At 37.3% G+C, this 122,365-nt stretch overlaps 6 protein-coding genes, 1 long non-coding RNA gene and 1 pseudogene across 14 annotated transcripts in view; 2 read left to right on the plus strand and 6 right to left on the minus strand.

The window, feature by feature from the left end:
* Window positions 1-889, minus strand: part of LOC145776365 (solute carrier family 22 member 21-like) — a 12,290-nt gene extending 11,401 nt beyond the window's left edge. The window contains exon 1 of the mRNA XM_082587766.1: window positions 747-889. Within this exon, the coding sequence (XP_082443892.1) occupies window positions 747-889 (143 nt within the window). The remainder of the gene's footprint in view (window positions 1-746) is intronic.
* Window positions 890-9,103: 8,214 nt separating this feature from the next.
* On the minus strand, window positions 9,104-13,998 carry LOC145780928 (beta-1,3-galactosyltransferase 5-like). Its single transcript, XM_082592599.1, has 5 exons — window positions 13,931-13,998; window positions 12,119-12,261; window positions 11,389-11,516; window positions 10,706-10,931; window positions 9,104-9,899 (listed from the first exon to the last, which is right to left on the minus strand). Exons 1-5 carry the CDS (start codon window positions 13,988-13,990, stop codon window positions 9,347-9,349), a joined length of 1,110 nt encoding a protein of 369 aa, XP_082448725.1. The 5' UTR covers window positions 13,991-13,998; the 3' UTR covers window positions 9,104-9,346.
* A 9,880-nt stretch (window positions 13,999-23,878) lies between these two features.
* LOC145767091 (beta-1,3-galactosyltransferase 5-like) lies at window positions 23,879-27,001 on the minus strand (annotated as a pseudogene).
* Window positions 27,002-33,200: 6,199 nt separating this feature from the next.
* LOC145782850 (uncharacterized) lies at window positions 33,201-73,292 on the minus strand. Of its 2 annotated transcripts, none has more exons than XM_082594624.1 (7): window positions 73,030-73,292; window positions 64,329-64,432; window positions 61,462-61,614; window positions 59,837-60,059; window positions 36,141-36,271; window positions 35,031-35,253; window positions 33,201-33,990 (listed from the first exon to the last, which is right to left on the minus strand). In XM_082594624.1, the coding sequence occupies exons 1-7, from the start codon at window positions 73,140-73,142 to the stop codon at window positions 33,438-33,440; spliced, it is 1,500 nt and encodes a 499-aa protein (XP_082450750.1). In that variant the 5' UTR covers window positions 73,143-73,292; the 3' UTR covers window positions 33,201-33,437. The 2 variants fall into 2 exon arrangements, with proteins under 2 accessions (XP_082450750.1, XP_082450743.1); XM_082594617.1 differs by lacking the exon at window positions 73,030-73,292 and adding an exon at window positions 68,482-68,856.
* Window positions 51,645-52,700, plus strand: LOC145773862 (uncharacterized). Its single transcript, XR_014289982.1, has 2 exons — window positions 51,645-51,764; window positions 52,330-52,700. It is a non-coding gene; the product is annotated as an uncharacterized LOC145773862 (long non-coding RNA).
* Window positions 73,293-85,037: 11,745 nt separating the features above from the next.
* On the minus strand, window positions 85,038-88,601 carry LOC145780715 (uncharacterized). Its single transcript, XM_082592336.1, has 5 exons — window positions 88,490-88,601; window positions 87,786-87,887; window positions 87,393-87,499; window positions 86,507-86,729; window positions 85,038-85,557 (listed from the first exon to the last, which is right to left on the minus strand). Exons 1-5 carry the CDS (start codon window positions 88,516-88,518, stop codon window positions 85,038-85,040), a joined length of 981 nt encoding a protein of 326 aa, XP_082448462.1. The 5' UTR covers window positions 88,519-88,601.
* Window positions 88,602-93,245: 4,644 nt separating this feature from the next.
* Window positions 93,246-121,696, plus strand: LOC145774592 (pleckstrin homology-like domain family B member 2). 7 transcript variants are annotated; one of them, XM_082585875.1, is made up of 17 exons: window positions 93,246-93,366; window positions 102,193-102,291; window positions 106,524-106,661; window positions 107,203-107,331; window positions 108,030-108,185; window positions 108,524-108,634; window positions 108,910-109,134; window positions 109,765-109,855; window positions 110,848-111,097; window positions 111,402-111,488; window positions 112,100-112,181; window positions 113,284-113,427; window positions 115,361-115,485; window positions 115,655-115,749; window positions 119,548-119,630; window positions 120,076-120,228; window positions 120,783-121,696. In XM_082585875.1, exons 1-16 carry the CDS (start codon window positions 93,271-93,273, stop codon window positions 120,223-120,225), a joined length of 2,061 nt encoding a protein of 686 aa, XP_082442001.1. In that variant the 5' UTR covers window positions 93,246-93,270; the 3' UTR covers window positions 120,226-120,228; window positions 120,783-121,696. The 7 variants fall into 7 exon arrangements, 6 of the variants coding, with proteins under 6 accessions (XP_082442001.1, XP_082441994.1, XP_082442009.1 ...); XR_014290024.1 differs by lacking the exon at window positions 120,783-121,696 and having other exon boundaries at window positions 119,552-119,630; window positions 120,076-120,202; XM_082585868.1 differs by having other exon boundaries at window positions 120,076-121,696.
* LOC145782864 (uncharacterized) lies at window positions 95,207-98,213 on the minus strand. The gene is made up of 2 exons (XM_082594633.1): window positions 97,941-98,213; window positions 95,207-96,488 (listed from the first exon to the last, which is right to left on the minus strand). Exon 2 carries the CDS (start codon window positions 96,281-96,283, stop codon window positions 95,300-95,302), a length of 984 nt encoding a protein of 327 aa, XP_082450759.1. The 5' UTR covers window positions 96,284-96,488; window positions 97,941-98,213; the 3' UTR covers window positions 95,207-95,299.
* Window positions 121,697-122,365: the final 669 nt, after the last annotated feature.

The raw sequence follows: 122,365 nt of genomic DNA on the forward strand, positions 1-122,365 counted from the left end.
TTGAATGCAAAAAATCGAAAATTTTGTAGTTCTAAAAAAGGGCATACCCATCAGGGGGGCCCAATCGACATACGAAACTAATACAAAAACAATATTTTATGCAAAATCGACCTGAGCACGCAAATTTAAACATTTTGTCGGGCCCCCTGAACTAAAAAATTGAAAATTCTGTAGTTTTAAAAAAGAGCCCTGAGAGGGCCCAATCGACAAACGGAACTAATATAACTTATAAACAATATTTTGAGACTACAAAGTTTGACATTTCGTCTCGGCTTATTTAGCATTTCTTTTTGGATTTTTTTTTCTTTGGCATTCTTTTATTACTTTTCCCCCCCATACTTTTCGTCACCCTCAAAAGAGTCCATTTTAGACGAAAAGGGAAGAATTTAAACTACAAAGCAGAATCATGTGACATCTATTCGCAAAGTTAGTCCAGTTAAAAATGTTCTTATGAGACATGTGATATTGCTCGAAAAAAATAGCTTTCACTCCCCAATTTTCAACGGAACGAGTCCTGCTCCGACTTCAAAGTTGCCAAATCTTTTGATTTTCGATCAAAGCCAAAGTTTCCATTTTGTTCGTTTTTACTGCTATTTTGCATTTATCAATTTTTTTACTTTTTTGTTTTGTCATATGCTTTGAAAAGAGTTGTGGATTTGACACACAACAAATCGAACTTAAGTGGAGTGCATGTGCTATTATAGAGTAGCCTATAGTATATGCCTTAAAGACGTAAATATTATTACCTGTAGTTTGGAACTGCACTAATGAAGACAGCATACTGTGATGTGTATCCTTGACCAAACGTTGCTAAACCCAACGCTATTATTATTAATACTTGATAATTACTTATTCCTCCAATTTCTTCTTGATAATCGTCTAAATCCATTTTGAGAATTATTTGTTGCATCAAAAAAAAGTATGAAAACGGATAAATGAATGCTTTATCAGAAACTTTGGGGTTTACTGCAAACTTAGTAAATCAATAACTGATTGGTCAAAGCAAAAACTCAACGTTATGCACACAATGCACTTCGACAAACATGCGTTTTTACAAAAGACATATTTGACGAACAAATTTAGGTTGTTGCTGTGCTGATATAAACCAACACCAACGCCATGCATAAACACGTTCTGCTTTTGGTCGTTGAACATTATTACTATCTAGGCTACTCTCGTGAAAACGTAAATCTTTTGTGGGCCGTATGACAAAAAAGCAATTACTGCTATCCCATTGATCGTCATGATGACTGACGTTAATAACTGACATAGAGAATGCATGATTGAGTAGTTATATCTCAGCCTCGTACTGCATTTAGCAAATCATTTTCGTCATGAGCACACTTTATGTTTGCATTTTGTCGCTTATATATTTTTTCAGATTCCTGCTATGTTGTGTCAAGTAACATTTTCGCTTTGATGGCTTGGATTAAAACATGAAGCTGAACTCATCTGCAACCATTTGTTACTGGATAAGGCGTTGGCTTTTCAATAAAGCAAAACTAGATCGACTCCGGCTTAAGCTGGTTGTTGAAAACACCGCTCACTTTTACCAAGAGAGTAATCAATTGGGTGGGCATAATTGCTGAAGGAAAGACGCCCGAAAGAAAGGAACTGGCTACCTTGTTCTTTTTATTGTCGAAGGCTGAAGACTTTTGGAATCAAGTATGGGACCACCTTTACTTTTTACTTCGAGATAGGACGTTCATCTGCCGGAAGCTGATCATTAGTGTTCCCATGCCAGATTTAGACTACGTCAGGTAGGCTATTACTGTATACTGTATGGTTTGGTCACACATATTGTAGAGCAGACATAAAATAATTTTAACTTGACAACCGTACATTTACAAACAAGAAACTCTGCCTGAGTTGGCTTAATATAAATAGAGGTGGCTATGGTCCATCTCAAGTTTATGCCTGAACGACATTAGTCTATTGTGACTGAATTCTTGAGCAGAATATTCTCAACCTTTCAACTCGTTCACTGCTTCATCATCATCATCATCATCATTGGCCATGCCTGAATAAGGCGTCGGCTACCGATTTTCCACAACGAGCGAGTGTCCATTGTTCTTCACTGCTTGCTGACTTTTTAAAGATGGACTTGGGTGCATCAAATTTTTTCAGATCATATTTTGGGTGCTTTTCTTGCATTTTGTGTTCTTTGTTTAGTAAATTTATCCCATTTAGCCTATAGATGAAATTTAACCCCACGTGATAAATTTACCTTCGGTTGAAACCTATTTTCTAAGTTTAGACTTAGAGCCTAGGCTTCGTTTGTCTTGAGTCTATGTGTCCGAGTGTGAAAAGGACCTCCAAGACGATTGAAAGGATATCGGTTCGACACTACCCGAAAGCACGCCACCTAATCTCAAAAAAAAAAAACGCTAAACAGCGAGCAGCTACCTTGGTAACTGTATCCTCATTCGCTGCTATTTATTAACCAAGTATAGGTTTCCCTGTAGGAAAAGCATCAGCCTATTATGCTCATATGTCGTTTTATACGGCGCTGCATCTATTCCCGATATGCGTTTGTCTCAGTGCTTTACAAAACCGACAGTGATCTGCGCAACCTTATAAGCTACGTATATTATTACCACGAATCTATTCCTTCGCTGAAGGCCGAACAGGAATAAGGTGTAAAAACTTTTTTAACAAGTCTTTGTTATGACTCAACAAGATATCAATTAAATCAAATTAAGGCCTAACAATTCAGATGCAGACACTCACCAAGCCACAGAACCGGCTAGCCTACAAATAAAGTGATGAAGTATGTCACATGAAATATTATTTTATTCACATTTGTTTGTGCGTCAGACCGTATGTTAGTAGGTTAATGTGCTTCTGTCATATATCAATTTGATAGAGATAAAGTCATCTTCTTCTTTCTTTGGTCCAAGCACAGCAGCCATTATGGGTTGTGTGTTCATCGAGCGCTGGAAAGGTCCACACTTCCACCCTGGAGTCACCAGGATAAAAATATGGAGTCAATAGGTTGTTAAACCCTTAAATGAATGTGACAAAATTAGTTCATTCTATATTACCAATCGAAACTTTTGTATTGGTTGTTTAGCTTGCTCGTAAACTATTTTGGGGACTCATTCTATCTTATTATTATTGACTTCATTATTTGGTTAAGGGCTTTGATAACTAACTTACTATCGTTTTTGTCTATTAAATTTATATGATCATGAAGCGGCTGTAGCTATACTGTATTACCAGAGGTGGGCAGTAACTAGTTACAAAAGTAACTAGTTACTGTAACTAGTTACTTTTTGAGTAACTGTAACGGTATAACTTTGTTACTATTTTCCAAAAGTAACGAAACGCGGTAACTAGTTCCTATTTTAGCACTTTTTCAACAGTTACAGTTACAAGTTACTTTTGTATTGAAATTTATGTTTCTAATTGCCGTCCATTACTCTGCACATGTTTGTGTCATGCTTTATGCGTGTTTGCTGCGCGTTGCTCAATAATGCATTCTTCTCGCAGCTGTATCGGAGCAGCACTGTTCATGCGCGGCGCTCTTGTTTTGTGATCTTATGGAGCAGAATTGCCATATTGGCAAATTCATCGCCAAAATCCAGAAATCTGGCGATTTTTTAAGACGTTTGGCTTCATATTTATGGTTTAGCGATTTGGCTTTTTTTTAGCGCTTTTTGAGAACTGATTTGGTTAAATTAATTGCTTTTGGTGATTGATCAGTATGTGACTTTCTATGCAATGTTTAGCAAAAGTGTTTGGCGACACTTGATAGCTCAGTTCATGCTTGTCGTAGGCTATAGCTGCCAGAGGTGTACAGGAGTCGTATTTTTGGAGTATTTAGGACCCGGAGTCTCGGTGTTACGTTCACTGTTCGCAACCTTATTACATCATTGTTTTCTCGATTCAAAATTGGAAGTCGATGTCTAAGTAACTTCGAGTCATAGCAGAGAAAACAAATTATTTCCTTTGTTTCGAGCATTTAAAGAGAATATAGTTTCGGGAGAGAGTTTTCTTTTTTGTACCAATATATTTAAACTATTTGAAAGCAACTATAACTAACTGACTATAAGCATCAAGAAACACGCAACGATTTTAAGCAATAGTGTGGAAAACAGACAGACGGAAAACAAACTACATTAGGAAAAGGCAACTGCGTAACTAGAAAAGAATTTGCACCACAGGGTGCGTGATACATCTAATAAATGTTGAGGAGAATGGATGCGCCTCCCGCAAATAATTGTTTGTTTAGATTTGGATTACAGCGTTTATGTTGAGATTTATGAGTAACTGTAACTAGTAACTGTAACTAGTAACTGTAACTAGTAACTAGTAACTAGTAACTAGTAACTGTAACTAGTAACTGTAACTAGTAACTAGTAACTGTAACTAGTAACTGTAACTAGTAACTGTAACTAGTAACTGTAACTAGTAACTGTAACTAGTAACTGTAACTAGTAACTGTAACTAGTAACTGTAACTAGTAACTGTAACTAGTAACTGTAACTAGTAACTGTAACTAGTAACTGTAACTAGTAACTGTAACTAGTAACTGTAACTAGTAACTGTAACTAGTAACTGTAACTAGTAACTGTAACTAGTAACTGTAACTAGTAACTGTAACTAGTAACTGTAACTAGTAACTGTAACTAGTAACTGTAACTAGTAACTGTAACTAGTAACTGTAACTAGTAACTGTAACTAGTAACTGTAACTAGTAACTGTAACTAGTAACTGTAACTAGTAACTGCAACTAGTAACTGCAACTAGTAACTGCAACTAGTAACTGCAACTAGTAACTGCAACTAGTAACTGCAACTAGTAACTGCAACTAGTAACTGCAACTAGTAACTGCAACTAGTAACTGCAACTAGTAACTGTAACTAGTAACTGTAACTAGTAACTGTAACTAGTAACTGCAACTAGTAACTGTAACTAGTAACTGTAACTAGTAACTGTAACTAGTAACTGTAACTAGTAACTGTAACTAGTAACTGTAACTAGTAACTGTAACTAGTAACTGTAACTAGTAACTGTAACTAGTAACTGTAACTAGTAACTGTAACTAGTAACTGTAACTAGTAACTGTAACTAGTAACTGTAACTAGTAACTGTAACTAGTAACTGTAACTAGTAACTGTAACTAGTAACTGTAACTAGTAACTGTAACTAGTAACTGTAACTAGTAACTGTAACTAGTAACTGTAACTAGTAACTGTAACTAGTAACTGTAACTAGTAACTGTAACTAGTAACTGTAACTAGTAACTGTAACTAGTAACTGTAACTAGTAACTGTAACTAGTAACTGTAACTAGTAACTGTAACTAGTAACTGTAACTAGTAACTGTAACTAGTAACTGTAACTAGTAACTGTAACTAGTAACTGTAACTAGTAACTGTAACTAGTAACTGTAACTAGTAACTGTAACTAGTAACTGTAACTAGTAACTGTAACTAGTAACTGTAACTAGTAACTGTAACTAGTAACTGTAACTAGTAACTGTAACTAGTAACTGTAACTAGTAACTGTAACTAGTAACTGTAACTAGTAACTGTAACTAGTAACTGTAACTAGTAACTGTAACTAGTAACTGTAACTAGTAACTGTAACTAGTAACTGTAACTAGTAACTGTAACTAGTAACTGTAACTAGTTACTAGTAACTGTAACTAGTTACATTTTTGAAATCGGTAACTGTAACGGTAACTCAGTTACTATTTTGGCCAAGTAACTAGTAACTGTAACTCAGTTACTTTTGAAAGTAACTTTGCCCACCTCTGTGTATTACCCTCAGGATAATATTCTGGGACTTCGTCAGTCTGAATAAGCTTCATCCTAGGAGTATTACTTTTACGTGGTTGCTTACCTGCAATGTGTCTGGTGCTATGTTTTCACAATGATTTGGAATATATATTTGAGTTATTCACAGACAATAACGCTTCGACTGTCGAAAACTTTACTTTGCCAATCTCGGTAACAGATCCTGCACCAGTGTTCCATAGCCTGTAGCCTACAATTATGCAAAACTGCCAGGTATAACCTATCAGAAGCTTTCTTAGTTCAATGATAAACATTCAAACCAAGCAACAAAGATATACAGTCACAATGATTTGCTCAAGCACACGGGACGTTGAATAATCGTTGTTTGATCTGTGGTAGCCTGCGTTTATTAACGGAACGAGTTGATCCAACTGAGCTACCCTGGCGGCCATTGACCGCAACTTGCAAAACTGTATAGGCTACAACTTATCAGCTGCTTGAGAAAATATATTTATAATTGTAAACAGGGCCTTTGTTTTCATCGTATAGAAAATAAGTATAGCTTACACTGGATAAAAACGCTTTTCATCATATAAATAGTTCGGCTTGGTAATTATCCGTACATAGTGGATCGACAGAACGGCTACAATTACTATAGTAGCCTACTTGGCACTAAACTGCAACAGCAATGCGCAGCAAGTTGTCTAAAAAATGCTCAGTTGGAATGAGTGAATGTCATTTTGTAATTTCACATTTTTTAATTTTGTAACAAGTGCAAACACAGCACTCTTTCGACATACGGTACATATCAGCATTCGATATCATTATGTTCTTTCGTGGTGGAGGTTAGAAACAATGCGCCATTGTACACGCCATTAAGAAGTCTATGAAACACATCAGCTGCGAAACAAAAATACAAACAGCTATGCAGTAGTCAAAAAAACTAAACATCGCACCAGATGTGACCTATTGAAAGTGGATCTTTGATATAATTTCATACTTAGTGATGGCTGCCGTTCCGATAGCTCAGTAGGTTAGCGTGACTTCTGGAACGAAGAAGTTTCAAGATCAAGCGGCGCTGGTTCGACTCTCGGAGTGTGCACTTGAGCAACGCACGTTAAGGACTGCTCTCCATTCAGCGGCATGTAATGGATGGAATAATTCCGGGCAACAAGATTTCAGCAATTGGAAACTTCTCTCTGTCAATCTCGGTAACCGCTTGCGTCAGTGATTCAAAGACTCTGCATTCTGCAAGTATGCGAAACTGCCAGGATTAAGCTCTGCAAAAAACTTTCCCAGTCCGAAGATAAAGATTCAATCAATCAATCTTTCCAAATCTACATGGTACAGCGGTACAAAGGGCTAAACGCTAAATGAAATTTCAGGGGTAGCCAGAAATATAATAGTGCAAGAGATCGTCAATCGTCATCGAGGCTAACACGCGGCGTTCGCAATCTATGTCATCGTGGCATCAGCCGCAACAAATGTTGAGACTGAGAGGTCTTTTTAGTGCGAGAAACGAGTCAAAACACGGCTCAGCGATGCCTTCTGATATCCTCTCAGACTAGTATGTGATTTATTGCTATCATGAAAGATCAATGAGGAGAAGATAAATCGAGTTGTTAGGCTACTGGCCTAGTTGGCCGAAGCGAGTGATAGACTTTTAATTGTGGTGGTATTTGGTAATAATGTTGTAAATAAAAACAGAGAGAGACTGTTCACCAGGCATTTTATAATAAAAGTAATTTGCGTTCTTCTGGTGACTATTTACTAGGTTACCTCCTGATGTTAAAGATGATAACTAGCTTTTGTATTTCCGACGTTTCGTCAGTCAGCACGACTGACTTTATCAAGGTGGCTAAAACAGGTTAACACAACCTGTTCAGCAACGATGGCACAACACAAAAACGTACTGATAAAATGAATAAAGTAAGCAGCAAGAATCAGAATTCTGCATTCAGTTTAACCTCTAGGTATCTTGTTGCGTGTTTTAATTCTGATTCTTGCTGCTTACTTTATTCATTTTATCAGTACGTTTTTGTGTTGTGCCATCGTTGCTGAACAGGTTGTGTTAACCTGTTTTAGCCACCTTGATAAAGTCAGTCGTGCTGACTGACGAAACGTCGGAAATACAAAAGCTAGTTATCATCTTTAACATCAGGAGGTAACCTAGTAAATAGTCACCAGAAGAACGCAAATTACTTTTATTATAATGTTGTAAATATTTATTAATATTTCATTAAAAAAATTAGGTTTGAAAAAGTGAATTTTATATTGATAAAACTAACTATTTACATCTTTAAATGACTAAATTATGGTTTGCCAATTCAGCATTTGTCGTTGAAATAGGAAAAATACTTAGTCAGAAATTTTAGCCCGATCAAAATTTCGGGCTGGCTGCGCCATTAGGTGCTGCCACCTTTGAAAAGAGCGTCAACTACACCAACAAGCTGTTGTTCCAAAATATCTCGAATGTTCAGTGCGACAGAACGCTCATAACTAGACTTTGACGTTAGCCATTCAAACAGTCACCTTATCTTATAAAAAAAAACATCGTTCCCGCATACGAGAAATAGCCATGATCATTATAATTGGCCTAAAGGAAAAAACTGCTGGTGGTCTATAGTTTTGGCATTGAATATAATCTAACCTATTAATATCAAACAAATTAATATTTACTAGCCTATTAATATTAAAGGTAGCCTACTATGTAGGCCTATAGATAAAATCTCATTCATGGTCATAAAACGATCCGTTGTCAACAAACAAAACTAAAAAATGGCTTGTCTGAAAACTCCCTTACACTCCACTTTCTTATCTTTCTTTAACTAACGAGGAGCTACAAAAATATTCTAGAAATTATTGAACGCTTTCGTCGTTGTTAGAGTATTTGCGATAATACGTTGGAAGCACTGCTGGTTGCAATCAGCGCGAAATTATTGACTGCTTTCGTCTTCACATAGGGTTTTAATTAAACCTTAATTTTCCATTAAAATTTTTCAGGTTTAGCATCAGAAATCTTGCTTCGATACGATGATCATCGTCAAACGCAAACTTACATCTAAAACACGTAACATCATGGAAGACAAAAACTGGTAAAACAAAGAAAAAATTGTGTAGTCCCCGATACGTCTGCCAAAGCCTTTTTCTCTTTGCACCTGAAGTTTCTATATAGTTTATTCGTTCTTAAATTTTTGTTTCGACAACACTGATGTTCCCAATCTTCTGCAAATCGGTACCGCGTGATGCGTGGGTTAGGGGTCCTCTTGAAGGTCCCCTAAAATTAAATTCGAAACAATAAACATGTTTTATTCTGAAAAATGGAGCATAATGTTGCACATAATGCAAGAAATCTACTAAGTCAACGCCAAAGCTTGAAAGCAAAACAAGATATAGCCTACTCCGGAATGGATGCATCAACAGAAGATTTTTAAGCGGCCAATCAGTAATCGTGAATCGGGTTGTACGAAATTTATAGGTGGATCAGTAATCGGCGACTTACTGTTGGGATGCAAAAAAAAATCAGTGCGCGGAATAAGATGTTTAGTCGGTTATTTACTTGATCGTCGGAAAACCCATTGATAGTATAGGCTACACATCCATCTAAATGTTGGATATACAAACATCTTTTTTGTTGAGATTTTTAGAGATATTTTTCCAATATTTCATTCTGTCAAATTTGGCTTTATCTAAATACCCATAATGAAAAGCTGGATATGTTTTTGGCTTGATTAACATGGCAGTTGGCAAGCCGAGTTTGTGACGCAATATACCTGTAACCCATATATCGTCGGTAGCAATAGGATGATCAGAAAGAGCAAGTTTATATAAAGATTTAATTATCGTGGAGCTTGTAGTGTACATACCACCAAGGCAAAATGTCGGCCACATTGGCCACTTGTAGTCTTCTTTTGAAACATAGTTCTTATTTTTAGCTACCCTTTTAGGAAGATTCTTTGTTCTTTTCCCATGCATGCATATGATGGGAAACTCAGGCCACATATTCTCTTTCACTACTTGAAAACCTATATCAATAATTTCTTGCATATCCTTCATATTGACAATAAAATCATCATCAGCTGTCGAATATAAATAGTTGTCTGGAAGATTCTCGTCAGCCCACTGCATTCCTGCTAACGTTTTATAAACAAGACTCCTAAAAAAAGAGGAAAAGTTAAGAAATAATTGCAGTCGATAGATGATCTACACTTCAGTAAAATTATACCTCTAGCGCAAAAATCAGTATTTTATGCCAAAAAACATAAAATTGCCAAGTGGCACTCTTTCGACTATCGCCCTCAAGTTCTCTCATTATTTTGAACAGTACCGGACCGGTGCGCTGCTGACTGCTCTAGAGAGAAATGCAAGCAGCGCTTTTTTGGGCTATAGCCTGCTGAATTGAAGTAAGTTGCTTTACAAATACAATTATGAAGATTTTGGATCTGACAATTCATTGAAAGGAACAGCAGTTGACAGAAAATTCTGCTGGTCTCAAAAATTTCAAAAGCCAAGTTTTATTTAAGAGAAATTTAATAATGTGAACAGGGACACAGTATTTTGGATACAATTTTATTTTATCGAATTTAAACGGAATTCTGTTTCGATGAAGGTTGTTATTCTTTCAATGAACTGTCGTAATACCTGACAATTTTACAAGTTCCAAGCTCTCAAATAAGTTATTTCCGCATATTTAACTTTGCAGTAGTAAAACCAAAATTTAATGCAATTCTACCTAGAAACACCACACCAGCCAGGTAACCAAAAATATCATACACTTCACGAGCTTTGATGCGCAGGTTGATTTAGTTGCTTTTGCTTGAGTTCAACACTTTTCGCCACTTGCTCGTAATTGATAACTCGTACCTATCGCTACCTATGCGTCGATTGACCGCCTTGGTCATTGTAAGGTTCAAAAACGAAAAAATATTGAATTTCTTAACAGAGCTTGCGAATCAAACTTGCCTGTAATCGTCATTGACGTTGGCTTGTAAAATGTCTTTATATTTGTTATTTTCTTTTTCAATATCTTTCTGTGCTTCAGGTTTAGTCGCAGTTCCAGTGACAAACAAGATTGAAAATTGTCCCCCTTCAACAAATTTTACTTTCCCCCATGTGCGCCGAATTAACTGGCGACGATCAAAGTTACTAATGGGTGATTTTATGATAGTCAGCATTCTCCAACGCACCTCTGTAAAATATTAAATTTGGTTAAGTCAAGCAAGAAACATACCTTGGATTAGTCTATAACCAGAGCTGCGTTCAGTTTTTACTCGACTTCAAATTTGAGCTCAAGTTCATCTATTACTTACAAGACGGTATAAATTCAAGTGTGCATGTTTTGTTATAACTTCTAGATCTTTTGAAGTTTGATTTTAAAGCATGTATGATTGTATGTAGGCTATGTAGGTCGAACCATGTACGCTATATTTCAACATTTTTCAACTCTGGCTCTTTCCCAGTAGGCAAGCATTATTTTTAGTGACATTTTGTTGTAGTAGATCGATAACATTTTTTTCTTCGGTTTAAACTTTCAAATTTAGGAAATTTAAAATTTATTACATTTCTTCAAGGTACAAAACCAGTCTGAAGTTCTGGTCAAAAAAACAAACGAAAGCAAAAAAAATTTAGAAACGTTGATAGCTCACGCTTCCTTTTCAGGCACGAATTCCTTTTCTGTGCTTCAAAAATAATTTGATTGTCTGGAATAATTTTGAAAGTGATTTTTGGAACTTTTTCAGAACAATTGCTTTGTGCTTCTTTTCTATCCACATATCTAAAACATATAGGTGTCTTAAAAAGAAAAATTAATCAGCTATAGAAATCACCATTAATTTACAAGAGCTAAATACTATAGAACAAAATTCACCAACATTACACTTTGCAATAGAAGCTCTGTGAAAACTCTTTATATAGAATTATAGCACTGTGTGTTGATTTACGAACGTATGTAGGCCAGTGACTACAATTTACATGTATATACAAGTAATGTGCTGTATCACTTTGTTAAATTTATTTTGTCATCCACTTGTATTAATTTTTAAAAGAATACTATACAGTAGTAATGAAGTAGGCCTATCGACAAAACAAAATGCTTAAAATTTAATTGCCCACATCAGTCATGTCAAGTTGAATTAAGTTTCTTGCAGCCTAGGGACAGTCTATACTTTTTCTCGTGTTATGATCCAAAGTAGCCGGTTCGTTTTAAAATGACAAGTTCATGATTTAACCAGTTATGACAATTTCAATAAAACAACATTATTGACAGTAACATGCATTAATCAACGGTATGCTCGCGGACTGCGGAGACAAGTGGGGAAATATCTCAACGCAATTACAGTTGCAGTAATTGGATCCATAAATAGCACATTTTTATACCTGATTATTTGGACATTCTTTGTTTGAACCAAGTTTGTTTCACTCAAAACAAAGAAGAACAACACTCCAACCGACATAAAGCAGACGATGACAAACACGGGGCTCCGTGTTGACTTTATCATGCTATTGCGATGGACGCATCTCTAAAAATAAATGATAAATATTTCAGAAAAATTGATGCAGATATGGGATTGATTTGCAAAAGTTTCTGAAGATGCAAAACAATATTGCAGCAATTTTGCCTGCGATTATTTTTTGTAAACATCTTACACCATTGTATTCAGGGTGGCCTACAGGCCTCCCACACTTTTTTCTCTTGTACAATTTGAACATTCACCGCATTCTAGCATTACCACCGTGACAACAGTGTTGTCAAGGTGGTAATTGTTCTAGATGTCTTCTACAAAAGAGTCCTTCGTCGAGATCAAGCTCTTTGACTTCCTTACGAGTCCCTATTTGCGGAATAAAATGGTCTCATCAAAACCGTCCACAAAACAAGCCCTTTGGGTAATAATGACAAAAAAAAACAGCACAAAAGATAACATTCCTGTGTGGTGTAATGTAGTCCTTCTTGCCAACATCTTGCCACAGACAGAGGAAAAAAGAAACAGTCCAGTCCATCTTCACAACCGTTCTTACTAGCAGACAACCTTACTGGTTGGGATGACTGATTTCAGCAGTGAGTCTCACCTAGAGAGCATCAGTTATCCTAGCTAAAAAGTCAGATGGCCAAGGGTATAACAATTCATCTTTAGCTCGCCCCTCGCAGTCACCAAAAACGACCTGATACCGGAAGAGTAATTGTTGCGGGGCATCTTTAATCGCCCCTTACCCCAGTCCCACTCGCCTTGGATTATAGGATTGTAGCGACCCATGTATTGACAAATTTAAGGTCACCAAAGCTACTCTTCCTCTGGCCGCCCTCTCTGCCATCTCCGTCAAATCTGCAGCGCTGCGCAGTCGGATGACAAATATACGACTCCGACTCTTCGATTTATAACTGGCAGACTCCGACTCCTGCTTCGATGTTGCCAGATCTTTGATTTTTGCCACACTCCAGACATGCCAAAATTCTTCCAACCCCTCCTCCACAACTCCGACTTTACAGCCTTGGATGAGATGTCAGACTGCAGTGGCTCTTTCCACACACGGTGCATATTTTCAAAAGTGCACCAAGAAGAAATCAAAACACACACACTAAACCCAAATTATCCTAAATTAATCTTTTTTTCTCCAAAACGTGCTAGTTCTCGATCTTGACACGCCACAACCTAGTTTGCTCTGACACCAGCGTCCAGCAAGAGGAAAGTTGAAACAGGTAGAAAATCTTGAAGCAACCAATAACTATTTTATATCTATAGATCACACTATCCTTAAAAAGTAGTTTTAAAAAAAAACAACCTATCCTTAAAAAATACTTTAGAAAAAGTTGCGTTTAGCTTATTTTGTTATGATAAGTGATTGAACTACAATCAAATGTTTTTGGCTTTTGTTTGCAAAAAATTGCTTTATATTTGCGATTCAAGCCCTCATCCTGAGATTCTCCGTTCAATCTCTTTTCATCTAGCCGTCTATTTCAACTGCTGACTTCAGTTTAATAGTAAAATTAACTTTCCTTTGGTATGGTTCTGCTGCAACAATTAATTGAAAACCTCAGGCTGACAACTGCTGCTCAAGAAGCTTCTTTGGATGAATTGTTTTAAGAAATTATACCAGAGGTCTTAGGATATCTTGTTGTATTCTAATTCAGGATTAAAGCTGAAATTAAAATTACTCCACCCCTTAGTTATAGTAGGCTAGTTCACCACTCACCAAGAAAACAAAGAATCCAAATTTTCTGCAACTTTTTTGAACGTCCAAGCTAGAATTCATTAAATACAACGAAGTCAGACAAAACTTGTGTGACAGCTTGATGGTTATACCAGTAAGAAATCTGCTTCGCTATTGATACAGCAAATCTATTGCCTGAAGGCTAATGCCCGTATTGAGAAGACTGATGAACTCGGGCTAGACGGCGATCGTAGACTCGCAAGTTACAGCACTTCCACGCATGAATTTAGTTTTTGACCGGCTGGTTCTTCTGTTTGTCCGCTGCGTGACGAGTGCTCAAAGCAGTAGTGCCACATTCGAAAGATTATTCTTTTAAGCATGATTACAATCTTATATTTCTTCTTCATTGTCTTGAAATTTTTGAAGTTTTATTCATTCCATATAGCGCATGTCGCACAGTGGCCTATCTGTTTGTAAAAATTGTGCGTAGTTTATATACACTCAAATTCTATACCAGGGCTACTCAACTATAATGTTAGCAAAGATCCATTTTGACAAGTTGAATATTTTTGCGGTCCGGTGAATATTTCATATGCAACCACGAAAATTAAACAACCGGTAGCCTACGAGCACCGAAACACTTTTCGGGTAGTATGTAACACGACTTGAATTTTTGTATGACACAAACAAAGAAATAAAAAAGGAAAAAATGTAAGTGTAGCTGTGTGGATCACACATCAGAGAAAACGGCAAATCGTTGGGGGGTCTTGGGGGCGAAGCCCCCAGCTTCTAGGATAATCACAAAAAATTGCTTTTCCCTAATGGAAATCAGTTTAAAGAGGCCCTAAAATGTGGCAATGAGGTTATTCTTCTAGAAGCCCGAGGTCCACCTTCAACACCCAGAAGGTCCGAATTCGGATCGCGGTCCGCCAGTTGAGTAGCCCTGTTCTATACCAAAACTCATGAAGCATAACTGCCAAATCCCAAGGCTCAATAGGCAGTTACTTGCCGATCAAGCTTTATAATGTTTAACAGTCTTTAGTTTAATTATCACCTGCTGCGTTCTTATTTTTATTATTTTAGTTTGATAAATTGTATATGATCCAGTGGCGTAGCCAAGAAAAAAATTGGGGGGGGGGGGGCCAAATATTTGATGAATTGAAGAGAACGACAAAGTGATTGATTTGAGCCATCGTCACCTGATGTGCAGTGACGTGTCCTGGTGGGTTGAGCAAGGGAAGCAATAAAGGTGGTGGAGAGTTAGAGCGTGCCGAAGGCACGCGTATTCTAGGGGGATCCGGGGGGATGCTCCCCCGGAAAATTTTTGCAAAATTACATTCAAATAATGGATTATAGCGCTTTCTGGAACACTTTTAAGGTAATATTTGTATGAAATTTATTAGCAGATATACAGCTATTAACTTATTAAAATTAGCTCTTACACACGAACAGGCAAAAACTGCGGCTAAAATTAGAGAACACCAAAAACTCAGCTACACAAAAACTCAATAACTACACAAAAACCCAACAGAGTAAGCCATTCTGAAATTGCTTCCACAAATTAGTTAAAAGAAACGTAAATCGCGTAAATTTTGCGTGATTTACGACTTTCAAAATTTATTGGTGTCTTTCTGTGTGTCTAAAACAAGTCCTTGGGGGTGTTAATGTCCAGATCTCTTGGAAAACGTTATAAGTTTCTACAAATTTTATTATATTTTCAACAAAGGGCTCAACTTTGGAATCTAAACTTTGAAAATTTGGGGGGGAGCCATGGCCCCTTTCGCCCTCCCCCCCCCCTGGCTACGCCTATGATATGATCATCTATTCTCTAGCATTTCTTACCTGAGCAATACAGCAATACAAATTAGTTTTTTTTTTGTTATTGTCTCATCTGTTTTGCTGAATAATTTATTACCATTTCGTTTTTGAGCAATGTAAACCAGTTTTCTCAAATATTTAAATTTTTGTCAGCAAAGCGAAAATCATGTTTTGTCTTGAATTTTTAAGTGGCTTGTGACCAAGTGCCTCCCTAGATCAGCTACTTGTTTCTGCTCACTAGACGTTTGATCGCTAAAGGGAAATAACAGCTAAATTTCGCAAATATCGACAAGTATATCGGAATTAAGATCAATTTTAGTGTGCAGTAAGCTCACTTGTTGCAGCATGTGTGTCAGTTTCAAATTAGATCAACGGTTCTTTCTCCTCATTCAATCAAATCTTTAGACATCAAATTTTTATTCCCCAAAATCTAGTTTATCTAGTTTTTTTTAAATGGGTCGCCTTAAAAACGAGTTGGGAACCATTGGTCGAAAGTTACGATTAAAAAGTTGTGTGGCCCGATAACTCATGTGTAATTGACAAAGCGGCCCGCGACCGCACAAAGGTTCGTCACCCCTGATTTAGATAGTTCTGTCATACACCAATAAACATTCAACATTGTACAGAACACGGCAACATTTATACAACAGTGTTAGTTAGATGTTTGCTCATGTACAATTGATATTGCGTGCACATTTAGAGACAGCGCAAGGCAAATCTGACTGACAACCCGCTTCGAGGCTTTGTTTAAGCTACTACTCTTGAAAATACTAACTCACAGTGTTAAGTAGAGAGAGGACACAGTAAGCAAAGTTAGTGGCTTCTCTACAACTTTTGAGCATTCTTTCACCATCATACCCCAGTTAAAATAAGCCTTGACAGCTGTATTTTAAAGAATAATATCCAACAGCTTTTTTAGATATCTTTATCTTGATCTTCTTCCATTGAAACTTTAGAGGATTCCATGTCAATGCCGTCACAGGAGCGTCTAGCTTAGAAGGGGAAAGCAACGATAAATTTCTTCAATCAAGCTATTGAAAAAGTCAACAATTTCTCTTTGAATGATATTGTTGATATCGTTTGTCTCATCCATTTATTCATGATTGGAAACGACGCTACTTTATGACCAAATTAAACAAACTAAATTTTATTATCCTTGTACAAATAACAACTAGAAAGATTAAAAAATTAATAAACATGACACTCATTATTTGTCTCATGCATTAATGCTACCTTTATAAAACAAACTATAATGATTTGCACAACAGTAGCTAATTTAGAAAATTTTTACTTGTTAGGTTGTTGCTGAATTGAACAGCTTAAAATTCTAAATACTATTGCGCTGATGTGTTGATAACAGTTTATAAGTTGTTTTGGAACTATGTTTGCACAATATGGAATTGATTTAGCAAACAAGTAATAATTGATTTATTAATTAAGTCAAGAATCGCGATTACACTGAAAACACCTGGCAACACTATTATTTAACTCACACAACTGTGAAAACATAATTTCTCAGACGGTACTTTGTGGTCACAGCGGTAAACCATAATCTCTTCTTGGGAAAATTTTAACATAAAATTCCCTAATCCGTTCGTCTGTATATAATGACCGAAGAAACACACACTTGAACTTCTTTTCAAACAGTGTATTCCTGTAAAATTAGCCCGAGGCTACCGAAAACGAGGGGGTGCAACGCCTACACCACTTAAACTGTCACTACACAACAGATTACTTGGATAAAAGACGGAACCTTTGTCCAGCTAGCAAGCACTAAGCCAACAGTTAAAAGTGCGGCCAACTTTCAAACAATCATTTTACGAATGACCAGAATAGATATCAATATCTCAAATTCACGTAGAAAGTAACTGTGACGCAATAAATGAAAGACAATTATGAAGTCATTCCAACAGGTGTTTAAAGCTGGTGTAATATTTCCTGTTTAAACAGGCCCAAACAAGTCCAAACAAGTTTGACACAAGTCTATGAACGATGGTGCAATTTTGGCACATTTTCTAGCAACTTCCATGACGTAATATTCAGTAGACTTGAACGGTTTTATATGACGTTTGATTTGTACAGAGATTGGCCGTAACATAGCGGCCCCTAGTTATGACAGTCTAACATGGCATAACTAAAAAAGAATTGAAGGACAATCGTGAGCCAATGAATAAAACACACGATACACAAATTGTTTGAATCACTCACGTTTAAGTTAATACGCAAATACAAAGGGCATGCAAAGAATGAACAGCAATAAGAATAAACACGACGATACATGAAATTGGTACCATAGGTACACGCTAAATGACGCTATATACAATAGTTGCGATAATAACCGACTGTTCCGGGCTCAGACAAGTATCGGCCACCGCAGACAAAACCAGGCTCAAACCCTAACACTTAGGTGTTCTTTACGGGGGCGAGGCACGAAATATCCCTCAACACGTAGTCTACTTTCACTTTCCCCGTACTCTCATCATAGTTGCAGACGGCAACTTTGGCTCTACGAACCACAGGCTTCCCTTTCCTAATTTGTGGAACTACCTCATGCACCCTCCCAAGTTGACACTTCCCACGTCCACCAATGTCCTGGAGAGAACCTACCACTACAAGTTGACCAGGCTCCAAATTCTCGGCCATTTTTAGCCATTTTTTCCGGCCCTGAAGACATGGCAAGTAAAAATCGATCCATTTATTCCAAAACTGCTGAGAAAGTGACAAATTGAACCGATAATCCCTTCTTAATTGGTCACGATCATGTGGTTGCCCAACAGCACAGTATGGGTCTAAGTATGGGGTCAAAAGTGAGGCAGGGGTGATGACAGTAAAATCCCTAGGGTCGTCACTCAAAGGTACCAAAGGGCGTTCGTTCACGATCCGAACGGCACTGCCTGTGTACGTAAGCAATTCAATAAAATTGGGCTTACGAATTGAAGAGTCCAAAATGTGAAAAAAGTACTTGGTCATATCGGCCACGAAACCAAATCTGCCAAGCCGAAATCTTGCCAAGACATCTACAAGAGGGTTTAACAAGTCAGGACCCGAAAACATTACATCATTAACACAAGTTCCTCGAAATTCAGACTTGCCATCGTAAACAATGCGTTTTTTTAATTGTGACGTCACAAAGTATGGTAAATACCATTCAAATCCCTTGACATTTCCTGCTTCACCCGCACGCTCAATATAGCCATTAGATTTAAGATCTTTCATGGTGTCAGTAAGGAAATCACGAAGTTCAGATTGTTTTAAAGCTTTCTTTCTTAAAGCAGCAGCTCTATCTGACGCCAACACAAAATTGTTAGGTAGATCAATATCTTCCTTCAACGGAACAGGTATCTCAAATCGACCATCTTTCAACTCAATATTCGGTTCGACAAGTTCTCTAGCCAAAATATCATTGCGAGACAATTCACAGGTTTCATTTTGCAAAGTCAAATCCTGAATGACTTTATTCAGGTCTGCTATTTCCATATCACGAGACTGAATTTTACGCTGAAAGCCAGAGATGACATCCGACTCTGAAGACGTCTGCACTCTGCACACTTTAGCAACGCTTTCAACTAAGGGTGACTTACCACCACAAGCCAACCAACCGAGAGGAGTGAGTAAAGCATGCGGTTCACTGCGATTTTCACCAACACGTTCTTCTTTTGCCCACATCAAATAAGCGTTGTCGTTTCCAATCAGTACATCTACAGTACTACAATCATTCAAATGAAACATATTCACGTCATGAAAATGACGGAAACTACTTAAATCCTGCTTATGTGGTAAAGTCTTAACATCGTCAGCCCAAGCTGGGTTAACCACCGAAGTTATATCACAAAACAGTTCATTCGTCTCTAACGACTGAATGTTGAGTTTAACAAGTTCAGCACAAGTAGGTTTCTGACCAGCCAGAGTATCCATTTTAAACGACGCTTTATCATACGGTTTAAGACCAAGTTCGCACACCAAATCACTCGAAACAAACGTCAACTGCGAACCAGGATCATGCTGACAATACACCAACTTCGATTTGCCAGTCATTGGATTCAAAACACGAGCAGCAGTAACGCGGTTAAAAGCTGCTTTAACATTTCCAATCTTAACATTACGCACAGGAACTCTGGCACCAGCCTCATCTTTACCGACCAAATCCAGAGAATCACGTGACGTCACATAAAAATCATGCAGAAGAAAATAGTGTTTCCTATCGTTGGTAGGTCCACACTTACGACAGTTATTTGCATGATTACAGTCTCTAACCATATGCTGGCGCAAACAATTCAAGCATTTGCCAGCTTTCACAATGACATCTCTCCGATCTTTAGGTGTCAAGCGCAAAAATTCTTTACAATTAGACAAAAAATGATATTCAACTTGACCACGTGACGAACAACAAATACATGCCGGCAGGTCTTTTCGTCTAGCCTCACCACCGCGCGGTGCGCCAACAGCAGTCGAGTACTGCGAACTTCCTGACATGACATTATCATGGGGTTTTACCGACGTCTGCCTAACCGGACATGAAGGCAATTTTCCTTTGCCAAACTTTTTAAAATGCTGCGACTCACCAGAATCGCCCATTAGCATAATGCTAAAATCAGTCGACTTGCGCGTTTCCTCCCGTACTACAAATTCAAACAAACTCTGAAAAGTAGGCTCATCAGTGCCACCATACTGATCACCTAAAAAGTCAAGATAACGCTGCTTAGCGTCAAACGGGAGTCGCTTAGCCAAATCCAAAACAAAACGTCCTTCTAATTTATCACGCTGACCATAAGCTTGCGCGTAAAGCAAACACTGCGACAATTCATCTTTAAACTCTTTCAAATCACTGGAAGAGATAGAAGTCAATTTGCTACCATAGCGATACTTTCTAATTTCTGGTTCTGCGAAAAGACCTCCACGAACTCCAAAACGTTGGGACAAGCGAGCTAACGACATTTCTATCCTGTCTTCCTCTGACAAGCCAGGAGTGTCGGAAACCAAATTAGCAATCGTTTGTGCAGCTGTTCTAACACAAGCTGCTTGCAACAAAGTCAAACGAGTTCCCTTAAAGGGCGAAGCTGCCATCAAGGCCATAACACGATTTTTAAAGAAGACAAATGGCATATTATTACCATCGTAACCAATCAAGGCCGCCTTATCGAAAAACGTCCTACTATTTTGGTATTCAAAAAAGCAATCCTGCTGTTGAGACCTCGATTTAGCGGGAGAAGACAAGCTATATCCCTTAAGGGGCTGAGTGGGCTCAGTCACATGCACAGCCTGATCACGATCCTCAAACACGTTAAAATCAGGAGACACGATACGCCTCTCACAACCACCCAAATTACGTGTAGCTGGGCGATCAGCAACTAGCGGCGCAGAAAACTTTGAAGGGGGCAAAGCATTACTGCTAATGGCGGCCCCGTGACCTGTACGCTCTGGGGGAGGAGTTCGGTTGTAATTTGCAGACCTTGGCTCTACAGCCTTCGGAAGACCCTTAGCCGCGGCCCCGAGACCTCCTGAAACAGCTGGAAAACATGTGGATTGTACAGGTCCACTTACAGATTGAACAGGCGTCTGGAAAAGGTTAGGTAAATTAAACTGCGATTGATGTTCACTTCTGGAATGCCTAGAAGAGCCCTTCCTAGAGCTACGCCGGGAGCCCAACTCAGAACGATATTCAGCTAAAGCTACCTCCTTACGTTGTTCAGCCCTCAACTGTGCGTCTTTGAGTGCGAACTCAGCAGCTCTCGCTTCGGCTTTCGCGGCAGCCTCAGCTCGTACGGCCTCAGCTCTCGCGGCGGCCTCAGCAGCTCTCGCTTCGGCCTCAGCAGCTCTTGCTTCGGCCTCGGCTTGGATCTGGAGCTCCTCTCGTCTTAGCTGTAGGTTAATTTGTGCAACTATCCGTGACGAGCTCTCAGACATCCTAGTGCTTACATTTGAGGCGCTATCCTCAGGATGTATGTCAGCATCTAACCTATCTGAGAAATCACTTTCTTTTTGTTCGAAATTATTTTTTAACGAGTTAAATTCGGGATCTACCCTATCACGAAGTTCTGCCAAGATTGCAGAGTTAACAATTTTACTCAAAAGAGCATGGAAATGCCTTAATTCCTCTTCTAAAGTAGATAAGTTAGATCTAAAAATTAACAGTTCCTGCTTATCACTCAAAGAACCTAGGGCCACAGAAAGTTTCCCAATTTGAGTCAAAATATCCCGTCTAAGATGCCGGGCCTCTCGAACTGACTTAGCCTCATCGTTAATGGGTCCCTCCCCAGAATGGCCTGCCCGACCGCAAAGAACATCATCAGGCTTAAACTCAGTCGAGTCGACGGCGGTCGAGTCCCTGTCACCACCGAGTGTAGACATATTAAATGTTAGGGCTAAATTTAACAATTAAAAAATTAAGTTACACAAACACACAAAATTACAGTAGTTATAAAAAACTTAACTGCAAAGACCGTAAAAATACAAAAAAGAATTTAAATGCACGATACCGTAGCTGTACGAGTATGTGAAGTCCAAACGTCCACAAAACTTGCTTGGATTCTTCCACTTGAATCTTCAAGCACAGATGGATTGCCTTTAATCTTCTTTCTTGCCAATAAATGTCAAAGTTATTTTTCTTCTGTACCAAACTGAGAAGAAATGTCTTTACTTTTTAGCTTAAAGTTCTTCAGTTGCCTACCGAGAAGAAATGTCTTTAATTTTCTTTGCTTCTTTAGACTACCAACCAATAAGATCTTCTTTTATTATTTCTTTGCTTCTAAGTGCTTCTGTGCCAAACACTAGACAGAGAATCGTCTTTTATTTTTTTTATGCTGCCTGTGCTTCCGTACAAACACTAGCCAGAGAATCGTCTTTTATTTTTTATGTGCTTCAAATGCTTCTTGGCCTACCAGCTAACAAAAGCGTCTTTTATTTTTTATGGTCACAGCGGTAAACCATAATCTCTTCTTGGGAAAATTTTAACATAAAATTCCCTAATCCGTTCGTCTGTATATAATGACCGAAGAAACACACACTTGAACTTCTTTTCAAACAGTGTATTCCTGTAAAATTAGCCCGAGGCTACCGAAAACGAGGGGGTGCAACGCCTACACCACTTAAACTGTCACTACACAACAGATTACTTGGATAAAAGACGGAACCTTTGTCCAGCTAGCAAGCACTAAGCCAACAGTTAAAAGTGCGGCCAACTTTCAAACAATCATTTTACGAATGACCAGAATAGATATCAATATCTCAAATTCACGTAGAAAGTAACTGTGACGCAATAAATGAAAGACAATTATGAAGTCATTCCAACAGGTGTTTAAAGCTGATGTAATATTTCCTGTTTAAACAGGCCCAAACAAGTCCAAACAAGTTTGACACAAGTCTATGAACGATGGTGCAATTTTGGCACATTTTCTAGCAACTTCCATGACGTAATATTCAGTAGACTTGAACGGTTTTATATGACGTTTGATTTGTACAGAGATTGGCCGTAACACTTTGATAAATCCCTAACATTACTGAGATTAAAGAGGATCTCTTTTTCGTAGGGTTGCAAAGTAGGCCTCCATGTTAAGAAGTATCCTATCTCGATATCTTGCTGCAAAGCTACAGTAAAATGCTGACTACCGGACAGACAACCTAAACATGGCGTACACAGAATACCGTGGTCTTAGTCTACTATACTGGTAATCGATAAAAGTTTTCTGAGAAAATATCCTCCTAGAAATTTCTCAATGAAAAATATCCCCTAGATGAAAAATGATGGGAGAAACCGAATAGGTGGTCTTCAATATTTTTGTTTCATAGTTTTACTACTAGGTCACACTGCCGAATAAATCGCAATCTTTGATTTATTTACTTCACTCGAATTTAGTATAGTTTTGAGGGGTTGTGTTTTGTTAGTTTGGGCCATATTTATTACTTTACATAACGCGTATGTAGCCTGAACTGTCGTCATTGCTGTGAGTAGAAAAGAACTCACATGGTTATAGGACCGTTGGCAATAGCCTATAATGAGACAGACATGACAAAGGCCTATAAATAAATAAATAAAAAAAAACATTCAGACTGCCACGTATATAGCCGACAGCCTATTGTATTCCTTACAATTAAATAGCTCTTAAATTGTAAACGAAGTAGAGCAAATTAAAAAACTAAAGAACTAACACAAAATGAAAAGCAATAATCTGTATATTACGCACTAAATAAACATATATCGTTTTGGTAAAAATTTGAAGAAATATTTTTCCAGTATTTAAAATAATTCATTTTATCGAAACTATGTAAACTTCCATAATGAAAAGCAGGATATTTGAGAGGTTTTCTGACCATGGCGGTAGGGAACCCGAGTTTGTGACGCAATATACCGGTAATCCATACATCGTCGGTAGCAATAGGGTGATAGGGTGATCGGATAGGGCAAGTTTATATAAAGACTTTAACACTGCAGAACTTGTTGTGTACATGCCACCAGCACAAAATGTTGGCCACTTAGGCCACTTGTAGTCTTCTTTTGAAACATAATTCTTGCTTTTTCGATTCCGTAGCGGTAAGCTATATTTTGCCATTCTGTACATGCAGATAATGGGAAACTCGGGCCAATTTTTTTCCTTTACTTTTTGAAAGCTTTCGTCAGTAAGTTCTTGTACATCTCCGACATTAATTATCATGTCATCATCACTTGTAGAATATAAATAATCATCAGGAAGATTCTCGTAAACCCATTGCATCCCTGCCAATGTTTTGTGGACAACATTTCTAAAACAAAGTAATAAGAGGATGTTAAGAAATTAGTTTGGTTTTTGAAAAACTAAATGACAAGCAATATTTTCTCTTCATGCAACGCTTCTTTTCCTTTTTGTATGCGTGTGTGCAATTTTATAAAAAGTTTTGCAATGCAACTTTTAGTGGAATCGAACCAGTAGCCTAGCCTGTGTTTGACAAACCTGAACTGTAACTCAACGATCAAAAATAATAAAAGAACAATAGTAGCCTAATTTGAATAAAATGAGCCACTGTTACATGCAAAGATGAAATGAAATGAACTTTTGAGCCAATGTTTAGCTTCAAAAAACGTTTAGAATTTTGGTAAAGTTTAGTATTGGTTGATATTTAGTATGAGCTATCTGGTTTGAGACTTGGTTTGGGCCAAAAATATGGAGTAAGAGAACAAGTCTGAGTTACTCCACTATACAAAAGATGTCAGACATCAGAGCCGATTTAAAACTTTAGGTACCGTAGCCTACGGAGTTTGAAGATAGCCTACTGATTTTCCTTTACGATTTTTCCATAATGTTTCAAAAATGCAAAAAACAAAACTATTTCTCCTGGCATCAAACCAAGTTTCTGTACCTTTAGCAACTTTAATGCAATGCCCATATTTATTGATAAATTTATATGTGTCAGAAGTGAGTTTACATTTATTCGTGGAAACACATAGACCGAAAGGGTTCTAGAAAGACCGACAGCAGCTTCAACAGGAAGAAATTGATTATGCTGTTTTATTTTTATTTTTGCTAATTTTAACTTTGTTCTAAAATCTAAACTATAGCCTAAGCTAACTTATAATCTAACTAAACTATAATCTGTCTAATTAGTAGCCTAATTATCAATATAGCTATATTTTTGGTTTCAACAATGGCTGGCTTACCTCTCGGATGTTTGGGTAATTTTTATAAGTTGCTAAAACAAGAGACAGGCCCATAACAAATTTATTTCACAACTACGCTTAGGATTAGGCCTACAGTAGCCTAATTGATTACAAAAACTGATGATAAAACTTACCGGTAATCATCACTGATGTTGACTTGTAGAATATCTCCATATTTTTCATTTTCATTTTCAATATCTTTCTGTGCTTCCGTCCTTGAGGTATTTCCGACGACAAACATGATTGAAAGTTGTCCCCCTTCAACAAATTTTATTCTACCCCATGTTTTTCGAATTAAGTGGCGGCGATTAGCGTAACGGATGGTTGACTTTATGATGTTCACCATTTTCCAACGAACCTCTATAAAATTTAGCATTAGTTTGATTTGAGTGCTTGAATTAACTCCACTCCATATATTTTCAATTTTAACGATAAAATAATAATAGAAATGTATTGGAAACATTTACTTTTGTTTTTCAGGCAGGAATAATTTTTTTGTCCAAAGACAGCCTGTGTTTTTGGAAGGATATTAAAGTCCATTTTTCCGTTTTCTTGAAAGCAAGGGTATTGTGTTTCTTCTTTTGCGTATCTAAAAAGCAACATAAGGTGCTCAAAACCAGAGATGGAAAAACGGTTTCGCTTAGCATGGTAGAAAACATCAAAATATGATATTGCCAAAAATAACTATATGCTTTTCACAATGAATGCCACTATTTTCTGAAGTAATAAACATAGGCTACCTTACCTGTTTCCACGAAAAATCATTGTTTCCATCAAGTTTTTCTCGTGTGTTGTTAAATACAACGATGTAGCAAATAAACTAAACACGATCAAAATTGTCAGCTTTCTTACATTTGTAATCGTGGTTAGATAGGAGTATTTCTAAAAAAATAAACAATTCATTAATTTGATTGTAGTTTTTAAACTTGCTATAAAGTTTATACTATGTGGCTTCCTGATAATGCGAGAAACACTTTTACTGTTTTAAAAACTTTTTTCGTTACAATCTCATAAGTTAGTCACTATTCAGGATACCCACTTGGTTGGTCGTTATCCTTGCTTTGGCCAACTATAAAAGTGACAGCAACGTTTGAAGGATAAGAACGGCATTCATCTTTTGTAAACGACAGGGGCAAAGCCAGCCAGCAAAAAAATAGAAGTCCAATAAGTAGCATACACGTCAGTGAGAATGGCAACGAGTTGGCAAAAGCGAAGCACCCAGAAGTGGGTCTTGGGCATAAATTGGAAAAAAAAACTTAAAATTGCTCCTTCTGAAAGTACTTTCAGCCTAAATCAATACGAAAGTCTGTCGAATGATGTTGTAACAGAAGATAAAATGCTTATTCAAAATATTTCGAGGGAGGCATTTGCCCGCTTTGCTCCCCTTGATTACGCTTCTGGTAAACCGTTAAATACAAACAACAAGTGATATTGATTCCTGTTTCAACCAATGCTACTGGACTATCAACTTAAAAAAAACATTGTTTTGTTTTATGAACATTAGTACGCTTGAATGATTTACAGCCTACACACGCATGTCAAAGTCACACACCGTCTTACTTTCTAATTGTAGGTTACATGCCGCATAAAAACGCACCGTAGGCTATAGGTACTTATAATAGCCCTTTATTCCAAACTTCACTAATTCTAAGCAGTCTCACCTGCATCGTTAATTTAAACTTGAGTGCAAGAATCGGCTTGTGGGATTGAATACCAAAACAATTAAGCGTTGTCAAAAAATAAAAGTTTTCACAATACATAAGCGCAGAAATTTAAATGTTGATTAGTTTCTGTTTCAATTAGTTCAAGTATTCCACTGTACTACAAAAAAAGGTTGATTTGAACAAACTAAAAATATCAGAAAGATTCTGTTTAAAATCATAGGCCTATCAAAAGTAGCCTAAATGCTGCAACACAATAAATGTATTTCATTAACTAGAATCACATTTTGACTCAAAGCTACTGTAAAGCAACTCAGGACCCTGGTTTCATTATTTAGTTTGTGAGGCACTAACATTAATTAAGCACGAAGTTTTGTAGACTACCTCAATCTGTAACGCTGACAGGGGAATCCACGGAATATTTTGAATCCAGGACCAGGATTATTTTATGGCTCCGAAATTTTTCTAATAATGAGTTTGGAGAAAACACCAAATAGTGTTGTTGTTTTATTGTGATACAGTGAGCTTGTAGTAACTCGTTTTGGATTCTTTTGTTTTTTTAGAATTCTTTCTTTTTGTCGAAAAACTACCCTTTTTTTAAATAATTTTCCTTTCTGAAGTAAATGTCGTGCATTTTTAGGTAGCTTGTTTGGAGTCTCCCTGGCCTCTTAATTAATACCGGGTCAAAATTATCCTTTTCAAGACTCTGACCTCTATACTGAGGTGCTGCGACCAGTGGCGTACGCAGGGGGGGGGGCCATTGGGCCATGCCCCCCCCCCCCCCCTTAAAAATTTTTTGTAGTTAACGACGTAGATTAAGACATTTAATATGTTTTGCATTGCTCTGTCAAAGCAATTACTGTAACAATGTTGTTTTATAGACTAAGCCAATACAAAATACATGGAGGGGGGGGTTACAACTCCACTTTGGCACGCGTGTGACGTTACGATATTGAGAATGATGCTTTCAGTCTCTTTATGCTTGGGAATGATGCTTTCAGTCTAAAAAAAAACTTGCCTAATTTTAAACAACACTGCATTAAAAGAGCGAGTTTTGCCAATACCAAACATTCAAACATCTCAGCCAGGAATTAACAACAAGAAAACATAGAGACTTAGCTTTATTTCCGAAAAATGCTAAAGAAAACATGATCTTATCCTTTTGCTATGCCACCTGACAGCGCCATTTTACAGGAATATTCATACCCACGTGTTTGTTGAAAATGCTCTCAGAATGCACCAAATTCAAAATTTTCTGGGGGAGGCCCCCCAGACCCCCCGCCGCTGGGTGTCGTCTTAAGCGAAAACGCTGTCGGGTTTCGCCCGCCGGTAGTCAAAAACCCCTCTTTCAAAATTCCTGGCTACGCTACTCTCAATGGCCCCCCCTTGAGAAAATCCTGCGTACGCCACTGGCTGCGACGTGTCAGTTTTAAACTGAATATTATATTTCGGTCTCAAGCACGTTACAACTTTTCTGTTTTGTCACTTCTACCTTTTTTCTAGACCTCTGCTACGTTCGGTAGGGTGTCCGACGTTTTCTTCGTAAACAGTTTTTCGTAAAACAATTCTTCGTAAACAATTCTTTGTAAAACAATGCTTCTCAAAGCATTTCTTCGTGTATGCAATTGAGATTTGATGTATATGAAGACACGCTTTACGAAGAATTGTTTTACGGATTTCATTTCACCAACAACTGTTTACGAAAAATTTGCCTATAACCGTTCGGTAGGTAATGCATTGTTGTCGTTGTGATGGCCACAAATCAGTGCACTGATGATTTTCAGAGAGCTTATAATATCTGTTGTGTTACTCGCAGTATTTATTCAGCATTTAAAAAAATGAAGCTGCCAAAGCACCCATTGAATTGTTCGACGCTTTCCAACTTCTTGCCGCTTTTAGCTGTCCGAGAAACATTAAAAGAAATTTACTCGTGCTAATAAATATAATCCTTCCTTGTCAGCAAACTTATGTTTTTACCTTCAAATCTTATGGATCATTTGCGAGTTTTTTTTTTCCTTTCTTAAATTAAATATTATATAGGATTTGCTTTTGATCATCCAGGGACATAAGTTGATACGCTACTTTTTGCATTAAAAAGTGCACTTATCTAAAAAATTAAAAACATCAACTGGCAGTGAACTGTATCAAAATAACAACTTTCTAAAAAGATTACATGCTCTGGGCTATTAGGCTACAGGCTGGTTTGTTTCGTGGTATTTCAGATTTGAGAAACAACAAAAAAACACAAGAAAAAAACAAAAACTTGTAAGATTTGATGCCCCTGTGAAGAATCATTCTTTGACTACCAGCCCACGTATGAATTATTATCGATCATCTCAAGAAAAGTCAGCCTACAAATCTGCATGACGTTATGCTTAACCTGAGCACGCGTTTTCATGCGCGCGTCATGCGATAAGTTACTAAGTATACTATTATTACATCTTAAAATCATTTGGTCGACCCAACCCAGATCATGAATTTTAAACAAGGTGTGTTTTAGGCTACTAGTCAGAGCAATAAAAAAGCTGTAAACAACGTTAGTTTGTTTCACGAAAAAGGAAATAGGCGGAAAGCAGTTTTGCATTCTTGTGATGGGAGTCCACCCTCGGAAAAGGGTTGATTAAGGAAGAGCTCCTGGGGATCGTTGAAACTTTTTATTTTTTAGTTTTTCTGGCTGAACAACAACTTTTCGAGTAAACAGCTTTCTCACCACAGAACTATAAGATTCTACAAGTACCGCATTGGTAGTCGAACTATAAGTGCCACTGTGTTAGTCGATGTCCTGAAAAGAATTAGAGAAGAAATCAACAAAACCCGAAATCCAGAAAATCGTGCATGGAAAATTGCTGAGTCGCAAAAGCATACGTAGTGACTTTAATTGAACAACACCTGGTACACAATTAATGAAGTTTGTGCATTAAAGTTTAGGTTTGAAATATTTTCCATTCTTGGCAAAGACCGTTCTTCGTTTGCATTTCAGTGGTAGAAGCACTCGCCAATTAATCAAAACTTTTGATCCAGACCTGTGCTGCCACGAAAAATTCGTCTTTGCCAGCTTCCTTAATCTGAAATCACTTTACACTGATTAGCCAATTTTACTTTCTTCAATGTATTTAGTGTGCCTCACTACATTTAGATTTATTTTAATCTGATGACACCGGTTCAATGACCAAATGGTTTTCGCCTTCGGCTCTAATTAGAGCAAAATGAAACATAGTTGTTATTACTATTAACCTAGTGTTGGTACATCTGGGATCGATTTTCAGGTCGGGCGATATCAAAGACTTAAAAAACGGCACCGGCTGTATTTTTTCTTGCATGACGCAGTGAAGATAAATCGGATATAATGTGATGACATCTTAAATATGCCAAAAATCAAACAGGAGCCCTGTCGCTAAAAGATCTTAGCAGTTGTAGAGCAACAATAAATACACCATAACATATTATTATAATTCTGAAGGCCGTCCCTGACCCTAACTTCTGAAGAGAGTCAGATGAAACGAACTGCCTCAAGGTTTAAAAACCTCTCATCTCGCAATAAACTTAGAAATTGTTGTACCAGAGTTAAGGCCTTTTGCAATCGAAGTTCCATGTCAAGAAGGGGAGCAGAGATTATGAGAAACAGGGAGAGATTTCATGTCATCACTCCAATTTTTGATTATAATATACAGGTCATTGAACCAGAGTCGGATCAATTACAATTGTAATTATAATTGAATGTAATTAATTACACATTTCAGTGCAACTGTATTTATACTGTAATTGTAATTCAGCCTATACTTTTTGTTGTGTAATTGTAGCCTAAATATGATTGTAAATTGCACGAAATTTTGATCCAAATTACAATTACATTTTTGTCTAACTGCAACATCAGCCCCAGGCCAGCAGAAAGATTTTAGTCAAGAGCTGGTAGGCTAACTTTCAATACCGCAAAAAGGAACTTACTGGTCCAGACAATTCTCGCAACGTTATCTTTATCAAACGCAATTTTATTGTCTTTGATCTATAAAAATCATCGATAAATATTGAAACACTTAGTTTTTGTAATTAAAACGTGTAATTGACTAAATTTGGAAGTAATTGTAATTTAAAAACGTTAGAACAACGTAATTTTTATGCAATTGAAAATTTTGATGGTGTAATTGTACTGTAATTGAACATAAAATTATGTAGTTTATCCAACTCTACGTTGAACATTGACAATCTCTGCCATATACCAGACACGATAAAGTTGATCAATAACCCAATAACTTATTAAACATGATTGCAATTAGTTCTGCTGATGCCGATCGTGGATTTTTGCAAATGAACTTAGTCATAACATCGCTACTATCAATGCTGACCATTGCTGGTTGGTATACTGCAAAGCTGCAAACACAAACGTTCATTTCAATAAATCCATTTACAAGTTTCAAGATATCGCAGTAAAGAAAAAATCAAAGGAAATTGTGGTGTGGCAAACAAGCCAAATTTTAAACTTATTGTAATGCAATTTTTGAGTCAATCACGTATTCATCTACACGTTTTATCGCTTCTATGTTTTTCTGAACCTCTCCTATGTTTAGCATGTGTTATTTTTCGCTATGAAGGTCGGTAATAAAAACAAACTGAACAGTGTTTCGCTTCAAAAAAAAGTAACGATTGTCCGGCAGCCTACACCGACTACTTGCACATAGGTTTACTTTACTTATAACAACACAGCTAGGTGTTATAAAGGGGGTCCACGCAAACCAAATTTTTTTAAGGGCTCCGCGTTAAAAAAAGTTTAAGAACCCCTGCATTAGGCCTACCGACTCCTTGAACAAAAACCTTACAAAGCTTTGGTAACAGCAAGCTCAAAATTGTGTGCGTTATACACTTTAACCTGAAAAAAAAATACTCTGCATCTATTTGTCGTAGGCTATGATCAAGCTAATGCTAGCTACAAGTCTTCTAACTGAAATCCTGCTAACTGCTTGACACTACTTAGGCTACAGCTCGAAAATGTGATATCATTCGGCACTGTAGCTTCATTGCCTGGACGCAATTTTTATGCTCAGAAGAAAAAATTATAACTTAGCACTCAGTTCTTGAAGAAAACCGACTATAAAGAACGGAATCATCAAACCAGCTCTGGTGCTAGTAGATCTGAGATCAATCCCAGGTCTGATCATAAGTTACCGAAAGATTTTAAAAACTGTAGGCTACCGACTCTATTCTTTCACTCACACGCAGTTAGGATAAGTCTAGTAACAATGTGGTGACATCGTAAATCTGATACAAAATTAAACATAAGACCTTAGCAGTTGTAGTCTATGGTGACTGTAAATAAACCTTATTAGTACTGTAGTAGGCTAGTAGAGGATCACTATGATTCGGAGAAAAGGGCAGGTTATTGTAAAACAGATTTTTGTTTCTAGTAGTCTACAACACGCAACATGAGTCCTAGGTCACTGTAACTTGGGCTACATGATTGACGGAATCTATATTCTTGGGCTGAGAAAGCTTCTTTGAGAGAATCATTCTGACAGTTTCGCATACTTGAAGAGCAGTGGTTCTTAATCTTTTCTTTGGCACGCCTCCCTTCAATATTGCTTACAAGTTCTGCGTCCCCGCGGTTTGTAACAACTAACATCAAAAGTAAGTTAAGTAACTTTGTTTTTGTTGATCACGCGCAAGGCCGTGTGAACACCATCTCGCCAATCCCCGAAATCCACTAGTTTGTAAGCTGGAGTTTGATGTGGCGATTAGTACCGTGTCGCCTGCGTACGTTATCTTGTTGAAAAGCTGTACGCCTATACCGAGATGTCTTCTTCATCTAGATGTCTTAACATAGTAACATAGCCTGCCTGGTGTTGCGACAGTGCCAAATTCTAAATCATTTCAGGACCAAGCACATTTAACATTATTTTGTGTTTTATCACCGCTTTTTTTTATTCCTTCTATGATGTATAATGTATAGCGGCGGGATGGCGTGCAGCGGATAAGGCGTTGACTTTCCATTTTTGCGAACCTGGTTGGACACCCGGCTGAAACTGGTTGTTGAAAAACACAGCTGACTTCTATCCAAGATGTAATAAATTGGGTGGGCATCGTTGCTGAAGGAAAGGTGACCTAAAGAAAGGAACTGGCCACCCTACTCTCGTTAGTGCCGAAGGCTGCGTATAATGAGAAGATTATCATCTCAATTCCACAAAGTCCAATAACTGAGTATGTGACCTTTACCATGATACCGTATATTTTGTTTTAAGGTTGGAAATAAAACTGAACGCAAGCATACGAATAAAGACGGTAAAATGGCAAAATCTGTCAAGGTTTAAAACGTGCATAAATGGTTGTCAGGGATCGTGAGGTACTTGTTGGTAGTTGGCCCCAGCATTACCACAAAATTTCCTCCAGTGCTGACTAACCACAAAGATGTACAAAGAAATTAAACAATATACGCTATCGTTGGGTGTAAAAATTAATCACATAGGCAATTGGTCGAGTTTTTGTTCAGGTCAAAAATTAAGCTATGCCACATTTTCTCAAATTTTGCATGCGACGCAATACCGTTGAAACCTCGAAAATGTTTTGCTACTGGAGGGAGCGTTGGAACAATCATAGAATCTGATATTCCTACTTTTTTCCTCAATATTCCCGTAATCCAAACATCGTCTACAGGAAGGATTTCAGTGTTTCGAGACATTTCCCACATTTCATTTGCAACTGCCATACTCAGAGTGTACATTCCTCCAGGGCAAAACTTGGGCCAAATGTCAGGCTCATACTGTTCTTTGGAAACGTAATACTTGCTCTTTGGATGTCGGTCCGGATAACCGGGATCTTCCCACATTTTGTACATACAAATAATCGGAAACAAAGTGTTGGCGTAAATAGAGTGGTATCTTTCAATAATTTCTTGCATCCTTGCAACATCAATGAAAACATCATCATCGGAAGTTGATAGAAAATACCGGTCGGATAGATTCTCGGAAGCCCACTGCATGCCAGCCAAAGTCTTCAAAACTACGTTTCTATGATATAAAAGATCTCGGAATATGATTAGTTCATAAACCTTGTCTTAGGTTAAGCAGAAAAACAAAAGTGATGAATTTATTGACCAGTAATTTAATGTGTGTCTATTTAATGGTAGTCCTTATATAGATCTAATACCAGTAGCCTATAAAAGGTAGTGATTACATCCCCATTCAAATCAAAAACATACATTATTAAGAGATGGAATAAACATGGAAAGCTTTGGTGAATATTATTTATTGTAACTTTGTTGTCACTGCCATAAAGAGTTTAAATCTTTCAAAAACGGATCACTTAAAATAGAGCTGAGAACCATCAAGCTCGATCCGTTCTGCGAGATATTGGTACCGGGATGCAAAGAATATATGCATAAAGATCATTAAAGGACATTATACGTTGCCACAAAACAATTCTCTAAGAAAGCATGGCCAACGCCTCATTGTGTAGTTGAAATGATGTACTTCTCGGTTGTCAGTAGAACATTGTTTGTCGTATCCAGGCTTACGCCCGGTAGTTGAATGTTTAGATTAAGTGGACGGGAAGGCAAGGAAGCCAATCTTCGTGACCACCTTCAAGCATGCCTGTGTCTTGCCAAAGACACAGCCGCATGCTCTTGAGTGGTGTCGAACCGATGCCCTTTCGAGCGTCGTTTCAGGGCTCTCACCACTCTACAATGCAGCCGACAGTGGTAGCAACATTGACCAAAGTAGTTATTCCCTTATATGGAAGCTCCTACATCAGTCCGAGTTGCACTTTCCTGCTCCCCGCTAAAATCCTCCCTTTGGTACATCACTAGTTGTAGCTTATGGTAGGCTAAATCTACTTCATGCGTCTAAGCAACCCCTTTCTTGTAGGATCTGTCTCCAGACTCCTTCTGTATGAATAAAACTGCTCGTCATTTTTTCTCAGCGCTATTTTTTTATCGCTTGATCTACCACTTAATCTACCGCTTGATTTACCTTTATGGTAATCGTCTGCTGTCAGTATGAAAAAAACTGTGATATAATGAGATAAAATTAGCAAAATATTTACTTATTACCTGTATGTGTCTTCGACATCTATCAAAAGAACATCCTCGTTTATTCTTATTTCAGCGTCCAGAATACTTGGAATAATGTATTCAGATCTCCCTATGATGAATATCGTTTGAAGGCCCCCTCCATTCAAATGCTTCATCGAGCCCCAAGATTCACGGATTAAATTTCGTCGTATTAAATTTTCCGCAGAAGATTTCACTAAAATTATCATGTTCCATTTTTCTCCTGATAGAAAGAAAATACAAAAGGTTGTTTAAAACGAGAGAAGATATTAAAGACACAACAATAATACATGAGAATTTAGAAATTGTTCAACCCATAAACTACTTGGACGTCAAGTCTGCAACATCTGGATGGTTTATTTGCTTTAAAAATTTTTTTCCCTTTTTAAATTTTCTTCCCTTTTTAAATTTTCTTCCCTTTGAAGCACAAAATAACTTATATGCTTCATGACTTATCTTCAAATAATATTTCATTGACAACTCGTTTTAGAGTTAGATAACTTTTCGTCCAATATTTGAGGCAATCCATAGTTTGAGGTTCAATTTAGTTATTCTTTTCAATTGGTTGGAAACACTTTTTCTCACTCTTGGAGTTTTATTTTCCGGTAGTAAGCACTTAAAAATAAAAAGTTTTGTAAGAAAAATGAATCATTGGACCAATCAGAAACTGCAGAAACAGCGTTTCGACCAATCAGAAGTTGCAGGGAAAACATTTCTGACATTAAGTAAATTAAGTCAGCGTTTCGTCGCCCACAGATAGGATTAGAATGTTAAGACAGTGGTAGTCATTTCGATGAGGTGTGTCCCATTCCCACCCAAACCATAACTCTTTTTTTCTGTAATTACCAAAGTCCAAAGTAGGATCAACCGTGTGGCTGAATGCTACAACGGTCACAATAGGACAGTAGTCACTTAAACATGTTCTGATTGGTTGGCGGTGTTATCGGGTCTTACAAGGAATTGTCATGTTTAAGTGATGGCTACCTTATGTCACAACATATGAAATGTGCATTGTAAAAAATTGTCTAAATAATTTTCTGTGTACTTCAAACAGTTTTAATCTACAAACCGTAAACTATAAACAACGATGATTGTCAGCTACTGGCTTACTATAACATTCTTTGTCACTACAGGGAGACTGAAGTCTTATGGTGGGTTCTTCTAAATATTTCACTTTTTCTCGGGGCCACCTTTTGACATCAGGATTGAATATTTGATTGTAGGTCGCGGTAAAACCAGTGCTGTAAAAAATCATGTCATTATTTATCGCACTGTCGTTCAACTTTTTGTAAGCTACAAAGTAGGCTAACATTGTTCCCATTGTTGTCCAGACTAAATAAGAACATTTTGTCCGCCCAGTTATAGCTCAGTGGTTAAGCGCTTGACTATATGACGGTTGAAAGATCACGCAGCGGTGGTTCGACTCTAGAGGTGTGCGCTTGAGTAACGCATCACACGGACTGCTCTTCATTCAGCGTTACCCAGTGAATGAAATAATTCTCCAGCAACAATAATCGGAAAACGTCACTCTGCCCATCCCCTACAAGTATGCGAAACTACCAGGAATAACCACCAAGGATTTGTCAGTCCGAGGATAAACATTCAAAACCAACCAAATCGACTTTGATTTATGAAATAGACATTTTGAGTGAATATTGATTAAAAATATGTGTAGCCTTGACTTTTTTCTAAATGAGTTAAATTTATCTACCAATACTAAAAATCAATTGTTCAGAGTTTTGCCTCAAAAAAACTTTTAATTCAGATATTTGTGCAGTAAATAAATAGCATTTTTTCTTAAAAGCATCCTGCAACACTGTCCATGCCATGCCTGATACGGATGTTTAGTGGTACCCTTTCCAACGGTCTGCAGAGTGCAGACAGATACCTGTAAAACCGTCAAGCCTGTTTTTTGGAAAAGTATTAGGCCTATCCGTAAAATAGGCTATAGGCTACAATGCACAGGGATGGGAGGTAGATTTTGGGATGGAAGATAGGAAACGCCAAAGGACGGAAGATTGGGATAACGGGATTTTCTTTTTACAAAAGTAACAATACCGTTGATGATGCTATAAGTTTGTGCAGCCAATGTGTATCTGTGAATCGTCAGGATAGCCCTGTTGGTGACTTGTGTCTCCTGAAGGAGAATAGCTGTTGCTTAGTTGGCATTCACTACTTGTTGCCAGATGTTGATCTTAGACTTGGTCAGGCCTTCTACATTCAAATGCAGCAAAGTGATGCCTTCCCGGTACGACAACCGAAGTTGCCCCCCCCCCCCCCTCTGAACAGTTAGTTGACATGAAGGGTATGCTCTGAGTCGACATCACTCTGTACATGCTAAACTTTAATAGAGCTCTGTGAGCTACAATTCAGTTTCGATTTGTTGTCATTTACTTGATTTTTGCAAGAATCAATTACCACTATAGGAGGTTGACAACTTGGAATGGAAGACAATCTTCCATCATTCCATCCCAAGTCCACTATGAACTTTCAAACACCGCACCAAAACATACAAAATTACGTAAAATAAGTTTGTTTTGCTTTTAAATCTTTATCCTCGGACTGACAAAGCCTTGATACGTTATTCCTGGTAGTTTTGCTTAGCCTACTTGTAGAAGCTGTTGACGCAGGGCCGGTTACCGAAAAGTTGAGGAAGAGTTTCAGTTTAATTACGTTTCTTGAACAGAAATAATTCGATTTTGGGTTCTTATTGAACCAACGCGACCACTGCCAGTGCCTGGGCGGTTGCTCAAGAACGAAAAGTCGACAACATTCACACCTTGTAAGTAGCATATTTTCACTTCAGCTCAGTGACTACATCGCTCTTAAATGATCTATCTGAGTAAACACTCGAACAATCAATCAAACAATCCGGGAAACAACAACGATTAATATGGAATAATGGCCTAACCTGCAATTGAAATCTGCCAGAACTGAAGTTTGAGAGGGAAAAAAACTTGTTTTTAAGAGATTTGCCTACGCGGAAAATGGTGAACAAACCGTGTGTCGGAATAGGGTGAAGATATTTCTTACAGACAAACTAAGAGTTGGCAAAAATGCTGGTGACGTAAAGTTGTAATGAGGAAACGTTCAAACAGATTCTGAATACTGTACGTCAACACTTGAAAGAGTTGACTAACAATGCTGACAATCATTTAGCGAGACATAAAGATCTTCGACATGAAAACGTTTTGATCTATAATTTCATTCATCGATGGTAACATGCGACTTTCGTGTCCATGAAAAAAAGGTCTGATTGAATTATATTGTGATTCTACTTTGCAGTCCAATTTCAAAACAAAACAAAAAAACACTGTCGCAATTCTAGATATCTCTTGGAAGCGAACTCGTGTCTAACTTTCAAAACACGTGTTTCAGAAACTTTTTTGTTGCCTGGCATGCTGATAAATTTCCTACTAACATTGACTGTGTATGAAAATGGATTGACAATTTGTTGTTTGAATTAATTTGGTTGCAGTTTGAGCCTATGCTAAAATTATACATTATGCCACGCAACGACAAATTTGGTTAACAAGGGTTCAATTATCTGTTCCATTTGCTACGAAGTTTTGTTGCCGGTCAGCTAACACTTTTTTAAAATTTTGCTGGTTCTCTAGTGCAAAAAGGTTTAGTACCAGTTTCCGTTTGTTCTTATTTCTGACAATCACAACAAAAAACAATATATGCCAAACATAAACGACGTTATAACGTGCATGATACCGAAGCAGGAAAATCAGTTTAAAATATGCCACGTCGCAACCGTCCCCCAGCCGGGAGAGTCCACGGCTGATAAAGGCCCCACTCATTTTAGTCTGTTTAATGTTTTTTGACTATTTAAAAAATACTAGGCTACAGAAGCTCGATAATCAATAGCTAATTAAATCATCCAAGGCCGTATTTATTGCTTTCTCAACCTCCGAATGGGAGCCTACCACTAATTAGGGGCCTACTCATAGTTAGTTCGTGGAGCGTTTTTCGGCTTGTATTTTTTGTTCTATTTTTGGAAATTTGTTTCGCTCGCTCAACCACATTTCGTTTATCTCGCCGATATTGCTCAAGCATAGTTGTGGGGATTGAAAAAGTGAAAAAAATTTTCTAAGTAGGCTAAACGTCAGCTCACTCAAATAGCCTAGTTAAAATTAGGCTAATAATAATTAAATTGATAAATTTGAATGTGAATCGAGGTAGGTTATGAATTGAAAATGTTATCTGTAAAGGTGAGGACACCTCAGGTAAAATTTTCGAAGTTCTAGCTTGCCGGAAGACTACAACACACTATGACCTACTAACTAGGCTATACAAACTTACAAGAAAAAATTATTGAAATCTTTCTCTGGTTGTGAATAAAAAAACTTGTGAAATGTTAGGCTAACTCAAATTTTAGACAAAACTTCTACCCCAATCCAATTTTTGATGAATTAGATTACATACAAAGTGTGCATTTTGATAAAAAAATGCTGCTCCTAAAAACTGATCAAATCAAGATTATATTTGTCAAAATTTTCTGAGGAGCAAGCTAGGGATTGTAGATCATAGGGATGCGAAACTTCATCCGCTTTTGGCTTCTCTCGTTTGACTTGCAGTAGCTTAGATTGGCAATGCCTCCTCGTGCAGCCAAGATACGGTAGTTGGGTCCAGTTGTCGAATACCAGTGATTCCACTTGGGGGTCGTAAGATGGGACATTCGTGGAGTATGTGTTGCATTGTTTGTTCTACCGCTCCGCAGACACATATCGGCGAATTATGCAACCCCCACCTAAACAAATTAGCTCCAGTACAGCCAACGTCACATCTGATCCTGTTCAATGTGACCCATGCCTTTCTTGAGAGGTCTGCTCCAGGAGGGATGGAGAGTGCTGGCATAACTGAAAACTGGGGAGGGATATGTGGCAGCTCGTTCCATTCTTGGGTCCATGTTTCCATGCAGCTGAAGTTCTTATCCACAAGTTGTGTAGCATATCGATGGAATGGGCGCCTTGATGATAGGCGTTGAGGTCTGACTGGTCCATTTGTTTGGGAGTGACTGTAGAGAAGGTGTTGAGGATCGAGTCTCGCATGTAGAGCCAGTTTGTGAGAGGCTTCTTCCCTACGGACATGAGCAGGAGCAATGCCAGCCAAAGTTGGCAGATAAGCAGTAGGTGTGGGGCGGAGACAGCCAGTGATGATGCGCAAGGTGTCGTTAATGCACACATCCATCTTTTTTGTGTGTCTGCTGCGGTTCCATACAGCTGAGGCATATTCGGCTGAGCTGTAGACCAAGGCTAGTGCACTTGTACGCAAGGTTGATGCTCGGGCTCCCCATCCTGTTCCTGCTAGGCTTCTCAAGAGGTTATTTCGCGAGGTAACCTTGGCACGGAGTGACTCGATGTGGGGTCTGTAGGTCAACTGCCGGTCAAATCCGCTTTTGGCTTATCCGCAACACTAGAAGGGTTACGTTTTTTTCTAATTTAGAAAATATTTTACTTTTTATGGGTTATATAAGAAGAGTTAAGTTGGTTTTAAAGTAATTTAAGGTTTTTAGTTGAAAGCAAGTCTGCAGTAAAGCGTTAAAAAAATGTCAAATTGGCAATTGACCTTTCTAATGTTGAAGGAACAACGGAGTTGCGCGTCCCGTAATGTACCGCCCCTAGAGCAAGCCCCTTAAACTTCTTTTCCGTTTCATTTATTTGAACATTAAATTTTGCATTGTTTGTTTATTTGTGCTATAAATTTTACTTTATAAAAGTCTGGTACCTTCCCAACTTTTTTCTGGATCCCCTTTTGCATTGTCGGCATAGCCTAGTAACCTGTTTTATGCAGAAAATCTTAAAAGTTGTTTACTCTTTGCTAAAATGATGATTGCAAATTTTTATCGCACATTGAAAGAGTTCACTGCTCTAAACGCTTTTTGGTCTTATTTTTAAAAGCAATCACTAAACAATTAAACATGGGGGCCCACTAGTGGATTTCAGGAAGGGGAGCGAGAAGGTGCTCACACGGCTCTGGTTGCAACACCTTACAACTACTGCTCTAAATCCCATTGTCCGGCATTGTCAATGAACATTGCAAAATGTTTTCAAGCAAAAAAATTATTCTATTGAAATCAGTTCGAAATGAAAGAAAACCAAAGAAATCAACAATAGGCCTACCACAACCGGCATAATTTTTCCGCGACTGCGAAGTAAAACACGTCCAATTTTGCGGTAAAAATCACACAACTGGCAACCCTTGAAATTTTTAAGCGTTTTCGGCACTTTTAGGGAATTGCAAATATTTCAAAGAGTTATTGGATCATAATCTTTACCCTCACCGTAACCCAAACCTTAATCGGCAAAACTAGTCCGAATCCGAAAGGAACTGGCAACCCTGACAGTGCCTGACAAATGGCAATGCCCAAAAAATCCTTTAACATTTAGAATTAGAGGTACCGGTTTATGTAGGCCTACCAGCAGGCCTTTACTCAATTCTTGGTCGGAACAAACTACAGATATTTTTGAACACCACCAAATTGCACTACTTTTGGACTAGCCTTTAACTTTTTTGAGCTGAGAAATAGAATAACATCTGGCAACAGCGTTGTTGTTAGAAATGTTCCACTTAAAAATAAGTTATGTAGGCTACTGTAATTAAATTGGAAGTGGCTGCATTTACGGCGCCGTAAATACAGCCGTTCCATGCTTTTTTTTCAATCTTTACGTCGCTTTTACTGCGCATGCGCGCCGTTTCTGGAAAAAAAAATCGTATATAACTTCTAAATTCGACTATTTTTCCAAGTGAATCAGAGGAGCGTGTGACCTTTGTCTGGCTCATACTCGCAAGGACATGAGTTCGATTCCACCAAAAGGTAATTTTTTTTTTAACTCAATTCTAACCCGAAGTGACTCAATCGTTAGGCTACGTATTTTTGTGGCCGTTCAGGTTAGTTTGTTTTTAGTTCTGACTATCATAACGAAAAAACAGTATATGACAAACATAACAGAGGTATTATATAGAAAAAGGTAGAAGCGACAAAACGCGGACGTTATAGCGTGAATGATAGCAAAGCAGGACAATCAGTTTTAAAATATGGCACGTCGTAACACCTAAAAATTTTATAAGTTTAAATTTTATTTTTTACTCATTTTAATTGTTAAAGAAAAAAAACTCACTAGCAATTGTTAGGCTACGTATTTTGTGGCCGTTCAGTTTAGTTTGTTTTTAGTTCTGACCATCACAACGAAAAAACAATATATGACTGTTCCCGACAATTATTCACCAAATCAAACGTCATATAAAACCGTTGTGGTCTACTTAACCTAGCTGGCATCTTACGTCATGGAAATTGCTAGAAAATGTCCAAATATTGCACCATCGTTCGTAAGACCTGATGAAATGTTTGAATTGCGTGACAATGTCTTTCATTATTGCGTCACAGTTACTGTTGACGTGAGTTTGAGATATTGCAAATTATTCTAGTCATTCGTAAAATGCTGGTTGCTTGAAAGTTGGAGGCATATTTAACTGTTTGCTTAGTGCTTGCCAGCTGGACGAAAATTCCGTCTTTTATCCAAGTAATCTGTTCTGTAGTGACAAGTTTCAGTGGTGTACGGCGTTGCATCCCAATTTCGACAGCCAGGTGGCTAATTTTACAGAAATACACTTTTTGAATAGACGTTTCAAAAGAGTGTTTCTTTTTCAGTCATTACTTACAGACGAACGGATCAGGGAATCTTATGTTACAATTTTCCCACGAAGAGATTATGGTTTACCGCTGTGACCAATGACAAACATAACAGAGGTATAGAAAAAGGTAGAAGCGACAAAACGCGGACGTTATAGGTTATAGCGTGTATGATAGCAAAGCAGGACAATCAGTTTAAAATATGGCACGGTCGTACGTAACACCTAAGAATTTTATAGGTTTAGAATTTTTTTTTTACTCATTTTAATTGTTAAAGAAAAAAAACTCACTAGCCTTTTTTTCTCTGTTTTAAATTAAAAAAAAATTGTTAAGGTGTTACGACGACGCCACGGTTACGACCGTGCCATATTTCAAACTGATTGTCCTGCTTTGGTATCATGCACAGTGGCGTACCTATGCAAAATGGCGCCCATGGCAAAGTTTAAATGTGCGCCTTTTTTAACAATTGAAGACATTACAAGTCTTTTATGAACATTTTAGCAAAAAACTAATATTAATTAATTTAATTTGTCGCCGACATTTGTTGACAGGTCGGCGGGTTTTGTGACCGTTGGGTTGTATGCTAGGCTAACTAAGTTAGAGATTGAAGAAACTGATACCGCAGCGAATCATTTTCAATCCTAACGCTGGTGTGTTCTACTACGAATTGGGCTCATTTTATCCGTTTGATAACTTGAGAAAGTTACGTAAAAGTACGGTACCGTATATTCATAAACCAGAGCTTGTGAAGTTGTGAATAAACCTCAAAACGTCAGACTGCTAAGTGCTAGGCAGCGCCAGCACAGCACGTAAAATTACATCATACCTGTAGCCTAATTCTTGGTCTCAAAATTTCATATAATCATGCTTACAGGCTTTGGTTTGGTTTTGAATCTTTATCCTCGGACTGACAAAGCCTTGATAGGTTGTTCCTGGTAGTTTCGCATACTTGTAGAGGCTCTTGACGCAGGGCCGGTTACCGAGATTGACAGAGTGAAGTTTTCGATTGTTGAAGTGTTGTTACCGCGGAATTATTCCATTCACCAGGTGCCGCTGAATGGAGAGCAGTCCTGAAATGCGTTGCTCAAGCGCACACCACGAGAGCCGAACCAGCCAGGGGCGACGGAACGATTTTTGACTGGGGGGGCAAGATTACGAAAAAAGGGCACTTTTGTTTAGTAAAAGGCCAATTTTTTTTCAAGTTTTAAGATAAGATATAGCGATAATGCTAATCTATCAGATCACTATGTATTGAGTAATGATAGCCTACAAGTGTCCGGTATACAAAGAAGGGCATCACACTATGTTATAATGATGTAACCTACTGCCAAGCCTTAAAGCAGCCGGCGGCCATGGCCGCTAAGTAGTGCTTGAATGACCGCCAGTGCTACCTCCTCAATCGGCCAAGTTTGGCCGCCGGTCTCTTCTAGCCAATTATTTAATTTTGCAGTACAATGATCGTGGATTAACTGTCGAAAATATGTAGTATCAAAGAGTGACGTATAATCAGTGTTGTACGTTGACGCCGTCAATTTGACGGCGTCATTTTACGGCGTCAACTTTTTGTTGACGCTGAGGCTAGCGCCGTCAGTTTATTTTTCATTTGACGGAAGTGATAGCGCCGTCAACTATTTTGCCGATTTTAAGCGTCAAGCGCTAAGCGTCATTTTTTGTTTTCATGGAAAATCTCGTTTCACAATAAGAGTTTCACAATGTATTCTGGCCAGCGCGACTCATCTGAATTAACGGCTTTTGCGTTGGTTGGAATGGCTCTCTGGAATACATGCAGAAGAAGTTCGCCAAATGGTGATCACCCAGGTATTGAGAACGAGAGATCAAAGACAGAATGCAAAAAATCCATGAATGGCATCGCGGACGTTGAATATACTTTATTTCAAGAGCTCTATCGTCACCACCGTGTTATCTCGGAGGTGACGGCTCTATGCCCCTGAAAAGAGCGATGTTGGTGCAGTGGACCTCGTTAAAAGATGTATACATGCTAAACTATCACAGCACGCTTGGAACAGTGATACCTTTCCGACTAAACGTTTTCAACTTGTTTTTGAAATACAACACACCAATACCAACCAGCGCTGCTGTGGAACGCATGTTTTCACTTGGAAATGACAATATGCGCAGGGGCGCCGGAAGCGTGGGGGAGCAGGCGGAGCAGATGCCCCCCTGCCCTCAAATTTCTGTGGATGGGGAGGGAAGAGGGGGCAATGGTGCCATTTTAAGGTCATGTAAGCTACTGCACACTTTGCAATATAAAAATTTATGCTATCCGCTTTTAGCCTAATTATAATATTCTATTTTTGCCTCAAAATAATATTCTCGACACAAAATTCTCCATCACAGTAAGTTATATTACATCATTATAAAATAGCATGATGCCCTTCCGTTCCATTGTTCTTTGTATAGCGGACACTTGTATCATTACTCGATAATGAGCTGATAGATGAGCATTATCGCTATATCTTATCTTAAAACTTACAAAAAAAATTGGCCTTTCAGCAACAAAAGTGCCCTTTTTTTATACTCCTGCCCAGTGCCCATCCAGTCAAAAATTGCTCTGGCGCCCCTGAATATGCGTCTCAAACGCAGCAGATTGTCAGACAAACGTTTTGAAATGCTTGTTTTTCTGCAAGGAAATAACTAATAGGCTGAGCAGCTAATTACAATACAGTCTCAAAACATAATACCTGCTCTTTATTTATAGCTATTGTTAGCCTGAACTTGGTTGAAATATTTTCGTTTTATGAGACGCTGGCAAAAAATAGCGCTAGAAATTAGCGCTGACGCTGACGCCGTCAATTTCTTTAAGAGCTTACGCAGTCCTTTACGCTGCAAAGTTTTTAGGCAATTCGCGCTGACGCTGACGCCGTCAAATTATTTCAATGACGCGTACAACACTGCGTTTAATTAGGTCAGCGTATCATAATCGCCATTGTTGCATTGTGCGGGAATATTTGTTATTCTTCTCTCGTGTTGTCGCTATATGTCAGGGCATCCGTTGGTTAGCCACTGCCTGATGGTGTCGTCATCGATGGAAACTAGCCCTTCCATACCATGAGGTGGTCTGTATAGCCGGCAATCCTTGATAATGTGGGCTGCCGTCTGCATTTCACCACACTTATTGATGGAATATATCCATCTGCGATCACCAGCGCTGTAAGTCTTGTTTGTAATTCCCGACGTTTATTTTAACAAAGTCTTAATCCGAAGTGCTAATATACATCGGCTGGCAATATTGTCGTTTTTATGTCGATTCGATGTTGTCGGACATTGAATCGTTGTTAAAATGGAGAACTAGGTTAGTTGACATCCGAGGGAAAAACATTTTTTGTTCATATTTTGCAAAAATTATGCTTCTTTTAGTACCGGTAATGTCCTTCACATCATTGAAATACTTATTTTATTACCTTGCCGTCATCGTTAACACATGTCGAACGTTGTTTTTCGTTGCTAAAAAGAATTCTAGGGAAGTGGCGAACTTCTTTAAAATCAGCCGCATTGGAGACACTTGTGCGAGTGTCGTTAGATGGTCCCGCAGTACTGGATTACAATCCCCCAATAAAGCAGTTATTGCGTGGTGCAACGATTCTATTGTAGGACGTCGCCCAGGCCCAGACTTCAACAACGCTAAGTGATCATTTTAGCATTGTTGCAAGTTTAATTCTATTTACTTGTGCTATCGTTATTTTTTGTTTGTTTGTTTTTGTTTTATCATCTTTATCCTGCATTGCGGGAAAGCGGACTTGAGCGCTATGCATCGATGTACGCCTTCCGACGTACACCTGACCCACGCTGCAGCCGACTGCAATGTCTGTTTCCGGTTGTCTACTCTACTTATGACTTAAATTTGGTACTACCCATTACTCGAAATCGATCACTGGGTAGAGGCAATTATCGTAAAGTTTCTTGCCCAGAGAAACAACAGCAAGTGCGGGTGGCTGGAGTCGAACATGCAGGCTCTCGACTGCGAGCACGCAGCACGCGAGCACGCGACTCCAAGCACGCAGATTTGGCCGCCGAGAAGGAGCTCCCGGTAGGCCACGATGGCTGCCAAAAAAACGAGTTTTAAGGCCTCTTACCTTTGTTGCAAAATTTTGTGCCGTAAATATTATTTTGAGGCAAAAATGAAAGAATATAATTAAGCTAAAAGCGAATAGCAGAAATTGTTATATTGCAAAATGTGCAGTAACTTACATGACTTTAAAAGGGCACCATTGCCCCCCTGCCCCTTCATCTGCAGAAAAATTGAGGGCAGGGGGGCATCCACCCCCCCCCCTGCCCCCTGCTTCCGGTGCCCCTGGAACCAGCGCCGCGTGATCTTGAGCCGGGCGCGTGACCACTAAGCTAACGGGGCGGACTCAATAATACTTTAATGCTAATTTCTTCCTAAACAGAATGAGTGCTATGGTCAGGCCAAATTGAAGTCATAGGCCTACAACAGATTAGATTTATTAGTTCTTATAAAAATGAATAAATAAGTTCTGGTGCTACTTCTAAGCTTCAATTAATTGATGCTTAGCGACTTTACTAAACTTCCAATTGTTCCTGACGGAACGCAAAAATGAGCCAGGAGAGGCACAATGTTGCTTTTGCAACGTCTCAATTCCATTGTTTAACAATGGCTACAGTAAAAGAAAGACTCCTTTTGACCTTTGTATTGCATGGGGCGCAAATTGGATGTTGAAGACAGTGTAAGTCACAAATTTTAATTTTTACCAACCGATTTTTGCGCCCCTATCAATGTGGCGCCCATGGCTCGAGCCATGCCTGCCATATCCTAGGTACGCTTATACTGATCATGCACGCTATAACCACCGCGTTTTGTCGCTTCTACCTTTTTCTAAAAAGGCATGGAATATAAAATTTTTAGGTGTTACGTTCGTGCTATATTTTAAAACTGATTGTCCTGCTTTGCTATCATACACGCTATGACGTTCGCGTTTTGTCGCTTTTACCTTTTTCTATACCTATGTTATGTTTGTCATTATTATACTGTTTTTTTGTTGTGATGGTCAGAACTAAAAACAAACTAAACTGAACGGCCACAAAAATACGTAGCCTAACGATTGAGTCACTTCGGGTTAGAATTGAGTTCAAAAAAAAAACTTTTGGTGGAATCGAACTCATGTCCAAAAAAAAATTACCTTTCGGTGGAATCGAACTCATGTCCTTGCGAGTATGAGCAAGAAAAGATCACACGCTCCTCTGATTCACTTGGCAAAAACAGTTGAATTTAGAAGTTATATACGCACTTTTTTTCAGCAACAGCGCGCATGCGCAATAAAAGAGACGTAAAGATTAAAAAAAGGCATGGAACGGCTGTATTTACGGCGCCGTAAATGCAGCCACTTCCAATTAAATTACAGGTAGGCCTACTTTATAACTTTGTTATTAGATTGTCAAATCTGAATCGAATGCAGTGTGAGCCCATAATTCGCATTAAGATAGAATTCGGGTAGGTTTAGGATGTAATTTGCGTCAAGGTTTAACATAGGCTAACCAAATTTCATACCACCTGTCAGGATAAGTGACAAGTTGGCAATCTTCTCCTTTTTAACTTCCTGCGAGTACGATGGCTTTACGTCTTATGATGTCATCCTCAGCAATGAAGTCCTTCAAGTAGCTAAAGTGTTCACAGGCCTAATTCGACTAGGAATTTTCACATTTCAGTGTGGCAACTATAAGTTGTAGATCGTATTGACGTTTTGTTGTTTATCTATCAAGAACTCCAAGACTGGTGTAGGCTATCATTGAAATACAGTAGCCTATTATAGCCTACTGACATAATTGTTGTGACCAGTAGTTTAAACAGGATGAGTTGCTCTATGTGCGTCTTTGATAAATAAACAACCATGAATGAATGACTCACACATGCTACCGCTTACCTTCGAAGTTTGTCTTTCGCATACAATAAAAACGGAAGAAGCCAGATAATACCAAAAAATATTAGCATAGCAAAAGTATTTTTGATTGTTCTTGATATGATCATCTTTCTTATTTTAAAACTGCTGGTGGCTTTCCATTCCAATTTCCAGTATTATCTTTGTTTGGGTAGCTCTAGAGCTCTCTTCAGCTTTTACACTCATTTCGAACGATGCTGCTACGCAGTGGTGCCAGCTACCGCTGAATGAATTACTGTAGCCTACTCCATAACTGGCCTTAAAATACCCGCTAAAAAGGATTCTCACCTCTTGAAACGCCTGTTCTGTCGGCCTTCCTGTGCAACTTTTTATACTCGCAATGATTTTCTAGAAACTGAAAATTTTCTCAGTTTAAAATTTTTCTCTTTATTAACTTTCAAATTTTCCAAAATACTAAAGTTCCTTTATCACACATACTGCTGCAACGCTCAGACAGCAAATGAATTTCTCCATTCCAGCTTCGAAAAACCTCAATCGTACTTTCAATCCCTTGTGATGGTGTTTTTCGCCAATATTAAGGTATTTTTAACACTTAACAACAGAACTGTTTTATCGTTAGCGCTGGTGTTTCCGAACTAGACTTCACCGTCCTTTATTGAATGGAACTTCAAGTCATCCCCAATCACAATTTATTTGTCCCCAAGGATTTTAAAATTTATTTGAATCAGAAATAGAATTTTCAACTGGCAACATTGTCATCTGTCACAAGCCAGAGTTGCCAAGTTGGTCTTTGTGGGGACAGCTTTCAGAAATTTGACTTTTTTGAAAGTCAGTTGGCTCCTCAATTTTGGGTTAGGTCTTTGGCCCTTTTTGCCCTTTTTCAAAACCAGTTAGTTCCTTAAATTTTAGTTTTCCCCTTTATAGTTTTTTGGTCCTTGTTTGGTCTTTATCAAAGTATGAGAAATTTTAAGATGATCCTTGAGGTTATTGATCCAAGGCATTTAAAAGTGTTGATTTGTTTGAAAGCCGTATTAATATCGTCTATAATCGAGATTGATATCATGTATTACCAGCCATGGTTTACCCATGCCTTACATAGCCTACTACAATACACTTTAGCGGATATTTATATTAAACTTTATTATAGCAAAGGAAGCTTACACATCACATCTTTTCAGTGTGTTCTTTGCTTCGATAGTTTGGTTTTTTGAACCATAGACAAACAAAACAAAGTTTAACATAATGTATTACATAAATAAATACATCCATTGAGGATAGAGGATCTCCTGACTACGAAGCAGCAGGCCAGCGATTCTCCATCAAGTATCAGTTTAGAGTTCTGTATTTTTTATTAAAAATGGATGGAGAATCAGCAGAGCACTATTTATGGCATATGCATTTCGCATTAGCCTACTAGTATAGAGCATCATTAGTGCCTTATTCAAATAGAATCTATAATTAATTCATTTAATCTATTTGAATAAGGCACTAGTTCTACACTTGTAGAGCGAAATGCATAAAAAATATAACATAATAACTCAAACGCTTTCTACACGTACGTGTGTCCTCATCAGGAATTACTTAAATCTGCAATATACATAAAATGAAAAATTGTACGATAGATTTGACTTTGCACTATAACCAGAGTCACTATATACATAGTCTGGAAAGTCAATGGCAAATCTGCCTGAGGTTGTTGTTTACAGCGCCACCTAGGAGAGCTATGGTTAAATCACAGAATCTGCTTGGAAGGTATGCAAATACAGGCATATTGTCTACTATCAACGGCGAAACTGTGCATGATATTGTGGTTGCAGACTTGTTTTAAACTATTGTAGAATGTTTAGGATGTTAGTTACAGTTATTATCCAGAAAAATTCGTTTGGTCTACTTTTCTGAGGCTTAGTTTAGCATGACTACAAGTAGTTAAAAGATGATGTGAGTTTTCAAATTACTAAGGAATTGATTAGTTTATAGTTTGAAGTAGTGGTCTTTAAAGTTCATAAGTTTCAATGTACCAAGTATATACATCAGCTTACTAATTGAAGGGATTAATTACTAAATATTTGTGAAAGCTTTAAGCTGAAGTAGGCTTGAAATTAGTACCGTAATTGGCAGATGCTACTTAGCCAGCATCATTTCCAAAAACATTGTTTGATCGATTAATTCAGTTGACAGTTATTTTAAAAAGGTCTATAAAGTTGTTTTATTATGTGATACAACAAAACGGTGATAGGTTTCAATCTGTGATACTCAAAATAACCGCTCCCAAAAATAATGTATAAACAAAGAGCATTAGCAAGACAAATTTGAGTACCGGTAAGTATGTAGGTTCAGTAATTTAAAGCAACAATGTCATAAATATTAAAAGTCCTGAGATTTAACTTAAAACTAGTTAGGCTGAAGGAAGATACAGCAGAATCAGATACGGTACCTACCGTAACTTGTTCCATATTTGGGGAACCTGGTTTGCGACATAGCATAATTGGTTATGTAGGCTACAGACTGGAAATTTGATTGAATGGACCAGTTAAGGCAGTTATGCTGACAAAGGTTATGTTTTGTTTATTTCCTTTGTGTTGTAATTTTTTATTAGCATGCCATTTTTTTGTAGGTCATCAGTCTACTTTGAGACTGCTAGCAAACACTGGTTTAATGCAGTAACCGGTTAACCACTACTTTGCTTTGTATCATCTTCTTTTCGCCCTTTTTCACATCACAGAAAACATAGGCTAGCTTATGACTGCTTGAGGTTTCAGTGGCATGGCTGAAGTTTTTCTTGTTGAAGTGGCTACCGTTACTAATTGCTTGTGATCTGCTTGACATATGTTACAAAATACCTATAGGCTATCATAACGTGTCAAAATCAACAACTTGGCATTAGGTTGCATCCCAATTTCTTAACTAATTCACATATTTAAAATGAACTGCCAAGTTGTTGATTTTGACAATTTGAATATTTCAGATATGTTACATTTTAGCATGTTACTTGTGGGCCTGTCATTCCTGATTTTGAAAACAATTTATATGCTTAATACAAATAGAGAATGTTCATAAATACAGTATATAATATATATATATATATATTTCTTACAATGCAGCAATAAGTGTACAAAAAGGTTTACAATTATACAATTCTTAAAAGTCATTAAAATGTTGTCACAATGCTTGGAAGCTCTTCAAGACATGAGTGAAGAACATCTTATATTTTTCGATAAGGTATGTTGAGCTTGACTTCTTTACATGCAAAATACTATTCAACCAAATATAGTTATTACTATCTAAACCTAAAGCTTACTGGTTAACAATTCTCCGCAACAGCATTATCTGTTAACCGGGTTATTATATTGTGATTATTCTTGTATTTTTTTTTGTCTTTTTGCATGTATGGTAATTAATATGGACTTATTGGTGTGATGCAAATAAATTGTAATAATAATATTATCAATATGAAATTTGGAAATCTAACCAATGAAATACTTAACTGCTTCAGGGCCTTCAGGTTGAAAAAGTTAGCTTTCAAAAGCATATTATGCAATATACATGATTATGCTGGTGCTACTTTAGAAGTGCATTAATTCAATAATTTTGAGATACCAGTAATGAACGTTCTTCTTTGGATGCCATTTTTTTGCATACTATATATAGCAATTGAACGTGACTTATTTTACATTACTGGTATGCTAAAGAACAATGGCATCACATGGTCACCTTAGTTCGGAGATATTAATGGCACTTGATGAAGATGGTGCATTAGGCTACTGAATTTATTTGTATTTTACAGTTGAATGAAGATTTGGATGGTGGAAATTCGCCTATGAAGGGGGAATTTTCTTCGAAAAGTGGGGAATTACACTGACATATTGCTCAATGAAATCAACAACCTTAATCTGCCTAATGCATATCATGAGTATTGTAAACTAAATGTAAAGAAAGCTTATTGCCGGACTTGGACTGTGGAAGGTATACAGCAATTCATTAACTGGAACCTCTACGATGGCGCTTTTGAAGAACTTTTCTAGACCCTTGCTATGTTGACATGTATTGCTTTCGCTGTGATGGTCAGAAATAAAAAAAAAAACTGAACTTATAAAAAAAAGTGCTGTATGCGTATGAGGAGTCATATTTTTACTTACCACTGCAAGACTTCTTACATGGTAGAAACAAAACAGCTAAACAATTGCATAAGCCGAACAGTGCACTTCGTAGGCCTAGCACTCCGAAAAGTATAAACAATTCTAAAAGCAAACATTGAAGGGGGATTCCTGTTGTATTTTGTTATCCGTTTTTGATTTGTACAATAAACATCGTAGCATGCTTTTCAAGCTGATTTCACAGCACATTACTTTAATAAAGAATAAAATAGGCTTTCTATTATACCGTAACTTAAATACTGTAAAAAGTACACAGAAGGGTGCCAATGCGGCAATGATGTAGTTGCAGTGAAAGTACAGTAAACCACTTTTATAATCCCCATTCATTCGAATGAACTAAAAAGTATAAGAAACCATGCGGATTAAAATTCTCGTTTATATACCCATACTGTATGTTATATGTGAGGTTTACTGTACCAGAATATACAGTATGCATTGTAGATACGGAGTTCCTTCAATGCAGGTACGGATTCTCAAAGTGCCAATTTCAATCACTGTTTTATGCAGTTTTGAGTAAAGCGCAGTATGCCAGAGTGGTTAGTCTAATGTTCACTCTCAACATTAGATCTCTTCACTGCAGAGTGCTTTACAATATCTAAACTTTTGGCGGTACTGCTAAACATTCGAACTGTAGACGCAGTATCACATGCAACTCTTTGATGCTGTCGACCGAAGTAATGTTCAAGAGGATCCTGCTTTATTCTTGCAAGTATGGTACATAATCTGCGCCAGTAGCAGACGTTTCCCAAATTATTGCTGGTAAGGACGATACGAGAAGAGCATCTGAAGCCTTACTTAGTAGCATATTCTCTCTATTGACATCCCCAACTAAATCTGAAAATCAATGACCTATCATAAATAACATTTAGCAATGTATGTTACAATTAGCACACGTGTTCATTACTAATTAACTAGTGTTAGCGCGTTGGGGCCGAGGCCGAGTGGTTAGCGCGTTGGGCTCGCAGTCGAGAGCTTGCATGTTCGACTTCAGCCACCCGCACTTACTGTTGTTTCTCTGGGCAAGAAACTTTACGATAATTGCCTCTACCTAGTGATCGATTTCGAGTAATGGGTAGTACCAAATTTAAGTCATAAGTAGAGTAGACAACCGGAAACAGACATTGCAGTCGGCTGCAGCGTGGGTCAGGTGTACGTCGAAAAGCGTACACCGATGCATAGCGCTCAAGTCCGCTTTCCCGCAATGCAGGATAAAGATAAACAAACAAACAAACACACTACACAGGGATGCTAGATTAGTGAATCTTCTCAATATACGAGTAAAGTAGCAGTGAGCACCATATGCTTATTGCTTAAATTTAAAAAAAAACATAATATGTGTGACACATTATGTGATTCACTAGGCATAAGCTCTTAATTTTTACTAATGTCAACCATCATGACATACAGCATAAAATTATACTATTTTATTGTGTTGATCTTACCTGATGAAACTGTTTTTCCCACTGTGCTGTTGAAACAGAAAACCTTTTCTTTTCATCACTTGGAACTTTGTACAAGTAACAAAATCCCATATTTGTAGTGTTGTTACATTGTGGTAAACAGCAGTTTATTCCACCCCATTTACGCTTAACTTGGGACATTATCAAACTAAATAATCATAACTAAGATAATTCACAACCCTACATAGAGTACAGCATTTGATTATGAACTGTAATGCTAATAACAACAAAAGATAATTGCTAACAAAGGTAGTGGTTAACCGGTTAATGCATTAGTGTCTGCTAGTAGTCTCAAAGTAGACTAATTGATCTTCAAAGAACGGCATGCTTAAGATAACAGGAAATTACAACACAAAGGAAATAAACAAAACATAACCTTTGTCAGCATAACTGCCTTAACTGGTCTATTCAATCAAATTTCCAGTCTGTACGTAATCAATTAAGATGCTATATATGTCGCAAACCAGGTTCTTCAAATACGGAACACGTTACGGTAGCCTATCTGATTCGTTGGTAAATAAAGCCTGTGCTGATCCGAACCACATACTACACGATTGCGTATCCACTGTCAATGTCCCAATCATACAACGCCTACCATCACGGCGCCCTTTTGTAAGGCATGCTGCAAAACTCCAGCTCGCTGATTTCAGCACGTCAGATGCCTGGTCCGAGGAATTGAGCACTGTGCCAAAAATAAAGTCTCGCCTCGTTCTATTCGATGTCTCTCCTGCCTCTTCACTCCCACTTGGTTCTGAGCTTCAGAGAAGGGAGTGGGTGACACTGAACCGAATAAGAACGGGAGTTGGCCGCTTCAATGCTTGCTTGACACGCTGGGGCATAAGGGACTCTGCTGCTTGTCAGTGCGGTGCGACGGAGCAAACAGCTAACCACATTATCTTTGGGTGTCCCATCTATTCCCCTCCCAATGGAATAACAGGCCTCCGTACACTAGATGACTTGACGAAAAGTTGGCTCCAAGTCCTTCCATTCGGCTGACCATAAACTTTCTGCTTCATACGAACGACGACGATCTGATTCTGCTGTATCTTCCCTCAGCCTAACTAGTTTTAAGTTAAATCTCAGGACTTGTAACCTTTGTGACATTGTTGCTTTAAATTACTGAACCTGCATACTTACCGGTACAGTAGCCTACTCAAAATTGTCTTGCTAATGCTCTTTGTTTACAAATTATTTTTGGGAGTGGCTATTTTGAGTGCCACAGATTGAAACCTATCAACTTTTGTTGTATCTTTATACACTTTTTTTAAATAACTGTCAACTGAATTAGTTGATCAATCAATGTTTTTGAAAATGATGCTGGCTAAGCAGCATCTGCCAATTACGGTACTAATTTCAAGCCTACTTCAACTTAAAGCTTTCACAAATATTTACTAATTAAACCCTTCCATTAGTAAGCTGCTGTATACACTTGATACATTGAAACTTATGAACTTTAAAGACCACTACTTCAAACTATAAACTAATCAATTCCTTAGTAATTTGAAGTCACATCATCTTTTAACTACTTGTAGTCATGCTAAACTAAGCCTCAGAAAAGTAGACCAAACGAATTTTTCTGGATAATAACTGTAACTAACATCCTAAACATTCTACAATAGTTTAAAACAAGTCTGCAACCACAATATCATCAACAGTTTCACTGTTGATAGTAGACAATATGCCTGTATTTGCATACCTTCCAAGCAGATTTTGTGATTTAACCATAGCTCTCCTAGGTGGCGCTGTAAACAACAACCTCAAAACATGACTTTCCAGACTATGTATATAGTGGCTCTGCTATAACTGTAACGACAATCCGTACTGAAAAACACAAACTGAACAAGTGATACACAAATGATTACAAGTAAATTACACGACGGAAACAGATCACATGAGGTGTAAACTACAGACATGTGAGAAACAATTAGAACACACACAAAAGTAACGATGAACCACAGGCGAATGACTGCCAGTTAAGAGACGGATTATTACGTTTGATTCTTAAACCTTCCATGATCTTAATCTGAAATTCAGATCTGCCTCGAGTGGTGATTTTAAATTGGTCGATCGAGACATTGTCAGTGCACGTTTCACAAGAGGCGATGTGATCTTTAATTGCACCTTTGGTTGTTAAGTTTGGGTTTAAGTGCTCCCCGACCCTTGTCAATAAATGTCTAGTTGACATACCAATGTATGTCTGGCTTGCGTTACGCAAACAACTAAATTTATACACAACATTCGAAGAAAGAGCAAAGGGGTTACGGGGTAGGCGACTTCAGTTGAAACTATTGGTGCACTTTAAACGTTTTATGGACTATACAGGATGAATGTCACATGAAAATTTCTTTTTTATAAATTTAGCTAGGTTTTTTGCAAAACTTGTTGAATCTTTTCCTAAAAAGGATACGGTATATAGCCTACTTATAAAATAACTAAAATGTACTCCTTCAGGCGTTTCTTTTGGTTCATCAGCCATGAAGGTGTTTATGACTTTATTGAAAAAAGTGAGAAGGATATCCATTTGAATAAAACATGTTTTTCAATTTCTTTCTGAAACAACTGATCATCAGAACACATCAAACGAGCACGAGATATCAGACACAAGAATAAACCAGATTTACATTTATTAGGACATAGAGCGTTTTAATAGCAATCCAGTGTTCAAGTGCTGGTAGGTTTTCGCCAAATCAAAAGTATCAAAGGTATCAAATCAAAGGTATCAAAAGAATTTTGATCCATTTCAGAATCTAAAAAAGCGATAGTAGGCCTATCATTGAATTTTTCAAGTAAAAATTCGATATTTTTATGCTGCAAGTTTAAGAGGTTTAAAAATTTTCAGCACGATTCATCATCTTCAAAAATGGCAAAAACATCATTGACATAACGTAAATACAGTTTGAGATAAAAATCGCGATAAAATTCAAATATTTGGTTTCGATGTGTGCCAAAAAGAAGTTTGCCAGTGTTGGTCCAATGGGGAACGCATGGTGACGCTATCTGATGAAACAAACTATCGTTGTGCAAGAACATGCTTTCTGTGGCTAAATGTTGAACATTGCCTTATAAAATATTTAACTCTTTTACCTAAAAGTTTAGTTAGCAAAACCAAACCTTGATTGGACGCCTTTTCACAAATAAAGCACAACCAATTTTTAAAACACGTAATTTATCAATCATGCTGCAAATTCGGAAACTGTCGCTGACGCCCAGTTGAGAACCGCTGGGTTATGCAGTGAAATATTCCATAAAAATAGTATCTGCGAAGCGAAGGTAGGGATACCTCAGATAGCTTTTCAAAGTTCTAACATCCTGAAAGGCTACATCACAACAGGATATACAAATTTTAAAGAAATGTATCATTGAAATCTTTCTGCAGTCATAAACGTTTTTTTTTTTAAATAGTAAGGAAATTTAAATTTAAACCAAACGTTCTACCCAAATCTAATTTAAATTTGATGAATTTGGTTACATACAAAACGACCTATGATCACATACACAGTGTGCACCTTGATAAAACAAAAACAATCTTGCGCCACAAATGCCTAAAAAGTGACCAATACAAGATTATATTTGTCAAAAATTTCCGGGGCAAGCCCCCAATACCTCCTATCCAACTTTACTCTTTCGGACATTAAGTTTTGCATAGTCCATTTATCTTATAAATTTTGCTGTACACTATTTAAAGTCTAGTTTTTCCCCAACGTTTTTCCAAGTCCGCTACTGCATTGTCGGCTTATTTAGGCTACTATTTTTAAAACCTTAGAGTTGTTTACTTTTTGCTGAAATAAATGTAATTTTTTTCTCTACATTGAAAGAGTTTGCTGATGTAACCTATATAACTCTTTCTTGTCTTATATTTAAGAGCCATCACTAAACATAGAGTCTCACTATTGGATTTTGGGAGAGCAAACTGGTGGTCACACGACCCTAGCTATACGATACGTGCAATGCGGTCAGTATATCAAAGTTTTTAAACCGAGCAATGCTTTTCTCCGCGTGTTTTAATAAAAAAAAGCAGTTGAACCTATTTTCTGGTGTCTCTTGAACGTCTTTGTTTTATACATACAGAGTATTTTGGATACTTACAAAACTGATAAAAACAATTCATTCTTCTGGCTTTATTCTCACTTCTGGTGGGATCGTCGGTGATAAAACGCCGATAAAAAAGCTTTTATAAAAAATGTAAAATCAATTAAAAAATAAAATAAAGCTTAAAGCGATACAATAAAAGTAAAAGGAACTTCAGCATTAACATCTACAAGTATCTTTTTGATCAAACGTTCTATATATCTTCATCCATTCTTTGTATAATTTATTCAATACTTTTCCTCCAAGATGTGTTGCGGCATAGGGTTTAGGAGCAACAACCATTTCATTTGTTAAACCAAACTCTTGGCGCAAAATCCCCGTAATCCACACATCATCTACGTTCAAGGGCTCTTTGTACTTTGCAAGCTCAAACAGTTGACGCATAACTTTTACACTTGTAGTATACATTCCACCTGGACAAAATTTGGGCCATGTAGTCCATTTGTATACTTTATGTGAAACGTAGTTTTTGTTCTTCTCGTTTCTAAATGGAGATCCCATATCAGACCATAATTGGTACATGCAAACGATCGGATATTCTGGCCATTCTTTTTCAACACTTGTTTTTTTAAATTGATCTACTGCTTTTTGAACTTCTTTTATATTGACAAGAATATCATCGTCCACTGAAGAGTAGTAACAGCTGTCGTAGAGGTTTTCGGTAGCCCATTGCATTCCAGCTAACGTTTTCAATACTACGTTCCTGAACAACATTGATTCAATATAGAGATGTTCAAAAGAAACATGTTTCGAAAACATTTATTGTAATACAAGCATCACATTTCTTGGTTTCGAATCGTTGTCGACTTACAGGGATACTAAAGGAAAAATGTGACTTGGCGATTTTCCACGTTCTTTGTGTTTAACTTGCTACCATAAAACGATTTTCAATAAAATTTTGCCCCTTTGCGATCTGACCATCATTGCGCGCGTGCTTTTGTCAGAGCTTTCAAAACCAGAATGGGCCTGAGCAGCGAAGCGTGCGACTGTACAGTCTACGTAACAAAAGACGAGCAATCAGCTGATCACGCAACAATTGTTACTGCCGGCGATTTAACTGTAGGCTATGTATGTATGTACATCAAAACATCAGATTTCAACGTCAAAACATCAGACAGTTTGCTCAAAACCTCAGATCTGATGTTAAAACATCAGATGTTGTAACGTGGCTTTTGTTATTGCTGTCTTTTGTGACGTATTCTCGAGCTGGGTTTGCACTTTTTGGTCATTTTGAAAAAAATGAAAATAAATGAAACATTGGACTTTGGGCCTTGCCAGCGCCATTAAAAACAATTTTTTTTCGGTAATTTTTTTTTAAATGTATTCTTGAATGTTCAGTTTACGCATTTTAATGCTTAATTCCCGTTTGAAAACTTCATTTAGTATGCCTTTAAAACGAAATCAAAACTCATACAGAAAGACTTAGGCTAAGTTTAAAAACTTACATCAAGAGTTTAAAACAAAATGCTCAGACAGACAAATTAAAACGAATGAAGTATCAAAAAGACTGAAATTATAAACCAATAAAAAGTTACACAAAATAACGAAACGAAGGGCTTGGCTACTACCTTACTACATACACACTTACTGGTATCCATCGTCTTCATTGATCTGCAGTATATCTCCATTTTGTTGATATTCTTCATCGATTAGTGCTTGGGTGATGTTGTCGGCTTTTGCAATTACAAATATGGTTTCAAATATTCCTCCGGCAAAGTATTTTGTCGATGCCCAGGTGCTACGAATCAACTCACGAAGCTTTATATGAGCCGCAGCCGATTTCACGAAAATGACCATTTTCCAACGCAGGTCTAACACGAACACGATGAACAATGGTACAAAAGCTACTCTCAGACAATACTGAAGCATGTAACTTATCATAGGTCCATAGCAAAGAAAAGGTAGTTTGTTGCCATGCCGCCATGTTGCGCACATCATGACAATGCGCATTCTCAGAGCGAATAATGTACAGTCGTACAAGATAAAATTTCGAAATTAAATACTGCAATACAGTGTAAGACAAGTGAAAAATAAATGGAGTAATAAAACAGCTCGTATGTTTCTGCATTTACTTGCGCATTTTTTAAACAAACGTTGTAGCTATTGTTAGAAACTAGTTAGTTTTCAATGCATGGATTGATAATGTTAAAACACGTTTTTTTTAGCTCTCGTGTTTTCACGTTTTTTGTCTTATATATAATGATTTTTTATTTATTTTTATTATTTGCTATCATTTTAAGCATATTTTCAAGAAGCAATGGTTCAATACAATCATCATAAAGATCTGCAAAGTTAAACTAAAAACAAAGGTTATGTTTGTTGAGCAACAGATTACATTAGACTTGTTTCAACTTATTTTATATTTTAAACATTATTTAGAGTTATAAGCCTTGTTACTTAATGCAACAAATAGTGTACCAGCCTCATTTTCTTATCATAAATCAATTTCGCTATCGCAGCACCCTCAGTATGATCATGTCAAGAGCCAAGTAGGCTATGCCAATAGCTCTTGACATGATCATACTGAGGATGCTGTGATAGCGAAATTGATTCATGATAAGAAAATGAGGCTGGTAGGCCTACACTGTTTGTTGCATTGAATAACAAGGCTTAGCCTATAGTGATGATACGAGACAGTCAACCGCTTCAAGTGGACAATTTGTTGGGTTGGTTAACAAAAACAGAAAAGTTTTATGAGTCAATTTTGTGCAAATAGTTTATAAAAAAAATTCCTTTTATCTATATTATACTTTTTGTCGAAAAAATTATTTTCTTTAAGCTCATGAATTTTTATAAAAAAAGCACGATCACAAACAAAGACGACTCATATCTCGGTGCATGACCATGCGGTATAGTTGACTGCAACGTGTTAAGTAAGCGACTAAAAAGAAACACTGGGTTTGGTTTCAAATCTTTTCTTCGGATTGACGAAGTCTTTGACAGGTTATTCTTGAAAGTTTTGCAGCATCACAAATCACTTGTACAGGCTTGGAACTTAGTTTCACTACAGTTTCACTTGTACAATGTACACTTTTGTACAGGCTTTGAACCACTGACGCAGGGCTGGTTATCGAAATTGGCAAAGTAAAGTTTCCATAGTTGTTGTCTGTAAATTAGTCCATCCACAAGGTGCCGCTGAATGGAAAATAGTTTTGAATTGCGTGCAATGAGCAACACTGAAAAAGAATTTTAGCCTATGTATTTATTTCTTACTGTTTGCAACCTCGCAAGATTTACAATTTCTGGATACCAGATCAAGGTCAGGTTCTTTCAAATATTCTATTCTCGGTTGTGGCTCCAGGCATTTAACTTGATGAACAGACTTGTTTGCAATGGAAGAAAGATTGTCATTAACATCATATGTCTCTGTCAAATAATGCTTTGTCAGTAGCCTACATTCATACTTAGTTCTAAGGAATTTTCATCACTGCACATTTTTCTAGAAAACAGTTAAACGCCATATGGCATGAAAACAATGAAATTACAAGCAAAAGCGGCTTTTCTGGTTACCTTGCTCTTGGCTTTGCTTGCTATGCATTACAGTTTAATTTAGGCTATTGTGCAAAATTCAATTTTTTGTGAAATTGAAAACAGGAAATAACCAATCAAGTTGCATTTTAGTAAGCAACAGCAAAACAAATAAACGATATTAAAAAAATACTTAAATTTTATTTTTCTAACCAGTTAAAGCGCTTAATTGGTTTAATTAAAACCGCTTTTAATATGATGTCACATCAAGAACAACTTTAAAAAACACAAAAAGATGTTTACAGCAGGACAACTAATCTGGATGATTGATACAGTTCAGTAACGATAGTTTTGCGTAATGGTTATTGCCTTTGTGCATTCCACCATTCTTTGTGCATTCCACTACATGCACAATTGCCTTTGTGCATGTAGGCCTACACTCAGGGATGGAGGAACCATTTTAAAAGTAGGTGGGCCCGAAGGCGCAGCAGTTAAAGTTAATCAAACTTCTGGGGGGCTTCGCCCCCCAGACCCCCCCATGACATTGCTGCATTCCTAATACTTCAAATCGCTTATACATTGTGTTTTCATGATTGCCTTTTATGCCAACCAGCGAAAAATTTCCATTTTTGGGTCCGATTTGGCCAAATAAATTACAAAATTGTTAAATTGCTCTATAGCGCTGTACAAAATATGGCGATGTACACACAAATAAAAAGGCAATATACACACACAGTTATAATACCAACCTGGGAGAAATAATCTGCAGCATTACACAGTAGGCCGACGTGCATGCACTGCATAGTATGTAATGATATCATTGTTTTAACCTTGGAGAACAATTAGATTGATTTATAGATTACCACACGCAACCACACCCACACGTGCTTCCCATCAACAGTGGGCTCAACAGAAAAGTTTGAAGATTAGATTTCATCATTGAGCTATCAAAGATAACACAGGCAAACAAAAATTTTATTTTTAAAGGCACGGCATGTGAGAGTCATTTTAGGGTATTTCGAGGCCCTGATTCCGAAAATGCACTTTTTTTTCGAATTGGCTCTAGTTTTTAAGCTAGCCTACAGCAAAAACATTTTTTTTTGCAATTTTGAGCCTCTATAGATTTAACATCGTGTCGTTTATTACATAGACAAAACTGAAAGTAATCCTAGGCACATTTCTGAGTTGTATAAACGCCATTTAAAATCAATCACCTTAAATACTGTATATTTGTTGACTTCAACAATATCAGACTTACTAAGCTACTAAGTACAAATAAAATACATACATTGTTTTGCTTAACAAATTAGACGAATAAGCAAAACAAAGCCATCGATGAACAAACGCAATTCTTTATTATGGTAGACTTACTACAGGCCTACTGACTGAGCAACACCCATCAAGGTACGAAGGCCATTTATACCGTATCAATAAAGTAGCTGCTTAAAATTTTATCCTTGTTACGGAAGAATGTAATCTTGGTTCGAAATTCAATTCCTGGTAGTTTCGAAAATTCGAAGAAACTAAGTGCATTTTTGGAATCAGGGCCCTGAAATAGGCCTACTCTGAAATGACTCTCACCTTTTGTGTCAAATTTGTTTTGTTGACCTGTGTAATCAAACTAGTGTGTATCAAATGAGTGAAGAGCTTTTTTTTGGAAATCCTTCTCTAAATTACCGTTTTCACTACCTTTTCAAAGAAATTTGGCTTTCAAAAGTGGGTGGGCCAGGCCCACGCAGAAAATAAAGTAGGTGGGCCCAGGCCCACGAGGCCCACGTGGTTCCTCCATCCCTGCCTACACTTGATTACGTCGTGCCTTCCTGTGGCTGTGAGTAGTTCGTTATCATTGTAGCAGGACTTGGTAACAACTACAGTGATTTGTGACTTGTACAAAGCTCAGACCTCTTTTCCATTCCTTTACGTTTGTGGGTTTCTATAGCTATTCTGCCGTCAGGGGCGTCGAAAGGAGGGGGCGGATGCCCCTGCCCTCAGATTTTCTCTGGATGGGGAAAATGGTGCCTTTTTGAGGTCATATAAGCTACTGCACATTTTGCAATGTAACAATTTCTGCAATTCGCTTTTACCCTAACTATAATTTTTCATTTTTGCCTCAAAATAAATGCGCTCAGACCAGGGATTTAAAAGAATTTCTACGCACGTGAAACAACACGTAGATATTGCAGATGATCAGCAATCAAAGGCAAATGGAATTGAAATTTTTTTTTAATTTTTTGACAAATATTCATCTTATTTCACAAAAACTGTGTATTTCCCAAAGATATGCGTTGCATCTATGCATTATGTAACATAGGCCACTACTCGGGGTTAGCATCTAATTATTACAGTGAATATTGTGATATTGAACTTTTTACGGCAACCGTTATGCTATACTGACATGTATTGAGCACTATAAAGTTTATAGCACCCCCCAAAAGTCCATTTCAGCATTTTCAGAGATTAGAAACATCACCGGTTGAGAAACTCGGAGATGCTTATTTTAATGTTGAATTGTATTTCACTACAACAAACTTGCGTGTGTAGATTAACAGAAACCGCAGTTTGGGCTGTAGTGTAGAGATATGGACCACCCTACAATAGAAGTAAACACCCACCTGGTTTATGTTTTTGCGGCAAGTTTTTTATTTCATTTGCATGTTTTGCTTTTGCACATGGCTTGCCTAGGAGAGTACTTTGTCTGAGCATTTCATTTGACAACCTGTAAAGTATTTTAACAACTTTCAGTAGCGCTTGTAACAGCCTAATTTTTGTTAGGTTAGTCATAGGGGCGGATCCGGCAAGCAGTTCTGGGGAGGAGGCAATTTCAATTAAACACAACAATGTGTAGATTTACATGAATTCGACCTTGCAAAAACACTGTAAATACAGTTACTTTTCTGTATTTTAGAGAGGGCAATCCCCCAAAGGCCTAACTTCCGGGATCCGCCACTAGTTAGTCACAGCGTTCATGCAATAACGATAAATAACAAATGTTTTCAGCTGTCGAGTGTAGTAAAAATTGACAATGATAGGTAGGCTATACGTTTCGTCCATGAGACTGGAGAGTTCTTGACCGCTGCGTTTGTCAGTCAATTGAATTTTTATCATTGTCAAAAGAAAACTACTAAACCAGTTGTCGCCAAAGATGTAGCCTACACTGTGTGTAAGTAGCGATCTTCCTAGCGTCAGTCCAAGGCTGAGTTCTCATGAAAAAACAGCGAGCATTGCGTTTCGCTAACCATTCGGTATTGCCTCCACGGTATCCACTAAGACTAAGTGACTAAGACTAGCCATATATTAGCATTAATAATTAATTGTTGGCAGACTTCAAGGCAGGCGTTGAGGCTGCACTCAGGCGCGAATCTAAGAGTTTTTTTCGGGGGGGGGCCAGAAAATTTGAAAATCAATTAAAAAGAAAGAAAAAGCTAAACAGATATGAACAATGTGAAGAAAGGGGCGTTCTTCCCGGCTATCAGCACAAGGCTGAGCACTCACTAGTACAGCGAGCAGCTGCGATTCGCCAACCATAACGGTGTAGCTTCCACGCTAGCCATTCAGACCATCCAATCAACAATATGTTTCTCGGCAGCCGATTTGTAGCAAGAATTGACAGCGATAGACACGTGTTTCGCCCATGAGGCTGGGCTCATCAGTATCGCACCGTATTCTGCCACAAATTTATTCGACCACCGCTTTACCAGTCAGTTTAACTCTTATCTTTGTGGAAACAAAGAAAGAGCCAACAAAACCAGCAGGCGCCAGGGCAGAGGACATTGTGAAGAAAGGATAAGAGTTAGAAGAAAGGATAAGAGTTTCCACAAAGATAAGAGTTAAACTGACTGGTAAAGCGGTGGTCGAATAAATTTGTGGCAGAATACGGTGCGATACTGATGAGCCCAGCCTCATGGGCGAAACACGTGTCTATCGCTGTCAATTCTTGCTACAAATCGGCTGCCGAGAAACAGATATGAACAATGATACTACGACTGTACGACATATACGATATGCTAGAAAATAGACATTAAAACAACCATTGTCATCAATTGTGATGCCGAGGGACTAATATCAGCTGTTTAGAAGCATATCAAACCATTTGATGCGGAAACATACAATTTTTCACAAAATTTCGGGGGGGCCCGGGCCCCCTGGCCCCCCCCCATAAATCCGCGCCTGGCTGCACTAGTATGGTTTGCGAAAGGTTGCTCGCTGTTCTATATTGAGTACTCAGCTTTGTGTCAATGCCAGGTAGGTCGCTCCTTCTACAGTTCTACGCAATACTACAAAAAAATAGTATTTATTAAACTCGCTTCATGTAGCTTACTGTGGAGCAGTCTGATTGTAAACTGGGAAAATAAGATTAACACTTAAAGATAAACAATTACTGTAAAGTCCATTGCATGCTATATATTTGTGAGTTGTGGAAATTTAAAAACCCAAGATTAATTCTTTTCAAATGATCTCTTGCTTCTCTTCTGCGCTAATATTTTATACTTCGTTGTAAAGTTTAATTACAATTATTCTAAAGTATATTTTAAACACAGTATTTGAGGATTAATAGTGTTGACGGTGGTTCCGGAGGGTACTTTTAGACCCTGCTTGTTCAGTTTAGTTGTTTTTATAGCTGACCATTAAAGCGAAAACAATACACGTCAACATAGCAAAGGTCTAATCATGTTAAGGTTCCGCAGCCTTTTAAGGGAGCCTGGAAAGTTGAAGAAAATGTCGATACTTATTGCTATTGCATGATGCATGCATTTTCATCGAGTCAACTTTATTTTAAAGATTGCGGTATTTTTGTAATTTGAGAAAATCTACCTCGTTTCTCGTTGATTTTATTGCATTGTCCATTATTTTGATGTTTCTTGAGAGGTGTCTTGTTGTTATTTTATTGTTTTAGCGGTATCTTGTTTTCAGTTTTCAAGATGTTATTGGTACCGGCCCATTCAACGGCCCTGTTCATGATAATGTGTTGCCAAATAATGTAAGCACTGTTCGTTGCCATAGAAACAAATCGAAAATGTGTTACCCCTGGAACAGCAACAGAATCATACTGAGACCAAGTTGGTACAAGGAAGTACTGTAACAACTGATCTCGACGTGAAGTTACTCAACCACGTCATGGATGTGACGGTAGCTTTTACATTACAAAACCAATCTGTTGCATCGTTGATGCTAAACTATAACGCTGGAAACGTTTCTGGGAAGTTAAATTTCTAACGTTGCTAGGCTACATTTGAACGACATTGCACCCACATTCCTTCCTGAAATAGAGGCAGTGGTGTTTTAACTTTGTACTCATTGTCACGATGGCAACAGACGTATAAATAATGTGGTTGATACGTTTCTAAGACGCTGTAAACTTATCAGGATCGAACTTATAGTTATGCCATAAATAGTCACGTAACAATAGGTTAAAAAAACGTGGTATTTGCTGGAAAGCTATGTTGTCCTCATATATTATTGCAGACCAATGTTCGACTTCAAAATATGTAGAACCTTTCGATTGCTCGAAAAACTTATTAGCTTTTTCAGTTAGTTTTATGACTTCATTCACGCTTCATTTGTGTTATAATAATCGTAAATCCGTATTGCGTTTGTACTCCGATCGATAAGAATTGTATTGAAAGAATTTACAAAAAAATACAACGCATTTAGTTTTAATGAACATATTCTCATCAGTTGGTGTGTGAGTGGGAATTGTGTTTGCACAACGCGGACAGGAATGCCATGCGACACTTATCGAACCGCGCAGTTGTCCTGGCAGAGCACTTCACGATATGCTTGAATGCGCATCCCATGATGATATACAAGATTTTATTTCATGTGAAAAACTCTCGAGATGTAAATTTCTGAAGATTTTTTCTATGTGTGTCACGTGATGTCACGTGGTGTACTTAGCTATGCCCTCTCTTCACACAAACGGAAAGGTCGGTCACTGAGTTGTCCCTAACTGGGAAATGTTATCAGTTTTTTAATGTTTCAATGGCATCTTTTCCAATGTCGTTACAACCAAAGAAAGTTATTACAGCTTTGGGTGACGTCGCTCGCCTATTTATCTATTGTGGCCACGTGGTTTGTTTATGAAAAAACATGATGAAGATGCACCTATTGTTTTCTCAATCACTATTAACACTCAAGCCATTTTCAAAATAACAATTAAAAATGTAACCTTTAACCTGGTTCTGTTGTGTATTGTGTCTTGCCTGCCTTTGGAACCAAAAAAAACTCTCTCCCGAAAGTATACTAATACTAACTGCTATAGCTCAAAACAGCATTGTTGTATTTGCAAAACGGTACCTCAAACTCTAGTCGTTGCAGAGAGCGCAGAGGGTTTTAACGTTGGCAATTTTAATACGATAAAAAATGACGTTTATTGGCTTGGGATTGAAGATCTGGTACGTTCGCGATATCGGACTTTGACGGTTTTCGCTGTTATAATACTTTTTGCCAATATCATCAAGCGCAATCGTTTTCTCATACCAATTACCAAATTAGTCTACGTACCCTCTATGACGAGTTTACGTCATCCTTGCTACACAGAAAACAAAAATTCAAAGCTATTTGTGAAAATTAAGCCAAGAATATTCTATAAGATACTAGGTCGACCGTGTACTTTCATATGCATAATATGTGACAGGTTAAGAAAGAGTTAACTTCATGTATTAACTAAAACAATAGCTACAGTAAAAGTCTGCTTCGCCAACCTTATGAACTCAATTAAATACCGTATTTCTTTTTGAGTTATGTAACTGACGACTTACGACTTACCAGCCACAATCCTGAGGGGAAGTGCGCCGGTGGTACACGAAAACACAAAGATACAAAAACCATATAATCAAACTTCCAAAAATATATTTGTAAAACTCCGATATTCGTGGCATGATTTCTTTCCAGCGTCATAAAAGCTTCACTCTGCAGCCTTGATCAGAGCAAAGACACAGCCATAGCCAATGCAAAGTTTTTAGCAAGATAGCTAAAAAATTGCTTAAACATGCGCACTTTAGAGAAAAATACGATTTATTTTATGATATTCAGAACATTAAAGCAGTGATTCTCAACGTGGTCCAGGTGGACCACAGGTGATCCACAAGGAAGTTCTGTTGGTCCACAGAGAGTTCTATAAATCTTTGATAAAACGTTCTTCAAAATTGTATCATCTACTACAGTAAATTATGTAAGGACTGCATACAAGTGTAAGAAAATTTAGTATGTATGTTTGTATGTCAGCGTGACGTAATAATCATATTTACTTCGTGATTTTTAATCGATTTTTCTGGAAGATAAGCATAAGCTCAATAGTTTTTGAACTTATTTTAGTAGTTGACGAGTAGGCTATTGAACTGTTCAAGGCATAAGTAAAGTGCTGGCAGGCCTAATCAATAAATAATACGTTACTGTAATTGTTGTGGTGCACGAAGATTGCGCTTCTTTATGGTACAAAGTTTCTTTAGGGAGAGGAGAGCTGTTTGCTGTTTCACTGAATGTTAATTAAATTATTTTATGAATGTCACATGTTATATTTTTTCAAACGCTAAATTAAGTGCTGTATTCTGCAGTACTTTCAAATTAACAAAATGTCAGAAGCTCCTGTTGCTAAGAAAGCAAAACTGACAACTGAGACATTACCAGACATTACCATTTTGTTGAAACAATATGTGCATGATGTTTTGTTAGAATTTGACATTAAAATTATGTGTATTCAAGTAGTTAACGTTGAGTGTGCAAATTAAGAGGGTTTGCTTAATTAGTTAATTACGTATTATTTTATTGAGGACTAAGATTGAACACGCCCTTGAGTTTTCTGACCTATGTGCAATACAGTTTCGAATAGTGGCGTTCATGAGGCGTTAACATAACAAAGTGGTCCATCGGATTTTTTTTTTAAATGTGGTCCATGAGCCAAAAAAGGTTGAGAATCACTGCTTTAAAGGACTCTGAAAAGAAAAAACGATGCTTTATCAGAATAATACCCTTAGCCCATATGATACCTCTCATATTGCAGATTGCCAACTAACAAATTTCGATTTTTTTGCTTTTTGTATCATACTTTGGCTTAGTGTTGTATTAAAATATTTAGTTTTGTTTGTTATTGCAGAAAATAGAGCAAAACTTATAAATTGTGATAATACAAAAGTTTATTTTGCTTTTTTAAATTGGAATCGATCCCAGGCCTACCAGCATTAAACCCGAGGGCGAAACTTCTCGGCCACTAAGCTGGGAATCGTCAGAATAAAATAAACCTAAATGTGGAGAAGTAATTATATTTGAAGAAAAACATATTGTAAATTTGGCTAATCAGAATAATTCATATTAACGAAGGAGCTATAAAGACTTAGGCTGATTTAAAGCTTCTTTGTTAATTTGAATTATTCTGATTCGTCTTCCTTCTGCAATAAACATTTCATAAACTGCTTCACCACATTTAGGTTTATTTTATTCTGCCGATAGCTGCTGAAGAGTCAGACGAAAACCTGCAGCTTAGAGCTATGTGCAACTTTCTACTCGCAATTTTCAAGTTTTGTACCACCAATCAACTTTTCAACTTTTTTAAACACACTCGTGGCACACTGCAAATGGCGGTCCGGCAGGAGTTCGCTCACTTGTTTAAAGCTGAGAATAAAACTAAAAAAAATTGGATTCTAAAACAAACAGCTGCCTCAATTGCATTAAGTTAACATCTTATTGGGAGGATGTAGAGCAGCGGGTTATTAACGGAGGGTGCTCGCACCCTTGAGCTGTTCTTAGGGGGTGCGGGAAAGCTGAATTATTAGGATCAGTTACAAAGAAATAACTTGAAAATCAGGATTTGCTTGTCTGCTTCATATCAAAACAAAAACCAATTAGATTCTTGACATGCGAGTAGCCCTCAGCACTAATACACCACAATTTGATAACCAACACACCACCAATACACCACCATCATCAACAGGATAGAGCAAAAACGTCACTGAGTTTGTTGTTAACCACCACTACGGAAAAACTGCTTTGCCTTTTTCCTACAACTAACGAAATAAATATAGTTTTGGAGCCAACTGCAATACTGGACAGGATTGGGAAATCAGGAGGCTGTATAGATGCCATTGCAATAAGGGTGCAATTGGCCTGGAAGAGTTTCCGTAAACTCATCCCTATTCTTACGGACAAGGATGTTTCCTTCGTTAGTCCATGCCACATGCATGATATGTGTGGAAGGAGTGTTCTACTGCAAGCAAGTGACACCTAGCCCATCACCATCGAAAAACGAAATCGGCTATGTTGCAATGATCATGCCATGAACGATAAATCTATTCCAAGTGCCTTTCTGAGAGGATAACGATGAAGAGCTGAGATCCAGGCTTGGCATCCATCAGCTTGGAGATGTCATGAGATGAAGAAAGCTACGTTGGAACGGACACGTGCAACAAATGGAGTAAGTGGTGTGGGCATGAAAATCTAGTCCTTTACCGTCCATGTAAATATCCCTCTAGAACACCCTAAGCAACAGTAGCTCTAGAATAAGTTTGAGAAAATCTACAGTTGACAGATCTCGTCTTGGTCGAATTTTCAGGACCAGTGACATGGAGAAATGCCATCAAACAGAATAGAAGGATATTGGCCACCCACCCTCACAATACGGGGAACAGGAGACGTTAAATCGTAGAAGTGTCCAGATAGAGACGCAACATCAACAAATAAAAAAACATAAGTTTTATTTCCCCGTATGAGGAAAGCATCATCTTGTGTTATTTCATTGTCAGTTATGTGAATAATGAAAAACACCATGGTTTTGTTATTTACGCATGTAAATAAAATTACTTCACAATGTAGATATTAACGACCTATTTTAGCCTGATGCTGCGAGTTCGCTGTGGTAATAACGGTTTGCACTAGCTTTCGGAGCACAGTTCCTCAGTCGTGTGCTATGACGAATGGTGTTGAAACCAGTGGCAGTGGGTCTTGGTTTTATGCGGCTCTTTTGTTTGGTTTGAGGCTGCTGTCTTGAATGCTGTCTGTTGAGTTTCTGTGTTGTTAGGCGATATTGCTGTGAAATTTTGTTGAGTCACTTGATTAACAGATTAGGTGACGTAGTTCTTTCCTTTCGGCAAGGTTGTTGATCTTTGGACTCTGTCTGCTTATGAAAATGACCTTTTTGAAGCGCAACTGTAGCCTACCGCGTCGTTTCCTCTGGCAATGATTGTAAATTCAGTCGGCGAGGCACTGTTGTTGATGATCAAAGACCGACCTTTTATCTGAGCTAAGGTGTTCTTTCAGGCGGGAGTGGGCGAATCGTACTGCCGGTGTAGCTTTTCCTGCATTTTTTGCATATGATCTTGTAGACACAGTTTTCTGTGATAACATGTCGTCGTTCCGTAATGGGCAGTCTTGTAGAGTGCAAGTTTCGGATTTGTGTCGATTTTGAAGGGCGTTTCGAAGGGTTCGTGAGCCTAAGGTCTGTCTCTGTATCCGGCCCTGGATGTATCAAGTTATACCCTGTGGTGCAAATTTATTTGTGGTTAAGTAGTTGCCTTTTTCCTAATGTAATTTGTTTTCCGTCTGTCTGTCTGTTTTCCATACCGTTGGTTTTCAATCGCTGCGTATTTCTTGATGCTGGTTTAGTCAGCTAATTACCTTCAAGAAGTAGAAATTTATTACATTTTTATAATTATTTTCAGATTCCTGATGAGGGCTGAAGTTAAGCCGAAAACGTTCGACTGTTAAAACCATTCGTAAATATGTAAAAAATGTACAGTTTTGTTGTGTATTGTGTCTTGCCTGCCTTTGGAACAAAAAAAACAACTTTCTCCCGAAAGTATATAATAAATAACTGCTATAGCTCAACACAGCATTGTTCTATTTGCAGAGCGGTACCTCAAAGTCTAATCGTTGCAGAGAGCGCAAAGCGTTTTAACGTTGGCAATTTTAAAACGATAAAAATGACGTTTATTGGCTTGGGATTGAAGACCTGATACGTTCGCGATATCGGACTTTGACGGTTCACGCTGTAATAATACTTTTTGCCAATATCATCAAGCGCAATCGTTTTCTCATACCAATTACCAAATTAGTCTACGTACCCTCTATGACGAGTTTACGTCATCCTTGCTACACAGAAAACAAAAATTCAAAGCTATTTGTAAAAACTAAGCCAAGAATATTTTATAAGATACTAGGTCGACCGTGTACTTTTATGTGCATAATATATCACAGGTTAAGAAAGAGTTAACTTCATGTATTGACTAAAACAATAGCTACAGTAAAAGTCTGCTTCGCCAACCTTATGAACTCAATTAAATACCGTATTTCTTTTTGAGATGTAACTGACGACCTACGACTTACCTGCCACAATCCTGAGGTGAAGTGCGCCGGTGGTACACGAAAACACAAATACACAAAATCCATATAATCGAACTTCCAAAAATATATTTGCCAAAATCCGATTTTCGTGGCATGATTTCCTTCCAGCGTCATAAAAGCTTCAACTCTGCAGCCTTGATCAGAGCAAAGACACAGCCATAGCCAATGCAAGTTTTTAGCAAGATAGCTAACAAATTGCTGTGAACATGCGCACTTTAGAAACAAATAAAAAAAAAATTATCATATTCAAAACTTTCCAAGACTCTGAAAAGAAAAAAAGATGTTTTATCAGAAGTCTATCCTTAGCCTATCTGATACTGGTCTTTCTCATTGCCAACCAACAAATTTCGATTTTCGGCTTTTGGTATCTTACTTGGGCCTAGTGGTCTATTAAAAATGCTTAGTTTTGTTTGTTATTGCAGAAAATAAAGCAAAACTTATACATTTTGCTGATACAAAAGTCTATTTTAGTTTTTTGTTTAATTTCGAGTAGAATGTTACTCATACAGTAGCTCAAAGCTGCAGGCTGATTTCGTTTGACTCTCCACAGGAGATATGAACGTCATAATAATAATAAAAATAATGTTATAGTTTTATTTATTGTCGCTTTACAACTGCTATGGTCTTTTAGCGACAAGGCTCATTTTCAGTTTGATATCAGGTTTACGATATCATCGCATTATTGCCTGACGTATCCTAACTGCTCTATGCAAGAAAGAACACAATGGGTACCGTTATCAAAGTCTTCGGTTTGATCCGATTTGGAATCGATCCTAAACCTACCAGCACCAGAGCCGAGGGCGAAATCTCTCGGCCACTAAGCTGGTTATTGTCTGAATAAAATGAACCTAAATGTGGTAAAGTATTTATAGTAGAAGAAAAACATAATGTAAATTTGGCTAATCAGAATAATTCAAATGTATGAAGAAGCTTTAAGGCTTAAAGCCTATGTCTTAAAGCTCCTTCGTTAATTTGAATTATTCTGATTCGTCTTTCTTCTACTATAATCATTATTTTCATAAACTGCTTTACCACATTTAGGTTTATTTTATTCTGCCGATAGCTGCTGAAGAGAGTCAGACGAAAACCAGCACCTTAGAGCTATGAGCAACATTCTACCAGCAACTTTCAAGTTTTGTACCACCAATCAACTTTTCAACTTTTTTAAACACACTCATAGCATCCTGCAAATGGCGGTCCGGCAGGGGTTCGCTCACTTGTTTAAAGCTAAGAGTAAAACTAAAAAAAAAATGGATTCTAAAACTAACAGCTGCCTCAATTGCATTAAGTTAACATCTTATTGGGAGGATGTAGAGCAGCGGGTTATTAACGGAGGGTGCTCGCACCCTTGAGCTGTTCTTAGGGGGTATGGGAAAGCTGAATTATTAGGATCAGTTACAAAGAAATAACTTGAAAATCAAGATTTGCTTGTCTGCCTCATCTTAAAACAAAAATCGATTAGATTCTTGACATGCGAGTAGCCCTCAGCACCAATACACCACAATTTGATAACCAATACACCACCAATACACCACCATCATCAACAGGATAGAGCAAAAACGTCACTGAGTTTGTTGTTTAACCACCACTACGGAAAAACTACTTTGTATTTTTCCTACAACTAACGAACTAAATATAATTTCGGAGCCAACTGCAATTCTGGACAGGATTAGGTAATCAGGAGGCTGTATAGATGCCATTGCAATAAGGGTACAATTGGCCTGGAAGAGTTTCCGTAAGCTCATCCCTATTCTTACGGACAAGGATGTTTCCTTCGGTAGTCCATGCTACATGCATGATATGTGTGGAAGGAGTGTTTTACTGCAAGCAAGTGACACCTAGCCCATCACCATCGAAAAACGAAATCGGCTATGTTGCAATGATCATGCCATGAACGATGAATCTGTTTCAAGTGCCTTTCTGAGAGGATAACGATGAAAGAGCTGAGATCCAGGCTTGGCATCCATCAGCTTGGAGATGTCATGAGATGAAGAAAGCTACGTTGGAACGGACACGTGCAACAAATGGAGTAAGTGGTGTGGGCATGAAAATCTAGTCCTTTACCGTCCATGTGAATATCTCTCCAGAACACCATAAGCAACAGTAGCTCTAGAATAAATTTGAGAAAATCTACAGTTGACAGATCTCGTCTTGGTCGAATTTTCAGGACCAGTGGTATGGAGAAATGTCATCAAACAGACTAGAAGGATATTGGCCACCCACCCTCATAATACGGAGAACAGGAGACGTTAAATCGTAGAAGTGTCCAGATAGAGACGCAACATCAACAAATAAAAAAACATAATTTTTATTTCCCCGTATGAGGAAAGCATCATCTTGTGTTATTTCATTGTCAGTTATGTGAATAATGAAAAACACCATGGTTTTGTTATTTACGCATGTAAATAAAATTACTTCACAATGTAGATATTAACGACCTATTTTAGCCTGATGCTGCGAGTTCGCTGTGGTAATAACGGTTTGCACTAGCTTTCGGAGCACAGTTCCTCAGTCGTGTGCTATGACGAATGAAGTTGAAACCAGTGGCAGTGGGTCTTGGTTTTATGCGGCTCTTTTGTTTGGTTTGAGGCTGCTGTCTTGAATGCTGTCTGTTGAGTTTCTGTGTTGTTAGGCGATATTGCTGTGAAATTTTGTTGAGTCACTTGATTAACAGATTAGGTGACGTAGTTGCTCTGCTGGGTGAGGATTGAGGAACATCTATCCTTTCTTCTTTGCATTTCCTTTGGAAGTATGGTCTTTTTGGTACTTGTGGGTAGGACCTAGTCGAAGTGTGGGAGTAGTTTTGAGTAAATAGAATTACTTTTGAGTCATTCTAGAAGGGGGTGCGACACCTGGTTGGTGATGTCAAATTGGTGTCAACAAGGAAAACGGTTAAGAGCCACTGATGTAAAGTAAGGTTTAGCTGAGTTAACCTAATAACAAAAACCGGCAATGCTTCTAGTCTATGGGCCTACTCCTGAACAGGGATGTGGCCATGGGGGGAGAGAGGGGGCTTGGGAAAGCAATCGACCCCCATTTCATCTTGGCCTGCCAAAAATCGGTTTTTAATGCTATTAGAACGTTTTAATGACATGCATCATATGTTGAATGATATTTCATAAGTATTTGGCTGCTTTTAGTAGCTATGTTTTTAAATCGCTTGTAATGTCGCCAGGGCTGTTTTCATGCACCTATACTCTTACTGGTTGATAGTTCTGTACAAGATCCTTAAGGGGGGGGAAGAAGTCGGATAATTTATCCCCCAACAAAATATTGTAAAGCTAAAAGAAGAAACAAGCAGTTTTGCTTTTCCACTATTTTTAGTATTACTATGCCTATTTAGTTGAAAACTTAACAACTCAACAATAAACTAAGTTTTAATGCATTATGCGTTTTTTTCAGTTTGCTTTGAAGCGCATAAAAGTTAATTTTGTTCTGTTCAACACATAGGCTACGTAACACGCCAATGTCAGAGCATGAATAAAGTCTACATCTGCTTCTTTTGCCAATACTGCATATGGCACTAAATTGTTGCTGTAATAAATAAAACAAGAAATGGAGGCATAGTCTATTCAATTTTTTTTGGTAGAGAAAAGAGTTCTTTTCTCTGATTGTAACGTTTTTTTTTAACGATACAAAAAGACTTACCGTTGTGCAGTAACCTAAAAAATGACTCGTGTTGCTTGGTTTGATATGTGGCAATGCGTAGGTATTTGCTGGTTCACAATAACATTTCCTACCTTGCAAAAGGATTTAAATTGCGAGGAAAAACTGGCACATTACCACTTGCCGTCGTGATAACGTATTGAAAACAACTTTCAGTTACCTTTTATTTGCAGGAAAAAATAGGGCATTAGATATATGGACTGGAATACGAAAACTCAGGCACGTTTGAATTAAATGTGATCGTGTTATGTTTGCTAGATATACAGTACCAATAAGATCAAAGCAGCCAAGTCAGAAAACAAGACTGCAGCAACTTCACGACCTTTTTTTCAGACACTAAAAAGAACCCACAGTGATTACAAAATAGTCGGAACCATGCGGTGTCTGCAAACTATTGCTTCGTATTTGTTTACGCCTTAGAGCTTGTTTCTGTGGACTTTTATGAAAGTTAATTTTGTGAAACCAATCAAAAACTCCACAAAATGCCACTTGCTAAGCAACTTTAAGCAAATTTTATCTAAAACTTATTTAAAAAGTAAACATGCAAAGTGCATTGTGTTTGCTCTCTTCAAATTCTTAGTCACGATTCACGAAGCCAGGAAACTCTCAGTACATCAGTTCACTTCCTGTGAAAAAAGAATTGTGCAACGCAGTAACAATGTAAGCTACCTTATGGTGCTAGGATCAAAGCTGACAACAAAATAAGTTTTCTGGCAAAAAAGTATGTGGTTACACGAAACATGCTTTCTTGATAACCGTCATTTTCAAAAACCAAACACTCAAGAGCAAAAACCAACCAAATACTTTAACATGTCACAAAACTGTACAGAGCCTTTAAATGTCCAACTTGTTAAACGAATAGGCCTATAGCCTATGTTTCATAATCATCAAAACGAAAAGACATAAAACACTCAAATTGTTACTGCCATCTGTGGTCCGAAATGTGTCTTCCCTCTTGGTGGAACAGTACAAATCAAAAGTGTGCTCATAGAAGTTTAGTACGTTCACCAATAATCATTTTTATTACATTTAGTAGTTTGGGTTACGCAGAGTTTTTTAATTTATGCTGCTTTCGCTGGCAAGTGGCATTTCTAGCCCTTTACTGATACCACGACTCAAAATTGACGTCAACTTACTTCTTGGTGGAAAAAAATTCGATAGAAAAAAGTCTTAAAATTAATTTCTCTCATGTGCCAATCAGTTGTCACTCTTTTCGTACTATACTGTAGTCTGTAGATATGACTAATCCAGAAAATCATTTTAATTCTTAAACTAAACGGAGCACTTACGTTTGTCAACTTTTTTCCTGCTGCTAGAATACTCGGTAAAACAACCATTGTGAGTTTAAGTTTTGCTGCTTGTGTCATCTTGTGGACTCTCGAAAGTTGAACTAAACAAAACTTAGAATAATTGCATGTTTTGCCAACCGTCGGTGTAAATGCAACGACTAAAATTAGCTTTCAAATTTCGAACAGGACTTCAAAATATTACGCACTCACAAAATTACTTCGAGAAAACCACGACCGTATAAATACGTGATACGTCAGTAGACTAACTACCAGGAAATCAGCTACAGTGCAAGAAAAGTAAATGGCATTAAATGCTGCAAGGAGTAAAAAATCTTATTTTTTCCTTCCGGTGCATTGTGTTCTTCGTTACGAATAAGAAGCACTGGTTGCACAAAAACGCAAAGTAATAAAGAAGATTGTAGTGACGCAATGATAGTTATGTACTGGAAAATCAGTACTGCAAAAAACAAACAGTGTTCGTGAACTGGTGCGAGGGAATACATTGAATCATTGCATAAAAGGCCGCCTTATTTTAAAGAAATATAGTTCGCTCTCATGAGGAAGAATTGTGAGTTTAGTGTTTGAATGAGAAAGATGTTTGTGATGATTCTTGTTTTGTTTAGAAAAACTCATGGTTATAGCCACCATGCTTGAATGTCCTAATAGTGTCAATATCAGCCTACATAAAAAAGGGAGTGGTCTTTCAAACGCGTTTGAAAAGCCAATGTTGTGGACGCTATAAAGACTAAGCTATCACCTCAGTGCCGGTCTTTAAGGTGTGTAAACCGTGCGATCGCACAGGGCCCACAATTTACTCAGAAAATGCAGTAATTTGTGGAACATGCTCTCAGAATGCACCAAATTCAAAGCAACCCACCTCCTCCCGTTTCAAAATATCTAGCTACGCTACTGAATTGGATCATTGCAATTGGGTCCCGCAAAGCATATTCCGCATAGGGCCCGAAATACCCTTAGACCGGCACTGATCCCCTCATTAGGTTATTACAACTTTTTGAACGTTTGTTTTGTTTCAGTTCGATCACGAATAAGCGACATTTATATAATAAACTACAAAATTTTCCATTAAACCAATTTCGATTTAACTTAAAATTATTAACCTTTACTTAGGTCTACGACAGTTCCACTCAACCTTTTTGTCTTGGCGCATTTGTGTTGAGACCTCAAAGCGGTGACGGACCCCAAAAATAATTACCTGGAACTTTCTTATATCACGTCTCCTAAAGAAAACAATTGTTTCAGAATTCTCGAAGAGATGCATGTAGAGGAATTTGTTAAACTCGAGACGCACTTATGACGATTGATAACAATGACAAAGTTGTGTTATGAGCTACATGTTGGCACACATGATCAAACATCAGTTATCTATATGCTGATTTAATGTTTTTCTGTGAATGTTACCGTATCGAAAATTAATATAACTTTTGCATCCTGTACAAAAATCTCTCCCTCTTTCATCTGTAATCAATACTTCGTCGTAATTAGGGCTACCATATTTTCATCGCTTCAAAAAAGGACAAGTTTCGCCAGCAAGTAAAATACAAGTAGAATTTTACGTTTGAAGAATCTTTTTGAATATTTATAAGCATATGCAGAAAAGTTGCAGCAAAAAAAAACAAGACAAATTTATTTGGCCCATAAATAAGACCACTCCCTAATAGGCTACGGCCTGATTTGTTACATTCTGCAAGACTTTTCTAGATTTGTCCAACTTTAGGTGACTGTCTGGGTTAAAATTTTAAAAATAATAGGCTACCATTTGTTAACATCTTGTTTGCTCCATTCCTTCAAGCGACATAATGAGTTTCAACATCACAAAAGTTAGATGAACGAAAGCAATTTAACCCAGAAAATTTCAGTCAGGCTGTTAGCCGCTTGCTTGTTTGGAATTTTAACTGTTTTCTTAAAAGCAACAAAAAGCTTTCATGTTGTTACGAGTCAGCAAAAAGTAAAACAAATTAATTTAAAAAAATTTCAATTAGATCAACAATCGCAAAAATCTATAAAATGTGACAGATCGAGGCAGCATCTTCATGAAGAAAAAGTTAAGGCATGGCAATTTGCAAATTGCCATGCCTTAACTTTTTTTCTGTACGGAAAGATCAGGTCTAACGAAATTATGAAATTACTTGGACGAAATATGATTGAAATTGTACAAAACCGTCGATGAAACCGTTTAAGATGGTAAAAATAGATTGAACTAAAACGCTGTTTCGTTCCTTGCATTGCACCATTGTGGCAGCATCAGAGCAGTTTAAATAAAATGCGTTTTAGTATATTTGCACAAAATCCGTTTTTTTTTTGTGAAATTAAAAATAGGCGATAACCGATCAAGTGGCATTTTGATAAGTAAAATTAAAACAAAAGAAAAATATTAAAACATACTTTAAAAAAATTTTGAAGCCAGTCAAAGCGCTTGATTGGTTTAATTAAAACCGCTTTTGATGTGATGTCACATCAAAAACAAATTTGAAAAACACAAAAGAGGTTTTACAGCTGAAGAACTATGGGAGAATTATCAAGAAACTGATGTCATAGTCATGTTAATGAATGTTAGACGTACTGGCGATTTTCTGCAGGTGGTCTCGTGTCTCACTGCGAACACTCATGTTTACTGCATAAACCACCTGATAAAAGTCCAGGCTGACATTATTGCATTATAGATCAGACAGCTTCAAACGAAATTATTTTTACATTTAGGTTATTGGTTTTTCAAAAAAAAAAACTGATACCGGTAGCATAAAAGAAATCTGCTTTCTGTTTTACTGTATATGCGTTGTTTATTATTCGGCTAAGAAACTCTTATTTTATCACTACACAATTTTGGTTTATAACTGCGCCGTAAAATTAGCTAGGTTTCTCTATCTCGTTTTAGCAGACTTGACATCATCACCAACTGTCTTTATGCTTTTTTTGTTTACTAAAGTGGGATAAAAATAGATGTCACACAATCAAATTATTGAACATAAAGTTGAAACCATCCGGATGGCATCTGACATTGGACTGAAACTGAAGAAAACTAAAAAGTTTTACCTTTCTTTTGAGAAGGCGCCTTTCCCGTAAGGAAAAACTCATTCAAAAACTAAGCAAGGCCCGAGCACACAACCAACATGTCCGCCTCAATAGTTCTGTTGGTTAGCGAGTGACGTCATGAACGAAGAAGCTTCAAGATCAAGCGGCGCTGGTTCGAGTCTCGTGGCGTGCCCCTTACCAACGCGTTTCAGGACTGCTCTTCATTCAGCGGCACCTAATGGATGGAGTAATTCCTTGGAAACAACACTTCAACAATCGGAAGCTTCACTCTGCCAATCATGGTAACCGGTCTTGCGTCATAAACCTCTGCAAGTATGCGAAACTATCAAGAATAGTCTATGAAATCTTTGTCAGTCTGAGGATGAAGATACAAAACCAAACCAAATTATACCTAGACCTAGAGCCAACAAACAGATCTGACACAGGCGCAGCGCTTAAGGTAAATGAACCTCCGGAACAATAATGGCTAGTCTTTTTTTTGCTTTTTACTTTTTTGGTCAGAAATAAAAAATGAAACTAAAACACTTTCAGTGGATTCATTTACTTAATTACAAGCACTAACTGCAGGCTGCACACACTAACTGACTAGTTTCTCCTGAAACTTACAATAAGTTCACTTCGCGATGAATTGCAAAACACTTCGTACAATAAGTGCATGTGCATGCAACTATGACGATCCTTTAGCGTAGCATACCAACTGGTTTTTCACAGTAGGCTTCACCGATGAATGATGTGTTATGTTATGGGTGAAATAGCACTGAGCAAGTCAGTAGAAACAGAAATATAGTTAGTCAGGTACAAAGGTCTTCCTTTTTTGCCTCTCAAATTGCACCATCATAAAAACATACAAAAGTATGGACAGAAACAGAAGCACGTATCTTCGCGTGATTGTCTCCACAAATTTCAATACCTTGGGAAACTGAATTTGCTACAGTTGTCGCTATAAAAAGTAAGAAATAGGCCTACAGTAAAGCTCAATAAAAGTTATACGTTAACATTTTGTGTTTTCCCTTACAAACAACTGCAGCTGTCGTCTTCTCAAGCTTGTTTTATGTATGGCTGTATGCTTCCGTAAACATTTTTGCCACACACAAAAACTAAAACAATATAGCCTACGCATTTAAAAAGCCACATGAAACTTAACTTCACCCCAGCAAAGTTTGCTTTTTTTACTGACTAAACTCCTGTGCATAAGGTTGAATCAATGTAAAAAGGAATAAATGTAAAACGTAAAAAGTGAAATTTTGCTGACAGGGTTATCGTAATTCATTGAACTCGAAAAGTGTTTTGCACTTCCTGATCCTGAATCCTGATCGATCTGCGATCTTGTCCATTTCTTTTCCTGTTGATAATATCGGAGTTTTCTTTATTTGTTCTTTTTACGTATTTTTTAAATTTTCTTTTTTACATGTGCTAGCTAAAGATGCTCTTACTGTAGCGAAATCGATTCTTAATAAATTACACTAAGAGGTTAGATTGTTGAGCGAATACCAGCATTTGATGAATTCAAAATAGCGGTACCATTTTCCTGTTCACTTTATCAAAATATAAGAACCCGACGAGGTGATGACGCGGACCGCGTCAAAAATTTTATGGTTTCCTGCATTTGACTGGAAGTCACTCACCCATGAATCTATGCACCACTGAGCCATGAACCCAGCACCTGATGGAATCGACAAAAACTAACCCCACGATCTAAAACCTAGCAAAAACGTATGGCATGACGTTTTTAATTTTATTTCATTCCAAATGTCATAGCCTATCATGGTTCTCAGAGGAGGGTTGCAAGAAATATTGTGTTACGTCCAGTTACGTCCCATACTTTGACTACGTTTTGTCTAATACTTGAAGAAAAATGAAAAGAAAAGAATCGAATCAATCCTGAAACGGTGAAAACTGTAGCCCACTAAAAGTTAATTTTGACACCACTGAAAAACAATCTGATTGAGCGTGTGATCCGATTAAACTCAGACCAAATTTTCCCATTTTCTACCTTTCCTTATCTTCTTTCCTGGGCTATACACTATAGGTGACTAGAAAGTCGCCTTTGCTTTTATCATCTAAAATTTGCAGTAGACTTGTTCGCTGTTAAGAGGCTGTAGCCTACTGGTTTCAGTCGTTTTTTCGGCACAGGTGCTATCTGTTTCTGGTAGTGAGCGACGCCCAACGTTGGGACCGTGAAAACTTCTCGAACACACGTGTGTCTGGAAGAGAGCTATCGACACTCGCAAAGGCGAAATTAGGGTTTGACCCTGTTCTCCAGCGACCGGAGGGAAGACTGATTACAGTTTCGTCGGGTTGTATAGGAGGACTAGATGGTTTGCTGTTTGTATTATTGATGCTGGATTGCTGGCAAATGAAGTCGCTAGCGTATAGTTTTGGGCCAGGTTGATGCTGGCAGTTAAAGTAGCTAGCGTATAATTTGGGGCCAGGTTGATGCTGGCAGTTAAAGTGACTAAACTATAGTTTGAGGTACGGATTGGGGCGGATGTTGAATCTATGTAAAAAAAAATTGGCTGATTTACTAGTTGGAAGCTAATTTATAAGACTGGAAATATGTTTTTGTTATTACCCTGGTAGCGCTTATGCAATGTGAGTGTCTAATATGGATTTCTAGGTTGAATGACAGAGAAAACAAAGCCACCATCGTACTGTGGCGTTACACTGCGGAAAGCGTTGTAATCATTACGTTACTGTGATCTTACGTGGAAAAAATCATCAAGTTTTTAATTTTGCTTTTGTGAAATTTGAATTCGTTCATCAAGATGACTTTAACAAAAGCTTTCTTAATTCCCGAGACATGTTGTCAAAGGTAATTCTAATGTTGCTTATAATAAATGACAGCTGTTGGTCACAGCGGTAAACCATAATCTCTTCGTGGGGGTGGGAAAATTGTAACATAAGATTCCCGAATCCGTTCGTCTGTATGTATCGACCGAAAAAGAAACACTCCTTGAAACGTCTATTCAATAAGTGTATTCCTGTAAAATTAGCCCGCGGCTATCGAAATGGGGTGCAACGCGATACACCACTAAAAACTGTCACTACGATACAGATTACTTGGTTAAAAGACGGAACTTTTGTCCAGTTAGCAAGCACAAAGTAAACAGTTAAATGTGCGGCCAACTTTCAAACAATCATTTTACGAATGACCAGAATAGATAGCAATATCTCAAACTCACATATGCAGTACTGTGACGCAATAATGAAAGACAATTATGAAGTCATTCAAACAGGTGTTTAAAGCTGATGTAATATTTCCTGTTTAAACAGGTTTCAAACTGAAACAGGCCCAAACAGGTCCAAACAGGTTTGACACAAGTCTTATGAACGATGGTGCAATTTTGGCACATTTTCTAACAACTTCCATGACGTAATATTCAGTAGACTTGAACGGTTTTTTATATGACGTTTGATTAGGTGAACCATTGTCTGGAACAGCTGTAAAGCAGCGTTTCTTAACCAGTGTGCCACGAAAGTTGACCAGGTGCGACGTAGGAAAATAAAAAAAATACTGAAAAAGCTGTAGCCTATTATTTCTACATTTAGGAACAGAAAGTTTGTGTTTGCAGCTTACTCTAATAACGTTTTCCATCTTAGACTACACTATTCGAAAAATGCGTTGCTTTTATGAAGACATAAGCTGTATGTCGTGTAACTTAAAACTATTAGACAACTGCATTGAAGACTCTATTTTGTATTGAGCAAGCAGTAATCTGCAGTAGCCTATTTTAAAAATAATTATTGCAACTATGAGGCCTTGCCTATGTGATAAAGACTTGCAAACCATTCAAGCCAAATACAAGTGAACACAAAATATTTCGCGCTCCCTTCGCTCTCCTGGTACGAGTACGCCACCGCATTTTCAGAGGTTTGCAGTTGCGCCCTTAGGTTTTAAGTTGCTCGTCTGTAGCCTAACAATTTTTCAGTATTTTTTCTTGCAACTTTTCTCAATTTTTACAAGAATGTAAACAAATGCTTTAATTAGCATAGACACGCATGCTTTTTATTAATACGACGCAAGACATGATACCAACTTGATTCAATCATATTTTCCTTTACTTGCATTGAAAGAAAAGTTTTTCCTTTTTGGAGTTTTACAGAAACGACTGTCTGTTTTCCTTTTGTCTTTTCTACGGATAGCTTTTCTTTTTCTAACGCAAAGGAAAGGGGCTGTTTAGAAGAAGTTTTTTTTGACAATGCTAACTCAAATATTCTTCTCATAGACTGAATGCTTGTTCCATAAATACCGTGCTTGCAGTCATCAAAGCGGCACTGCAAACGTTTTATGATGTCCGCCGTTTTTTTCACTGGAAGCAGCTGAAAGCAAAAGAGAGGAAATGACGAAGTGTTGTTTAGGTAAACTTCACGATTATTTTCCATAAATTCTTGAAACTCATTGATATCAACCCCCACTGCATCGTCTGTGGTAGTAAAAATCCAATCACTCGGAAGTTGTTTTGTTGCCCATATCAGCGCTGCTGCCTTGTTTGCATACGTTGTTCTGTGAAGATGAATAAACAGAAGAAAATGTCATCTTTCAATGAAAATTGTTTTTCTATTTATCAAAAACTTGTTGTAAGTGATGGTTAAATGTTCCCCAGTAAGAAGTTATGCACTAGCCTACTACACAAAATCATATAAATGTTGGTTGGTTTTGAGTCTTTATCCTCTGACTGACAAAGCCTTTATTGGTTATTCCTGGTAGTTTCGCATACATGTAGAGGCTCTTGACACAGGGCCGGTTACCGAGATTGGCAAAGTGAAGTTTTCCGATTGTTGAAGTGTTGTTGCCAGGGAATTATTCCATTTAAGTTACTAAGTGCCGCTGAATGGAGAGCACTCTTGAAATGCGTTACTCAAGCGCACACTCCGAGAGTCGAACCAGCGCGGCTTGATTTTGAGCCGGGCGCGTAACCACTGAGCTAACGGGGCAGTAACCACTGTTAACTAGCCTAACGTACTCCCAGTCACATGAGGTGATAATGTTCACCGGCGTTGATGACATAGAAACAATGGGAGAATCGTTCTCTTAGGCTTAGAAAGCTATACTGTATATTAAAACTGGCAGCGAGAAGCCTATTTTAGAGAGTATAAGGAGAAACCTGGATAAATACCTAGTAATCATTGTCCAGGAGACTACTATAGCATGCAACTTCCATTTAGGCTATAATCTGCATATCACACTGTTTTTTCAAAAAGTTTTGCCCTTCCAGAACTATATTCTTTGTTGGTTCGCCTGAATATTTTTGTATAGCGTTTGAAGAATATAGTATTTTAGGCTACCGTACATTAAAAATGCGGTCACCGGTCAGTGTGATTTCTTTGCTACTGTAGGTTTTCTTCCAATCTTAAATCTCTAGTTTGGCGTTGTCCAGATTAACTTACATCTGGAAAGTAAGCAAGCTTTATTTTTTACTTTATTTTCAACTTTTACAGTTACCCTAACTCACAAATGTGTTTTGGATTCAAAAATTTGCAAAATATCTTCGTGTTTTCTTTGTTCTTTATCCAAGGCCAAACTTGTCTGCTTATCAGCAGCTCCTATGACGAACACAGTGTACAATCCAAGCCCATTTAAGTACTTCACTGACGCCCACGTGCGGCGAATCAAATCTCTTTTCACAAAGTTAGCCGCTGGTGATTGGACAAAAGTAACCATGTTCCACTTAGGGTCTGAAAAATATAATTTTCTGATGTTGTGTATTTTTATTTAAATGCTTTCCAATAATTTTTATTTTTTTTAGTAATCCCATCCAACAGCATAAAATGTTGCCAAAGCATCAGCCAGAAACAACCTTTTCAGTTGGTTAGTCGAGTCAACACGAGGATTCAGTCATGGACTACTATTTAGATGTCCATGATTCAGTACTTCAACACTGCTCTCCAGGATCCACGCGCTAGTAGACAGCGCTGCCGAATATGCTTTAGTCTAGTGCCGTAACACGCATGCACGAAAAGTGGCCATCGCTCTTAACTACAACATGCGCATCAGCCGATTGCCTAGGTACTACCTCGGTAGCGTTGGCAGGGAAGCCTAGGGGTATTTTTGGACCCGGGCACGGCAAGATTTTGGGGGCCGCAGCCTTTCCAAGGGGCCTGGGAACTTGAAGAAACCACCGATTATTTTTTGGACACATTGCGTTTTTCAAAGTGTCTTAATTTGGGGCCCGAGGATCTCATTGGTACAGCACCAAAATCATCCTTTTAACGCTTCTGACTACCCCTTAAAGACATCAGATATTTTACCAACAAAACTACGCAGAAATAATTCCACAAAATGACCAAAATGTGTTCATCCACTGAGTTACATTGGCGAACAGTTTATTTTATACTCACGTTTTGCACAGGTTTTTATTGAACAAATAGGTTTGAAGATGAAAGTTGGAGTATATTTGAAGACATAATCTGTTTCAAATGTTAGCTCATCAATTTGGCCATCAAATCTGCAAATTTTTGTGCTGTATCTTAGTTGGGACTCCACCAATGCTACTTTCTCTGCATATTTCGTAATTTTAAGTAAGGTGAAAGAGAAAATGTTGTTCATCTTATAAGCTAACACAAATGCTGTCTTTTTTTTGATACCGCTTGTCGAGTTGCTACAATAAATTGTTCTCACCAACGTGTTTAGAAGAGAATATTGGCATTATCAAAAAACAACCTATACAGTACTATAAAAAGAAGTGTATTTCATAAAATGTGTATATTTCAGCTAGCGTAGGCTATACTTACCTTGTCCAACTAATTTTGAGGTATTCAAAATTAAGTAGCAAGATTGTTGATGTGATGATAATGAATAATCCTTTTCCGTAAAATTGTGTCTTTCGCAGTATTCTAAAAATAACAAATCACAATACATTGACAAAATGATAGCCGTAAAAAGTTACCGGAGTACGCCTCTCCCACTAAAACAGCTTTACTAATATTTACTTAAAAAGTATTGAGCCCAATACAAAGAAATGAAATCGCCATCAGATAGTATGAGTTATTGAGTTTATTTCGCTACTTTTTGAATATTTTTTGAAGCATGAGTTATGATTTCATTCAGATGTCTAATTATTTTGACAAAATTGCTTGTGAACGCTTTTTAAATGTAAAAATATTGATAGTTATCAAAATATGGAAGCCTATCAATGATCAGCTAACTAGTGACTTTATCCCATTATCAAAAAACAAAGTCTAATTGAACTTTAAAACTTAACACCAACATAAAACGTAGACTGTAAGTGTAATTAGCCTACACTCCCCTATTAAATCATTTTAAAAATATTAAAAAGTCAGTTTTGACATGTTTAAAAATGCAGTAGGCTATACAAATTAATAAATTAAACTTTTGCTCCCAATATACATAGCATATGCCGTATAGCCTCTGTAGGCTACACAAAAAGTAAAAACTGATACCGTAGTTCAAAGTGTATTGTAGCCTAGTATGTTACTTTTTCCAAGTTTTTTCTACACAAATCATATTGAATTCCAATTAGATTTAACTTTTATTGGACAGCTTAGGAAAATTCATTAGTTCTTTCTTGATGAGAGGAGTCAAAGAAAAGTATGAAAAAAATAAACCAAGATGTGCTTCAAAATTAATCATAATGACTTTTGTTGCATCATAATGCAAAAAATCCTTTTCCTGAAGCATCATAGCAAGTGGATCGTGGATGTAAGCACTTAGTAGCCTACATGCCTACATAGTTAATAAATATACTATATACTAAAATATACTAAAATAATATATACTATAATATATACTAAAATATACTATATTTATTAACTGACAAAGATACAGTCAGTAGCGTTGACAGGGAGTCCAAGGGGTACTTTTGGACCCAGGGTGATTTAAGGGGCCTGTAACCTTTCCAACAGAGATTCAAGGGGCCCGAGAACTTGAAGAGACCACGTTGAGTTCTTTAAGTGTAGGGTGTGTTGATTTGAGGCCCGATAATTTCATTGGTACCGGGTCCAAATTATCCTCTCAACGGCCCTGGACACAGCCGTATGCTTTTGAGCGGTGTCGAACCGGTGACCGTTCGTGTGTGACACCAATGCTCTCATCACTCAGACATGCAGTTCTTTGCTAAAATGGAAGTAAAATTTGTATTATTTCTTACATTCAAAGAGTTTATGACCCTAACGTTATGCCTTTTTCCCATTTTTAAAACAGGTGATACACACTATTGCAAAACACTTTACGCGCCGTCACTAAGAAAGTAGAAGCTCACCAATCACCAGTGAGACTATATATTTCAGCGGGGGGGACGAGATAGTGCTCAAACGACACTGTCTAGCAGTCTAAGTATGAATCAATAAATTTCCCCAAGCTTTGCAATGATGAGTTTGGTTCTGGACCATAAAAGAGCACCGGGCCATGGTTTTAAGCTTTGTTATGTTTTCGGTGAAATTTAGGTGTGGTTTCAACTGCTGCTATCCAAGAAACAGTTTAATTGTTTGTTTCAAAACTAAATGGTGAAACAAATTGTAATAAAAGACTCATGGCCATATGTCACCCCTGGCGTACGCCACTGCCTAAAATAGATTTACCTGTACAATTGTACATAGACTACCACAACAGTCCACAGTAGGCTACAGCAGTCTATTAAGAAGCAAAGAAAGCAGGCTATTGTCAAAAACTTCAATGTAGGTATTTTTACAACAACGAAAAAATATAAGCAAGTTTTGCCTTATCAGGTTTAACGTGAAGAAAACAATAAAAATGCAATAAAACAATTTTTCGGTCTGTTTAAAAGCAAGAGTTTCAAACTCAAAGTGCTCTGAGGGTCAAATGAATACTTGTGAATTAACCTGAGGGCGGCAATACCTTTTTGCATTGCAGAGAGTTAGGCTAAGCCTGTCTCTCTGGCCAGGGGCGCCGGAACGATTTTTGACTGGGGGGGCAAGATTACGAAAAAAGGGCACTTTTGTTTACTAAAAAGCCAATTTTTTTTCAAGTTTTAAAGATAAGATATAGCGACAATGCTAATCTATCAGCTGACTATGTATTGAGTAATGATAGCCTACAAGTGTCCGGTATACAAAGAAGGACATCATGCTATGTTATAATGATGTAACCTACTGTCAAGCCTTAAAGCAGCCTGCGGCCATGGCCGCTAAGTAGTGCTTGAATGACCGCCAGTGCTACCTCCTCAATCGGCTAAGTTTGGCCGCCGGTCTCTTCTAGCCAATTATTTAATTTCGCAATAGAATGATCGTGGATCAATTGTCGAAAATATATAGGATCAAAGAGTGACGCAGAATTAGATCAGCGCGTCATAATCGCCGCTGTTGCATTGTGCGGGAATATTTGTTATTGATGGAATATATCCATCTGAGATCACCAGCGCTGTAAGTCTTGTTTGTAATTCCCGACGTTTATTTTAACAAAGTGTTAATCCGAAGTGCTAATTCCCATCGGCTGGCAATATTGTCGTTTTTATGTCGATTCGATGTTGTCGGACATTCAATCGTTGTTGAAAAGGAGAACTAGGTTAGTTGACATCCGAGGGAAAAACATTTTTTGATCATATTTTGCAAAAATTATGCTTCTTTTAGTCATGTCTTTCACATCATTGAAATACTTATTTTATTACCTTGCCGTCATCGTCAACACATTTCGAACGTTGTTTTTCGTTGCTAAACAGAATTCTAGAGGAGTGGCTAACTTCTTTAAAATCAGCCACATTGGAGACACTCGTGCGAGTGTCGTTAGATGGTCCCGCAGTACTGGATTACAATCCCGATAAAGCAGTTATTGCGTGGTGCAACGATTCTATTGTAGGACGTCGCCCAGGCCCAGACATCAACAACGCTAAGTGATCATTTTAGCATTGTTGCAAGTTTAATTCTATTTACTTGTGTTATCGTTATTTTTATTTTGGCCTCCAAGCACGCAGATTTGGCCGCCGAGAAGGAGCTCCCGGTAGGCCACGATGACTGCAAAAAAAAACGAGTTTTAAGGCCTGTGGTGTGTTGCAAAATTTTGTGCCGTAAATATTATTTTGAGGCAAAAATGAAAGATTTTAGGCTAAAAGCAAATAGCAGAAATTGTTATATTGCAAAATGTGCAGTAACTTACATGACTTTAAAATGGCACCATTGCCCCCTCTGCCCCTCCATCTGCAGAAAAATTGAGGGCAGGGGGGCATCCGCCCCCCCTGCCCCCCCGCTTCCGGCGCCCCTGTCTCTGGCCCATTCTTCCATTCTAGATTTTGCGGACGGGTCATACGGCCCACGAATTTTCGATCCACACTATCCTTGTACAGAAAAATACAAAATCCTTGAAGAACTGACTGCCGCAGATAGGCCACCAAGATTGCTATTGCGATAACGGGGAACGCCACAAGAAGTGAAGAGGCAATGTGATTGTGATGCAACAATACCGGTTTTGCGCAGGTAAAAAATGGCACAATAGCCTATAGCGCTCAAAAGTCATGTGAAATTTAATGAGCATTTTCAGATTTTTTGAACAATTTTAGAGTAAATTACAATTGTTAAGAATGAAAGTTCAAATATGCATCCCAAGGCGCACCAACAAGTCCTAAGCAAAGGGCCGGATAAGTTGTCAGCAAAGCAAAGTTCTCAACTGCTGTAGCCTATACATTTATCCTATGGAAATGAACTTTCTTTTTCTTTATGACGAATTTTTGCATCACGGGATGACAGAGCAGAGTCACTAAAATCAATAGACTACATGTAGGTAGTAGGTTAATACTAAAATGTTCATTTAAAAATGTCTGGTAAAATTAATTTTTGGAAAAGGTTATAACAAGTAAACAAAAGTTAAACGGGTGAAAATTTCTTGCTTAGACCGAAGGCTCACTTTACTAGTAAGCCTACACTCGCTGAGCCAATGTAAGTGTTGCGAGGAAAAGGAAAAACGTTTTTTGCAAGTTTTTGCCAATTTCCCTGTTACCAATTGCTCCACCAATACAGCTACACGTGATTATATAACAGCTGCCAATGTTTCTCAGGAATCAATGCACAAAATTTCAAATAGTTTTCTATAAATATGTTAAGCCTAAAGCCTGAAAAACGATGATAGGAATTGGAATAATCTATTGATCTCATGACTACAGTCAACAGCGAGGAAATATTGTAGAAAGAAAACTCAACAAAAACCACCTTTCTGTTTTAACAATCTGTGATACAAATTTACAGCAGTCATTTCTGAAACGTTATAAAAAATTTTTTTTCTAATGTGACAAACACGATGCCGTTTTGTTGCTCTTCAAGGTACAGTAGATGTTGCAGGCTTCTTCGTTTGTTTAACGTCAAAAATCAACAATGAGTACATTGTACTGATTAGGCTACATAATTACAGATAATATGGGCTAATTACCGAAATATGTTGGATTTCCTAAATATGTTTTTTGTTTCTGTGATACAATGTGATTAGCCTGTCTTCTTGTATGCAGTACAATAACCTACAAGCTAATCAAGCTATTTGTAATTAAACTCTGTCATAGATAAGTCGGGTGTTTGCTCTTAAAAAACTGGTGACTCATCTATCAAATTCTATTGAAAATACACATGAGTATTAGCACGATTTTCCTACCAAGCATGGGTCATACGTGTGGGAAACATATAACGCGCTTGCGAACATAAAGCTAAGCAGACTACAAGACTTTAGCAGACGAAACTATCTGTATTCAGCTTGCTTACGATTTTTGCTTATTTTTTCTCAGTGGAAAAAAAGATTTTGTTCAAGATTGCTTAAAAATAGGCTAGCTGGTGCTTTTTATCTCTATGTCTGCTGAGAATTTGGGTCACACTTGCAGACTATTTTGTTGCCAGAAAAGTCACGTTGGTCTTTCTTGTTTAGTTCGGCAAAAGTAACGTTATAGAAGGTGTTTCCTTATGTTAGAGAGCTTAAAAAGACATGGTGCTTTTTCTTACAACTCTTGTTCTAGTATAACTTTCTAAAATAAATGTTTCCAAGTTAAACGTTTGGTAGTTTATAAACTATGTTTAACTATACGATTTTCGAAACATCAAAATTATGTTGGATTCGCCTGAGGAATTATTTGAAAGTTTAAGTAATTGCTACACCATGGAAGAAGTAAGTTTCTTTAGTCGACCTACAGGTTAGACTACACATTATCATAATACATTACTTAGATAAGAAGGCTAGATTTTCAAGCCTCGGTTGTCATCTATTGGATAATACGAAAAATTATGTGCTATGGTATTTTTTAATCAAGAACCAGAAACCTCGCAACAAACGATGACAGCTCATGTAGAACAAAGACTAGGACTACCATCACCAAATTACATTCGTGACCTGAACGACGATCCAGGCAAAAGTGTATTAGTGCCCAGGGTGAGTATTACATAAGCGTGAAAAATTACTATAGGCTACGGTGCCAAGTTTTTGTTATGCAATATCAGGCCTAAAAAGTCAGCCTATTTGGTTCTAGCCGACATTTTAATAGCTGCAACTTAATTTTTTATATTTCAAAGTTCAAAGTATAGCTGTACAGTGTACATCTGAATGAACTCAATGTGGCGGTGTTATACTGTATAATGCAAGGTTAGTAGTGGGGTAGGTTACCAGATAGGTCTGCAAAGAAGCGAAATTAGTAAGTTATTGCAGCCTTCTCAAAATATCCCAACAGCTGCTACTAGCTTGCCTCTTTTCACAACGTATACTTAACCTTTTTTCAATACAAGGCCTATTACTAATGGATAAATCCACGTGCCATGAACGCTGAGCAGTAAGTTAATTCATTATGAAAGCCAACCCCATCATCCCATGATCAATGATTTTACAAAAATCAAATTTCGTAAGCTTGCAAAAAATTCCTTTTTTCCTCAACAAAGTATAAATCTGTTTTCTATTTTTGTAAACCTTGTTAGAATGCGTTGTGAAACAAATCAGTAGGTTACTTAAATTATGAGCAAGTGCAGTTAGTAGTACTTTCTTCATCCAATTTAAAGTTTCCCACCCCACCAGCAGAAATGAAAACATAAAAGAAGAGTGTTGTTTTTCATTTCTTAGCAAAACTGGGATAATTGAGTGACGGTGCAAGCAAACTCAGGGTCTTTGTATGTCAGCATTTGATATATTTCTAAAAGTATAACCTGCAACCCAGGCATATTCGGCACACAAAACTGTGGTATCGCTGTTATTCAAAGTGTCAATGATAATTGAGACAATAGCCATTCGATTCATAACGAAACCAATTGGAAAATTGAAATACAGTAGGCTACAAATACTATTTGTAACAAAAATACCATGTTAATCTGCTCATGCTCTTTTGCGCTTAGTTTTCGCTAATAAACATCCCCACTTAAGATATGTCTATTCAATATACAGTAATATGTGATTAAATTAGAAAAAAATGTTTGTCTACTTGTACCTTTCATGCTGGGCTACTTAACAGTTGTAACTGGTGCTGTCAATGGAAACTTGATCACTTCCCTAATTGTTTTCAAAGCGGAGTTGGATGCCAACAAGCAGCCTACCTATAGTATTTACTTCGCTGTATTCTTGATTTTTTTTTTTTTGTGAAAGTAGAGTAGCGAACAAACACCGCAAAGTTTCTTCTTGTAACAATATCGTAACTTATAGCATACAATATGAGTTCATTTTATAATTTAATTATTAAACTATGTTGCACCAGTTCAAATCTCCATTCAGCAATCTCAGTGGGTTTCCATTGTGAAAAGGACAAAAATCACCAAAAATTCCATAATAACCTTATCCAAAGGGTTTCGCTGTGCAGCTTCGCCGGCTCAGAATATTTTCAAGCTTTAACGACGTATTCAATAAGATATACTGTATATTAAACACGCCTGCAGAATATATCATAGTTTAAGCATAAAGAAAGCTCTAATGTAGGCTGCGTAAGCGAGCAGTAGCCTAAGAGCGCATGTTCAAAAGAATGTTGGTTCGAAATATATTGAAATCATGCGAGTATATCTTGGAAATACATACGTACATACGTACTTCAAAGTGAACACGAAGACCGGCTTTCTTATCTTTTTATTAGCATACGTTTTTTCTGAAGTAAGCTACCCTACACATATTTCCAATAATCTTTTATAAAATCTGCACCTTTTCAATATTGATTTTGCTTTGACGAATCTTGTTAATTTTTGTTCACTCGATCGCGCTTTTTGTATGGTGCAATCATACAACAAACACATTTGGCACCTGAAACGCTTATCGTCAGTTTTATAGATACAAGAATAATTGACACATAAAGACGTTTCAGGGATAAATTACGTCTTTTTCTTTTTAACGGGATTCTTTATGTTTTCGAAATCTTTTTCTTTTTGACAGGATTTTTTATGTTTTCAAACTCAGTATGTATTTTCTCGAGCAGCAGGGGAATGTTTTCTCGTTTGTATTCTTCTTCAATGCCATGTTGCTTGTGGGCATTAATGATTTGATCATTGAGTCGCTTAATTTCCTCATTGTTTGCTTGAATTTGAAAGCGTAATTCTTCTTTGATTGATTGGATTTTTTGTTTTAGCTTTCGGTTATCGGTGTACATTGCCCGTAGCATGCTTTGGGCTGATTCTTCTGTTTCTTCAACCTTTTTCAGATCCTTATGTAACTGTTTAACTTCAATTTCTGCTTTGGCTTTAGCCTCTTGAATATCTTCCAAAAGCTCTCTTAGTCTTTTTAGCCTCTCTTCATAATACATTTTATCTATTGCTCTTTCAGGATTTAAATCCGCTGCTTTCTTGTAAGGACAATCAAGAAGAGCTTCATTTTGTTTGACAATATTTTCGTTGATACGGCGCAATGCTTCCACGTCTAATCCTGAGTCAGAGGAATTTTCTCCATCAGAAGTAATATCGCAGGGCTTAGACTCTGGCTTGTATGGAATTGAGTTTGGCTTCAGCGGAAGGTCACACATTTGACCCTCATCGGTGGAAGTGCTGTCGTCATCACTGTATTTCTCAGACTTACGGCGCGCAACACGTTTTTTCTTTTTCGATTTCCCCTTATACGGTTTTAGGTAGCTCCTGGAATTAGAAGTGTGTTTACTTGACTTGCCCTTGCCTAGCTTGTACTGATCATTATTAAGTTGTACACGATTTGTCTTTTTTTGCATTGCATCTGCACAAATTCGCGGGCGTCGGCAGTCAAGTCCTGAATCATGGAAAGGCCTCGTTGGTACAGGACAATTGATTTTACTTTTTTTCCTTCCCTTTCCTTCGCATGAAGGGAATTTTTTGCTGGAACTTGGCCCCGGGCCATTGGGTTTCGGATTATTTTTGACCATCTTGTGTTCAGAATTGTTTTCTTCCCAGCCAGTGTAGTCTACAGTTCAAAAAGACTTGAACCTTTGAACTACTTTTGCAAAAATAGATTTTGTTGCTTTTTTAAATTTTTGCAGGTTGCAGAAGTGGGAAAATTGATACAGATAATTATTTTTATTGATTTTGTGTCACCAAAAACCAAGGGGCGTTCTGCATCATCTAAAAATGCTGCAAAACACAAAAATAAATGATTTACTAAATAATATAAATTGAATCAAATGATCTAATCGTGCAAAAAACTATAGGCCACAATATGTAGTAAATTGTCGTCGTCGTCGTGTGAGCCTCTGGGGCCGAGGGTCTATCCTTTTACCACCCCAGATTCACGATGCTTCCGGACTACACTGGAAGGCTACTAGAGAGCAGCCAATCTTTGGTTTCATCATCCAAATGAATAAAAAAATAAAACAAATGAATACTAGTAACCAACCTCCATCCAACTTGAAAACCTTAGCAAAAACACTGAAAAAAACTGTGAAGTGGTCTACTGTAGGCATAGACTACATGCCCACAATTAGTTGAAATATGTCGTCTTTTCAATTCAGAAAAAAACTTTTCTTCATCAACTTCCTCTCTATACTGCAAAAATATTATTCTTATAACTTATTTCAACATTTTAAGGTGTTTCCATGGATGCATTGTACTATATTTTAAACTAATTGTCCTGCTTTGCTATCATGCACGTTGGGCCTATAACGTCCACGTTTTGTCGTTTCTACTTTTTCTAGACCTTTTCTATGTTTGGCATATGTCAGGGGTGTCCAAAGTCCGGCCCACGGGTCAAATCCAGCGCGCAATACGTATTTGTATGTTATGTTTGTTTGTATGTTTGTTTGTTTGTATTTGTATGTTTGACCCGCGCCTGTTGTTTCACAATGTGTTATTTTTGGCACAGAAATTATATCAATCCAACTTGCATTATTAAAAAAATTAATTTAGACAGTATTTTCTTACAGACAAGAGAAAAGCCGGCGAGAAAAGTTAAAATCATTACTGCTTCAAAATTGCGAAATCAACTATTTTGTCCTGAAGAGTAGGCTACAGTAATGAGTGATCAACGAGCATTCGTTCATTTTCTTGCTAGAGAATTAAATTTAACCTGAGTATTGAAACCAAGAAGTAAGTTTCATCCTTCACATTAACACAGCTGTGTTTTAAAATATTTCTGAATGTTTTAATCGTGGACGTCGCTATGCTATTATAGCGACGTCCACGTTTTAATTTATAATGGAAAAGCAGATAACTTATATCCTAACTTATCACATCCGGTGATATGTAACTTATATAAAATACATAAACCTTTGTATTGCTTTGTTGTATGAAACTGATATCAAATGACACAATGTTACTATATGATGCACCTTTCTTCGAGAAATACAAGATTATTAGATATTGTTGGTCCGCGGGCTTTTCCTCATTATCAAATTTGGCCTGCCTGGTGAAAATTTGGACACCCCTGGCATATATCGTTTTTTGTTGTGATGGTCAGAAATAAAAACAAACTGAACTGAACATTATCCATGGAACTCCGGTTTTACAAGTTGTTTCAAGTTAATGTTATTGTAGAAATTGTACTATACTTCATATATATAAAAAAAAAACTCAATACAACAAACGTACCTTTCAATTAAAATCCCTTTAAAGCTTTTCTCTTTTTAAATCAAACTTAAAGCTGAAATTCTGTAATGTTCTTTTTGACAATTTTTTTTTAAAGATTAACTGGCGTTTTGCTTTAAGTAGGCCTGAAGCTGTTGAGATTCGTTAAGGCCTGTGACTGATACCACTTTGCAGGTTCTTGATGCATTGTATACGCAACACTGCACGCGATGTACACAAGTTTTTAAACAACGAAATACAGAACGACGTCAAACAAAAAAAAATACCTGCAACTTTACAAAATGAGCTAACTTAGCTTGTTTCCCAAACAAGAAAAAAATATCTGTATTAATTAAGTGTGACGTCATAATTAGCTATTTATAATTTGTCCTCAGAAGTCAAAATATTTTATTTTTGTTTCTTGTGCGCAAAATTAGCAATGTTTACGAATGTGCAGCACTGCATACAAACAACATGCGAAACATATACACAAACATCTAGAATCTGTCTAGATTGTTATGGTGCTATTTTATTCGTGTTGGTTATACCGGCGTATAGCCTACCAGTGTTTCCCAAACTTTTTTTTAATGGCGCTTCTCTGGACAAGGAACAGAGTATCAAAAGCCCCTTTTCACAAAAAAAGTAAAACCAAAGTTATAATCCATTTATCGCAACTTAAAGTCCAAGTCTAATGAGACGGATGAGGTTGGTGCAATGTCATCAGCTTGTTGATGTCGGGTTCCGTTCCAGTTTGGATAGGAACAATCTTAAGTCTCCCCGAGTAACTATGTCAAGACGGTTTCATTTGTTATTTAGAAGCGTTGTGGCGGCACTGAAAGCACGCTCCACCAAGTATGAGTTGGGAAAGGCAATGATAAAAACTTTGACCCGATTCCACACGTGAGGGTATTTTTCTTTGATTTGGTTCTGTAGCCAGAACGATTGATATGAGATATTGAACTTCGGTTTGAGTGCAAAATCGCTTTGCAATGTTATCAGTTCCTCCTCAAGAATTCCATGTTCGGAAATATCACAGAATGGGTCGATTATCCAGTCAGGGATTTCTAACTGGAATACATCCTGGAATCGAACTCCCATGTCTTTGAGTACTTCTTGAAAATGATTGCTGTACGTCTCTACATCAACATCAGATGTCACTGGAAAGTCCTCTGTCACTGGTATCAAGTTGATGCAAGCTTGAGAATTGGAAAAATTCTCGTCTAGCTAAATTTCGCTGATAGGAGCCCAGACAGTGCTGATTTCACCTTGATTAGATTTACTTTGTTAGCATGAAAGGATAAATTCAATTCAGTTAATTTGGAACATATGTCTGACAAGTAGGCAATATCACTTCTGACAACCAGGACATCATTCGCAAGGCCAGGGTCACAACTTTGTAGAAATTCCACGACAGTTTCAAACAGCGAATAAAATCGTGCAAGGCAATTTCCTTTGGAAAGCCATCGTACTTCGGTGTGGAGTAGTAAGCGCTCTAAAGATCGGATTTGCGTAATCGCAGTCCTTCAAAGTAAGTTATGCGTTACAACTTACAACCTCAACAAACTTGTAAGGCACTGCAAAGCGACGTTGCCAATATAATTGCCGCAATACACAATAAGTGCCACAGAGCTCTTATAGCCATAGTCTACTTTTGTATTTCTTTGAAGTAAAACAAGACAAAAAAATGCTTTGCAATCCTCTTCTTGTAACTGCCCCGATTTACACTCAGCGCCTCCCAATCGCCCACTTTATAGCCAGCGCCCCCTTCATGGTCGCAAACGCCACCAGGGGTGCGCTGGCACCCACTTTGGGAACCACTGCCGTATACTATTCTCGCAACAGACGAAATGAAAGTTTTCTCTCCCCATCAGGAGCAGGGCTGTGAAGTCGAAGTTGGAAATTTTGGCATGTCCGGAGTCGGAGTCGTTAAAAAAAGGCCGATTTCGACTCCGGCTTGATACAAAACGATGAACAATAAAATTTTGTGTACAAACTTTTTTCAAAATATTGTTTCTTGTTCTCTGTATTGTGCTCTTGAATCCTACTAGAAAATAGAGTGTTTGTTCTTGCCAGTTTTGGAAAAGTCGCCGTTTCAATTTCGATAGCAACTTAGGTGAAATTTATTTAAAAAAAAAAAAAAACTTAACAAAATCTGGCATCACTATACCGTAGTCGGAGTCGGCCAGTGAAATATCGAGTAATCGGAGTCGTATAATTTTCGCCCGACTCCCACAGCTCTGATCAGAAAGCCTCGAAAAAACACAAGGTTATCGAGCCTAGATTTCCTTTGGTATTTTATAAAATACCAGAACTGGACGAAAGTACCCTGACCAGTGACCAGGCTTTCCACCACCTGACCAGAATTTTAAACAAAATTTGTTTCATTTCAAAAAAGAATGACATTGACTTCAGCTTTGTGAAGGCGAATTGCAACCAGAAAACTTCCAGATTTTAATAAAATCAATAGGCTATTCAAATTAGATAAGTAACCTATTTATGCTACAAATTTAATTTTTACTTCTTAACCCCTCCTTTTCGGCTACAAAACCTTGCTTCAAACCTTGTTAGACTATCCAGTTTCATAAATCACGTTCAGCATCAAGTTGCTTGAGTTTGCATTTGTTTTTCGTTTAAAAGTACTAGGTTGTACTCAGGCGCGGATTTATGGGGGGGGCCCAGGGGGCCCGGGCCCCCCCCCGAAATGTTGTGAGGAATTATTGTTGAAATTCTATGTATCCGCATCAAATCGTTTGATGTACGTCTAAACAGCTGATATTAGTCCCACGGCGGACTTAACTTATCTGGGGGGGGAGGTAATTTTTTGTTTGTTACGGTATAATTATGGTTAAAATCATCCATCGATCAGACTCCTTTATTCCGTTATACAACTGTAAATGCATTTTAATAGCAACATTTGTTGGAGCTGACTCAGCTGAAACCAATGCTGAACCAAATGACGTCAGTTGAAACAATCTGAAACCTTGAATGGCTGTTTTATAGTTTTTAGCCTTCATTATAATTTCAATCAATTGCCGTCTATGCTTGCAAACATACAAACATCCAATTGGTCATGGACACTGCATACAGGATTTTAAACCAGATTTCAAGTTTACTTTGCATGCTTAGCAATTATTTTTATTCAAACAAAATGTATTTTTTCAAACATTCACAATTGATGAAATGGCTGTTTCTTTTAATGTCTATTTTATTTTATGGCATATCGTATATGTCGTAGTATAGTGGCCTAGCCAAGGGGAGGGGGGTTACAACCCCCCTTTGGCACGCGTGTGACATCACGATATTGAGAATGGTGCTTTCAGTCTCTATGTCTCTAAAACAAAGTTTTCCTAATTTTAAACGAAACTGCATTAAAAGAGCGAGTTTTGCCAATACTAAACATTCAAATGTTTCAGCCAAGAATTAGCAACAAGAAAACATAGAGACTTAGGTTTATTACCGAAAAATCCGAAGAAAACATGATCTTATCCTTTTGCTATGCCACCAGACAGCACCATTTTACAGGAATATTTATACCCACATTTTTGTTGAAAATGCTCTCAGAATGCACCAAACTCAAAGTAATTTTTCAAAAATTTCTGGGGGCTGCCCCCCAGACCCCCCTCCGCTAGGTGTCGTCTTTGGCGAAGACGCCGACGGGCTTCGCCCGCCGGCCATCAAAAACCCCCTTTTCAAAATTCCTGGCTACGCTACAGTCGTAGTATCATTTTTCACATCTGTTTTATCTTTTTCTTTCTGTTTAATTGATTTTCAAATTTTCTGGCCCCCCCCGAAAAAAACTCCTAGATCCGCGCCTGGTTGTACTGTTAAGTTACTTGTTGGCGTGAAAATACTTTTGACATGGTCTTCGGCTTAAAGGCGAAGTATGCTGGTATTCAGCATTATCGACAAAAATACACCTTGACTAGTTCTTGCTTCATCGTCACAACAGGCATATTATGTTGTATCGAAATATGCCTAGTTTTGGGAGAAAGAACAGTAAATGATTTCTTTAAATGTCACCACGAGAAATAAAACTTGACATAAAGGACATTTTAAATGCAGAATTTTGCCAGGTTTTAAACATTTTACAAGAAAAATTGCAAGCTTTTAAAGTTTATACACAGTGTGGAACAATTATGTTTCTGATTGCCTAGCTCGCATTACTTTATTTGTTAGAGCTTCGGTAGAGAGTTTGGCTATAATTTAGTATAGACAAATATAGTTTGTCTATACTTTATTTGTCTCAAAAAAAAACTAAAAAGTATTTGCGTTGCAGACTAAAGAAGCTGAGGAACAAAAACAGGCGCAACAAACTGAAAGCTATCGACGACGCATCACAGAACTAGAAGTTCAACTTAGTCAAAGCGCAAGCGAGGTAAATCTCTTATGGTCCATACTGCTGATATCCTGAATGCTGTTAAAGCATTTTTGTGGGCGTAAATATTCTTCGATGGGTGCCAGTCTTCGTACTCATTGCATCACAAAGTAGCCTAATAATTTTTGACACTCTTTAACCACTTTTATTTTCTTGTTTTTGTACATTTTATTACATTGTTAATTTCTAAACAGTTCTGGGATTATAAAGGGAAAAATCCCAGGACGTTACAATCGTGATTCTAGTCTATATTGAGAGTCAACTTGCAAGGAATAACAAATTAAACCATCATGATGTGGTGTAGAGCCTGCAAAACCGCAAAGTCGCTTTCCAAAAACATCGGACACATTATTCAACCAAAATTGACACCACTGCATTGCTTTAGCAACAGTTTTAATGACAAGGTGTCAAAAGTTTTCAAAAATTGTCTACAAATCATGCAGACTTGTAGAGGAAGCATTAAGTCGGTCCTTTTTGCATTGATTTAACGTCTCTAAAAAGGGTAAACTTTGCTGGCTGGTATTGTGTCAAACTGAGCTCGTCATGGCATAATGACGAAATTACTTGTAAAAACGCTGCTTTTGTTCTTTGGCTAGTTTGTTTTTTCGCTCTGTAAGTCATGATAGTAACAAAGCCAGAGGGGTTGAGACTTGGGAGCTTCTTCTTTGTAGCATGTGTGACGTCATAATATTTAGATTATCAATAATAACAGTATACACTGCTGCAGTGCTGCATGACAATGTTATCCTAGAAAAGTTAAACTTTTGTTATGAACTGCCTTACTGACATAAAGCTACGTGACAATAGAATAGACTTTTCATAGTGAGAATGTAGCTACTTCTTATAAGTTAAGTGATCGTTTTTTTATCGAGAGTAGACAAAATGCAGCAATTGCTTCATTCCAGCGATTGCTTTGTGTTTCGAAAGTGGAAACATAGGCCTGCTTGCAAAGTGCAACTTTTACATGCGAATCATTTCTTACAAAGGTACGCAAAGAGTCTTCTGAAATATTAAATCGTTTTTGTTGGATTTTCCTCTGAGCAGGTTTATTGAGTATTTTTTGAAGTGGGTTAATTGCTTTAATAACGTTGAAAACACGAAAATATTAGCACAGTGGGTTTCATTTTTCATGCCTCATTTGTCATCAAATGGTTTGATTGACTTTTCTGCTGGGTCGTGGAAAAGCTGCTTTTTTTCTTTCATGCAAACAGTTTTACAGCTATAGAATCTTGAGTCTTGACTTTCCTTCGGCATCAATTGAGAAATGAAAAAAAAAGAACAGTCGAGAAAGTTCATTATTCAGAAAGCAGAAGATTCAATAAATTGTCTTTCAATTTCCTGTAAACTGCGTAAGTTAAAACTTTCTTTTTTTCGTATTGAAAACAATATATCAATTTTTGTTTGGAGGTAGGCACTTGATTGCGGTTTTTCTTACATGGCAATTGGCAATGCTTTAGTTTGTGTTTACTTTCACTGACGTCCATCATAGGTTGTTGAAAGCCACAAAGAGATATTTGAATCTATCAAAGGTCAAGAAATCTATCGTTGATTGAACATTGCTCCCGCCATGTCGTCTTGGTTGAAAATGACGTTGATTTTTGATCATAAACTTATTTGGCGCTGCGAGCAATGAAAGTTTGTTTTCAATGAAGTCCATCTTTCTCAATGTTTTTGCCAATTCAGCGTTGCGAGTGGCAGAGACGACATACGCACCTGTCAAACAAAGCAGCCACGAAAAGCGATCGGAGGTTTGTAGATGTGTTTTGTTTTTCTTATTTGTCGATTCATCGGGCTCAGTGTTCAACTCTATTTCTCTTTGTCATTGTAGTTTCGTGCTGGGAACAAACAGCTACTAGTGACACACAAAAGAATAGAGTGATTTTGTTCATGGCAATCAGGAACTTTGAAGCAGTTTTATTACAAAATTTTGTTCTCAGATTAGTATTAGAAGTTAACTTGAGATAGTCTGTCTACCAGCAATCAAAACGTGAAGATCAAGACCCAACCGAAAGGGTTGTTTTCTATTGGTTTAATTTTTAAAACAAGGTGTGTTTTTGCTTTTGATTGGTTTTTCTGCTTTTGAATCTTGTCTTGGTGAAACAGTTTTTCACTTTATGAAACGTGAGTGAGACAACAGGTTTGACTTTTTCTCAGCAAAGCAAAGATTTTGTTTTAGTCTGCTCGTAATTAGTTTGGATATATTCGCACAACTACTGTGATAGTAATAGTTGGATGTTCAAATCAATTTATATCTAATTTTCAACGAAATACATCAATCAGCCAACCAAGAACACTTTGGGACACTGCACGACAAAGGGAACATTGGAAGAATTTACGAACTGAGCATCTAGTTCATCAAAGGCCGCATCTGCTATGATACTGTAGTAGTTCAGATCAAGTTGCAAGAAGTTTTCAGATTTAGAAACTTTTGGCAGTTCCAATGCCCTAAAACTTTATTGCAACACAAATCTGCTTCCGTGTTATCGCTGCGCAAACAACATCGCCTGAAAAATCTTTTTGCTCGTTTCTGGTTTAGTATCATTGGATTTCGCTAGCATTATCACCTGTAGGCCTACTGTTTTACTAAGTATTAAGTTGATGTTTCGAGTGGTTGTACCAAAGATGCGTGGATAGATCCAAAACTTCAGTTTCAAAACTTCAGTTTCACAAGCAGTAAGTTCTTTAAACACATTTCTTGCAAAATCGGCAATGATGCGTTAATTCTCAGGGCTTTGAGTAAATATTTCAACTAGGTAAGCAGCCTGCTACCCTAAGGTCTAAGTCAGTGATTCTTAATCAGGGGGGCACGCACCCTAAAATAGCGTCAACCACTTCTCATGAGGGGCATGAGTTCTACAGCGATAGTCTTTTTGCAGTGGTTTCAATGTCCTGCACTATTTTTTAAAGTTCACATTTTTTGAAACTGGAAATCACTGGTCGGGATACATGAAAACGAATCTTTTGTTGCGCTTGCTCTTCAACCTGGCTTCGATATATGTGAAAAAGAATAAAATCGTTCTACTGCTAAACATGTTCATTGCATTTATTCATCGCGAAGCATTAGCATCCAAAACTTTGACTCCAGGGCAGGTTACCAATAAAGAGTGTCCTGAACTTAGTTATCAAAGTGCTGAACTTTGTTGAAAGTGGGGTTTATAAAGCCGGAGCTGTTTGCAGTCGTTTTTTCGATCGTGTGAGTGTGAGGACTTGCAATCTGATCGTAAAGCCTGGTTTTCCACACAAATGGTTGTCCATAGGAGCATACTCATTGAAACTTTGATATTCATTCAAACTCTACCTCTGGAGGAGTCGAGTGAAAGAAGGATGCGTTGCTTACGTAAACAAGGCTTCAGTAACTTGGATGCTGCAATCACAGATGATAAGTTTGAGTGGACAACTCCAGCAACAACTCATCTAAATGTTGAAAGCAAAAATCATGAAATAATTTCCAGATATAAATTAAAACCTGGAAATCCATAAAAAAAGATGTTTGAAAAACCACTAAAAGAATTTTATCTAAAAGTCTCCACTGCCAAATAAGACTTCGAAAAACTGGAACTCAAAATTATCTTTTTATTTACTCACTTGCTCAGTCTCAACTCAAGATATTCAAACACTGACAGTGCTCTGATCTGATCCACAAATCTTTGCTACATTTTGTGCTGCAGTTGCTGTCAATACCAAAGACAGGGTGACAATAAAAGATTTAAGCTACGTTACGCAATTTTTGGAGTTAGGCTACATCTCGCATCATTACAAATGGAGTTGTTGAGAAGCAATTTCAAGTAGCCTACGGTGTTTCACAAACATGTACGTCATCAATGAACACAAAACATGTACGTCATCAATGAATAGTTGAATACACAAAAAAATTACTTGTAGGCCTACTGTTATACTTATTCAAAATTGGAGGGGGCGCAGCGCATTTAATCATTGCCAAAGGGAGGCGTGTTGAAAAAAGGGTTGAACCACTAGTCTAGGTGGTCTAGTATGGTATGACAAACCAGACCGTAGGCTAACAATCAATTTGGTCAATTTTTGACTGTAGTTTAGGCACTTTTCTGACTGCACTTTTAACGTTTTTAATCAACTGTTTCCACTCATTTCTATCTACATTGTTTTTTCATATAGCGTTTTTAATATTTTATTTTGAAAACTTTTACGGTCACACTAAAAGGGATTTCCTATTTTGCTTCAAATTTTCTCTTCAATAATGAAATGGTCGGTTGCAGATGCAAATGGATCGGGCTCTTCTTGATGGCGAACTCGCATTGGAAATGAATGCTTTAGAAAAAGATGAGAGAGAATGCGAAGAACTGAAAGATCAGATAATTCAACTTGAAGATGATTATATAACTCAAACAGAAAAAGTAGGTTTCTAATCTTGCTAGAACTTCTGTTTATTTTTATTCTATTAATAAACAGATAACTTTCTCCCGCTTCTTGCAAATCAGATTAACTCAGCCTGCAAATGAGTCCTAAAATTGATTTAACGTTTTCAGACGTTGAATCAATGTAAAAATCCTGATATTTTTTACACTGTGAAGCTGCTTGACAATGTTTTAAAGTTTTCTTCCACTTAGGGTATAGCCTATGTGTAGCCTACATTGTTGCGATGAAACGCTCTGCTTATTCTTCTGTTCCATGATCGATATATACAGTTACTTTTATTTTTGCAGTGTAAGTAATACTGTATAACACTTTGCAAAGTAACTTACTTAAGGTGCAATATGTGATACATCAAGTGTTACATTCCTAATTGTGAAAGAAGTGTGATCATTAGTAGCCTGCATAATTTGTGTTCCTGTGTTAGTGTCACCAGTGATAGCATTTTCTGTATTGCGCTTAATTGCATATGTTTAGATTTGTGTATTTAGCTACTTATGTACCTCAACTTGTTTTGCTTGTTAGCATCAATACACCGTGAAGAAAGGAAAAATCAAATTAAAAGAAATTGAACTAACAATAGTCGAAACAAAAAAGCAGAAATACAGCTGTCCAGAAAGTATGCGTGGGTCTATAGAAGAAACAATTACTAAAGTAAGACTTTAAACCACTAAGACTAAATCTGTGAGATACTTGGATTAAAGCTGCAAATACTAGACTCAGGGATTTATAGAAGTAGGCCTACTTCCATCAATCCCTGATTAGATTAAAGTTACAAAAGTGTGTGAAGAACATCACATAAGATATTTGTAGGCTACTTTGTAATGTATAGCTACAAAACTGCCACTAAAACCGATTAGTGGATAAAGATAAAAATATACCGTAAAGTATCGTCGTCGGCTCCAGCTCGTGTCCAAGCCATGCTTTTGTCTTCAAGTCAGATTTGGTTTTGGATGATGAAGCACCATCATCAAGCAAAACTTGCACAAAAATACAATATTGAAGCTCTACTTCTAATGGACATAAAGTCACGTAAGGCTTTTCAACAGTGCCTTCAGACTCATCTTTAGGAGGACCCACTTCCTATTTTTGTTGAAGATTGCTGGAATTACCTCAAAGTGTTTTTTTTTCAGCACATGTAAAGAAACTTTTGGTCACATGGTTTACGGATTCAAAAATTTCACATTGATCGTTTTTAGCTCCAATGTTGCTTCTGCCATCTTTGACAGTGTGGCAGAAGCAACAGAGTGTGTAGCAATATAGCATATGCCTTGTGCTTGCTTATGTTTTCGTTTGCATGTGGTTCACAAAATATGAATAAATAGAATTATTTTTGCTTTATATCATTTCAGCAACAAAACGAATTGAATCGAGAGACAAAACTTTTTGAAGATGCTGAGTTTCAAGCTTTGGAGGCAATGAGTAAGTTGGATGAAAATAAGGAAGAAACACAAGAAATTTTAATCCACAAAAAAAAAGCACTTGAAACACAAATTGATTCTCGTAAGGTAAGTGCATGTGGGGCCACAATGTAGAAGAAATTAATTTCTGTGCTATCATTAGCAACTGCTTGCTGATGATGAAAGAAAGAGTAGGCTACCGTGATCATTGCAACTGTAATGATTATTACTGAATCAAATGTCTTCAAATAAATAAAATTGAAAATCTAATGTGATATTTACAATACAAGAAGAAACTCATCGTTTATCTTTAGAAAGGTAAAAAAAATATGAAAGATGCTTTTCTGAAGCTTCTTGTGTGCGAAATGCAAATATTTAATTGTCAAATAACTGTCATTGCTGCTGCTTCGTGTGTGCTATGGCGTTTTTTGCATTTGCTTTTCCAGAATCGGGTGACAAGTTTGAAAAAACAAATTTCCAATAGAGTTGAGCAACAAAATATTGAAAGCCAAAGACTTTACAAAGAGCGGGATGATGCTATAGAAAGATTGCAAGAGGTGAATTGCTTTCAAAATAGTGACATTCCTTTTCACGTGCAATAAATTTGTCAATAAATTGATAAAAGTGCCGTAGAGAACAATTTACTTTTTTTTTTGCTTTCAACGGCATGGTCACCGCTTCCTGATTTTTCCACTGTTTTAGACTGAGTGAACAAAGGGTTAGTGCTCGCTAGTTTGGTTTGTCTTTTTATAGTTATGCCTCAACATAGGCTATATACAGCAGGCTGTTAATTTAAGCATTAGCATGAACTTTACATCTTTGTTTATCACAGCAATGTAAAGCGACGAGTGTTAGCGTTTTACATGGAACAGATGTTCAACCAATTTCTTCAACAATGAACCACTCTGCGCCTACACCACAGTCGCTTCATCTTATCTCACAGCAAGTAACTGGTCGTTTGCCAACAAATTTAAAGTCAACTTTGCTGGCAACTTCAAATCGAACAAATAATGATCTCCTGATAACAAATGACTCTTTTCGAGATGTTGAGAACAAAGTAAGTTATTTCTTACTTGAGTTGCTCTAGGCCAGAGTTTTCAAGGTTTTTGGATTCAATGCCCCTTTTAGGAGTATCATTTTTGTGAACCTCTAAACTTATAGTGATTGTTAGTCTAGGTAATTTTTTACAGAACTACTTTTAAATATAAAAGTTTTACTGTTTTTATTTTGGTACTTTTAATTTTAAACTCATTGCATTTACGCATCCATAAATTTTAGCAGTTGACTGAGTGACCAAATGGTCTTTCGCTGCTTGCAGCTAATCAAATTTAATTATTGACCACCAAGCGTGCTCAAGCATTTTTCTATGTTTGTGAATTGTAATTTGTTGTGATGTAACCTTATTGTGCACCGCACTATTATAGAATCTGATGGTCAAATAAAGTTAATTCTCTCCCCTGGCAGTCAGTAGACCTGGGTTGGGAGCCATTGTTGTTTTTTTTTTTAATAAAACCGAAACTCTGCTTAATCGGTATTTTTTACCGATTTTGTGCTCTTCCCGTTTCTTGTTTTATGAGCCTTCTTTCTTGGAGTAACATTTTTTGCAAAACACTAAATCTAAAGAAATTGGAATTTTCGAAAAAGGCCTACTATTTTATGTAATTCCGTTTATATTTATATTATTCAGCCAAACAGGCAGTATGTCACAGCACATCACTTACTAAACTATTCCAATGCGCAAGATGATAAGGCAAGAGAAAGTCCTTACAAAAGCTTAGGTAAGTTTTACGAGACAGTGCAAATGGTGGTATTTTCAAATCGCCCGTGTTTTTTTATTACAAATGTTATAAAATAGTTTGTGTTTAGTCATTTACCCATCCGAGACCAGAAAGAAATGTTTAACTACAGTACCATTACAATAAGCACTATGGTTATCAGCACGGCAAACAATGGAAAGAACAAAGACCCATGTTTCTAACGTGCATGAACAGTTGTTTGGGTAATGAGCTACTTTGTCCATAAGACTACCACGGCCTCGAAATGCACCACCAATAAAACAACAAAGATATATTTCGCAATGAATGTGAAAGCATAGTGAGTTGCACAGTGAGACATGGAGCATGAGCTCACTGAATCCCCAAATGAATATTATTATGTACTTTTACAACTATTGGAATTTTTTTTGTTTTAATTTAAACAATGTTTAATGTTCGTCCATGACAACGTTTTATTTCAAATTTCAATTTAGACGATGTTCTTGTTTAATTTCGCAATTAGGCGAAGCCTCCTTAGGGTGGTGGAAGCTTGTCCAATAAATTACAATAGTTTTCGAACCCGGCTGATATTCTTTACTTCATAAAAATAATAAGTATTGTAAACACGCGGAATCAACCATATCGTCATTATTGTCATCAATTTTTCAATAGATTCTAACTCTCATTCACTTTATAAAGAAAAAAAAATTTTTTTTGATAACTGATATAATCTTCCGCTGCTTCTTGTCTTTTGTAGAATCTAGGTTTTATTGTGACTGATGCTAGTATTTTCGTATTGATCATACTTGTACCGTACTTATTCCACAACGCTACAGACGAAATAAAATTCTTTCTTCACAAAGTTGACGAAAGACTAGATCTGTAGTCGAGTTTCCCCATGTTCTTAATGTGACAAATGTCAAGCATCGGCAGACAACCCCTTTCAGAAGCAGTAAGGCCTGAACAAAATAGCAACGACGTATAAATTACTAATCAATTGTTTATTTCACGAACAGCTTCTCCTCCAAACGTAACAAAAACAACTACAGTGCCTGAAACGACCGACAATCAGATAGAGGCGTTAAAGCAACGCATCAGAGCACTCGAACTACAATCACACAGTGGACCCAGCTTTCTTCCTTCAACCATGCAGAGCCGATATGGAATAGTTGGATCTGAAGCGTCATCTAGCGTGTCAGGCATTGTTAAGGAAACTGGACACTTGAATTCGCTAACAAACGGTACTAGAGAAAGTGCTACTCCCAGGTATTATAACTGATTAGAAAATTAGGCTAGCTCTATAATAATAATAACAATCCGGCTTTTATTTGCGCTCATTGCGATAACATGCAGTACACTGCGATCACAGATGCCTTACAACAAGCTCAGCTTCTAGTTGAAATGCATTTTATAATTGCTTCATTCAAGATTTTTTTTTTAGCTGCAAAGCAAAGCAAATTCTTTTAATTGCAATCTGACTGTTGCAAACCCAGCTCCACTCCTGTGAAGCTTCGAAAACTATGACATGTTTGGAAATCTTTCCCACAAATAAGTTTTACACTGTTTTCAGATATAAAGGAGCTGATGATGTTAGTATTTCGTCCCAAGGAAGTACAGATACTTCCTTATCAGAATCGTCTTCAAGCAATCCTCGCAGGTAAAGCAAAGGCTTTGACCGTATTCAAAAACCCACAAATAATTTGGAAGTGAAAAACTTACTGCATGGCTGGTTTGTAGCTTTAACTCATAGTTGCCAGTAGGCTTACCAACTAGCCTACTCACGATTATTTTGTAAACAGTAACGATTAATCAATAAAGTTGAATTCGTATTAGAGCCCACTTAAAATATGCTGTCTGTGGCTATATGTGCTCCTTACCTACAGCATACTAACATTTCAAAGCACAAGTAATTCTCAAAAATATTGAAAATCTTAATGTAGGCCTACGCTTAAGAACAGGCCAAAAGCTAAGACCAAATTAAACGTTAAAATGGACAGTGAAAAGTGGAAAAGGATAAAAGAAGTGGGTTAGAACTTTTAATTTAGAAACAAAAAAGGAATGTTTTATTTATTGCTTATAGGTATTAGTCTGGTAGATACTTAATAATGCAAAAAATACGTTTCGTGGTTAAGATTAAAAGATTTCAGGTATTGTGCGACTCAACTATAAGACAATGGAAAAAAATGGGATTTAGTATTCTAGTGGCTATATTAATTCTTGATCTATTTATGCCCATTTCAATTATTATACTATATAATGTATTTTCAGTCCTATCGCCGACCGCCTGATGGAAATGGAAAGACTACTGATTGAGGCTCGCGTGGAAAAAGAGCGTTTACTTGCTGACGTTGTATGTAGACTTGAAATGATAACTTCATATAAGGCTACGGCACATGTTTTTTATATAAATTAGTCTCATTGTATGAAAATGAAATCTAACGAGCGAAGCTGCAAAAGCTCTTGAAGTTGACTACAATGATACCAGGGTTTGGAGCAGGCGTAAATGTTAAGTTGCTCCAGCTCTGAAGCTCTTTTTTATCATAAATTAGCTCCTGCTCCGGAGCTTATTGATACCATTGCTCCGGCTCCAGCCTTCGAAAAGTGCTTTCATTAAAATAATGACGAGATATCAATTTAATTTCTAAAGCTTAAAATTGCCTGCAGTCAACTGTTGCTAAAAAATGGCATAACTTTATGAAATTTAAGGTACTTTCATCAAAATGTCATGCGGAACTGCGTTTCAAAACATATTCTTTAATTTGACGTCTGATTACTAAGAAATTATTTGCGTAATCATTACGCAAATAATTTCTTAATTTTGTGAAGGGTTGCTGTTAAATTATGTGAATTCAGCCAATAGTAGTAGCATCTTATGAAATACATAGGAGCCGGAGCTATTTTTCAAACAACTGGCTCCAGCTCCTGCTCCGCTTGAATTTCATTTAGAGCTCCGAGGCTCCAGCTTCGTTGAAAATGCACGGCCTCTGGGGCTTCGGCTCCTTGCTCCAGCTCCGGCTCCAAAGCCCTAAATGACACGTTGAAAGACAGTAAATTTTATCAGTGCAATGAATTTGTGATCATGCAATATTTTTCAAAAGCACGCAACTTGATATAGGCTAACGAATTGCTTGAAGGTGAACATGAATATTGGCTTCCGTCCCCTCTATTTGATTCGAATTTTCACGACTGGACACAAGCCTAAATGTGACATGAAAAAAACTCTAAAAAATGTAACTACTTTAACTACAGTAGTAAAAAAGATAATTTTTAAAATTTTTCCACTGATGGCGACGAAAACAACAGAAACGTTTTTGTTACTGTTAGCTGAAATATTGCAACCGTAACTTACGCATAGGAAAATGGTCTTTAATTTACTTGAATAAGAGTAAAAACAAAATGCTGTCTGTAAATTTATGATTAAGTTTTAAGTCCAAAGGTTGATTTTGTTGCAGAACAACGTCACTGGCAACACTGTAAGCTCGTCACCAGCCACCGATGATAGCGAGCCAGAAAAGCATTTGTCAGAAAACCTTCATTCCAATGACGATTCTTCAAATACCGTTACCCTGCGACCTAGCAATGAAATAAGAAGACAAGTGGGTCTAGATAAGATAAGATTAAGATACAACTTATTTCGTGAACCACTAGGTTTCGTGGCCTCTACACTGTGCACAGAGATGGGCAAGATCACCAGTATTGGTGATCTTGAAGATCAAGATCAAGATCACCATGAATAGGTGATCTTGAAGATCAAGATCAAGATCACCAAACTATGTGATCTTGAAGATCAAGATCACTTTCAAGATCACTTTTTGTGTACTTGAAAAAAAGATGAAGTTTTTGATCAATGATGTTGCAAAAAATAATTGCTATAAGCAACCTGGGTAGAGGTATATAGTTGGCATTGCTAACATTTACTTTTAACTACGGTACTCGATTGCTGGCTTAAGAATTGTAATAAGTTAGTGACTGTTGCTATTAGGCCCAGGGCCGGTTTTAGGCTGATTTGACCGATTAGATCAAATTGGGCCCCGCACCTTGAAGGGGCCCCGCGCTAGCGGGGGTCTTTCTGTATTACGAGGTTTAAAATACTACTGAAACGTAAAATAAAAATTGAAATAATATTCTTTCTCATAACATCAATTTGTTATGCATCGTAACTAAATCAACTAAAGGTTAATTGCCTAATTTTCCTTTTTTGCTATTAAAAGTAAAACAACATATCGTAAATAAACATCCACATTACCTTTAATTTGTTTTATAGCAAGTAATAAATGTCTATCGTTGTAGTTTGTATGTACTGGTATGTATTTTATGATATATAAACACCCATAAATTTTTCTATGAAGAGTAGGGGCCCCTTCATCACATTTCTAATTGGGCCCCGCGGTTCCTAGCACCGGGCTTGATTAGGCCTATCAATTGTTGACGTAGTTTGCGTAGAATCGCAACGTCACTCTCAATGCCGAGGTTAATTACAGTAGTTCTAAAAAAGTGGCAAAATTTGCAATTAATTTTATACTTTTTATTTATAATAAATAAATAAAAATAAACATTGAACTGCATCATTTTTTACCAAATTTTTGTTTGGTTCATGTGGGAGTTTTTATTCGTGTTACTAAGTAGTTTTAACTTTCACTGTATTATGTCAATGTTTATTGCACCATTTACCCATCTGGCAACCTTGATACTGTTGTCTGCTATCAAAAAAGTTCAGAGGTTTGCGGTCAGACAAACCGCTCCATACTCAGAGCCTAAACAAGTCTTAGTCTGATTGATTTGCTGCAATAAACCACTTTACATGACCAAAGTCGGCTAGAGTCCAGATTTTTTAACACTGCCATTCTAGACTTTTGAAACATCTAAAATTGGGTCAAAGAAAGCAAACATTTCTTTAAAATTCACACATGGAAATTGTGAACAGAGTTAAATCATTTTTTATTATAAGTCAACATAAAGTGCACGGAAGTTGACTTCTTTATTATGACCAACACAGAAAACTTTTTCAATTTTGAAATGGCAACACTGACCAGATTAGATGGAGACTTTAAATCATATTTTGTTGGGCACATATCATATTAACAGTGGCTTAATGTTAGTAGTTGCCACTAACTACTTTGTACCGTACGAGTTCTAAAAAAATGCCTTTATCTAGTAAGTAAAATTCCATTTTAAAGTGATCTTGATCTTATTGTTCTTCAAGATCAAGATCACACGAAAAAAGTGATCTTAGATCAAGATCAAGATCACCAAAAAAAAAGTGATCTTGAAGATCAAGATCACGCCCATCTCTGACTGTGCATGCCCGCCTTAAACCATTGCAATGTAACAGTATATCTTCGAAGAATGCGGCACAAAGTCACACACTACAAAAGTTAGAGGGCTTTCTGCGTTTTGAGATTTTGTTCTCACTTCGAGCGAAAACAGTTAAGATGTTGAAACAAATTGGATAGAAATAAAAAAATTGCGTCGACATGATACAAACTTTAACCTTTTCAAAGTGTTTTTGTTTCGCATTGTCATCCACAGACCCGTCCTATGACTCGTTATCTTCCGGTTCGCTCAAGTGACTTCAACTTGCGCCAACACATCGAATCATGCGGCCATAACCCAGATATGTGTCGTCATACGTCACTCACTAGAACGTCATGCAGGTGACACCAAGCATTTTATCTTTGATACATTTTATCTTTATACTTGATACCTTTTTTAAGCATCTCTCTAAAAACATACAGATGTCCCCTTAGAACTTTATTAGTCCAATTTTCAAACTTATCAATTGCACTTTCCTAACGGTTGATAGCGGTAAATGGCTTGTTTCAGGGGTTACATGATAAAGATGGGAGGGAAGATTAAAACGTGGCGAAAGCGGTGGTTCGTGTTCGACAGGACAAAAAAGAAGTTATCTTATTACAGCGGTAAGTTTTAAGGAAAATTTTTAGTTGCACTAAGCACGAATCAACTTACCTGGTACCTACCCTGACACCAAAACTTGTCAATTTTACGTCTGCCGACGTTGAATTAATGCAAAAATGACGGATTTTGCTGTCTGGGAAGTCTGCTCAGCAGCTCATTCGCCAAAGGCTTTATTCTGCAACTGAAGAAATGACAAATCGTTTGAATGTGAGAGCTGTCATTGCGTGCAGTCGCGAGCAACGCTCTTCAAGAACAGTTTATTGCTTTATAACGTTACCTCCTGAAGATAGCATAATCTATAGGCCAGTGGTTCTCAATCTTTTTGTCTTGGCGGATCTCTTTCAGTGCGTTCGCGGACCCCAAAAAATTTTTATCTGCAATTTTGGTATATCGCGTATCGTAATGGAATCAAATGTTTCATAACATTCGAAATGACACACTTAGAAGAATTTCTTATCTCGCGACGCATTTGACAATTGATGGGATTGACAAAGTTATGTTTTAAGCTTTTGTTAGCACACAGGATCAAAAATTGGTAATCTATATGCTGATTTAATGTTTTTCTGTAAATTTCATCAAAAATTAATAGAGTTTTGCGACCGTTACAAAGAATTTCTCTCTTTTTACATTTATAATCAATATTAATTCGTTATAATCACAGTCATGACAAAACTGTGAGTACTGATAGAAATGCAAACGCTAGTCAGCAGTTTAAGTTAAGCATTGATCAACTACCTGCTGACTCAACAGAATTAAGTTGAAGATACATAGCCAACGTTGCCTTATTAAAAGCTTTAACTCATTTATACGACTTTTTTTATTTGGGAAGCCAAACCTTAGTGCGATGCCCTTTGAAATTTCAAACGATGCACCAGTGCGTTGCGACGTACAGTTCGAGAATCACTGTAATACACAAATAAAGCACAACCAATTTTTAAATTTCGTAATTTATTAGAAAAGTTCTTTTAGTTAAAAACAAGAAAATATCTACTTATTCAACTCCTGGTTGGAACAATACTGTCAAGTCTCTCCACAAGCAAGCCAGAGCTAAGTACCTGGACTGGGTTGAAGGTGGCAAACCTAAAACTGGCAGCATACACAAGGCCATGTCTGCTACTCGTAAAATATTCAAATCTTCTCTACGAAAGTGCAAAAGTAACAGAGATCAGCATGAAGCAGATGCCATTGCCAAAGCATTTCATGCAGACTCCTCGTTTAAAACACTTTGGGATAAAATTAGACAGTCTGGATCACAAAGATGTTCATTACCTACCTCTGTCGGAAGTGCTGTTGGAAGTAAAAACATTTCGAACATGTGGATGTGTCACTTTAATCAATTGCTAAACTCGACTGGTAAAAAAGTTGTCAATGAAGAATTTGTTTCATCTCACTTAAATGATATACATGGCTATCACAATACTAATCAATTTCTGACCTCTGCTGACACAGTTTCTTCTTTGCTTCATAAATTGCCATTAAATTGCTCTGTTGGTTGTGATAAAATATCTTCTGAGCACATTGCTTATGCAGATTCCAGTATCAGTGTATATCTTTCATCATTTTTTAATATGTGCCTTGTTCATGGGTATGTGCCAAATGCTTGTCTTAAAACTGAATTAGTTCCCATTGTTAAAAACAAATCTGGTGACGTTAGAGACATCGCAAACTACAGACCTATTGCTCTTGCTACTGTCATTTCTAAACTATTTGAACATGTTGTACTTTTTTTTATTAATGACTATCTCACAACAAACGATAATCAATTTGGCTTTAAACCTAAGCATAGCACAGATATGTGCATTTTTGTACTTAAGCAAGCTGTGTCTTACTACAGAAAACGTGGAAGTCCTGTTTTTTCTGTATTCTTAGATGCTTCGAAAGCATTTGATAGGGTAAACCACAACCTCCTATTCAAGAAACTAATTCAACGAGGAGTGCCGATGTGCCTTGTTCGTCTAATAGTTTATTGGTATACCCATCAGCGGATGTACATACGCTGGGGTTGTCATTATTCACAGTCTTTTTCTGTCAGCAATGGTGTCAAACAGGGTGGTGTTCTCAGTCCTTACTTATTTGCCGTGTATATGGATGATCTATCGACTGTGTTAAGCAAAACCAAGGCAGGCTGTTACATAGGTAATAAACTTGCTAATCATCTCATGTTTGCTGATGATATTTGTTGTATTTCTCCAAGTGTGCATGGTCTGCAGAGTATCTTGAATGTGTGTGAAGATTATGCGCTTTCTAACGATGTCATTTTTAACTGCAAAAAGTCATTTGCTATGTACTTCCAAACCAAACACTTAAAGTTAAATTTGAATCCAATTGTACGGCTCAATGGAAGTGAGATCAAATTCGTAGACAGTGTCAAATATTTGGGTGTTTTTCTTGACACGGCAATGTGTGACGACAAGGATATAAATCGACAAGTGCGATCAATCTACTGTTCTGCCAACAAATTAAAATCAAAATTTTACAAGTGCTCCAGTGATATTAAAAATGTTCTATTCCGTTCTTATTGTACTCCAATGTATGCATGTCATCTGTGGGAAAATTATCATCAACGTGACATTAATCGTCTGCGTGTTGCCTTCAATAATGCGTTTAGAATTATACACAATTTGCCTAAACACTATAGCGTACGTGAACATCAAGTCTTGTGTAACATCATAACATTTGATGCATTACTTCGTAAATATGTTTTTTCTTTTGTTGGAAGATGCGAAGTATCGTCTAACTCTATTGTTGCCTCCCTGATGAGGTCTGATTGCCATCGTATATCAAATTACCGTCTTCATTATAATAATTCTATGTATGCTATTATCTAGTTTTGATGGCTGCCATGTCATCTGATTGTTTTTATCGTTCTCAATACTTTCAGTTCTTCTAACTTGTAACGCTACCGTACCATTGTCTATAAACTTGTAACAGTAGATAGGCCTAGCCTATTTATTGAGATTTTGTGCATTTGCAGTTTGTGTATTATTTTGTTATTTTTTGATGTTATTTCGTTGTTGTTGTTCGTTATTTGTGCATTTGCAGTTTGTGTATTATTTTGTTGTTTTGTTTTGGATATGGACAGCTTTGTCTGATGCAAATAAATTATTATTATTAGTCACGCTGCAAACTCGGAAACTTTCACAGACCCCCTGAAATCGCTTTGCGGACCACCGGTTGAGAACCACTGCTATAGGCAATACGGATTTAACAACAAGTAAAACTTTCAAACCTCCGGCCTCTGTGACAGTGCCTGCTAATGTCAATTGTTCAAAGCGTGGACATCCACGTTCAAATCCTATATAAACTGCCAGGATTAATCACTTGAAAATATCTTCTCAGTCTGAGAATAAAGATTCCACCAATTAAGTAATTAAATAAGTTTTCCATTAAATTTAGTTTGTTGATTTTTGAGAAATGGGTTAGAGCAAATATATATTGCCATGGCCAAAGGGATCGTGCTTGAAGACTGCAAGAATAGTTGAACATCCAACAAGTTTTTCACGTGTTTAATTATTTTTTTGTTTAACTTTATCAGTTTTGCAGACCCCAAGAAGTTTTTTGCTTGTCGTAAGTTATTTTCTACTATGAAATAATTCGATTTAAGGCATGTTTAATTAAATTTGTACAGCAGATTTTAGTGCATCTGAACAAGATAGCGTAGGCTTCCTCGTAGTTCATATGCTTCCTGCATGCACAGATGCCATATATTTTACGTTTTTACTGTATATTTTTCTGTAGATTTGTAGTTTATGAAAAAGTGATATAGGTTTAATGAATAAAAAATATTTTATCTGTTTCAGATAGACAAGAAACAAAATTAAAAGGCATGATTTATTTCTATGCAATAGAAGATGTATTTTTTGACCATCTGAAATCACAAAAAGTATGTCAGCATTGAAGTGGTTTCATTGTTTAATTTTATAGTCTACAAGTTGAGCACTTAGCCTATAGCCTATAAGTCGGCTACAGCAGAAAGAGTGCCTGTAAAACGTAAAAATAGCAATGGGATTAACGCTCTGTCTATTTGACCAAGGCTATAAATCTTGCCATGGGACTACTGGATTTCCAGGTTTAATGTTTTGTAGATGAATTCAAAATTAAACTCCAAAATATTTTTGATTTAATCAATATAAGTCAGAGATCGATTTGTGGACATGCGTGGTGTCGAAAAGACATCATAAACTTTTGTAGAGAAAAATGCTTAATTTTAAGTTCATAGGTTGCAGCTAGGTCTAATTTTTTTGTAATAAAGTAAACTTCGTCTGCTTGTAGCCTGCATTTTATGCTTGGTCTAGCTACGGTGACTAACTCACATTTTTTGTTTGAAGAGCCCGGACCCTGCCTTGACATTTTGTGTGAAGTGTTGTGATCGAGTTTACTATTTTGTCGCTCCTACTTCGGAAGCAATGCGGATTTGGATGGATACCATAGTAACAGGAGCAGAGGGCTACCGAGAATATATGAAAACTTTTGAATAAATTGTGAGAAAAGATGAAGAAAACATATGAGCCTGTTAAGTTGGTTGCTGTACAAAAACGTTCAATCACCGGTAGGCTATCCGTTTTGGCATCCTGCAGTAGGCTAAGCCTATGGGATGATGCATGGGCGATGTCGTTTACACATATCTTAAAAAGAAATATAGCCTAGGCCAGGGATGGCGAACCTTTTTTAGTGCATGGGTCACAAAAGAGACCTTAATCCTTGAAAAAGCAAAAGTGGGTCATACATTTAATTACATGTTAATGCGAAACTACATGTTAATGCGAAACTTGCTGCTGCATCTTCTCTGCAAGTCTTATTATCCTTGGTTGGTAATCCGTAGTTTTTAGCTTCACACATGCAGCACTCATATCTGAGCTGAGACGATTCCGTGTGCTTGATTGTATAAAATTCATGTGCGAAAATAAAGATTCGCACGAATATGAAGAACCAAACAACGTTAACAGAGCTACCGCAAATCTTTTCATAGTTTTAAACGAATTTGACAGGGAGTTCCACTCTGTAAGAATTATATTTTCAGCATGGTTTTCAACAGGAGGAAAGTCACAACCATCCATATCCGTTTTCATTTCAATTTTTTAGGAGATGATTTAAGTCTACAAATTTTGTTTTCCAAACTGCACTTTCTTGAAAGTCTATCGTTTCCATTTCCAAGTTGTAAAGACGAAGCCATTCGAAGTTTGATAATTCAAGATTTTCAAATTGAATTGCATGCGGGAAAAGAATGAACTGCAATGTAGTATCTAGCTTTCGGAACTGGGTAAATCTTTCTGACATTACATTTTTGGTCTCTTTCGTCAGTAAAACATACTTGTTGAGTGCAATTTGCTTTTGTTCATATAAGTTAAATTGGTGCTGGTAAAGTGCTTCAACAACTGAGGAAAATATTTCAGCTGACTTTGTTCAAGGTCTACAGAAAAAATAGCGAGTTTCTTCTCAAATGCTTTAATGTGCCCAAACATGGATAATACAATATTTCCACAGCCTTGCAATTTAGTATTTAACTTATTGTAATGCATTGTGAAATCAGCGAAAAAATGTAAATCATTCAACCACGTACTTTAGTTGTAGTTGTGTCAGACTGCTATATGGCAATTCGGTGCGGTACTAGATTAAAATAGGGTGGGGCCTTATTACAAATATTTAGTGAAACATTTATTCTTTGCTGAAATATTTGTTTAAATTTCATTATTTTAAAAAAGACAAGTGAGTCACTGAAAATCTGTGATGGGTTACTTCGTGACCCGCGGGTCAGTGGTTCGCCATCCCTGGCCTAGGCTATAGCCTTCCTCTTACGGAAAAATACAACAATTGATCTATTTAACAACGCAGAGAATTAAGCTTTTCGTTGTCAACAAGATGTTGCAATTTAATTGGTGTAATAATTTTTAGCACTTTTTAAATTGATACTCAAAAAATGCCAAAATTTTCACTTGAATTAAAAAATTTAGTAAAGTTTTGTTTCATTTTTATATGACTATTTAGTATTTAGACTAGGCTGTTTTCATAACTGAAACGGTTAGGGTAGTGTTCAAGACTAATGATTTTCCAGTCCGACAAACGTTTTGCGACATACTCTCTAATAACAACAAAATGATTGTTGAAGGAAACTTCTTTGAGAGCTGAATTCTGGCAGTTTTGCATACAGGTGAACTATAGGCTACTTAGCCTACACAGGTCCGGTCAATGGGTTTGACAGAGGAAAGGTTTTGATTATTAAGTGTTGTTGTCTGAGTTATTCCATTCACACTTGGTATCGTTGTCTGAGTTATTTCCATTCACACTTGGTAGCCTAGAGGCTAAATGCAGAGCTGTTCTTGATATGCGATGCTCAAGCACACACCTGCTTGTCTACTTTGCCTTGAAGTAGCCTACATTTTAACAAGCGGAAACTAGGCTACACGTCTGTCCACTTCGGTGAATTAGTGACCAAGGACTATATGTCAATGGTTCAAATATTTCACTTGTAAGAAGCTGCCAACATCAAACTTTCAAATAAACTTTATCCGTCTTTGGACAACCTTTCCCACAAGCAGTAGCCTATCTACTGCAGCTATTTGTGCTGCAATGGGATACGTCCACGAACCAGCCTGCTGGGCTAGTTAGTCTACTTTTTGT

The sequence above is a fragment of the Aplidium turbinatum genome, chromosome 1 (genome assembly GCF_918807975.1).
Source record: "Aplidium turbinatum chromosome 1, kaAplTurb1.1, whole genome shotgun sequence".
Classification (NCBI taxonomy): domain Eukaryota; kingdom Metazoa; phylum Chordata; class Ascidiacea; order Aplousobranchia; family Polyclinidae; genus Aplidium; species Aplidium turbinatum.

Coding starts and splice junctions, on each gene's coding strand:
- LOC145780928 (XM_082592599.1), bottom strand. CDS start 13,990: ATGAATTCTAGCTTGGACGTTCAAAAAAGTTGCAGAAAATTTGGATTC. Junction 12,262..13,930: donor TTGGATTCTTTGTTTTCTTG/GTGAGTGGTGAA, acceptor ATTTATTTTTAG/AGATGCGTCCATCGCAATAG. Junction 11,517..12,118: donor AAGAATGTCCAAATAATCAG/GTATAAAAATGT, acceptor TATATGTTTTAG/ATATGTGGATAGAAAAGAAG.
- LOC145782850 (XM_082594624.1), bottom strand. CDS start 73,142: ATGCCACGAAAATCGGATTTTGGCAAATATATTTTTGGAAGTTCGATT. Junction 61,615..64,328: donor GCCGCAAAAACATAAACCAG/GTGGGTGTTTAC, acceptor ATTATTTGACAG/AGACATATGATGTTAATGAC. Junction 33,991..35,030: donor GATGTCGAAGACACATACAG/GTAATAAGTAAA, acceptor TTTATATCATAG/AAACGTAGTTTTGAAGACTT.
- LOC145780715 (XM_082592336.1), bottom strand. CDS start 88,518: ATGATTTGTGTAGAAAAAACTTGGAAAAA. Junction 87,500..87,785: donor CTCAAAATTAGTTGGACAAG/GTAAGTATAGCC, acceptor AAAAATTTGCAG/ATTTGATGGCCAAATTGATG. Junction 86,730..87,392: donor AATAAAAACCTGTGCAAAAC/GTGAGTATAAAA, acceptor TATATTTTTCAG/ACCCTAAGTGGAACATGGTT.
- LOC145774592 (XM_082585868.1), top strand. CDS start 93,271: ATGACAGCTCATGTAGAACAAAGACTAGGACTACCATCACCAAATTAC. Junction 111,489..112,099: donor TCTTCAAGCAATCCTCGCAG/GTAAAGCAAAGG, acceptor ATGTATTTTCAG/TCCTATCGCCGACCGCCTGA. Junction 115,750..119,547: donor GAAGTTATCTTATTACAGCG/GTAAGTTTTAAG, acceptor TATCTGTTTCAG/ATAGACAAGAAACAAAATTA.
- LOC145782864 (XM_082594633.1), bottom strand. CDS start 96,283: ATGGTCAAAAATAATCCGAAACCCAATGGCCCGGGGCCAAGTTCCAGC.